This window comes from Lynx rufus, unplaced genomic scaffold (genome assembly GCF_022079265.1).
Source record: "Lynx rufus isolate CCGP_SWC_20201006 ecotype Redwood Valley unplaced genomic scaffold, mLynRuf1.p SCAF_2, whole genome shotgun sequence".
Classification (NCBI taxonomy): domain Eukaryota; kingdom Metazoa; phylum Chordata; class Mammalia; order Carnivora; family Felidae; genus Lynx; species Lynx rufus.
Window position 1 is genome coordinate 192,469,228 of NW_025814834.1, and position 142,825 is coordinate 192,612,052.

Consider the following 142,825-nt stretch of genomic DNA (forward strand, 5'->3'; position numbering starts at 1 on the left):
CCTTGAACTATCCCACAGACTCTGCACACCTCTAGGGAACCACCTGCAGTTTTACCACCCACTATGGATCACAATTCAGATGAAGAGCTTGATGGCCAGAAGCTACAGAGATATGTCCTGACACCTGCTGGTGGCTGAGGGAGCCTTCACTTGCTACAGGGGGGAACAGTTGATGCTCTTGAGTTCAAAAGTTAAACAAGCACTTACTGTTTCATACTTTGGTGTCATTGCATGGATACAAAGTGAAACAGAGTAGGTGACTGCTCTTGAAGAATTCATCATCTCAGGACATGCCCTTTAGCAGGGAAAGAGAAAGACATATACACAGATAATTTAAATACATTGTGGTAGGTGTTACAATGTGTGTAAGATAATAAAAAATATATACTGGTCTCTCCCAAGTTCCTGGCACAAAGCTCCTAAAACCCTTGTAAATTCCTAAGTGATAAGGACACTAGGAATATCTTTTGTTCTATTGAGGCGACCCTGGGTGGGCTCCTGGATGGCTCCTGGATGGGGCTGGCCACCAGAAAGAACAAGCCTTTTGAAGCTTGGAATTTTCAGCCTTGCCCCTCCCATTTCTGTAGAGAGGGGAGGGAGTTGGAGCTTCCAGGTCGGTGAACCAACCATGAATTTGGGAGGGTACACACCCCTTCTGTTTCCATGAGGACAGAGCTCCTGTGCTTAGGACTCTCTCAACTCTGGCTTCATGTATCTCTTCATCTGGCTATTCATCTGCATCCTTTATCATATCCTTTCATAAACTGGTAATGGTAAGTATTCCCAGGAGTGACCCACTCTAACAAAACTAATCAAACCAGAGGAGAAGAGTATGGGAACCTCTGATTTGCAGCCAAGTAGAACAGAAGTTGTGGGTGGGGCACCTACGTGGCTCAGTCGGTTGAGCACTCTTTTTTTTTTTTTTAATTTTTTTTTTACATTTATTTATTTTTGATAGAGAAAGATAGAGCACAAGTGGGGGAGGGGCAGAGAGAGAAGGAGACACAGAACCCGAAGCAGGCTCCAGGCTCCGAGCTGTCAGCACAGAGCCCAATGTGGGGCTTGAACTCACAAACTGTGAGATCATGACCTGAGCCGAAGTCGGATGCTTACCCGACTGAGCCACCCAGGCGCCCCAGTTGAGCACTCTTGATTTCAGCTCAGGTCATGATCCTAGGGTCTTGGGATTGAGCCCCTCTTAGGGCTCCACACTGAGCATGGATCCTACTTAACATTCTCTCCTCCCCCTACACCTTTTTCTCTCTCTCCCTCTGCCCTCTCCCTCCCTCCTAAAATTAAATTTAAACAAAAAGTTAAAAAAAGAAGTTGTGGATAACATGGGTACTGGTGATGGGCATCTGAAGTGGACAGTCTTGTGGGACTGAGCCCTTAACCTGTGGGATCTGATGCTATCTCCAGGTAGACAGTGTCAGGCACCCAGCTGGTGTCTCAGAGAATTGCTTGGTGGGGGAAGACCACATAGCTGGTGACCAGAAGTGTCAGAAGTGAAGCATCGTGTGTGAGTAGTAAAGGAGATACACAGGAAGGAAAGACTTTTCTCCCCAGATGATATGGTAAGCTCAGAGTGCATGGAGATTAGTTTACTGTGTATCTCCACATGAGGAACTCTCTATAGCTCCCAGATTTACTGCTTTTCATTTTAACTACAAGAGTAGAGTCTTTCTGCCTCCAATGCAAATTTTTAGGAAAGGGAAATGAGTTGGCCATCCCCTGATGGTCAAATGTCCTTTTCTGGTCCAATCACTATGACCAATGTTGGTCGCAAAATACATATACGACAGCCAGTCCCAAGGGATGGTGTGGGTAACAGCAGTTCTCAGAGATTTGGTGCTGGGACCCTGGTGGCAGGGTACTTGGCCCTTGTCTTTCTGTACCACTCAAACCTGAATCAATCCTACCACCTTCTTTGCATAAGCAGCTAAGAGCTGCTGGAGGAAAAAAAGCCACACAAACATTTGTAGAAACTTCAAACGGAACCTCCAACTAGGAAAAGGTCCATGATGGTGGTTGGGTGGGGAGGGATGGTGCTAGCTGGGGTAGCATTGAAAAGACTGATTTGATGGCTCCAAAGGGACATGATCTTGGTGAATTCAACAAGTTCAGGGTCAGGCTCTGAATTTTGCAAGCTTAGAAACATGAGCATAACATCTCCGAATTGAGGTTTGTAGGTACTGATTCACATTAACGAGGGTCACAAGCAACTGATATACAAATCCTAAATGAGAATTTATTAATTTACAAAGAATATTTAAGGGCATATACTTCCCCAGCGCCTAGTACAATTGTTGCAGGATTTTTTACCACAATACCTGAGATTCGTTGTCTCACCACTTGGAAGAATGAAGAAGTGGACCCAAATGAGCAGCAGGCAAAAGTTTGTTACAATATACGATTAGAAAGAAAGAATAGTAGGAAAGCTCTCTTTACAGAGAGGGGTCATTGGAAAGTGAATGCCTGCGGACTATAGGAAAGGTTCCTCGATTTATAAGGCTCTGGTGCTCCCCCCCCTCCACATCCCTCCCCCCCCCCACATCCCTCCCCCCCCCACATCCCCCCCCACACCCCCCTCCCCTTACTTCTCAGGTTCTATCCTTATTGGCTAGATAGCTTTAGGTGCTGGGTTGTCCATTCCTGATTGGCTGGTTTCCATTGTAGGAGGGGTGGTCTATGGCCATATCGTTCCTTGTGGGTCATACATTCTATGGCCTACTACTTATTTTTAGTTAGGTCTTTAGTCAAATTCCTGAGGGAAACCTGAGGGGGGAGTAGATGGTGTCTGTTATATTCTTAAGGGGAACCCTAAGCCGGAGGGGGTTTGCTGTAGTCAGAAGCTCCCAGCATTGTTTCAAAGTACGTTTTTCCCACCCAGGGACCTCAGGTCCCAACATTTCCCTCTCTGCCTGTTTTATCCTATCTTTATTATACAATGAGAGTTATTCCCAAAATGCATTGAATGAATAATCAGAAACTGGTAAACCTATTTCACCAGGGGCCAAGATAGAACTAGTTTGTTTTTGTTTTTTTTTTTTTTGTAATTAAAAAAATGTTTAATTTAATTTTAATTTGATTTTGAGAGAGAGAGAGAGAGAGAGAGAGAGAGAGAGAGAGAGAGAAGCTGGGGAGGGGCACAGAGAGACAGAGACAGGATCCAAAGCAGGCTCTGCCGTGTCAACGCAGAGCCCGCTGTAGGGCTGAACTCAGTGAGATCTTGACCTGAGCCCAAGTCTGAAACTCAACCTAATGAGCCACCCAGGAGCCCCAGAATGCGTTTGCCAGATGGAACCCAGGGGGCTTGTCACTAAATCCCTGCTGAGGGTCAACGAGTCACTGCACTCTGGTGTCCAGTACCAGATCTGGCTTCCGGCCACAGCACAACCAAAGACCACCCTGCTGAGGTCTTCCCCGTGGGGGCCGAGTAGGGAAGGAAACAGATGCAGACCTAGCGCAGGACGGTAGCACTCGGAGGAGGAACGGAGTTCAATGCCAGGGCCACAGAGAAAGAGCAGAGCCTGTCACAGGCTCCCTGGCTCAGTCCCAGGCAGGCGGAGGGGAGGACTCATTCATCCAGGGCCAGCCCAGGAGTGAGACTGCAGAGCTGGCTGGCCCGGCCCAGGCCGGGTGTCAAGGCGGGGAGGGGATTTCCTCAGCCTCCCTCCCCCTGGGCTGGGCGGCTGGGAACCTGTTGGGACGATTTTAGTTTGGGGGAGGGACCACGGAGCTCCTGGCAGGGCGGGAACTTCAGGGCAGGGGAGGCAGCCCCTTGGCCCAGGCGCCCTGGAACGCGGGGGTGCAGCCTGTCCCGGCTGGGACTGCCGTCGGCCTCCCGAGGTAAGCAGCGGGAGCTGGGACGGGTGGAGGGAGGCCCGCGGTGGGGAGGAGGCCGCGGGGCAGGAAGCGCCAGGGGGGTCAAAAAGGCCGGAGGCCGCGGGGCTCTTGCGGGAAGGAGCCGGCGTGGGGTACTCTCTGGGCAACCTCCCTCCGGGAGTATCCTTCAGGATGGCCGCTTGGGATCCTGCAACTTTCATTTTAAAAGTAACATGTTGAGGGGCGCCCAGCTGGCTCAGTCCGGGGAGCATGCGACTCTTGATCTCAGGTGGTGAGTTCGAGCCCCACCTTGGGTGTAGAGATTCCTTAAGTAAATAAATAAGCTTAAAAAAATAAATAAATAAAAGTAGCGTGTTGAGTCATGAGTGGGGGGGCTGTGTCTGGCTTCTCCCCCAGGGGCACGGTTGGCGGGGACCAGGTCACGCCACTCTCCTTCAAGGTTCTGGTCTATCACTGGCTTTCTCTCCCTTCTTCACGTTTCCCCCAGGAAGCAACCTCCCTCCCCACGTCTGTCCCCCAACTTTTTTCTCCCTCCAACCAAGCCAGTTGCTAGACCTCCTTCCCCACATTAGAGACCACAGCCATGGGAAACAGCCTCTCCAGCTTCTTCCTGCTAGGCGCCTCCCCAACGTTATTTGTTTCCTCCTTCCTGGTACCGGTATCTGAGGGATTTTGCTCATTCATTTGTTATTATTCATTTGTTTATTCATCACTGTTTGAGCATATACCTGGATTCTGGGGGGGGGGCACACAACTTCTGGGAATAGGAAAACTGGTATGTATTTCACACGCGTTTAATAATTATAAGCTGGTGGGCAGCCTGGCAGAGTGGAAGATTATTTTGGGGTTGCTCAGACACTTGGATTCATATTCCAGCTCTCCTGTTCACTTCCTGAGCCCCAGCTTCCTCATCCCTAAAGTGGTGTTGTTATGACCGCAGGAGACAACGCATATCAGGCACCCAGCTGGGTGCCCAGGACGTAGTGGGGGCCTCAATAAACACCTGTGCTCTTTCCTTCTTTGGTTCCCTCCCTGCCCTGCTCCTCCCTACCGCCACCTCCCCTCTCTGTAGGGTTGTAAAGATCTGTGAGACAACCCCTGGCCTTGAAAGCACTTAGGCAGACTTGTAAACCTAGAATGGGTAGCGAAGGGGAAGGTGGAGATGGGAGAGGGAGGCTCAAAAGGGGTAGGGGTGGGACTGGGTAGGGAAGAACTGGACCAGGGCTGGGACTGCAGTGGAGGGAAAAGATGTTCCCAGCAGGCTCTCCTGCAGTTTCTGAATTTGCACTCACATTGAGCAAGTGATGGGAACTACCAATTCCTAAAACCAACTCTGCCTGGCCTCAGGCTAAGGGCTTTTAAATTAAAAAATAAATAAATAAACATTTTTAAAATGTTTATTTATTTTTAAGAGGGAGAGAGAGAGAGAGTGAGTAGGGGAGGGGCAGAGAGAGATGGAGACAGAATCTGAAGCAGGCTCCAGGCTCTGTGCTGACAGACCAATGCCGCTTGAACCCAGGGACTGTGAGATCATGACCTGGGCTGAGATCTGATGCTCAGTCCACACTGAGCCACCCAGACGCCCCTAAGGGCTTTTAAATGCATTATCTCATTGAATCATAACCCTGTTATGATATTATTATTATCCCATTTTACAGATGAAGAAATGAAGATACTAACAGGCTAAGGGATTGTCTAAGGTCACATGGCTAGTAACTAATGGATCCAGAATTTAAGACTAGGTCAGACTCTAGACTCCATGCTCTTTGTTCAACTCCTTGTCTTTCAAGTTCCTCTGTATGGGAAAGAACAAAAGGACATGATCATTCTCCCAACTTCCTAGACACCAGTTTCTTAATTCCTGGACATCTCCTGCTCTGGGCTGCTTCGTCCCAGCGGGGAGGAGCACACCTCTTCCTGATTCATGAATTCATTCACTTATTCATCCATCATTCATTCAGTCAAGTGCTCTATTGGTCCCAAGAAGGCAGGGACCATGTCTGTTTGTTCACAGTTGTGTAACCAGCACTTTGTATATCCCTAATACAGAAGTGTTTGGGGTTGCCTGGGTGGCTCAGTCGGTTAAGCCTCCTACTTCAGTTCAGGTCATGATCTGACAGCGCAGAGCTTGCTTGGGATATTCTCTTTCTTTCTGCCCCTGACCTGCTTGTACTCTCTCTCTCTCTCAAAATAAATAAATATACTTTTAAAAAAATTAAAAAAAAAAAAAGAAATATTGCATGAGTCCTTTGTGGCTAAATGGCTCCAAGAAACATTTTTTGATACATTCTGTGGGCTCCCTGATAGGGATTCAAAGATGAATAAAACTGAAGTCTTATCCTCAAGGCACTCACAGCCTTGTGGAGGAGATGGTGATAACACAAAGAAGACATGGTACCCTAGACAGGAGCAGAGCCTGGAGAGGGAACTATGAGGGGCATTTAATTCTACCGTGTTGGCTTTGTTCTCTACTGTATCCAGGGCCTAGCCAATGGCAGGCTCATGGTCGATGTTCAGTAAGGCTTTGCAGAGGAGGTGTTTAGGACAGGGTCTTGAAGGGGTTGTTAGAACTTCACCAGGTGAACAAATTGGGGAGGGAAGATTCTGGCAGAGAGAGATGCTCATGAAAAGGCCTAGTGCAGGGTGGGAGCTGGGATCGCTAGGGACTCAGTATGGCTGAAGCAGAGAGTATATATGGAAGAATGGCAAGAAATGAGGATGGATAAATAGGCAGGGCTCAGGTCACGAGCCTTGTCAAGGACACTAGATTTTATCCCAAGGGTATTGGGTAACTATTGAAGGGATTTAGCAAAAGGAGGACACCATCTGATTTGTATTTCAGAAGTGTGGCTGATGCATGGGAGTCACGGAAATGGCATCAAGATCTCTAGGCCTAACAGAGTTCCTACCTGTCTGAGCAAATGAACCTTTCTTTTTAGGATCTGGGTTAGGACTTCCTTTTTTGGGCTTCATAATGGTTCATGAAGGGCCTCCTAACTTGCCTTGTGTCCTGATCTACTGGTGCTTTGTCCTCAGCTGTTTGCTGGGTTACAGCCAATCCATTCTTTTTTTTTTTTTTTTAAAGTTTATTTATTTATTTTGAGAGAGAGACAGGGCGGGGGGGGGGGGAGAAAGAGAGAGAATGAATGGGGGAGGGGCAGCGAGAGAGGGACAGAGAGAGAATCCCAAGCAGGCTCTGCACTGTCAGCGCAGAGCCTGATGCAAAGCTCGAACATATGAACCGTGAGATCATGACCTGAGCCAGATTCAAGAGATGCTTAACTAACTGAGCCACCCAGGTGCCCCTGATCTATTCTTTCTAATAAAAGTATTGAAATATACAAATGATTTACATTTGCATAATTGGGAGCAAATTTTGGGGTATACTGCTTGCTAATTTGTGCTTTCTTACGTAAAGGAGAGAGAAGGAGTTGTAGGCGGGACACCAGGAATTATATTAGGCTCTGAATATGCCCTGGAGTTTGTGTTAAATATGGAACTGGGGGTACGTGGGCATGGATAGCTTTCAGAGAATCAGTTTCCAGACCTTCAGATTCTATAGGTATTTCCTAACAGCAATCTGCTTGACTGGATTCTTTTAAGTTATCCTTGTGAACTCTCTTCCTTCCTTCCTTCCTTCCTTCCTTCCTTCCTTCCTTCCTTCCCTGCTTCTTCCCTTCCTTCCCTTCCTTTCCCTTCTGGCTTCCCTTCCCTTCCCTTCCCTTCCCTTCCCTTCCCTTCCCTTCCCTTCCCTTCTTTCCCTTCCTTTCCCTTCTGGCTTCCCTTCCCTTCTCTTCCCTTCCCTTCCCTTCCCTTCCCTTCCCTTCCCTTCCCTTCCCTTCCCTTCTTTCCCTTCCTTTCCCTTCTTTCCCTTCCTTTCCCTTCTGGCTTCCCTTCCCTTCCCTTCCCTTCCCTTCTTTCCCTTCCTTTCCCTTCTGGCTTCCCTTCCCTTCCCTTCCCTTCCCTTCCCTTCCCTTCCCTTCCAGCTTCATGTCCAATGTGGGGCTTAGACTCAAGACCCTGATATTGAGAGTCACATGCTCTACCAACTGAGCCAGCCAGGAGACCCTAACTCTGCTTTTGTTGTTTCCCTTCTCTAGCTTTACTAGATTTGTCCTGAATCATTCTATGGCGCATTGTTTGGGGATTTAAAAACCAGGACAATTGGAGAATGCTTTGTTCCTGAGAGATTAGGTAAGATAAACTGAAGGGGTGGTGCCTTACTACAGACTCTTAGAATTTACTTTTCATTTGTTTTATTATTATTTTTTAAGTAAGCTCTACACCAACTTGGGGCTTGAACTCCTGAGTTTGAGAGTTTGAGATTGAGAATTTTGTGCTTTACTGACTGAGCCAGCCAGGGACCCCAGCAACCACAGATTTAATAAGTCACCCAAGGTCACAGAGCTATTAAGTGGCAGAATCAGGACTTGAACTCCAGAACCTCCCCTCTAGAATTCGTGCTTTTAACCATTATGCTACTCTACTTTAAATGTATGTGCCTTAGCTCTTTTTCTATTGTATCGTAGAGTTAATTGGGACCTGAGTTAATTGTCATGGGGATATAGATAAACTCATTTGTAGAAATTTTAAAAATGAAGGTGGATTTTCTTACAGATAGAGAATTATTCTGGTTTGGCAGATTGGTTTGACAGTAAGGCCTGACTTTAACAACTGGATTACATGGCAGACATTTTTCATAAATTGAATCAGCTAAATCTATAGCTTCAAGGTTTAGATGCATGTTTCTAATAAGACTATGCCAGAAAATTCTCTCTTTTGGTGTTTTTAAAAGATTTTATTTTTAAGTAATCTCCACACCCAATGTGGGGCTCGAACTCACAACCCCAAGATATCAAGAGTTAATTTGCTCTACCAACTGAGCCAGCCAGGCACTCTCCAGAAAATTCTATCTTGGAAACTATTTTAACTTGTGAAAAATAATTTTAGTCATTATCATAAAAATGTGTGAAAGGGTCATAGCTTTTTCAAAATCTGATGGCGGGGGGCACCTGGGTGGCTCAGTCAGTTGAACCTCTCCCTTCGGCTCAAGTCACATCTCATGGTTTGTGAGCCTGAGCCCCGCATCAGGCTCTCTGCTGTCTGCCCAGAGCCTGCTTCAGATCCTCTGTTTCCCTCTCTCCCTGCCCCTCTCTCGCTCACGCATACTCACTCATTCTCTCTCTCTCTCTCTCTCAAAACTAAATAAACATAAAAAAAAATCTAATGGGGATTCATGAGCAAAACAATGTGAAGACTTCTGGCATATGGTATACATACACATCACTGGCCATGTGCATCATGGTGGTGATGAGGTTTGTGGTCAGGACTTAGGAGCTGAAGTGGCTTGTCCGCAGGTAAGCAGAGGCAGAAGTGAAGCAAGATCAGGGTTTTCTGATTGCTGTGATTTCTATTACTCCATACTTCCTTCCTTCTCCATTTCTCGATGGCTTATTTAGCAAACTTTTACTGAGCACCTACAGTTGGAGTCAAAAATACACATTCTCTATTTTTTCTGCAGTTCATATTCGAGTAGAAAAGACAGACAATGAATAAACACATCAGATATTTTTAGATGGTGACAAGTGCTGGGAGCAAATAAGCTGAGGAATGTGATAGAATATCTGGGGTGAGCACAGGGGTGGGTCAAGGAAGACTTCCTAGGGAGGTGCTCTTTGTTATGAAGGAGGTAGCCGTGTGTATATACATTAGGGTGTGTGGGAGGGGTGAAGGGGTGAGGGAGAAAGGTTTAGGTCAAGGGAACGGCAAGTGCAAAGACCCTGAGGCAGGAGAAAGCTTGGGGTGTTCCTGGGATAGAAAGAAGAACTTGTGGGAAACATTATGGAATTTCCTAAAAAAAATTAAAAATTGAAATGGCATGTGATCCAGAAATTCTTATTCTGGGTATTTACCTGAAGAAAATGAAAACACTAATTCATTTTTTTTAATGTTTATTTTTTTTATTTTGAGAGAGAGAGGAGCAGAGAGAGAGAGAGAGAGAGAGAGAGAGAATCCCAAGCAGGTTCCAAGCTGTTGGGGTAGAGCCTGACCTGGGGCTTGAACTCATGAACCATGAGATCATGACCTGAGGCGAAATCAAGAGTCGGATGCTTAAGAGAAGCGACTGAACCACCCAGGCACCCTGAAAACACTCATTCAAAAAGATGCCCACACCCCTATGTTTATTGTAGCATTATTTACAATAGCCATGATAGGGAAGTAACCTCAGGGTCCACCAGTAGATGAATGGGTAAAGGAGATGTGATATATATAATGGAATGCTATTCAGCCATAAAAAAGAATGAAATCTTGCCATTCGTAACAACGTAGATGGACCTAGAGGGTATTGTGCTAAGTGAAATAAATCAGACAGAAAGACAACTACTTTACTTATTTGTGGAATCTAAAAAACAAAGCAAATGGATAAACAGAGAATAAACTGGTGGTTGCCAAAAGCAGGTGGAGGTGGGATAGGTGAAATAAGTGGAGGGGATAAAGGGGTACAAATTTCCACTTACAAAATAAGTCATGGGGATGAAAAGTACAGCATAGGAATACAGTCAATAGTACTACAGTAATGTTATATGGTGACAGGTGGTAACTACACCTATTGTGGTGAGCATTTTGTAACGTATATAATTGTTGAATCATTATTTTGTATGCCTGAAACTAATAATACTTCAATAAAAATAATATTTCATTAAAAAAATTTTTTTTAATGTTTATTTATTTTTGACAGAGACAGAATGCGAGGGGGTTAGGGGCAGAGAGAGAGGGAGACACAGAAACAGAAGCAGAAGCAGGCTCCAGGCTCTGAGCTGTCAGCACAGAGCCCGACGCGGGGCTCGAACTCACCAGCTGTGAGATCATGACCTGAGCCGAAGTCGGACGCTCAACCGACGGAGCCACTCAGGCGCCCCAAAAATAATATTTCAATAAAAATACATATATATAAAAGGGAAACAGTGTATAAAAGAAAAAATAGACGTTGGGGGGAGTGGTAAAATTCTACAAAGAAGGCAGAAGTTAGGTTGTGCAGGACCTTACCAGCCTTGATAAGGATCTTGTATTTATCTGGAAGACAGTGGGAAACCATTGAGAGGTGTTTTCTTAATGTTTATTTATTTTGAGAGAGTGAGAGTATGAGAGTGTGAGGGGGGGAGGGGCAGAGAGAGAGGGAAAGAAAATCCCAAGCAGGCTCTGCGCTGCAGCCCAACATGGGGCTTGATCCCACGAACTGCGAGATCAAGCCCTGAGCCGCAATTAAGAGTTGGTCGCTCAACCATCTGAGCCACCCAAGTGCTCCCCTTTAAGAGGTTTTAAGGAGAGAGTTGCTATATTCTGCTAGACTCTGATTTATAGTTGTGTTTGTTTTGGACGGCGGGGGCAGGAGTAGAAACTGAGATGGAGACTATTTCAGGTAAGACATCAGCAGTCTACTCTCTGGAGGGATACCAAGATGGACAATGCTAATGGGAAGGCGGAATGGTATGGGACGCCATTCTGTCTTCTAGTTCTGGTGACGTATGTTGGTAACTATTGCTGTGTTAACAAATCACCCCAAAATGTGCTGGCTTAAAACAACAATCATTTTATTTTGTCATGATTTTGTGGGTCTGGAATTTGGGCGGGGTCCAGCTGAGCTGTTCTTCTGCCCTGTATGGTATTGGCTGGCGTCACTGACTTGGCTATATTCAGTTGGTGGATGAGCTGGGCTATAAGGTCTAAGAAGGCTTCACTCACTCATAGGTCTGGCACCTTGGTGCTCTTCTACATGGTCTCTCTCTCCATATGAGTAGCTTGGACTTCCTCATAACATGGTGGCTTCAGGGTAGTCAGCCTTATTATTATTAGTTTTTACTTTAAAAAAAATGTTTACTCATTTTTGAGAGAGAGAGAGAGAGAGAGAGAGAGAGAGTAGGCTGGGGAGGAGCAGAGAGAGAAGGAGACAGCGGGTCCGAAGCAGGCTCTGTGTTGACAGCAGAGAGCCCGCTGGTGCGGGGCTCAGACTCACGAACTGAGAGATCATGGCCTGAGCAGAAGTTGGATGTTTAATTGACTGGGCCACCCCACGTGCTCCTTTATCTTCTGTTATTATTATTTATTTGTTTTTTAAAAGTAAGCTCTATGCCCAACATGGGGCTTAAACTCAGGACCCCGAGGTCAAGAGCTGCATGCTTTACAGCCAAGTGCCCCAGTAGCCAACTTTCTTATATGGAATCAGGTTTCCAAGAGGAACAAGAGTGGGGGCTGCAGGCTTAAGGCTTGGCCTTGGGAGGTGCTACTTCTACCACGTATTATTGGTCAAAACCTGTCACAGGGCTAGCCCAGATTCAAGGACGGGAGAAACAAATCCCACTCTATCTATCTATCTATCTATATCTATCTATCTATCTCTATATCTGTGTATCACACTAGGTTTCTGTGAACAGATTAACTGTAATCACCCTGCTGGTGCTGACTCACTTTATAAATCTAAATCACAGTATACCATGTTGGAACAATGTGTAGAATTTTATTCCTTGCTGGGTAGGGAGGGCCTGGAAACAGGAAGTATTTTGTTTTGTTTTGTTTTGTTTTTTTTCTTTGTGTTTCCAGAGCCCAACATACAGAAGGCATTCAGGGAATGCTTGTCCAGTGAATGCATACATCATGTAAAACTTCATTGGTCATTAAACCACGGTGTACATAAGAATCCCCTGAGGAGCTGTCAAAAAGGCATGCCGATTCCTGGGCAAGACCCCAGCCCAGACCCTCTGAATCCAAATCTCTAGGGTATGAGCTTTCAGTCTGGGTTGCACATTAAAATATACAGTATCCAGGCCCTCGCTCCAGAGGCTCTGATGCCATTGTTCTGGGGTGAGCCCAAACATCAATATTTTTTTATAATCTTCTCAGATAATTCTGATGTGTGGCCAAGGTTAAGAACCACTGCCATAGGATTAGAACCAGCCACTTTCACCTGACCTCCCCGGATGATTCTGATGTAGGTGGTCTATGACAGGTGACTGTCCTCAGTTTGCCCAGCACTGTCCTGGTTTTAGCGTCCCAAGTTCTACATCCCAAGAAATCCCTAGTCCCGTGCACACTAGCACAGTTGGTCATTATCAAAAGACCACTGTTCAAGAAACATTGCCAATGAAGTACTAAAAGACCTTTTGAAAAGTACCTACAAATATCTAATGAAAGCAATGATTCTGCCTCCTTACTTAAGGCACTAACGTAGTAGTATCATAATGCTATCAAACAGAGTCCTCTCCTTGAATTAAGGAAGAGGTGGCTCAGGGTCAATGTCTCTCTTGAGCCCTGCACTCTGGTATGCTAGGTCTGTTAACGTAGCTAAATAGGGTGTCCATCTCTGGGAATTCTTCCATATTCCTTAGTGTACACGAGGCAGCTTCGAAAGCCTGACCACAATCAACAAGGATGATGTGTTGAGGACAGTATGAGGTACAGGATGAGGTTCTTGTGTCTCTACACCAGTGTGTATTATTGTTACTATTACTTATATTACAATAAGGTACAAATATATATGTCATATCTTAGATAGCTCTGGGGAAAGTAGTATAGTATAGTGGAGAGCTCAGGATCGCCTCAGAAAAATGGCCTTATGTCCCAGCTTTCGTGTGACTGGGTAGGTATATGATCACAGTTGCCTCTCTTGCTTTCATTGCTCATCTGTAAAATGGGAATAATAATGATGTCATCTTCACAGGGCAGCTAGGAGGATCCACTGAAATGGTATAAGTAAAAGTGGTTCTGTAGACTAGGAAGGGGGAGATATTACAATTGCTGTTAATGGGAGAGACACAAAAAGACATTTTCCTATTGAGAGGCCTTGCCCGTGACAAAGGCCCCGGTTCCCCACCCCGAATCACAGCCACGGTTGTGTGGGATTCCAAGGGAGAAGCTTTTAACACATAGTGGGTGTGCAGAGACCTCGGGAGGCAGAGTGTCTCTGCCTTAGTTACCCTCAAAGTTGAGTGCAAGTTTGCTTTGCTTTAGGAGTAAGAAAAACTTCTGGAAAAGGGGGTTTGTGAAAGCATTTTTTGTTTTTAAATCTTTTGCTTATTTGTTCCAAGTGTATCCTCAGAGATGTAGCAAAAAGAAAACAACCACAGCCACAAACCCATAATATTGAAAGGCTGGTTCTTAATTTCTGTAGCTAAAAAAGCGCTCTTTCAGGCTAAACCACAGAGATTGCTGCAGGCCCCTGGAACTGGGCATAATGATGGTTTGCAGTGTGATGAAGGAGGCTGTTAATCTCTGTGGCCCAGAAGCCCAATCTGTGGCCTCTCCAATTACCCAGGTTGCCTAGCAACGCCACCAAAAGCCTCCCCGCCAGGTCCGGCTGGGCAAAAATTGGGTACACCCAGCACAGCCTGCCGCCCAGCCTCCTGGGCTCCCAGGCCACATCAAGGCAGGACTCAGCCTTGGCAAGGGCCGGCCTGGTACCAATGAATGGGTGGGGCCAGCTGTTTAAAGAAACAATTCAGATATTTAAAACCTACTCATTTGAATGCAACTAGCAAAACAGCACAAACTAATGATCGAAAGTCTCTTTCTGCCAAAGAGGAGTTGTCCTAAGGCGGGTGGCTGTGCCTGTGCTCTCCTGGGTGAGATGAAGAAGGGAAGGTAAGCCTGACTTAGTCCTCTGGGTTTTCAGAGAGGCAAATCCCATCCCTTTCCTGGGTGCCTATTTCCATCTTGACTCCCTGTGGCAGCAGTGGGAATGGTGGGGATTCCCAGCCCCATCCTCTGGGCTGATGGCCTGCCACTTGGAAACCCCCAGGCTCTGGTGTGGGTCTGTTTGGGGAGCTGGGGGAAGAAGAGGGAGATTAGGGTAGAGGGAAAGACGGGATGAACATAATCAACATAAAGATGTACGCTTCTTTAACACTTGGTGCACAGAAATCACAGGGCCGAGGAGCACACAGGGTCTGTGGGTCAGACACCCTGGGTTCCTCTCACAGCTCTCCCCTCACTGGCTGCGTTACCTTGATCAAGTTACTTTGGAGCCTGAGTTTCCTTATCTATAAAATGGGGGTGTTATTATCCTGTTTTATTAAAAACAATTTTTTTTGTTATTATCCTATTTTATAAGGTCGTGAAAATTAATGAAGAGAATGCTCATTGAGTGCTTAGCATAGAATCTGGCAGGCAGTAAAGTGCCCACTCTTATGGCAACTCTTATTTCATTTGCTTCTTACAATAATTCTGTGAGATACTAAGGAGAGAAAGGGGGTCTGTTTGACAGCTGAGGACACTGAGGCACAGAGAAATGAAGGACTATGCTGGGAGCAGAACTCGGATCTTCACAGTGCCGAGCAAAAAGTCAGCTGACAAGTCCTTTGGTAGCCGTGAGGGTGTGGTGGCTCTATGGGTCTCCTCTGACAGGTCAGCGATGGGAATGATAATAGGATGGAATGTAGAGGAAAAGGGTAGTGGGAGGCGCTTTTCAACAAAAAGTGATGTAAGAGTTTTGGTTAATGTGGTCTGGATAGATTCCCCTCTCCTTCCTTCCAGTATCCGTTTTTTGTTTGTTTGTTTGTTTTCAATGTTTATTTATTTTTGAGAGAGAGCAAGCAGGGGAGGGACAGAGAGAGAGAGGGAGACACAGGATCTGAAGCAGGCTCTGTGCTGTCAGCGCAGAGCCTGATGCAGAGCTTGAACTCAGGTGAGATCATGACCTGAGCTGAAGTCGGGCGCTTAACTGACTGAGCTGCCCAGGCTCCCCTCCTTCCAGTATTCTTTCAAATAAACCTTTTATTTTGGAATAATTTTAGATTTACAGAAAAGTGGCAGAGAGTTTGTTTACCCTTTACACAGGTGTAAGTATTTTCCAAACACCTCCTGTGTGCCAGGAACTCTCTGTTGGATGATCACAGAGTTTGTCAGAGGACTGGACCCTGGAGTCCTTACTTTGTGGTCTCCAAGGTGCTGCTGTCTCTACATCACTTGTCAGAGATCTGCTAAATCTATCCAATTAGTGTTTTCAGGAGTGGGGCCCAGGAAGCTGTGTGGAAACTGATGTTGAAAAACAAATGCTCAAGGAGATTCTAAGGCATAGCCAGTTTAGAGAACTACTGGTCTGGGGGGCAGACTGTCCAATTCACTGTGCACGTGAGAGAGAGCCATGGTTCAGAGCATGGAAGGGACAGGCTCCAGCTCACACAGCCAGGAAGTGGCAGAGTCTAGACCAAAAAACAGGTCTCCTGGTTCTGTGCTCTCCTTGCACTGTGTCTCCCTCACACAGAACAAGAAATGAGTTTAACTTATAACAGGAAGACCGCAGGTAGAAGAGTTTCTTGGCTATTCAGGTGTTATTAGGTTCTTGGTTGCAAGGGCAGAGAGTGATTCAGGTTGACTACACCAGTAAATACATTTTATTGAAAGCACATTGGGTGGGAAAATAAAAACTATTTCTCGACTCCTATTCACACTTCTGACACCAAATATGTGGGTTTTTCACGCCAAGCAATTCTGCCACTAACTTCCCCACTGGCTAAGGGCTCAGTTTCATATGACTGCTCCCCACTTCAAACCCCAGTTGCAAGTCTGGACTTCCAGTACTTTTGATCAACTGGCTATAATTTGGGGTTTCTGTGACCCCTCCCCCCCGCCCCACTTCCTTGGGCTTAATAATTTGCTAGAACAGCTCACAGAACTTAGGAGAGGGCTTTACTTATTAGTACTGGCTTATCATAAAGGATACAAGTCAAGAGCAACCAAATGAAAGAGATGCATAGAGCAGGGTATACAGGAAAGGATGTAGAACTTCCATGCCCTCTCTGGGTGTTTTGTTCTCCCAGCGCCTCACTGTGGTTACCAGCCCGGAAGCTCTATGAACCTTTTGCTTAGAATTTTTATGGAGGTTCCATTACATAGGCATGATTGGTTATTGACTGTTGGTGATGAAGCTCCATCTCTAGCCCTTCTTCCATTCCCAGATGTGGGCCTGCAAGTTCCAACCCTCTAACCTCTAATCCCGTGGTCATTTCCTTAGGCAACCAGCCCTATCCTCCAAGAGTCACTTCATTAGCATAAACTCACGTGTGGTTGAAAGGGGCTTATTACAAATAATAGAAGATGCTCCTCCCACCCCTGTTACTCAGGAAATTCCAGAGGTTTTAGAAGCTCTGTGCCAGGAACTGGGTGGGAAAATATTTGTTTCTTAGTATTTCACAGTATCACAGGTACGTTACAAAATTACTGGAAGGCTGCAGAAACAAGGTTTGGGAAATAAGCCGAGACAAAGGGAGACCTAAGAGTTGTCCTAAGGTGGGTGGCTGTGCCTGTGCTCTCCTGGGTGAGATGAAGAAGGGAAGGTGGGCCTGACTTAGTCCTCTGGGTTTTCAGAGAGGCAAATCCCTTTCCTTTCCTGGGTGCCTATTTCCATCTTGACTCCCTGTGGCAGAGAACTACACCAAAATCATCACAGAGCCAGGTAGGTGAAAATGGCCCTATTGCTTCTGCAGCTCCATGTTCATTGTTGCAGCCTGTATCCAAGATACAGCTGGCCTTGGATGCTGGATGTCAAACTGACCCAATGGCGAGGCTGGACAGTGGACACTGTTGCCACTGCTTTATCGTCACCACTGGAAAGAACTTAACCAGTCTTGAAGCTCCAGCCTCAAAAATCCTAAGCATATGCAGCTAATGGGTCAAGCCCAAGTTACATACCTGAACCCCAGTTGCTTAGGGACCTGGAACAGTTAGGATTGGGAATTTTTACCTTCCGTAGTAGGAAGTGGTCCCTGCTGCCCAGCGGGATTCATGAGATTGGGAATTCTCCAAGAACCCTGACAAATGACCATTATATAAGCATTATCAAAAGAATGTACTGGGAGTCCTTGACATGTGCAGATTCAACACTTAACAGTTTTCGTATTTCATTAGCTACCCTCAAAGGCCCGTTGTGAATGAATGTGAACTGAATGATTTTGCTAGTCATTTAGTTAGTGAGCCAGGCCCATCATTCCACTTTGACATCTCACATGACTTCACTCTTCTCTACTAGTTACAGCCTTTATGTAACCTGCATGTAGTGACTAAAGTCTTTGTTTCTTGTTGGAGTAGAAAAGACTCCTAAAAATAAATCACTTGGTAGTGCCAGAAATAGAAATGAGAAGAAAGTGAAGAGGTTTGAGAAAGTGACTTTTATTTTTTATGTTTTGCCACAGGTAGAAGTCTTGGGTACATTGGCATGGAATGTCAGGTTCAGCGGTGTCTAGGATCCCTGACACCAAGAGATGTATGATGTGCGTCACATAGATACAAGGAAAAGTGCTTTGGCAAGTTGTTTTAATGAGTGCTTCAGCCAGTGAAGAAACTGGTCTTCAAGAGAGAGGTTAAAGTTTACATAAAGATGAAAGAGGCACAATTAATGAACCAAGGTTCTATTTTCTTTTCTTCTTTGGGACCTTGGGTGCAGAGTGTTGAACATAGTTAATTGATATTTCTCACATAACCAACTTTATAAATAACCTTACACCTGCAATTGTAGAATTATTTAGGGTCTGAAATGCAATCGCTTAAAATTTTCTGGCCATAATTTTTAACATAATTTTGGGAGATACTATATGGTTTACTAAGGCTCTTGAAAGGTCTTTAAAAAAATTTTTTTTTAATGTTTATTCATTTTTTGAGAGACAGAGACAGAGTGTGAACGGGAGAGGGGCAGAGAGGGAGGGAGACACAGAATCCGAAGCAGGCTCCAGGCTTCGAGCTGTCAGCACAGAGCCTGATGCGGGGCTCGAACTCGTGAACGGCAAGATCATGACCTGAGCCAAAGTCAGACACCTAACCCACTGAGCCACCCAGGTACCCACCCCAGCTCTTGAAAGGTCTTTGGAAAAATCTCTTGCCATTGTCAAGGGTCTCCTGTGTAAATCTCCTTATGGAAATCTCTCTCTACATTAAAAAAAATTTTTTTCATGTTTATTTATTTTTGAGAGAAAAGAGAGACAGAGCGTGAGTGGGGGAGGGGCAGAGAGCTGGAGACACAGAATCTGAAGCAGGCTCCCGGCTCTGAGCTGTCAGCACAGAGCCTGATGTGAGGCTCAAACTCACAAACCGCTAGATCATGCTAGATCATGACCTGAGCCAAAGTTGGACGCTTAATCCACTGAACCACCCAGGCGCCCTCTACTTTTTTTTTTTTTTAAGGCAGAAGAGTGTTCTGGGTAAATGAGCATTGCCCCACCCTTTCCAATCCTTGGCCAACACAATGGCTCCATGATTCATATCATGAGCAATGCTTATTCCACACAAAGACAGGATGTAAGGAAGTTCTTTCCAGTTTTCCTCTAATTTCTTTTTTAAGTTCGTTTGTTTGTTTATTTATTTATTTATTTATTTTGAGAGAATGAGAGAGAGGCGGGGGAGGGGAGGGGTAGGGCAGAGAGGGAGGGAGAGAGAGAGAGAATCCCAAGTAGGCTCTGCACTGACAGTGTGAAGTCCGATGCAGGGCTCAAACTCAAACTGTGAGATCATGACCTGAGCGGAAACCAAGAGTCAGATGCTTAGCCAGTTGAGCCTCCCCACTTTTCCTTTTCTTGAGAATCCTTGCTGGGGTACCTGGCTAGCTCAGTTGGTAGAGCATTTGACTCTTGATCTCAGGGTTGTGAGTTTGAGGGCCACATGGGGCATGGAGCCAACTTTAAAAAAAGGAATACTTGGCAACCATGAAGAGAAAGTCTTTGATGCACAGGGGGAATATCTTCATTTTAACTTGAAGAACATGAGTCTTTTCTACTCCTCCAACATTCTTTTTAACAGTCCACCTTCGTTGTTCCATACTGGTAGGATGAGGACTTTTCACAGCAGCGCCACCTGATTTTGATCTGGGTGGGGGGGGTGGGGCGGAGAAGGAGAGAGAGAGAGAGATTTCAACAGAGTTGACAGCCACCTGCTAAAGATAAAAGGAAGGAGGTGAGGCACAACATCAAGCCAACATTAAAGAAAGCTCAAGAAACCTGGATGATTTTTGCTTAGTAAGAAACACAATCAGTGCAGTAAATAATGCCTCTCAATATATCACACTGTGATGAGAGTGACAAAGTGAATAATTTGATAGCTGCAGATGCATTTATATCTCTTTAAGACTATGATGTGTTGTATTCATTGCTGACTTGTTTTGAGACTCCTGCTTTATTTAATTGGGCCTCCAAAAATTCCGGTAATCTAAAGTATGCTTCCAGAGACCCTACCCCAACTTTGACCTGTAGAGCCCATGGAATATCCAGGCCACGCCCATGCAGGGACAAAATTAACGCCATAACCTTAGATTAGCCTAGGGAGGAAAACATTGGACCCGGGAGCAAACGTGCTGGTGAGCAGATTTCAGCACAGTGTAAGGAAGAATTAACTACCTAAGGATTGGAATGGGCAGGAAATGCAACAACCCAACTGAAGTACATTCTAGTTCTTTGTGATTTTTCACTGCTGTAAATAGTTCTGCACTGAACATCTTTGAAATATAGCTTTGTATACTTGCTCAGATACATTTGCAGGATAGATTTCTAGGAGGAGGGTGGTTCTGTTGAAAGTTATATGCTTTTCTATTTTGGGCAATTACTACCCAGTTGCCTTCCCAAAAGGCTGCACCTGTTTCCCACAGCCCCAAAAGTATGGATAGTCTTTTCATTGTTTGATTAGTAATGTTTCCAGGGTGGTGAGCTGTGCTCAGAAATTCAGGTGTGGGAGCAGAAGATAAACAGGAGTGGGAGGGACAGGGAATGTCAGAGACTGGAAGTATTGAGCAGCAGATGTTGGAGAGATGGATGAATTAGAGAGAGGCCCCTGTCTCCAAGCAACAGGGCACACAGACGGGGAGGGAAGTCAGAGTGTGACCGTCATTGAGAAGAGAGGTAAACCCCAAACCCTGCAGTGGCCACCAACGTTTTCATCTGTTGCAAGAGGCTGATGTAGCTAGAACTACATGTTGGATCTGTCTACTCTCCCTGCCAAGGAAGAAAGCACACCCACAGTGAGTCTTGCCTAAACCGAATGGGGCAGATATCTTTGCAGCACAGGAAATACATTTCATTAAAATACCTAAAGTGGTGGGCTTGACTTTGTAAAATTTCTGGAAAGTTTGAAGTCTGGAGAAAAGAGAAAATTTTGAGGAAATGTAAGCCTTAGTTTTCTAGTTCCTTTTATAGCTATCAAGTTATATTAACATTGTAAAATTTTATTTCCTCATAAAGTGATCGTGTATGGTATTTCAATTTACAGTAGAGCTTATTAACACAATGTTAATCATCACTAGTTGAACTTACTTTTAAAATGCTTTAGGGGTGCCTGGGTGGCTCAATCGGTTGAATGTCCGACTTCAGTTCAGGTATGATCTCACAGTTTGTGAGTTTGAGGCCTGCGTCAGGCTCTGTGCTGACAGCTCGGAGCCTGGAGCCTGCTTCGGATTCTGTGTCTCCCTCTCTTCTGTGCCTCTCCCCTGCTTGCGCTCTGTCTCTGTCTCTCAAAAATAAATAAATATTAAAAAATTTTTTAAATGCTTTAATATTTGCAGTTAAACACTGTGAGTCTCCAACCCACACTGTGTTTTGCCAATCGTGAGAAGTCACAAAACTGGAAATAGTCAACAGTATTCAAGGAAAATTAATGCAATAATTAGGTCTCCAGACTTAGTGTCTGTCCCTGGGAGGCCGGGTGAGTGGGAAGGTGGAAGATGTAGGGGAGGGAGGAAGACTTTCTTTTCAGAAAAGTTGCTGGGGGAAAAGTCACATGGAAGGGGAATTCTCTTCTTCCCTAAATTTTCTGAATATAACCTATTGTAATGTGAGAACTGCCTAATGAAGTATTTTTAAGAATAAATTCAGTATGAGTTGATTTCCAGTAACTTGCAGTATGAGTTGATTTCCAGTAACTTGCAGTATGAAAATAGGCCCTAGGCTCAGCCCATCCCTTTCATCTTTCCAGCCAGCCAACCATCCATCCATCCATCCATCCATGCACCCACCCATCCGTCCATAGCTAATAATAAAATTATGGAGTGTTTCCCATGTGCCAGATACTATTCTAAGTGCTTTACATGCATTACCTCAAACAATCTTTTCTTACAGTTTTTCAAAATGCTTGTTTGTTTATTTATTTATTTATTTATTTGAGAGAGAGAGAGAGAGAGAGAATGAGTGAGATCATGACTTGAGCCAAAATCAAGAGTTGAGGCTTAACTGACTCAGGAGCCCCCATTACCTCCAACAATCTTTCCAACAATGCTGCAAGGTAAGTTCTATCATTATCCCCACTTTAAAATGGAATCTGAGAGTTTCCCAATAAGTTAAATATGGAATTACTATATTAATTATTATACTTATATACTTATATTAATTATAGTTATTATTACTATACTTAATTAATTACTATACTAAAGGAATGAAGTCCTGGGGCACCTGCCTGGCTCAGTAGGTGGAGCATGTGACTCTTTTTTTTCCTTCTTCAAATTTATTAAATTCCAGTTAGTTAATGTGCAGTGTAATATTAGTTTCAGGTGTAGAATTTAGTGATTCATCACTTAAATACAACACCCAGTGCTCATCACAACAAGTGCCCTCCTTAATACCCATCACCTATTTAACCCATCATCTCCACCTATGACTCTTGATCTCGGTTGTGAGTTCAAGCCCCACATTGGGTGTCGTACCTACTTTAAAAAAAAAAAAAAAAAAGGAATGAACCTTGAAGACTTTCTTCTAAGAGAAGCCAGACTCAAAAGGCCACATATTGTATGATTCCATTTTCATGAAGTCCCCCAAATAAGTAAATCCATAGAGACAGAAAAGTGGTTGCCATGGGCTGGAGGGAGATGGCAATGGAGAGATTGCTTAATGGGTTTGGAGTTTTTGTCTGGGGTAATGAAAAAGTTCCTGAACTAGATAGTGGTGATGGTTACATAACATTGTAAATGTACTTAATGCTACTGAATTGTATACTTTAAAATGGTTAAAGTGGTAATTTTTTTTTAAGTTTACTTGTTTATTTTGAGAGAGATTGAGAGAGAGAGAGAGAGAGAGCGAGTTGGAGAGGGACAGAGAGAATTCCAAGCAAGCTTGCACTGTCAGCATGGAACCCAATGCAGGGCTTGAACTCGCAAACCCATGACATCATGACCTGAGCTGAAATCAAGAGCTGGATGCCCTAACAACTGAGTCATCCAGGCGCCCCTAAAGTGGTAAATTTTTACGTTACGTGTATATTACCACAACTTAAAAAAATGTAATCTGAGGCCCAGAGAATTTAAGTGATTTACCTAAGTTTAAAGTTGATAATGTAGTAGAGCTGTGTTTTAATCCCAGTCATCTGGCTCTGTGGGTCATATTAAAAAAATATATATATATATATTATATGTATATATACGTATATATATATATATCTCATTGATGAAGCACATATGGGTGATACACTGTATCTAATCTTTGCAATGACCTTGAAAGTTTTGCATTATTGTTTAGTGTGTGTGTGTGTGTGTGTGTGTGTGTGTGTGTTGGGGGTGGTGGGTAGAACATACATAACTTAAAATTTACCATTTTAGCCATTTTTAAGTATACAGTTCATTGGCATTAAGTACTTTTACATTGTTGTGAAACTCTTAACACCATCCATCTCCAGAACTTTATCTTCCTACACTGAAACTTTGCACCCATTAAATCAGACAACTCCCCATTTTCTCCCTTCCCCCCATGCCCTCGCAACCACCATGCTAAGGTTTATGGTACCAGGCCTGCGGCCATTGCCTGGGGTTGCAAAGAAAAATAAGACAGAGCCATTCCCCAGTCTGTCTAGCGTCAAAGCCTGTGTTCCTGTCCTCTAGTGACCTTGCCACTAGCTCCTCTTCACCGAGTTAGAGAAGTCCAATTGCAGGACAAGAGTGTTGTTGAAGCATGCAGAGGGGATGCCTGTGGCTTGGGGGCGGGAGAAGGAAGTCAGTGAATGAAATATGGTTGAGATGAGAGATGGATGAAAGAAGGTCTGTTAGGAAGGTTGAAGATGAGGAGAATTGGGAACACAACCCTTGCCTTCTTTTTACTTCAGCTTATTCTGAGGAGTATGTGAGATTTTGCGTGGGTATGTGCTTTGAAATGCCAGCGGTGCTCTGCCTGCGTGATTGGGACTCACATCACTCCTTAAGTGGATTTTTTTAATTAACTTTTTTTTAATGTTTATTTATTTTAAACATTAGTAAATGTTTAAAATTTATTAAATTTAATAAATTAGAGAGCGAGACAGACAGAATGTGAGTGGGGCAGGGGCAGAGAGAGAGAGAGGGAGACCTAGAATCTGAAGCAGGCTCCATCTGGGCTCTGAGCTGTCAGCACAGAGCCCGATTCGGGGCTCAAACTTATGAACCCTGAGATCATGACCTGAGCGGAAGTCGGGCGTTTAACCAACTGAGCCACCCAGGCGCCCTTGAAGTGGATTTGTTTGAAGGGTGTAACTCAGGAGATCATTCCAATGGAGGATGCAGATGACCATCTGGTTAAGGGTACAGACTCCTCCTTCAAGATATTAGGCCACAAAGGGGAGGGGAGAAATAGTACAGTAGTTGAGACTTTAGGATCAAGTCAAGGTGTCATAGATATGGCTTTATTTATTTCTTTTCTAATTTATTATTATTATTTTTTTTAAGTTATTTATTTATTTATTTTGAAACATAGCGAAAGCTTGAGTAGGGGAAGGGCAGAGAGGAGAGAGCGAGAATCCCAAGGAGGCTCCATGCTGCCAGCACAGAGCCTGATGCAGGACTGGAACTCATGAACTGTGAGATCATGACTTGAGCTGGTTGGACGCTTAACTGGCAGAGCCACCCAGGCACACCTTTATTTGTTTTTTGTTTTTTAATTAAAATAGTAATAAAACCTTTAAAAGTCAAATATAAACAGAGACTGCCTCTGAAGCTAATAAAAGCTTAAACTTCAAGTCTCTTTCATTTGCATGGGCTCCTTCAAAGGCCGGTATCTACTTTTGCAATTTTTATATTTTGTAACTTTAATTTTATATTATTTTTTCCAAGGAAAACCCCCCAAATTGTTTACACTTTAGGCTCCACAAAATCTGGGCCCACCCCTGCACAGGAGGCAAAAATCTCCTGAAATCCCACCCACCGTGCAGATATAATCATGGTTAATTTTCCAGATTTCTTCCTGTGTATCAGTATGTTACTTTGTGTGTGTGTGTGAGGTTGACTTTATTTATTTATTTTTGTTACTTTATTTTATTATTACTTTTTAATTTACATCCAAGTTAGCATATAGTGCAATAATGATTTCAGGAGTAGATTCCTTAATGCCCCTTACCCATTTAGCCCATCCCCCTTCCCACAACCCTTCCAGTAACCCTCTGTTTGTTCTCTATTTTTAAAGAGTTTCTTATGTTTTGTCTCCCTCCCTGTTTTTATATTATTTTTGCTTCCCTTCCCTCCTGTTCATCTGTTCTGTGTCTTAACAGTATGTTACTTTTTACAAAAATTGGATTGTACTCTACAACTATTTTGCAACATTTTTTTCCCTCACTATTCCAGCCCTTCCCCCCACTTTTGACCACAGAAATATTTGAATGATTTAAGTAGTTTAACCAGGAGTAAAAAATAACAACTAGGAGTGCCTGGTTAACCAGGGTGGCTCAGTTGGTTAAGTGCCCAACTCCTGTTTTCGGCTCAGGTCATGATCTCACGTTTTGTGAGTTCAAGCCCCGCATTGGGCTCTGAGCTGACAGTGTGGAGCCTGCTTGGGATTCTCTCTCTCCCTCCCTTTCTGCCCTCCCTCTGCTTGTGCTCTCTCTCTCTCTCTAAATAAATAAATAAATAAATAAGCATTAAAAAAAAATAACAGAACCAGACCAACAGGGAAAGGACAGTACATGGCATAGGGATAAGAAAGTATGTGGATCAGCCGTCTCTGTTACAGACATGCTGCCTTGGTATCTTATACACCTGCTTGGTGTCCCCTATCACAGTGTAATGATACAATTATTTGTATGATTTTTATTGACCTCTGTTTCCTCCATTACATTGTCAACCCTTTGGACTAGGGATGGTGGCCTGATACCTAGTAGGTGTTCCATAGATGTTTACTGAATAAATACTTGAATAATTGAATATTGAGGATTGAATTCAAGGGAATACCTGATGTGGAAATTAGGAATAACTCAGCCAAGAGCTTTGGATGTCAGAGCATCGTTGGGGAGATGTGTTTCAGCAAGGGTATTGACCTTGTGCCTGGAGGACCAGCAAGGAATGGCCTTCCTAACTCGAGTGTGCTACCGAACGGGCAGTGCTGGTTTAGGAAGAGAGCTGGTAAGATGTAGGTTTGATTCTTTTTTGGGGAGCAGAATGGGCAACTCAGTTTTTTTATCCATAAATGGGACTACAAATCCCCACCTCCTGGGGTTATTGTGGAAGTCCAATGAGTCAATAGATGTGAAAGGCTCCAGCATAGTGCCTGATACACAGTAGATGCTCAGTAAACTATTTTTGATTCTGAGTCAGAAATCTGAGACCTGTGTTTGGCCTGGGAGTAGAAGCAAGATGAAACTAAAATGGGAAAGGAGACCATTCACTTTAGCTGGACGAGACTGGGTTCAGTTATGCGGTGTGCATGGTTTGGGCTCTGAGATGCATCACTTCATGGCCAAGGCATCTCTTACACTGATGGTTGACTTGACAGTCAGTGGCAGAGGGGAAGGAAGGGACATACAAGGTAGGGTTTCTATTCCAAGGCTCTAGTCCATTCTTTGGGTGGTGGCGATAGAAGTGACCCCTGGGAGCCCTCTCCCTCATTTGGGGAGACCCTATTGCTTTGTCACAATTACATGCTAGGGATGAGGGTATGGATAGTGTGAGTATGTGGGCACCAGATCTTCAACTGCCTTCTATTAATATCCAGGAAAGGCCGAGGAAACAAACTAGTGGTTATACCAGACAGCTCAGGAAAGATCTGTGGCCCAAGGACTATAGAGTCATCTGTTTTTCCTTGACATTCATGTCCCTTTTAGGTGGAGGGAAGACCCAGGACAATGGCTGCTGATCGCGATTTGGAGATAGAGGATGTGACTCTGCATTTGGATGGAGACATGAAAGGAGAGCTGGAAGAAGAGAAGGAAATGCGAGAGGATGGGGGAGGTAAAGATCCCTTCAAGAATAAAAAGGTCCACAGGGTTGTCTCAAAATGGATGCTTCCTGAAAAGGTTCGAAGAACATACTTGGAGAGAGCTAACTGCCTCCCACCCCCTGTGTTCATCATCTCCATCAGCATTGCTGAGGTGAGTGAGGTGGGTGGTGGGCACTAGTGCAAGTACCCTTGGGGAGTTGCAAACACACAGGGGCTTCAATCACATCTAGAGAAGAGAAGAGAGCTTGGTGGTGGCAGGCACAGCCCACGCAGAACTCAACTTCACCCTCTCTGAAGTCTCCTTAGGTCCTTCTTATGTTCCCAGTCACTTTCAGCCAAGGGTGAGTTTTATTTTTCAAGCAAGTCCCCTTCCCAGCTGTGACTACTATTTCTGTGGCTTCATTTCATTTTAGATGTTGGGCCTTTAGAAACCAAATAATCTTGGGGTCACAGATTGGTTTGATCTCATGAACTGATTGGTTCTATAGAGTATAGGCTGCCGCCACATTTCAGTAGGGAAAAAAAGAATGGAATCCTCTAATGATGTCTACTGTGGTAGCATGTAGTGTGTTTTCAGACTCTGATCAAGTAAGCCCTTTTATTTTCCAGAAAGGAGTACAAGGCTCAGAGAGGTGGAATGAGTTGCCCAAAGTCACATATGTATGACTGGGCCAGCACTGGGCTTTTCCTGAGCCTCATCTTACCTACCTTTTTCTCCTACACCATGATGTCTCATAAAGAAATTGGCAGAAGATGCATGTGTGTGGGGTGTGACTTCAGGGACATTAGGAAGTCTCTGATCATTCCCACTGATGTCTCCACTTCCTTATCAAGAATGGTATTAGTCAGGGTTCTTTAGAGAAATAGAAGTAATCGAGTGTGTACACACACAAACACACACACATTATCCATCCATCCATCCACCTCTACATAGATATGGAGAGAGAACTTGATTGATTTTAAGGAATTGGCTCATGTAATTGTGGAAGCTTGGCAAATCCAAAATTGAGGGTAGGCCAGCAGGCTGGAGATCTAGGGGGATAAGAGTTGTAGTTGTAGTTCAAAGGCAGTCATACTTTCCCTCAAAGGCAGAATTCCCTTTCCCTCAGAGGAGGTCAGTCTGTTCTATTAAGGCTTTAAACTGATTTGTTGAGACACCGCGTTATGGAGGGTAATCTGCTTTACTCAGAGTCTATTGATTTTAACATTGATCTCATCTAAAAAATATCTTCACAGAAACATCCAGAATGATTTTGATCAAATATCTGGGTATCATGGTCTAGCCAAATTGACACATAAAATGAACCGTCATAGGGACCTAGCTTCTTATGGTTCAGATAAAGAAAAGGGTAATGAGTAAACACTCCTGGCACACTCTATCAGGTTATCCTTCCAGCCTATGGATTGGCTGGCCTGCCCATGGTCCAATCAGGTGTGTGAGTGCTGGGGGTCTGGGGGAATTGGGGCATAATAGGATAAGGTCACGTGATACGAAACATGACTGTTGTAGTCAGTGCTGTGGAAAGGGCAGTTTTCCCAGGAAGGGTCGTAGAGTGGGTGCTAAGATATCTGTCTCTCACAGAAAGATCAGTTTCTTTTTTAAAAATCATTGATTGAGGGGCGCCTGGGTGGCGCAGTCGGTTGAGCGTCCGACTTCAGCCAGGTCACGATCTCGCGGTCCGGGAGTTCGAGCCCCGCGTCGGGCTCTGGGCTGATGGCTCGGAGCCTGGAGCCTGTTTCCGATTCTGTGTCTCCCTCTCTCTCTGCCCCTCCCCCGTTCATTCTCTGTCTCTCTCTGTCCCCAAAATAAATAAACGTTGAAAAAAAAATTAAAAAAAAAATCATTGATTGATTGATTGATTTTCAAGTAATCTGTACAACCATTGTGGGTATTTGTCTCTCACAGAAAGATCAGTGTCTTTTTAAAAACTATTTATTATTTATTTATTTATTTATAAGTAGTCTCTATACCCAATATGGGGCTCGAACTTAGAACCCTGAGATCAAGAGTCACATACTCTACTGACTGAACCAGCCAGGCACCCTGAAAGATCAGGGTGTTTTTTTTTTTAATGTTTATTTATTTATTTTGAGAGTGAGAGCGAGTGAGAAAGAGACAGAGAGAGAGAGAGCAAGTGGAGGAGGGATGGTGAGAGAGGAGGAGAATCCCAAATAGGCCCTGAGCTGTCGGTGCAGCACCCTGAATGGGACTTGATCCCACAACCATAAGATCATGACCTGAGCTGAAATCAAGAGTTGGGCGCTCAACTGACTGAGGCACACAAGTGCTCCAAAATCAGTTTTTAAAATAAAAGCTTTATTTTTTTTTTAATTTTAATTATTTTATTTATTTTTTTTTATTTTTTAATTTTTTTTAATATTTATTTATTTTTGAGACAGAGGGAGACAGAGCACGAGTTGGGGAGGGGCAGAGAGAGAGGGAGACACAGAATCTGAAACAGGCTCCAGGCTCTGAGCTGTCAGCACAGAGCCTGATGCGGGGCTCAAACCCACGAACCATGAGATCGTGACCTGAGCCGAAGTTGGATGCTTAACCAACTGAGCCACCCAGGCGCCCCAAATTTTTTTATTTTAGAGAGAGAGAGCATGAGCAGGGGAGATGGGCAGAGGGAGAGAGAGAATTTCAAGTAGGCTCCATGCTGATGTGGGGCTCAATCCCACAACCTTGGTATCATGACCTGAGCTGAAATTAAGAGTTGGATGTTCAACCTACTGAGCCTCCTAGGTGCCCCTTAAATAAAAGTTTTTATGTATGTATGTATTTAAAAAAATTTTTTTTGAACATTTTAATTTATTTTTGAGAGACAGAGCATGAGTGGGGGAGGGTCAGAGAGAGGGAGACACAGAATCCAAAGCAGGTTTCAAGCTCCAAGCTGTCAGCACAGGGCCTGACACGGGGCTCGAACCCACGAACCGTGAGATCATGACCCGAGCCGAAGTCAGTCGCTCAACCAACTGAGCCACCCAGGCGCCCCAGTATGTATGTATTTTTAAATCTTTCTTGTTTTAATGTTTATTTTTTGAGAGAGAGAGAGAGAATGTTAGCAGGGGAGGGGCAGAGAGAGAGAGAGAGGGAGAGAGAGAGAGAGAGAGAGAGAGAGAGGAGACAGAGCATCCAAAGCAGGCTCTGAGCTGAGAGCAGATAGCTGGATGCGGGGTTTGAACTCACAAACCATGAGATCATTACTTGAGTCTAAGTTGGACGCTTAACTGGCTGAGCCATTCAGGCGCCCCTTAATATCAATTTTTACTAGCTTTTCCATTAATGTCCTCTTTCTATCCCTTCTGTATCCTGCAACCCAGAGTTATCACATTCAGTTGTCATCTTCCCCCAGTGTCCTCTCATCTGTGACAGTTTCTCAGGCTTTGTTTTCATGACTCTGATAATCTTGAGGAGTATGGGCCAGGTATTCTGTAGATTATCCCCCAATGTGGGCTTGTCTGATGTTTTTCTCATGATTAGACTGGAGTTACGGGTTTTAGGGAGGAACACGCAGAGGTGAAGTGCCTTTCTCATCCTATCACATCAGGGAGTAGGGGACCTCCACATGACGTCCCTGGTGACGTGAGCCTTCATCACTTGGTTAAGGTCTTGTTTGCCAGGCTTCTCGGCTGTAAAGTTACTATTGTTCCCTTTCCCTATTCTTTGGAAGCCAGCAATGACTTAATATTACCGTGTAAATGAGAGACCAAATGGGAATGGAAAGATGAGGGCAGAGGGTATTTAAGGGGGGTAGGGGGCTCAGAAAGCATTTTCTTCATATTTGGTGTGGGGCTGCTCCTACTCACTGGAGGAAGTAGGCTATGGCCACGGTTACGTGGGCAGATATGCAGCAGGGAAATTTAATTCCTGTCATCTTTTGAGCACTTGCTACGGAATGGCCCCCTTGAGAGCTAATCATTTGGAACCAAGGTAGTGCCCGTGGGCTTTAATGGGGCCACTCTCTGCAGAAGGTGGTTAACATTCCTGTCTGCCCCTCCCGGTCAGCTGGCAGTGTTTATTTACTATGCTGTGTGGAAGCCTCAGAAACAGTGGATCACCCTGGACACAGGCATCCTGGAGAGTCCCTTTATCTACAGTCCTGAGAAGAGGGAGGAAGCCTGGAGGTTTATCTCCTATATGCTGGTGCATGCTGGGTAAGGAATGCTATTAAGTCGTTGACGGGGGAGGTTGACTGTGAGTACTCGTCACCCCCAACATTTGGTTGGTGCTTTATTATTGATAAGACACTTACATGTCCATAATCTAGCCGGATCCTCACAGAAACCCTAGGAGGCAGGTGTTATTACGGCTGCGTGTGTCTGAGGCTTAGGGGATGTATTGCTCGCGCCAGGTCACGTGGCCACGTGGCAGCGCTGGAACCTCAACCCATTGGTGCTAACCCCCAGTCCAGTGTACTTAGTGTTGCGTATGGCTGCCTAATACTGGTAATTATATAGGAACAGTAATGAGAAGAGACCCGATCATTACTCAACCACACGTATGTTCCCACACGTATGTTGTTTGATGTTGTTAAAATGTTCCCTTTAGGACATGAATCATCAGTCCCTCCCAACCCACCCCTGCCACACACTTAAAAAGAATTAATTCACGAGCATTTTGCTGAGTGTATAGTACTGTTTTATTCCATCTGGAATAATACAAGCAATGGGCATTGGTTTTTGTTTATAGCTTCTTCCACGCTAGTAGTCTTTTTATGACCTCACTCAGAACCCACGACTCAGAACCCACTGCAGACAGTGAACAGCTTGCTGCTGGCCCCCACCCTCCCCACTGAACGCCTGGGGCTTCAGATGAGGCCAACTTCACCTATGTGACCTACCCAGCCCTGGACCTTGAAGGATGACTCTGGTCAATGGCTAAATAGGTATCCATGGCAGGACACAGGGCTCAGAGGCTTGACAAGTCAAGGACAAAATTGCTAATTGCTCAGTTTCTATGGATACTTTCAGTTTGGTCTTCCATCTACCACGTTCTGAACAAATGTGGTTCCTGTACCACATTTAAATTTTATTATGAGGGGGACAGTCAGTTAAATAGTAATGCAAGGCCGCATAGTATTACAGAGTAGTTACTTAACATCTTGCTGCCTCAGTTTCCACATCTGTGAAGTGGGGTAGTAAGTACCGACCTCACAACATTGCTGTGATTAAATGAGACAACGGTTATAATGTCATTTTTGCAGTGCCTGATACATAATAAGACCCTCAGAAAGACTTCTCAAGGAGGCGTAGGACAGGTCACATATGGGGTCGTATAAGTTAGGAATGCTTTTGGATGGAAGTAATCAAAAATCGAACGGGGGCCCGAACAAATGGAGGTTAATTCTTTACTGAATAAGAAGCCCAGAGGTATGTGGCTAATTCGTCAGTTTAATGAAGCCAAGACTCTTGGTTCTGTGCTGGCATCTCTGCTTTTCCCTTGACCTTTCTCTCATGGTTGCCAGTTGGCAGCTGTAGCTTGGTATTAAAAGCAGGAAGGGGAAAGGTAGTACCAGGTGCTGGTGACATCAATCCCTTTTGTCAGGAAAGAAGCTCTCTTACCAGTCCCCCGTCAGCGCCACTCTTACCTGCATCTTATTAGCCGGAACCATGAGACACAGCTACCCCTTGCTAAGAGAGGTTGGCAAAGTCAACATTAGTTCTTCCGGCATCACTACGGGAGGCAGACAAGTGGTAAGGAAATGGATATGGGATTAGCTACTGTAACATAAACAGAAAGATGGAAAGATTGGGATGGGGAGGGTCTCACAGATGACATGTATTCAAGTTGTACCTGGAAGGGTAGATAAAATTTGGCTGAGAAAAGTTGGGATTTCTGTTCCGAGTATATGGCAGGATCTCATCTTTATGCCACTTCTTTTTTTTAATTTTTTTTTTCAACGTTTATTTATTTTTGGGACAGAGAGAGACAGAGCATGAACGGGGGAGGGGCAGAGAGAGAGGGGGACACAGAGTCGGAAACAGGCTCCAGGCTCTGAGCCATCAGCCCAGAGCCCGACGCGGGGCTCGAACTCACGGACCGCGAGATTGTGACCTGGCTGAAGTCGGACGCTTAACCGACTGCGCCACCCAGGCGCCCCTGTGCCACTTCTACTCTTGCTATTGAGCCGCAGAAAGAATGCTGAGGGTGATTCTTTGTTTTTTGTTTTTGGATTTTTTTGGTTGCTGTTGGTCACTTTATCCTCAAGCTGTTCCCAAAGGATAAGATGAGATGGCTTCCTGTGACTTTGCTCAAATTCACAAACTGCACGTATTTCCAAATGCTCTTTCTGAGGTCTCCTTAAGACTAGTGTAACTGTCCTTGCTAGACTATTTTGTGCTGAATTACATGTTACTTCTTGGATATCTTTGGAGATGACTTGGACAGTGATAGTTGTGGCTGGGTGCACATGTGGCCATGGAGGTAAGTAATCTGTTCTGCAGGGTGTGCCCTGAGAACCTCTGCTGGGTAATTTGTTAAGTAAATTATAACCCAAAAACACAATCCCTAAAACAAATATGAAAGCTCTTGCACTTTGTGGAAGATCCAACACCTATTTTGTTAAAAAAAAATTTTTTTTTTTTTTACATTTATTTATTTTTGAGAGACAGAGGGAGACAGAGGGTGAGCAGGGGAGGGGCAGAGAGAGAGGGAGACACGGAATCCAGAGCAGGCTCCAGGCTCCCAGCCGGCAGCACAGAGCCTGATGCGGGGCTCAAACCCATAAACCGTGAGATCATGACCTGATCCAAAGTCAGATGCTTAACTGTCTGAGCCACCCAGGCGCCCCCTAACCTTTTTGGTTTAACCTGAAATCTCCTTTAAAAAAAAAAAAGTCTTGTGCTACATAGCAACTAAATTAAGGATTACTGTAATATGGGAATGTACCAAAATACATTCAGAGATTCTCCAGAGATACTTGTGGAGTTTGACAAGCAAAAGAATACGAATTTTTTAAAAAAATATTTTTACCTATTTAAAAACTATAATAAAAACCACCTGTATAGTCAGTTATGTTCTATGCAAACTGTAGTAATGGGAGATACTAAATTTAGCTAATATTACTGGGTAAACTTTCTTTTTCATTTTGGTAAGCTTTGTTTTTCGACTTTTTAATGTAGAAGTGGGAATAGGGGTTTCTCTTGCCATCTCTATTTTATTAAAGAATAGCCTAAGATTGCAAGACTGTTGTTTAAAAACCTGAGCCTGGCTGGCTCAGTCTGTAGAGCATGTGACTCTTGATCTTGAGGTTGTGACTTTAAGCCCCATTTTGGGTGTGGAGCCTACTTTAAAAAAACAGAAACAAAAACAAAACAAAACAAACTATTGAAATTTAAACTCAATATGAGTGAATTAGGATTTTCTCAATACCATGCAACTGAAACAAAATCAGATGCTGGGGCTGACGTAAGATGGCAATTGTCATCTAAACCTAAATTCAAGTTTATGTTCCCTAAGCTAGCCTCATCACTCTCTGTTTGACATTGTCAGTTACTGTTATAAAATAGAACCTATAAATGTATACTTCTAAAATGTCCTTTAATCTTACATATTGAAGCTCCGTGTTGAGATTTTATTTTTAAAAAGTCACCTAAAAAAATTAGAGAATGGAATTTGAGTTAAGCAAGTCTGTAACTACCCTGTTAATGTCCCAAAGAAATAACTATGTGGGTTACTCATAATGTGTTTGTCTCCACAGAGTTCAGCACATCCTGGGGAATCTTGTTATGCAGCTCATGTTGGGTATTCCCTTGGAAATGGTCCACAAAGGCCTCCGAGTAGGGCTGGTGTACCTGGCTGGAGTGATTGCAGGTTAGTGTTCTGAGGGTAATACAGAATCTGTGTCTCTTAGGAAGCAATAAACAAAGCAAAAAGTAATAAACATTTCAGTCAAGATTTATTGCACTCCTAGTCTGTGCTAGGGAATTTGATAAGCGTTAGAAATAAATTAATTAGGGGCGCCTGGCTGGCTCAGTCAAAAGAGAATGTGACTCTTGATCTCAGGGTCATGAGTTTGAGCCCCATGTTGGGTGTAGAGATTACTTAAATAAATAAAGCTTTAAAAAAGAAAAAAATAAGTTCGAGGGTTGCCTGGCTGGCTCAGTCAGAAGAGCATGTGACTCTTGATCTCAAGATGGTGAGTAAAATAAACTCAAAAAAAAAAAAAAAAAGAAATAAGTTGATTAGAATTAAAATATTTGAGGTAAGGTAAGTAGATAGAGGGGCGCCTGGGTAGCTCAGTTGGTTGGGTGTCCGACTTTGGCTCAGGTCATGATCTCGTGGTTCCTGGGTTCGAGCCCCACGTCGGGCTCTGTGATGACAGCTCAGAACTGGGAGCCTACTTTGGATTCTGTGTCTCCCTCTCTCTCTCTGTTCCGCCCCCACTTGCACTCTGTCTCTCTCTCTCTCAAATGTAAATAAAGATTAAAAAAAAAAAAAGCAGATAGAGGGGCACATGGGTGGCTCAGTCGGCTAAGTGTCCAACTCTTGATTTTGGGTCAGATCATCATCTCATGGTTTTGAGATTGAACCCAGCATCAGACTCCATGCTGGGTTGCAGATTCTTAAGATTCTCTCTCTCCCTCTTTCTCTGCCTCTGTTCTGCTCATGAGCTCTCTCAACAAAACAAAACAAAACAAAACAAAACAAAACAAAACAAAACAAAACAGATAAGCAGATAGAAGTCGTTGTGCCTGTCCTCAGGTATGTCATAGTCAGACAGGGTTTTGTACAGTTGGAAGTCATGTGTAGTTTGGTGTCCGGGCACATATATTGGGGAGAGACCTACAGCCAGATCATGAAGGCCCAATGTGTCAGACTAGTGATCATGGGAAGTAACATGAGCAAATTTCCATTTAAGAAAGAAAGCTTGAAGAGAATGTAGAGAAGAGCTGGAGGGGCCCAAAACCTCAGTAGGAGCTAGCAGCATATGCCTGTGATCTCTGAAACTGGGTGTGCCTTAAGATGACCCACTCTGGTCTGAGCAGAAAATATTAGAATTTCCATCCATCCACTTATTTATTTATTGTAAACTTTTTTTTTTTTAGTTACACTTTTTACATCACAGTTGTAAGAAATAATACCTAGGGATCTCATGTATCCTTTAACCAGTTACTCCCAATGGTAACAGCTCGCAAATTATAGTACAGTATCACAACCAGGAGATCCACATTGATACAGCCACGGTGCAAAACAACGGATTCCTCACGTTGCATTTTTACAGCCATACTCTCTGCTTTCCCACCCCACACTCTCTTTCACCCCTGACAACCACTAATCTGTTCTCTATTTCTGTAATTTTCTCACTTTAAGAATGTTGTATGAATGGAATATATATGTATATATACATATATATACATACATGTGTATATATATATATTCCATATATATGTATGTATGTGTGTGTGTGTATATATATATATCACCTTTGGGATTGGCTGTCTTCACACAGCATAATTCTCTGGAGATTCATGTGGGTTGTTGCATATGGCATTAGTTCATTCATTTTTTTTTTTTGAACAATTAAAAAAATTTTTTTAAGTTTATTTATTTATTTTGAGAGAGAGAGAGAGAGAGAACAAAGAGGGGAAAGGCAGAGAAAGGGAGAGACAGAATCCCAAGCAGGCTCCGTGCTGATAGTGCAGAGCCGAACATGTGGCTTGAACGCATAAACTGTGAGATCATGACCTGAGCCAAGATCAGGAGTCAGAGGCTTAACCGACCAAGCCACCCCGGTGCCCCAACAGTTCATTCATGTTGGTTGCTGAGGGGTATTCCATGGCATGGATGTACCACCATTTGTTTAACCCTTCATTCGTTGGAGACTACCTGGGTTGTTTCCGGTTTGGGGCTATTACAAATAAACCTGTTAGAAACCTTTGTGTACAGGTTTTTGTGAACAGAAGTACAGAGTTTCGTGAACATAGGTTTTCATTTCTCTGGGATAAATGCCCAAGAGCACAATTTTTAGGTTGTATGGTAGTTGCATATTTAGTTTTTTAAGAACCAGCCAAAATGTTTTCCAGAATGGCTGTTCCATTTTGCATTCCTCCCAATATTGTATAAGTAATTCCGTTCTCCACATCCTCATCAGCATTTGGTGTTGTCACCTTTCTTATTTTTAGCTGTGCTCTGTGTAGTGATATCATGATCTTAATTTGCTTTTCTCCAATGACTAATGATGTTGAACACCTTTTTGTGTGCTTCCTTGTTATCTGTATAACCTCTTTAGTGAAACACCTGTTCATGTCTTTTGTCCATTTCCTAATTAGATTTTTTTAAACCATTGAATCCTAAGAGTTCTTTACATACTCTAGATCCTAGCCCTTTATTGAATTTGTAGTTTACAGGTACATTTTTCTCAGTGTGTATTTGTCCTTGCATTGTTTTAATAATCTCTCATGGAGCAGAAGTTTTTAATTTTGATTAACTCTGATTTATCAATTTTTCCTTTATGAGTCATGCTTTTGGCCATATCTAAGAATTCTTCACTGGGCCCTAAGTCCTGAAGATTTTCCGTTATCTTCTAAAGTTGTAGTTTTACACTTTATATTGAAATATGTGACCCCTTTTTGAATTGGCTAATTTTTGTATAAGATGTGAGGTTTAGATTGAGATTCTTTTTTTTTTTTTTTTTGATATCCAATTACTTCACAACAATTTATTGAAAATTCTACTTCCTTCATTGAATTTTTTGGGCCTTTGTCAAAAATCAGTTGGCTGTATCTGTAAATAAATAAATAAATAAATAAATAAATAAATAAATAAATAAAAAGAAGTATACCTTTGTACTTCAGGGTTGTGATATTTAATGAGAATTTTTAAAAAAGAATGAGGCTTATTTTAAAAATCTGCTCATTGAAAGATTTTATAAGTTATTTTGATTTTTTAGAGTGGTTTTAGGTTCATAGAGAAATTGAGAGGAAGGCATAAGGATTTCCCCTACACCCCTTGCCCCCCCCCACATAGCCCCCCATCAGCAACATCCCCCAACAGAGTGGGCATGTGTTACAATTGATGAACCTCCATGGACACATCATAATCACCCAAAATCCAGAAAAAAGTTCACTCTTGGCATTGTACATTCTATGGTTTGGGATAAATGTGTAAAGGCATGTATCCATCATTTTAGTATCATACAGAGTATTTTACCTGTCCTAAAAATCCTCTGTTCTCCACTATTCACCCCCCATTTCCAACCCCTGGCAACCACTGATCCTTTTACTGTCTCCATAGTTTTGCCTTTTCCAGAATGTCAGATAGTTGGAATCGTACAGCATGCAGCCTTTTCAGATTGGCTTCTTTCACTGAGCAATATGCATTTACGTCTCTTCCTTGTCTCTTCATGGCTTGATACACATTTTTGTACCATTAATAAAGTAGAAAATGATTTAAAAATATCATGTAGTCAATGTTTCATCCTTTAAAAATTCTATTTTTGGGGCGCCTGGGTGGCGCAGTCGGTTAAGCGTCCGACTTCAGCCAGGTCACGATCTCGCGGTCCGTGAGTTCGAGCCCCGTGTCAGGCTCTGGGCTGATGGCTCAGAGCCTGGAGCCTGTTTCTGATTCTGTGTCTCCCTCTCTCTCTCTGCCCCTCCCCCATTCATGCTCTGTCTCTCTCTGTCCCAAAAATAAATAAACGTTGAAAAAAAAATTTTTTTTAATTCTATTTTTATATTAAAAAAAATACTATTCTATGAAAGAAAACCAATAAAATGTACCCACCATTAACAAACCTGCATTAGTATAGTAGTACGTATATACACATACTAAATCCATAAATAAGTTCAGATACTTCTACTGCAGTGGGTGCTTGTATAAGTTTCCTGGGGCTCCTATAACAAAGAATCACACACTGCATGGTTTAAGCAACAGAACCACACTGCCTCACAGTTCTGGAGGCTAGGAGTCTGAAATCAAGGTGTCATTAGGGCCATGCTCTCCTCTGATACTGTGGGGGAGAATCCTTCCTCTCTTCCCCCTGGCTTCTGGCCGTGGCCATCAGTCCTTGGCACCCCTTGGCTTGCAGATGCAGGAGTGTGATCTTTGCCTCCACTGTCACGTGGAGTTCTCCCTTCATATGTCCCAGAGGAGTGGGGCCACAGAGCAGGAAGCATTCATGAGATGTGTTAAAGGCATAGAACTGGCAAATGCTTAGTGATACAGCTCACCATCCTGCTTCCCTCCTACTTTTGTGGATCCTGTTTTTCGACCTTCTGTTTCCATTGCTGCGCACACCTGTTTTTCCATTCCTGTGTACATCCTTGAAAACCTTTGTGCTGATGGGGTCCTGCCTGGCTCTAGCATCAGTGCCCGTTTCCCCTGCAGCTTGATTTCAACGTGTGGACTCAGCCTTTCCTCGGTTTCAGAGGAGGGAGAGAAGAGAGAAGGTGAATAACCTGTTCACATCCTCTGCCTATTTTTGCAACAGCTTTTTGGCAGGTATCTCTTTGCCATTCCAGTCTACCCTTCACACTGTTGGCTGGGTCACCTTCCTCAAGCATAGATTAGATGGTATTATTTGCTTCCTAAAACATTGCCAGTGCCCAGAAGAAAGTCAAAACATCCAAGATTGCTTGTTACCCTCCACTATGTGGTCCCATTGCCTTTCACTTCTTCCCTTTTCTTGGAAAGCATAATCTTTATTAATATTCCAAAAAAGAAATTATACATGAAGAGGTTAGGGGGAACTTGATGTAAAATGTTTTTTTTTTTTAAATAGTTTTTTTGAGGTATAATGAACAGACAAAAATCGGTACATATTTAATGTATACAACTTGATGAGTTTGGAGATAAGTACACACCGTTGCTTTTTTTCTAGATTCCTTAATATGTCAAATAACTTTCGTTTCCCCATCCTTGCTCCTGGCAAAGGTGGTCCATGGAGCAGCAGCACTGGTATCACCTGGGAGCTCGTTAAAAATGCAGACTATTGGGCCCCACACCAGACCCACTAACAGAATCTGCATTCGAACACATCCACAGGTGATTTGTATGCACATTTAAGACTGAGAAGTGTTGGGGCGCCTGGGTGGCGCAGTCGGTTAAGCGTCCGACTTCAGCCAGGTCACGATTTCGCGGTCCGTGAGTTCGAGCCCCGCGTCAGGCTCTGGGCTGATGGCTCAGAGCCTGGAGCCTGTTTCCGATTCTGTGTCTCCCTCTCTCTCTGCCCCTCCCCCGTTCATGCTCTGTCTCTCTCTGTCCCAAAAATAAACGTTGAAAAAAAAAAAAATTAAAAAAAAAAAAAAAAAAAAAAGACTGAGAAGTGCTGTTCTGCAGTCCCGCCCGTGTTCCCCAGGCTGACTGATCATCACATCACCTAGAGAGCTTGTCCTAGCTAAAGCGACCCAGATCCTACCCAGATCTACTGAATCAGAATCTCTGGGCATATGGCCCTGGGATCTGTGTTTTTGTCTTGTTTTCTATTTAGTGAGGTATAATTAACATATAATAAGCTGCACACATTTAAAGTATATAATATGGTAAGTTTTGATATGTGTATACAATCAGGAAACTATCACCACAGTCAAGATAATAGACATATCCATTGCTCTTTATGACCCTTGGGAATCTCTGTCTATTGCCCCTCCTTGTCCCTTCCCTGGCAGTTACTGATCATTATAGATTAATTTGTATTTTCTAGAATTTTATATAAATACAATCATAGAGTATGTACTCTATTTTTGTCTGGCTTCGGTCCATTGTCATAATTATTTTGAGATTTACGCATGTTATTCCTTGTATCAATAGTCGATTCCTTTTTGGGGCACCTGTGTGGCTCAGTCAGTCGAGCGTCCAGCTTTGGCTCAGATCATGATCTCATTGTTGGTGGGTTTGAGCCCCATGTCAGGCTCTGTGCTGACAGCTCGGACCCTGGAGCCTGCTTTGGATTCTGTGTCTCCTTCTCTCTCTGCCCCTTCCCGCTCACACTCTGTGTGTCTCTCTTTCAAAAATAAACAAACGTTAAAAAAAATTTTTTAAATAGTTGATTCCTTTTTATTGCCAGGGATATATCACAGTTTGTCCATTCTCCTGCTGATGGACATTTAGGTTGTTTTCAGTTTGGGGCTATTGCAAATGAAGCTACTTAGAACATTTGTGTGTATCAGATAGTTTTTTTGGGGGGGGTAACGAAAGTATTTGTGTAATCAAATATTTTTGGGTTTCTTGGGTAAATACCTAGGAATGGAATGGCTGGATCCTATCAGAGGATATGTTTAACTTTTAAGAGACTGGTAACATTTTAAAGTAGATTTACTGAGATGTAAGTCATGTATCATACAATTCATTCATTTAAAATCTATAATTCAGGGATGCCTGGGTGGCTCACTCAGTTAAGTGTCCAACGCTTGGTTTCAGCTCAGGTCATGATCTCACGGTTTTGTGGGTTCCAGCCCCACATTAGGCTCTGGGATGCCAGCACAGAGCCTGCTTGGGAGTCTCTCTCTCTCCCTCTCTCTGCCCCTCCCCCACTTGTGCTGTCTCTGTCTCTCTCAAAATAAATAAATAAATAAACTTAAAAAGTATATAATTCAATGTGGGTTTTTTTTTTAATTCACAAGGTTATATACCCATCATCACAATTGAATTTTACAACATTTTTGTCTGCCAAAGAAACCCTGTACCATACCCCCTTCCCCAGCCTTAGGCAACCATTCACCTACTTTCTGTCTCTTTAGATTTGCCCATTCTGGATATTACATATAAATAGAATCATGCCATATATGGCCCTTTGTGATTGGCATTTTTCACTTAGCATAATATTTTCATTGTTCACCAATGTTGTAGCATATATCAGTGCCTCATTCCTTTTTATTATTGAACAATATTCCGTTGTGTGGTTGCACCACATTTTGTTCTACTCATTTGTCAATTGATGGACATTTGGGTTTGTTTTCACTTTTTGGCTATTATGAATAACACTGCTATGAACATTTGTGTACAAGTTTTTGTGTTGCTTTCTTGGATATATATCTATAAGTGAGATTGTTAGGTTATGTGATACCTGGTATAGTTCACCCTTGAACAACTTGATGGGTAGGGGCACTGACCCCCCTCACACAGTTGAAAATCCACATATAACATTTGACTCCCCCCAAACTTAACTACTAATAGCCTACTGTTGACCTGCAGCCTTATTGATAACAGTCAAATAATGCATATATACATACATATATATGTATGTATATATGTTAAGTCTTTATTTTGATAGAGAGACAGAATGTGTGGGTGCACGAGCAGGGGAAGTCAGAGAGAGAGAGGGAGCAAGAGAATCCTAAGCAGGCTCTACACTCAGAGCAAAGCCCATGAGATCATGACCTGAGCCGAAATCAAAAGTTGGATGCTTAACTGACTGAGCCACCCAGGCACGCCCATATTTTGTATATGTATTATATACTGTGTTCTTACAATAGAGTAAACTAGAGAAAACATCTTGGGGTTGTGGGTTTGGGCCCCACATAAATAAAACTTAAAAAAAATCATAAGGAAGATAAAATACGTTCACAGTACTGTACTGTATTTAATGGAAAAAAAATCTGCATAAGAGTGGACCTGAGCAGTTCAAACCCGTGTTCTTCAACGGTCAACTATAGTACCATTTTGTACCTCCACCAGAAGGTCCAGCTCCTCTACATTCTCAGCAACACTTGGTATCATCATTCTTTTTAATTTTAGCCAATCTATTGGGTATATAATGGGATCTCACTGGGTTTTAATTTGCATTTCCTAACAATGATGGTGAACATCGTCATGCACTTGCTTGCTATCCACATGCCTTCTTTGGTAAAGTATCTGTTTAAATCTTATGCCCATTTAGAGGCACCTGGGTGGCTCAATCAGTTGACAATCTGAATCTTGAGTTCGGCTCCTGTCATGATCTCAGCTTGTGAGACTGAGCCAGTGTCAAACTCTGTGCTGATCATGTAGAGCCTGCTTGAGATTCTCTCTCTCTCTGCCCTCCCCCATGTGCATGTGCTCTCTTTCTCTCTCAAATTATATTTAAAAAAAATCTTATGCCCCATTTAAAATTGGATTGTATTTCTTATTATATATAATAATGTATATTCTGATTGTAAGTCTTTCATCAGATATATGACTTGCAAATATTTTCTCCTAGTCTGTTGCTTGTCTTGTCATGCTTTTAATGGTATCTTTTGAAGAATAGGAGTTTTAAAGTTTCGATGAGGTATGATTTATCATTTTTCAAATATTAAGAACTGTGCTTTCAGGGTCAGCCCTTGCACATTTTGGGGGGGTCAGATTTAACTCCATATTTCATATTTTTGATGTGCTGTGAATGGTACTGTTTAAAAAATTTTCCATTTCTGATTCCTCATTGCTATGACATAGAAATAAAGTTGATTTTTTTTTTTTGTACATTGATCTTCTATCCTCCAACGATGACAAATTCACTTATTATTTCTAGTAGTTAAGTAGGTAAACTGTTAAACAGGTATCTTCTACAGGGCTCCTTATTAAAGTAATTAATTAATTAATTAATTAATTAATGTTTTTATTTATTTTTGAGAGAAAGAGACACGCAGAGTGCGATTGGGGGAGGGGCAGAGAGAGAGGGAGACACAGAATCCGAAGCAGGCCCCAGGGTCCAAGTTGTCAGTACAGAGCCCGACTTGGGGCTCAAACTCATGAACGGCGAGATCATGACCTGAGCCCAAGGCGGACACCCAACCGCCTGAGCCACCCAGGCGCCCCTCTTCTACAGGGATTTAAGTAATAAGTCAAAATCTTGTGGGTTCGACCATGTTCTTACCACTTCCGGTGCCCTTCATTCCTTTGTGTAATTCCATATTTCCATCTGATGTTTTTCCTTCTGCCTGAGGATTTCCTTTAACATTTCTTCTATGGGTCTGCTGGTTATCCATTCTTTCAGCCTTTGTGTGTCTGAAAAAAGTTCTTATTTTGCCTTCATTTTGAAATATATTTTTACTAGGCATAGAATTCTAGCTTGACTGTACTTTTTGTTCAGTAGTTTAAAGACAGTGCTCTCCTATTTTCTCATTTGCGTTATTTCCAATGAGAAATCTGCTACCTTTGTTCCTCAGTATGAAACATGTCTTTTTACTCTGGCTGCTTTTAAGATTTCCATTGCTTTTGAACAATTTGACTTTGTTGTGACCTGGTGTAGTTTTATTCATGTTTCCAGTGCTTAGAATTTGTTGAGATTCTTGGATTGGTGGGTTTATAGTTTTCATAAAACTTTGGAAACATTTTGGCCATAATTTCTTCAATTATTTTTCTGTATGTGACTTCTCTCCTCTGCTTTGGGAACTCTAATTATGTATTTAATAGGCTGCTTAAAATCGACCCACAGATCATTGATGCTATATTTCTTTTTAAAAATATTATTCTCTGTGTTTCATGTTGGATGCTTTTACTGCCATATCTTCATGTTTACTAATCTTTTCTTCTGCAATGTCTAATCTGTAATTAAACTCAACCAGTTTATTTTTTTTTCATCTTAGACATTACAGTTTTCTTTATTTTTAAAGGAAGTTTTATTTATTTATGTACATAATTAATCTCTACACCCAGTGTGGGGCTCGAACTCATGACCCTGAGATCAAGAGTCACATGCTCTTCTGACTGAGCCAGCCAGGTGCCCCAAGACACTGTAGTTTTCATCTTTAAAAGTTTGAGTGTTTTTTATCTTGTATGTCTCTACTTAACTTTTGAACATATGGCATACAGTTGTAATAATTATTTATTAGCATTATCTGCTAAAACTTACACTTATGTCAGTTTGGGGAGGTTTGAATTGATTGATTTTTCTCTTCATTATGGGTCGTATTTTCCTGTTTCTTTGCATGTCTGATAGTTATTGTTTGGATGCTAGACATTTAACCTTTGGATGGTGAATATTACTGTATTCCTATAAATATTCCTTGAATGTGTTCTGGAACACGGTTACTTGGAAGTAGTTTGAAACCTTGATAAGATTTGCAAGGTGAAACTGTGTTTTTGAGTCATGTTTAGTGCTATTACCCACTACTGGTGCAGGACTCTTCTGTGTACTTTAACCAATGCCCCAAGAATTATGCAGTTTTCCAGCTTGGAAAGTTACTTAGCCTCTCTGGTGCTGTGAGAGCAAAGCTACTTACTCTTCCCTTTACTCCTTTCTGGTGGAACTTTCCTTGGCTCAGGTAGTTTCCTCACATGCTTCTCTCTGTGCAGCTCTTTTCCTCTCTGGTGGTCTCTCTTGCAAATTCCAGCTGCCTAGCACTATCTGGACTTTATTTATTTTTTAGTTATTTAATATTTGTTTTACTGTTTATTTTTGAGAGAGGGGGAGAGAGAGAGAGAGAGAGAGAGAGAGCACATGAGGGCAGGGGAGGAGCAGAGAAAGAGGGAGATGCAGAATCTGAAGCAGGCTCCAAGCTGGAGCTGTCAGCACAGAGCCCGACGTGGGGTCTGAACCCATGAACCATGAGATCATGACCTGAGCTGAAGTCTGACGCTTAACTGACTGAGCCACCCAGGTGCCCCTTATTTATTTATTTTTAATGTTTATTTATTTTTGAGAGAGAGAAAATGCGAACAGGGGAGGGGGAGAGAGAGAGGGAGACAGAGGATCTGAAGCAGGCTCCAAGGTGTCAGTGCAGAGTCCAACATGGGGCTCGAACCCTTGAACTGTGAGATCATGACCTAAGACAAAGTTGGACACTCAACCTACTGAGCCACTCAGGCACCCTACTATCTGGATTTCAAACTCTATCTCATCAACTTAAAGTTCACTGAGATCTACCTGGATTCCCCCTGCACACATTATAGCCTGTAATCCTCTCTCTCAAGGCAGTAAGCTGGGCGATCGGAAAATTCACCTCATTTATTTCTTGCCTCTGAGGGTTTACTGTCCTTTCTCATCTGATGTCCAATATTTTGGAGATCACTGTTTCATTTTGTCCAGTGCTTTTAGCTGTTTCAAGCAGGAGAGAAAATCTTATCCTTGTTACTCCATCATGGCCAGAAGTGGACATTTGTATCTGTATTTTATTTTATTTATTTTTTCAAAGTTTACTTATTTTGACAGAGAGAGAGTGACTGAGTGGGGGATGGGCAGAGAGAGAGAGAGAGAGAGCAGGCTCTGTGCCACCAGCCCAGAGCCCAATATGAGGCTCGAACCCACGAACCATAAGATCATGACTTGAGCTGAAGTAGGTCGTGTAACAAGTTGAGCCACCCCGGCACCCCTGTATCTGTATTTTATTTTATTTTATTTTTTGAGAGAGAGCATGAGCGGGGGTGGTGGTGGTGGCGGGGCAGAGGATCTGAAGTGGGCTCTGCCCTGACAGCAGTGAGCCTGATGCAGGGCTGTAACTCACTAACTGCGAGATTATGCCAGAAGTCTGACGCTCAACCAACTGAGCCACCCAGGTGCCCTGTATCTGTATTTTAAAAATAAATTACTCATGTGATTAAGATGCAATCACTCCAATCCTAGTCTGAAGGTTAACATTTGAGGACCACTGCCCTAACCCTACTGGACTCAATGATCTTTAGTCATCCATATACCTTTGTTTCTATGCCTTTGCTTTTCCAGTTCCCTAAGTTCTGAATATTTTCTCCTCCTTTGTTTTCCTTCCAAATCTTAAAGGTATTTTAGGTTGTTTTTTTTTTTAATTTTTTTTAACATTTATTCATTTTTGAGAGAGAGAGAGAGAGGGACAGAATGCTAGCAGGGTAGGGACAGAGAGAGAGGGAGACACAGAAACTGAAGCAAGCTCCAGGCTCTGAGCTGTCAGCACAGAGCCTGACGTGGGGCTCGAACTTCCAAACAGTGACATCATGCCCTGAGCCGAAGTCGGTGCTTAACCGACTGAACCACCCAGGCTCCCCAAAGATATTTTAGAGTTTAACCAAAATGTTATCTCTTCCTTCTCAGAGTGCCAGGGCCTCCACACCTCTGCTGAAAAAATCATTCCTTCCTAAGTGCTTCCATAGCAAATTCATTACATTTAAGAAATCACAGTAGTTGTTTTATTCTGCATCCTATGGTAATTGTTTACTCCCCTGTTTGTAGGATTCCTAAGGCCACTTTGTCTTTCTTGCACGAAGTAGGTATTACATAGTATCCTAAGGAATGAAGGAGGGTCTTCAAAGCAAAAAATCGAGTAGTAGAACCGAGCGGTACAGAGAGAACATCTTAAAGTTTGCATAAAGTGGTTTTAAAGTCTTATTTGGGTTAGTAAACAGTTTCATCTTTCTTGGTGGATCTGATTGAATGCTGTGTTGAGAAGGGTTCCGAGGCCACATCTTGACTCCATGAGAAAGCTAGCCATTAGATAACAAAATGTTGGAATATCGGGGAGCCTGGGAGTCTCAGTCGGTTGAGTGTCCGACTTCTGCTCATGGCATGACCTCTGGGGTCATGAGTTTGGGCCCTGCACCAGGCTCCCTGCTGTCAGGGCAGAGCTTGTTCCCTTCTCTCTCTGCTCCTCTTGTTTTCTCTCTCTCTCTCACTCTCTCTCTCTCTCTCAAAAGTAAACAAACATTTTAAAAAATGTTGGAATGTCTCAGGTATTTTGATAGTTTTGGCTAAAGGTATGCAATATTTTGAAACAATAACTAATAAGTACATAACACGTCACGCAGTGTTTACATCAACTAATTTACTTCCCCGACAATGCATTGAGGTAAGTTCTATTAATATCTCCATTTTTTAGGGAAACGAAGGCGCAGAGAGGTTAAGAAACTCGCTCAAGTCACACAGCTGGTAATTCTGGCTCCAGAGCGCCAGAGTCTGTGCTTTTTGTTCTTGTTATTCTGTCTTCATGTTGTTTAATATTTCAGAAAAAATGGAGGTAGTTAGCCCACACGTCTATACCTTTATAGTATGGAAGGGACAAACAGAATAAATGTGTTGCTTGTTAATATGGTAATGGTCCAAACGTCCCAACTTCTACATTATAGATTTGTTTTTCATGATTCTTACGGTTATGTCTGATCCTTTATGTTTTTCTTTCTTTAGGGTCCCTTGCCAGCTCCATTTTCGACCCACTCAGATATCTTGTGGGTGCTTCAGGAGGAGTCTATGCTCTGATGGGAGGCTATTTTATGAATGTTCTAGTGGTAAGAACTTTGGGAATGGAATCTATGGACTTTTTTCTTTTATTTATTTATTTTTTAATTTTTTTTTTCAACATTTATTTATTTTTTTTGGGACAGAGAGAGACAGAGCATGAAACGGGGGAGGGGCAGAGAGAGAGGGAGACACAGAATCGGAAACAGGCTCCAGGCTCCGAGCCATCAGCCCAGAGCCTGACGCGGGGCTCGAACTCACGGACCGCGAGATCGTGACCTGGCCGAAGTCGGACGCTTAACCGACTGCGCCACCCAGGCGCCCCTGGACTTTTTTCTTTTAAACGATAACTGGTATTTGGGAATCATGGTATCTTCATTTATCAATATTCGCGGAGCACTTATCTTCCTTCTTGGCACCAGAATTTTTCTTTCATCTTTCATCTTTATTTTTATTTCCTGACCTCAAAAATGACGAATACTAAAAAAAAAAAAAAAAAAAAAAAAAAATTAATTGAAAAATAGAAAGTCGAAATCTCTAATACGGTATCTGTTAACGGTTTCATATACCTCCTTTCAGACCTTTTTCTTTTCTTTTTTTAATGTTTATTTTGGAGGGAGGGGTGGGAGAAGAGCAGAGATGGGGAAACAGAGGATCCGAAGTGGGCTCTGTGCTGTCAGCATGTGGGGCTTGATCTCATGACCTGAGCTGAAGTTGGATGCTTAACTGACTGAGCCACCCAGGCACCCCTCAAACCTTTTTCTGTCTGTATTCAAAATCCTGCCAAAATTAAGACTACCAAAATGGACCAACTCGTAAAGATACTGTTGTACATCTTAATGTAGAATTATCTTGGCCCCATCTACCCATATCAGTACACAGAAATCCACTGCAGTCTGTTCAAGGGCTCCAAAGCACACTGTATAGCTGTATCCTGATTTAATCCTTCACTGAAAAAAAAAAAAATTGAGGTGACTAGCTTCTCACACTTGTAGATAATGCTGTAAGAATGTTCTCTTACATTTATCTCTTTGTATTTGTGATTTTTTTTTTTAGGATAAATTCCTAGAAGTGGATTTATTGGATGAAGGCTTTACATTTTCATAGATAAATGCTAACTTGCCCTCCAAAGTTGGCATACCATGTTATACTCCCGTGGTATAGTATGTGTGAATGCCAACCACTTTTATTTATTTATTTATTTATTTATTTATTTTGTGAGAGAGAGAGAGAGAGAGAGAGCGAGCAGGGAGGGAGGAGAGAGGGACAAAGAGAGAGGCAGAAAGAGAATTTTAAGCAGGCTTCATGTTCAATGTGGAGCCCAACCCAGGGCTCTATCCAACAACCGTGGGATCATGACCTGAGCCGAAATCAAGAGTCGGACACTCAGCCAACTAAGCGACCAAGGCGCCCTGCCAACCACTTTGTCAAAACAGCCTCAGCCTAGTGTTAAATCCTGATTAGTTGTTAACCCGTTAACCACATAGGTATACTTTAAAAATACTCTAGGAGGAAAAATATGAAGCAGTTATAAAACTATTCCAAAAATATGTCATTTAGAAAAGTGTTTTTCAAACTTTGGATTGCAATCCCATTAGTGGTTTGAACATAGTTTCAGGGATTGTGACCAAAAATTAAACAAAAAGAGGGGCACCTGGCTGGCTCAGTTGGTAAAGCGTGCAATTCTCAATCTTAGGGTCATGAGTTCAAGCCTCATGCTGGGGATGGAGCCTACTTGGAAAAAAAATAAAAAAGTAAATGAAATAATTTAAAAAATTCAGTTTATAGCACATGTAATACTGTTTGATTTATATGTGTCCTGGATTTTTATGCAAATTGTTTCCTACTGTAGGTTGTGACCCCAACAGTTTGAAAATAATTGATTTAGAATAAACATGGGTATTTCACTATCTTTACTCTTCAGGAAGAGAATTAATAACTTGAAAGGGAAGGGAGATGTAACTCAATAAATTTTAAAGTGGAGATATCTTTTTTTTTAATTGTTTTAAATGTTTATTTCTGAGGCAGAGAGAGACAGAGCATGAGTGGGGGAGAGGCAGAGAGAGAGGGAGACACAGAAGCAGAAGCAGGCTCCAGGCTCTGAGCTGTCAGCACGGAGCCTGACGCGGGGCTCGAACCCATGAACTGTGAGATCATGGCCTTAGCCGGTCGGTCGCTCAATCGACTGAGCCACCCAGGCGCCCCAAAAATGGAGATATCTTTCTGACTCAGCAGTTATTTGGTAACACAGGAGGATACTGTAAACTGGATTGAGATTTTTCTCTTTCTTTTTTTTTTTTTAATTTTTTTTAACGTTTATTTATTTTTGAGACAGAGCATGAACGGGGGAGGGTCAGAAAGAGGGAGACACAGAATCCTAAACAGGCTCCAGGCTCCGAGCTGTCAGCACAGAGCCCGACGCAGGGCTCGAACTCACGGACCGTGAGATCGTGACCTGAGCCGAAGTCGGCCGCTCAACCGACTGAGCCACCCAGGCGCCCCTAGATTGAGATTTTTCAAAGCTAAAACTTTATTTTTTTTAACCAATATTTTAAATTTGGGGGAAATTATCTAAAAAAATTAAGGTAATACTCAAAGTTTAGTTGACCCTTAGCTAGCCCCTATTTGGAAAGAGGATAAAGCATCGAATGTATATTAACAAAAAAAATCATATTTTCTCAGACTTAGTTTGACATCTATCAATCATCTCTCTAACTATGACATGTTAAGTGTTGATTTCATATTATTTATATTTAGATTATTTCCTGCTAATTCAGTTATGTGTAGTTTATATCACAGAGTTAAATATCATGCTTCATTTTGTTCTCCAAAGGGCACCACCCTTGTACTTCCCAAATGCGTTTGAAAACTGGGCTGTTGCCGCGTTTCTTTATTTTGTAAATACTGGACACTGAAACTTTAAACAAAAAAGTAGATGAAGAGAGAGCACAGTTGGGGTTTCACTTGCCAACAGATAGCTCGTATTATGACTGTTATTATTTATCTCTTTGCAAGAATTTTCGAGAAATGATCCCTGCCTTTGGAATTGTCAGACTCCTGATCATCATCCTCATAAGTAAGTTTGTTTTGTGAACACCTCGCACCTTCCATTTTATTGGTTTGCCCTCCAGGAGGCCTCAGGCTTCCTAAACACTGGCAAGGAGTGACAAAGAATTGTGGCTCCCTAGCCTTAAGCAGAAAGGTAAATGGAGGAGTTTTCACAGAGCTTCATGGGTGGTTTTTAGAGGTGCCTCGGTAATGAGGTTTTGCTTTTTTGTTTCTTTCTGGAGTGGGGGAAGTCAAGAGAGTCAGATATTTTGTCTACTTCAACCACAATAACTTCCTGTTTTATATTCTGGATTTTTCTCATTCGTACATTGGATTCTGTATATGATCTTGTCTGAGCTTGAAAACCACTGACCTAATCTATTTTTTCTTCAATTTCTAAATTCTCAGATTAAAAACAAACAAAAAACCCCAAACAGATCTAGGATCCAAGCATGGGGTGCTGGCTGAGGGCTGAAGACAGAAGCAGGGGGTGAAGGATTTGAGAGGTCAGGGAACTAGCAGGACGGCGGATGTGGCTTTGGAAATCTCCAAGAATTACAGTAGAGAATTACATGCTGAAAAAATTTAGGAAGAGTGCTCAGTCTGGAGTGGAGGTTGAAATTTTAGCTGGGTCTGAACGTCAGGGGGGATCTTGGGTGGTGGCGGGGACACACTGGGTCGAAGACAAAGGGAGCCAAGGCGAGCTGGGGCCTTGTGTCTCTGAACCTGCTCCAGCTGAAGCCGGAGCCGCACAGAGGGTGTGGGGAGAAGGCAGACCCGGGGGTCGGACTGTAGGCTCATACTTGATGGCCAACACGGAGGTGACGCTTGATAAAACCCAAGATCTGGGCCGTCCCCATGGTAAGCAAAAATGGTTCTGCTAATTGGTATCAAGTTCAATTATCCACATTGCTGGGAACAGGGCCAACTACCTCTGAGGAAAGAGACTAAATCCAGTTTACGGACAGTTTAGCTGTAAAAACAGTATTTCATCCTGGGAGAAGATAAGTGACTTGTTTATAGCTTATACATACTCTCTATACTATTTTTGTCCGTGGGAAGCTGAAAATGTGAGGTAAAGTTGTGAGCACAGAAAGGAGAGTGAGCGCCTGGGGTCAGTGAGGAGAGTTGCCGTGGAGCAGAGCGGTCACCTGAGCTGTTGAGCGTCACTATCAGGACCAAGGGACAAGTCCTGTGACCAAAAAAAAAAAAAAAAAAAAAAATGTTGCTACACACAGGTTACCTGGGTTTCAGTCTGTTTCTTTTAGGTAATTATGAATGACTTTTGTAAAATGAGCCTCAAACCCTTGATGGGGAAATGGTTTTAATACTCTTCAATGTTGGAGTAAAAACCCTTTCCTCATGCACAGGGAATCTCCAAAAATAGTTTATGTAACATTTTGTCATTCCCGAGGGAAGTAATAAAGCGGCTTCTTTATCTTACAGAGGAGGTAAGAGCCGCTAATGTTAGCCTTCCCTACCTCCTGGCACGCTTCATTTCTAAAGATTCTTCCGCCTGGTTTGCCTACTATTAAAGATGAGAAAAGTTAACACACGCCAGATTAACAACACACAAGTACAGTTTTATTTTAAACCTGTTTCCTTGCGAAATGTATAGTTTTAAAACAAAATGTTTAAAAAATGGTAAATATTATTCTTAACCGTGAAGGACAGTTGGCCTGGCCTTGAGGACCTTCTTTCCTGAAGCATTATTTGTTGGATATGTCTTCTAACAAAGCAACTGAGCTAACCTTTGGAAAAAAGAAAGCTCACATTTTCACTCTTCAAAAAAATCCGCATAAAGGCAACTCTCTTAAAATTAGCGACAAACTTTTAGCAAGGACAATAACTTGGTTTATTGGAATAGGGGCTTCTTTTCAGGTGGGAAGACATGTCTCAGTGTAGAGACTGCAGCAAGGCAGAAGCAAACTCCCCTAGGAAGCAGAAAGAGCTAGGCAGAGATCTGCAGGAAGGACATGATCAGAGAGAAATAGATTGGAGAAACTGACATGCTGAGGGTTACAAAAGCTTTTTGAAAAGAGGCCTCCCACTGTGCAAGACTAGACCAGAGGAACTGTTTCCAGTTGTTACCTCCTCCTCCAGTGGTTTTCTTCCACTTTTCTAGTTCTATCTCTGTTATTTATACTGGATTAAGAAATTCAAATGATTGAAAATAGGACACAGCCACATTTAACCAGCATTTATGTGTACTAGTCATTTATAGTTAAATTGAATACTTCCTCGACCTCAATTCCTGTCTAGTCACTTGAACGCTGATCAATACGGTATTGAAAGGGGAACTGGGCAGAACACATGGTCCTGATGCTATTTTCCCAAAGGCAAGGACTGGGTCTTTCCATCTCCGAGGACACAGTGGTTCACTAAGTGGAGCACAGGGAGTTGGGGTGTGGAATGTGACAGCTGCATGAGATGTTTCCAAGTGCAGGGCACATGGAGGGTGGACTTCTAGGCCAAGAAACCCCAGGAGCTCTTTTTGCATCATGGATCTGACTTATTTGAAGAATGTCTAAGTTCTGGGCTCTCACTGTTCCACTGGAGAATGTGGACTCATTTCCTTTCTTGGCCTGGTGGTTCTTAGAGGCAGTTGGTGCGGTGGGTGAGAGGCAAGCCTCCATAGCCAGACTTCTTTTTTTTTTTAACGTTTATTTATTATTGAGAGAGAGACACACATACACAGAGCATGAGCAGGGGAGGGGCAGACACAGAATCCGAAGTAGGCTCCAGGCTCTGAGCTGTCAGCACAGAGCCCGACGCAGGGCTTGAACTCACAAACCGCGAGATCATGACCTGAGCTGAAGTCGGACGCTCAACCGACTGAGCCACCCAGGCGCCCCTCCATAGACAGATTTCTTAAGGTTCAAATCCTGCCCTTGCCCCTGAGCTGTGTGGCCTTGGACAAGCACTTACCCTCTGTGTTTTTGTTTCCTTATGTATAAGATGCCACGGTAATTCCTCACTTGGATTGCAGCAATATCAATAATCTAGGTGGTCTTCCTGCCCCTGGCCTTGCTCCTTTACGCTCTTTCCTATATAGCAGCCAGAATGATCTTTTAAAAGCGTAAGTCGGATCATATCACTACTGTGCTCAAAGGCTTTCAAAGGTTTCCTACCACTTGGAGTCAAAGCCCTTACACTGGCTCCTTAAAGCCCTTCCATGATTGGTCCCCCGCCCCTCACCTATAATTTTATCCCAAACTGTAGTCTAGAATCACCTGGAGATCTTGTTAAAACAGATTTCTGAGCCTCATCTTCAGAGTTTCTGGTTCAATAAGGCTGGGGGTGGGCCTGAGAATTTCAATGTTTAGTAAGTTCCCAGGTGAATGTTAATGCTTGGAGGGGCAGGGAATCATGCTTTGAAAACCACCCATCCAGCCAGCAACTCTGTTTTGGGATTCCTCCAGCACCCCAGGCACATTTCCTGCCTCAGGGACTTTGCACCTGCTCTTCCCTCTGCCTGGAAGACTCTTATTTCAGATGTCAGCACGGCTTGCTCTCTTATCTCCCTCAAATGTCATATTCTCAGTGAGATTGTCCCCGACTCTATTAAAAATTACACCCTACTCCCAGCATTCCTAATCCTCCTTCCTCTCATTGCATTTTCTCTATATCCCTTACCACCATTTGATGTATTGTGTGTTTTACTTATTTGTGTGCCTCCCCCGCGAGACTGTCAGCTCCATGAAGCAGGGCTGTTCACTGCAGTATCTCTATCACCTTCTCTGGCACAGAGAAGATAACCAATAAATACTTGTTGGATGAATACATCTGTAAAATGGGATAGTGATATACTTATTTCCTAGCGTTGTTGTGAGGATTAGTGAATGAATACTCATAAGGTTCTTACTACAGCACCTGGCACAGAGTAAGTCTCCATATATGTTAGCAGCTACCATTGTCAGAAAGGAATCAAAAACATCTGGTGCACCGTTGTGGCGATTCGGGGGCTTCACCAGGTTTTTTTTCTTTCTAGTTGTGTCGGATATGGGATTTGCTCTCTACAGAAGGTTCTTTGTCCCTGCAAATGGGTCACCGGTGAGTTCAGTTTATTATTATTATTAAGTTTATTTTGAGAGGGAGGAGCGGTGGAGAGAGAGAGAGAGAGAGAGAGAGAGAGAGAGAGAGAATCCCACGCAGGCTCCATGTTGTCAGCGCAGAGCCCGACTCGGGGTTTCATCTCACGAACTCGTGAGATCATGACCTGAGCCGAAATCAGGAGTCATACGCTCAACTGGCTGAGCCACCCAGGCGCCACCAACTTATTTAAGTGAAAATTGTTTATCAGTAGCTTAAAAGGGTCAGCAAATGGGGACAACAAGTCTATGACTTAGGGCAGGCAAATTTCCATTTGGAAGTTAAGCAAATTCCTGAAGACTTTTGGATTGTCCTTTTCACTTAACTGTCTCAGAGCCCTGACGTCGGCTCTGCTTCCCTGCACCTGACCTACTGGTGGCTATTGGTAGCAAAACAGGAGAGAAGGGATTTTACTGACCCTAGAGAATAAAAAGCAGATTGAAAACAGCAAAGAAAATTTGGGTCTGGATGAATTTGCAATACAAAGAAAACTGACAGATTTCCAGTTTCGTGGTGATTAGTCTTTGAATTTGGTAGTTTGTTTGCATATTTGTGTGTATATTATCTATGTTCTCATTCTGACATTCCATTTATGTGGGGTCAGACAGCGCTCCCACAGAGATCCCTTGTGGCAATGCAACACATTCTCTCGGGATTATGTGGAACCATCCCCAGTGCGATGATGATAGAGAATGAGAAACACGGCTCTCTTGTGTACTCGGAGTTGATGAAATAACATGTTTAGCTTTGTATGTTTTTAGAACATCTCTTTGCACATGCAGCTTTGTGTCTCTTTTGCCTCACTGCCTTGTTCCTCAGGCTTTTAAGGCTCTTGTTTGACTCTGACGGTACTTGTTTTTTTAGAGATGCAATTGAAATATGCAGTTAGCATGTTCTTATTTCCATTTCTTCCCCCTTCCTCCCAAGGTGTCTTTTGCAGCCCACATTGCGGGTGGATTCGCTGGAATGTCCATAGGTTACACTGTGTTTAGCTGCTTTGATAAGGCACTGCTGAAGGACCCAAGATTTTGGATAGCAATTGCAGCTTATTCAGCGTGTGTCTTATTTGCTGTGTTTTTCAACATTTTCCTGTCCCCAGCAAACTGACCTGCCTCTAGTCTAAGCCAAATAATGAAAAGAGCTATCTGGGAAAAAAAACTGAAGTCTACGAAGAGACAGAGAAGTCCTTGCAAATGCTAACAATTTTATAAAGAGGTCAAAACATGATTCAAGTCATCAGTTGCAAAGACTGTTTACAAAGGAATCAGGGTCAGGGAAGGGGCTTCTGAATGCAGAGGGAGGGAAAAGGAAGAGAGAAAAGGGGAGGGACAGAAAAAGCAGGGGTTGGCTCTTTCCAGACATGCGGTGTGCATTGTATGTATCCTCTAAAAGAGACTTGGTCTCCTTGGAGGATATGTTGTAGAGACTGCTTGATATAATCCACAAATACTGTACTGTGCTGATAATAAAAACTTTTCGTACCTGTGCCAGACTATTGATAATCACTTTCAATCACCTTTGGGGTGGATGAGGTGCTTTATATACATTATTGCTAATCTTTTCAACAACCCAGAAAGGTGGCTATTACTCTGCATCTAGAGAGGAGGACATGGAAACTCATTAAAAAAAAAAAAAAAATCAAGTAACTTGTCTAGGAGGGAGCAGGATTTAAAGGTTGGTAATGACTCAAAAGCCCATACTATCCTTCCTTACTGGTCTAATGATGCTGTGTTCCCCAAACACTTAAAGTTGAGAGTATCTTGGAGTATACGAACAAACATTACTGAGAGCACCCCATGAATGGTAGAAATACCTTATAAAAGAAGACTGAAAATTTCCCGGACTGCTAGTTTAAGATTCTAGAAGTATGTCTAGGATCCCAAGGGACCTAGAACTAGCTTTCTCGTGCACACTGGATACCTGGACTTTGGTGTTCTCACCCATAAGATATTTTCATCCTTTCCACGGCTGGTGGCTTTCCTGGGAGTGGGCAGAATTTATTTACAAAAGGTAAAATGTCATGTCTGAAAGCTGAGTAGCCTGTCTCCTTTCCTATTATAGAACCTGGAATGTTGGCCATTCTCTTTCCAAAATGGTAGTTTGGGGCCACCTGAACACAGGGAATACATGTTTTTTTCTTTCATCATTGACCTGTTCCTTTATTTATTTATTAAAATTTAAAAAAAATGTTTATTTTTGAGAGACAGAGGTGAGCAGGAGAGGGGCAGAGAGAGAGGGAGACACAGAATATGAAGCAGGCTCCAGGCTCTGAGCTGTCAGCACAGAGCCTGACGTGGGCCATGAACCTTTGAACCCACCAACTGCGAGATCATGACCTGAGCCGAAGCTGGACACTTAACCGACCGAGCTACCTGGGTGCCCCAACATGTCTTATTTATAAACAACTAGCTAAACACGTTGCTATATTCTGAAAGGAGCATCCATACTTACTTATATTGAGAAAAGTAGTTCAACATTTTGAGAAAAACGGATCTGAGATTTGTTAAAAACATATTCTTTGAGCGTGAGAATATGCATGTGTTTTTGCTTAAACAAAGATTCGAACAAGAACTTAAAAGATAAGAGTCCCTTTTATCTTCCCGTCCCAAACCCTGCTCTTTTCCCTTGGTGGTGACCGATGTCAACAGCTGGGTGTGTATTCTTGCAGACCTTTTTCTGTCCAGAGTGTGCAGAAAGGATTTCGTTGATGCCTAATCACTCACTGCGCTGAATGGCACTGAATCTGCTCTGTACCCCCAAAGGGACAAGTTCACAAAACAAGTTGAAGATGACTGTGATCGAACTTCGAAGGAGAATTTGCTTCTCGGATTTACCTCAACTAAGCTTTGGGTTAATCTCTCTGTTTTAGCTAATTAAATATACATATGAAATGTATGTTTTAACAAGATAAATGAGATTATACTACATGGATTGTTCGGTCACTTGCTTTACAATGTGACATAGGGACCCTATTCTCGGAGTTGCTGAGTGAGAAAGTTGTACTGTAGCTATTTAACCACGTCTCTACTGGACATTGAAGTTGTTGCTGCTTTTGTACTATTGTCTACAGTGCTATGTGACCTTCCTAGTACACGCAGTGTGTCTTTGAGTATGTTTGCTGAGTGAATATTTTGAACATCCAGAAGCAGAAATGCTATGTTAATTTTGATAGATTTTGGGGACACCTGGGTGGCTCAGTTGGTTGAGCGTCCGACTCTTGAACTCAGCTCAGGTCTTTTTTTTTTTTTTTTTTTAAGTTTATTTATTTATTTTGAGAACTCAGCTCAGGCCTTGATCTTAGGTTTGTTGAGTTCAAGCCCTGCGTTTAACATGGAGCCTACTTAAAACAACAACAATGACAAACAAAAAACCAACAAAAAACTGCCTTTTAAGTAGCTGCATCCATTTGTTGACAGTATATGATAGTAACAGATTCCTTACACTTGTGCCAAGAGCAGGTATGTCTTTGAAAAAGACGTCAGCCCAGAGCCCGCTTTGAATCCTGTGTCTCCCTCTCTCTCTGCCCCGACCCTGCTTATGTTCTCTCTCACTCGCTCCCTCTCTCTCTCTAAAATAAAACATTAAGATGAAACAGCCAATGTCTAAAAAAATTTGCACTTTTGATAGTTAAAGAAATACTTCATTTAAATTTGTATTTGACTACTAGTGAGGCTTAGTGTTTTTCAAGTTTATTAATAATTTATGCATAGTTTATGTATTACACATAATATGTAAGTTATATAATACATAAATACAAATATGAATATATATGTATAATTTTTTCCCCTATGAAATAGTTGCATTTAATCTGAAAAGTATGTGTTAGTTGGCAAAGAAGCCCAGGGAAGGAGCACCTGGCTTGCTCAGTTCGTAGACCATGTGACTCTTGATCTTGGGCTTGTAAGTTTGAGCCCCATGCTAGGGAGTAGAGGTTACTTAAAAACAAAAAAAATCTTACGAAAAAAAAAAAAAAAAGCCCAGCAAAGAAATAGTCCTTTGTCATGGCCAACCCATCAGGTCACTAGCTCTGAAGAGAGACCTTTAATGACCTAAATGGAAATGTAACTGTATGTAACAGAAAACTAGACAGAGAAACAGAATTCATTTAACTATGAAATTGGACATGACCCATTGATTATTAAGATTGATGACTAAGAAGTTACTATTTAGTCAGAAAGACTTTTTGGTACCAGCCACATCGTTCACATAACCAAAAACAGTGATATCTAATTTCCCCAGGAGGCAAAACTACTGTAAAGGAAAACAAAATCACCCAAACATCTGGTGTTCTAAATTTAGCATCTCTGAATTATAGAGGAACCACCTATTCAGCTTAATTTGGGGCTCGTAACTGTAGTCTTCTAAACTGCTGTGTTATTGGAAATATTGGAAATATTCTTTATCTGTCCTGTCCAATAAAGCAGCTACTAGGCACATGAAGCTTTTAAATTTTAGTTAAAATTAAATAAGATAAAAAATTCAGTTCCCGTGTTACACAGACACAGCACAAGTGCCCGGTGACTATACATAGCTAGTGGCTACCTTATTGGACAATGCAGAGTTAATTTCAACATCACTGCAAAAGTTCTATTGGATGTAGCCAACTTAGAAGGAGGAGCACAAAAGGATCTTAGCTGATGGCTGACTCAGTGCGCTGAACTGAACCTCTCTACACCTGCAAAGGGGGGCACATTCAGAGAATAAGCATGATTTGCTTCTCAGATTTATCTAAACAGGTTTGTGTTAATCTCTGTTTTAGCAAATTAAGAAAGAGTTGTTTGAAATGTTTTTATTTTTTGCTTTTGGGTTCTATGGGATTGAATCTATGTAGACTAGTATTCATGTCATTTGTTATGAAAGCTTCAGAACCTAAGATTTGTAGCTGAATAATTTACTGCTCCTTCTTTCAGGAAATATTATGCTCTTGTCCCTTAAGGAGAAGAAAAACATTTTTTTGTGTGTGTGATTATAAAAGTGCTCATGGTAAAAACAAACTAAAATACATATTACAAAAAATTAAGTTAATTGTAATCACACCATCCAGAGATAATCATAGTTAATATCTCAATGAATATCCTTCTGGGCTTTTTTGGACGCATCTCTACCTATAAAAAATATATAATTATGGGGTCATACTGTTCTATTTTATAAACTGAAACAATTTATCAAATGTCTTTTTATATTAGTATATATTTATCATTTTTATTGGTTGCATAGTACCATACCATGGATGTACTGTTATTTATTAAGTGCAATGCTGTCTTTCTTGTATTGATAGTTATTTTGGACATTTTCAATTTGTGAGTATTATAAACAACACGAATAATACCAATTTCTTACACTTGAAAGTGTTTTGGATTGTTGGATCAAAGAATATACTATTATTAACATAATAAAGTTAAATAGAAATTTTCTCTTTCTCAGGAATACAACTAAATTTTAGAACATTGATGGTTTTGAATCTTTTCAACTGTATGAAGCTTTTAGAAAAGGAACTAAATAAAGACTTTTGAACTAATTGTTTAAAAAGCCCAACTACCACTATTTGACATACCTAATTTAAATAAACTTAAGGGAAAACAGATGATTTCTTGATGTTTCAGTGCAAAGAGGAAAAATAAGTTTAGTAGAATAGGAACTGATTTTAGAGCTGCACTGATTTTTTTTTTAAATGTTTATTTCTGAGAAAGAGAGACAGAGACAGAGCACGAGAAGGGGAGGGGCAGAGAGAGAGGGAGACACAGAATGGGAAGCAGGCTCCAGGCTCTGAGCTGTCAGCACAGAGCCTGACGTGGGACTCTAACCCACAAACTGTGAGATCATGACCTGAGCCGAAGTTGGATGCTTAACTGACTGAGCCACCCAGGCACCCCTACACTGATTGAGTTTTAATGCCAGTTTCAGCTGTGTGACCTTGGGTAATTTAAGGTGTGCCTCAGTTTCCTCGTCTGTAAAATGGGGAAACAACGTATCTACCTCATACGATTTTTATGATGAACATATCGTGTAGCTACAGTATCCCAGGATTTTACTTGCGTATGTAACATTTCCCTTTAGACAAGGGATATAGGATATATATTGATATATATATTTTTCAATTTAATTTCTTTTTCAAAATTTTATTTAAATTTTAGTTAACATACAGTGCAACATGTGTCAGGAGTAGACACCACACTGATATTTTAAACCTAAGTGATGAAACCATTCCCTCTTTTTAATCTTTCCCATGGGATATATTTCCTCTTCGATACCCTAGTATATCTATCTACCTTACTATGGAACATACTATCTGATAATCCAAGCATCTGAATTATGATTTACCCACCTGCTCCTTCCTCAAAAGCAAGATATATGTCTTAAATATGTCAAATATTATTACAATGAAAGTATGTATAATACAACCACCACATCAGCCATCCATTTATTTCAAGAACTATCTAATAACATTCTGGTAGTACAGAAATAGTTGAGAATTTTTGGAGTTCATTTTAAGATGATAAAAATGTACAAAATTTTTCATAGATAATTAAGAATTTTATGAATATTCATAAATATTACTGAAATTTCTGATTTCTGAAAATGCTCAACAGCTGCCAGAAAGCAATTTAGACATTTAAATGTGGATTAAAAACAAATCTAAATTCCTATAGCAAGAGCCAGATCCGTTTCCTCTGGTTTTGTTAAATGCTGTATCTTAGTGAATTGTTAAATGAAACACGTTCATTTTCCTTTGTGTGTAAATGAGATTTAAAAATCACTGACTTTGGTTATAATTAAAAAAAAATTTTAATGTTTATTTATTTTTGAGAAAGAGAGAGACAATACGAGCTAGGGAGGAGGAGAGAGAGAGAGGGAGGGAGATATAGGATCTGAAGTGGGCTCCAGGCTCTGAGTGGTCAGCACAGAGCCCGATGCAGGGCTTGAACTCATGAACAGTGAGATCATGACCTGAGCTGGAATCAGACACTCAACTGACTCAGCCACCCAGGTGCCCTGGCTATAATTTTTATATAATCTTAATAAATAGGCTTATAAGATCATGTCAGTAGTTTTAGGAACCTCTTCAGAAGTTCTCAGTTTAACAAAGTAAAACAGTAAGTAAGCTTCAGCTAATAATAACAAGACTCCTTTCTTGTAGGGAATCCTACAGTTCTATTATTATTATTTTTTTAATTTTTATTTACTTAAGTAATCTGTACACCCAATGTGGGGCCTGAACTCATGACCCGCAGATCAAGAGTCGCATGCTGTTCTGACTGAGCCAGCCAGGCACCCCATCTACAGTTCTGTTCTTCATACAGAATATACACAACCCCTCCTCCAGGTATCTTTTTTCCCCTTCTTTGTTGCAGTATGAGGTCTAAACATAAGTGACTTAAAATTCCTGGTATCTTAAATATATTCTTCATAAGATTATCACAGATCTCTAGGAAAAAATTAAAGCAACCAGCACACTAAAAGAGTGATGCTTTGTTCATGTTTTGGCCATAGGTTCGCTTTACGAAATAGCATGCCCTTCAGAATGGAAGAATGTATCTGCCTCCTATTTGATGGGGTTCAGAGCTAAGATGGCTGACTAAATAAACATGGGGAACTGGAATTTCCTTGGAGGCATCCTGGAGGAAGTTCACATCCACTCCACCATAATTGGAAAGATCTGGCTCACTATCCTGTTCATATTTCGAATGCTTGTTCTGGGTGTAGCAGCTGAAGATGTCTGGAACGACGAGCAGTCTGGCTTCATCTGTAATACAGAACAACCCGGCTGCAGAAATGTATGCTATGACCAGGCCTTTCCCATCTCCCTCATTAGATACTGGATCTTGCAGGTGATATTTGTGTCTTCACCATCCCTGGTCTATATGGGCCATGCTTTGTACCGACTGAAAGTTCTGGAGAAAGAGAGGCAGAGGAAGAAAGCTCAGCTGAGAGGGGCACTGAAGGGGGTGGAGTGTGAAATGCCCTGGGACAGGAGGAGACTGGAGCAAGAACTTTGTCAGCTGGAACAAAGGAAACTAAGCAAAGCCCCACTCAGGGGGACCTTGCTTTGCACTTATGTGATACACATTTTCACTCGCTCTGTGGTAGAGGTTGGGTTCATGATTGGACAGTACCTTTTGTATGGATTTCATTTAGAACCTTTATTTAAATGCCACAGCCACCCATGTCCAAATATAATTGATTGTTTTGTCTCAAGACCAACAGAAAAGACAATATTCCTGTTATTTATGCAGTCTATAGCCACTGTTTCACTTTTCTTAAATATTCTAGAAATTTTCCACCTAGGTTTTAAAAAGATTAAAAGAGGGCTTTGGGGACGATACAAACTGAAGGATGAGCACAATGAATTCTTTGTGAACAAGTCAAAACAAAATCTTGCCAAATATCAGAGCACATCTGCAAATTCACTGAAGAGACTCTCTCCTGCACCTGATTATTATTTGTTGATGGAAAAGCAAACACACACAGCAGTGTGCCCTAGTTTAAATTCACCTGCATTTCAGGCAGATCCTGACCATCACAATGGAAATGATGAGAAATGCATTTTGGATGGGCAAGAAACTGTACTTTCTAATGAGATGTGCACACTTAGCGCAACCTGTAGTCACCTTCAACACATCAGCTCATGTAATAATGAAGACAGTCGCAAAATATTTAGAAAAGAAGTGGGTCACCCATTAAAGGGAAAGAAAGAACTGGATGGCAAAGACAGCAAAAGGAACCACTACTCTAGAGGTCAAGGTTCTATTTCAGGTGTTGCTATAGATCCAGACGACCACGTGGGACAGTCGCCTCAAACAGCTTTCTCTCTGCCAGCTAACTGTGCTTGGAAACGGAGGTGGCTTAGTGCTACATGGGGTCCCTCTACAGAAGGTGAAAATCGGCCGTCACCTCCTAAAGGAAACCTCAAGGGCCATTTCAGAGAGGGCACAAACAGAACCCTTCCTCCTTCCCAGGGAGACTGTCTGGACATTCCAGACACTCCTGATTCTTTGGGACGGTTGTCCTTAGAATCTGATTTGATCAGGAGCTGCAACAATTCTACTGCTTGCCCTCCAAATCATTTAGCGCTGCTGACAAACAACCTCATCGGTAGGCGGGCTCCCACAGACCTTCAGATCTGAACAGCTGTTGACTTCTGGACATCCTGCATATTATATGACCCTAGCGTGGTGGTGGTGGAGCAGGCAAAACAAATAAGGGCAGCTCTAAAGACGAGCTGTTTAGGCAGACAATTGCAAACCTACTTCAAAAAGGAAAAACACATTAATTCTAAATGGTGATGGGGCAGTTTTAAATTCAAGGAGGGCTACCGGATCAGGATTACTTTTTTCACAGGCTCCCTTCAGAATTCGTGAAAATTGATTCCGGGAACGTCACGTTAAGAATCCAGGCTTAATGGTTTGGAACTACGTTTTTCCTTGATGGGAGCATTGCCTTAGGAGACTATACTGATTCTACATAAGTCTCCCTTTTAGTTACTAATCTTTTATTTCTGGACAATGGTTAAATTGTTTGTCCCTGGGACTTAATTTCGTTTCCTTATATAGACTGCAACCTGATGTCTCTTGAGTATAATCAAAATGTTGCTATCTAGTAAATAAAATTTTAAAAAGATTGGTGGCTTTAAAACATCGTGATTCAGTGTCCAGATTGGAGTTGTATCTCTACACTCCCTAGTCCTCTAACCTCGACACTTTACTAACTGTAGCTACCTTACAGGGATAGTGTGAGAATTAAAATAAGAAACGTTGTGTTTAGTACAGTACCAGGCACACAGAAAGAGCTCAAAAGGCCTATTATTAGCACGTTACTGCTCACCCTCCAGAGGCCCACATCAAGCCGGCCACAAAACAAACTGCAAAAGTAAAAGCTGGAGCCGAAACATACGATTCCAAGCGCTCTTCTCAAGCCACTGGAAACCCAAGGGGCGCCCTGCGTCGGTCGTGCGCACCTTTTCGGGACGAAAGCCAAGAAGCCAGCACGTATAGGCTACCACACCTAATAATGATGAGGCCCGGGTTGAGACTGGTTCGCTCCCACACCGCTGCCCGGAGATCCCACCCAGCTACAGTCCCAGCGCTCCCGGACTCCGCAGGCCGCGCCCCTGGGCGCCACGCCCATCCTTGGCCCCACCTGGACACCCTCCCCGAGTTACCAAACCCTCGCCTCTCACTAGGCAACCGAATTGCCGCGAGGACCGGAAGAGGAAGGAGAGGTGTTGAGCCGGGAGCGGAGAGGCGGGCGTACGCAGCCTCCCTCGGCTTAGCTCACTATGGGGCATCCAGAGCGTCCTGGTCGCCATGAAAACAGGCCACACCCCCGCGAGCTCACACCGTGGTTCGCAAGTGCGCAGGCGCGCGCGGCCTTCCGCGCATGAGCAGTGCTGCTCAGAGCCCGCCAGCCACGGTCTCGGGCGCCAGCTACGCCGCTGCCGCTGTCACTATGGCCCATTACAAAGTGAGGGGGGCGCGGCGTGGCTGGGGGCGTGCGGGCGGTAGCCAGCCGCTGGTCGGCTCCGGGTGGGAATGGGGGTGCGCGCGCAGGTTTTGGGGGCCTGCGGCAGCGAGGCGGAGGCGGGGTTGCCGGACTCCCAGCGCCTTCTTCCTGCTCTGGCCCCTGGGCTTCGGCTACTGACCCGCCGTGTCTCCTCAGGCCGCCGACTCGAAGCGGGAGCAGTTCCGGAGGTACTTGGAGAAGTCGGGGGTGCTGGACACGCTGACCAAGGGTGAGCATGGGCTAGGAGAGGGTTCCTCGTGTCCACGTCGTGCTCCTCGGCGCTGCGTCCCTGTCGGGCCAAGGCGTGGGAAAGGAGGGAGAACAGGTGGGACCTGTCTGGGGTCCAGCAAGGTGGGCCTCGGGGTCCAGTAGGGACTGGCGCACGTCTGGCTGCTGGCTGTCGGACGCCGCTCGAGTGGGATAGCCTTGCTCACGCTACCACCCTCCGGGCGGGGAGTGAAACTCCTGCAGCTGTTGCAAAGTCCCTCCAACTTCCGTTGCTTTGCCTCGAGTGGCCGCAGCGAGTATGTTTGATAAAGACCTTGAGATCCTAACTCCTCCCTCCTTACAGTTTTTGCGGACCCCAAATTACGAAAAGAAGCATTTTCCTTCGAAAAAGGGGCAAGTGGGAAAATTAACCAGATTTCAAAGCTGTCTATGAAATAACTAAATGAACTCAGTCCCCAAAGTAGGCGATTCATAGTAAATTTGGCTGTGGTTTTTCAACCCCGGTTTCGTAGGCTATACCAATTCCTACTTTGTGCAGATTTCGTAAGTAGGATTACAGTTTAAAGAGCTTGAGGACACATAAAAATGGTTATATTGTTTTCACTTTTTAAAATAGAAGCTATTACACTGTATCTGTTTCTGGGAGGGGGGTTCAAGACCTAAGATGAGTAAGGAGCTTGAAACTAGAGAGTTCCAAGAGGTGGTTGGGGGTACTACTTATTTCATTAGCTCAGCAATAACGTGAATGCCTGCTATGCATCATTCAACTCATTGGCTAGAACTTGCAAGGGTGTAGAACAGAAGAGCTGTCAGGGATAACGACGTGGGTCCACACGAGAGGTGTCTGGGAAAGAAAGAATTTGGTAACTGCTCTTTGGCCAGAAGCAAAGGTTAGGAGACAATTCTGGGAGAATAACAACTTTGGGTCTTAGCAGAAGGCAGGGCTTTTAATTCCCATGCATGGGCTGGTAATTTTGAATTGCTGCCTACGTTAGATTCAGGTACCAGTTTCCCTATCTCGTTGCAATTACACTTCAGCAAACATACAGGAGTACCTATGAAAGTGCTATGCTCTGTCCTCTCTTGAAGTGTCACAAATGCTTGAAATTTCATTGACCCCCCCCTTTAAAAAATTCTGTGGGTTCATTTCTTTCATTTATTTAACCATTTTATTCAAGTCTCTGTTCTAGACACTGGGGATACAGCAGTGGAAAAAAATGTCCCTGCTCTAAATGAGCTTATATTCTAGTTGGGGGAGACCTAATAAATAAATACATAGTGCCAGCCAGTGTCAAGTATTATGAATAAGAAACATAGCAAAGGAGGGGCGCTTGGCTGGCTCAGTTGGTTGAGTATCCGACTCTTGATTATGGCTCAAGTTGTGATCCCAGGGTTGTGGGATCGTGCCCTGTGTTGGGCTCTATGCTGAGTGTGAAGCCTGCTTGATTCCCACCCCCCACCCCCCGGTTCCTGCCTGTATTCTCTCTCTAAACAAAACACCAAACCAACCAACCAACCAACCAACCAACCAACCAACCAGCAAAGAGGATAAAGAGCTATGGATGTGCCATTTCATAAGAGGTGGTGGTTACTTCTCTCTCAAGAAGTAACATTTGAGTAGAGACCTGAATGAAATGTGATGTTAAGAGTTCCAGGAAGTTCAAGGAGGCCGGACTGGCTAGACAGAGTAAAAGAATGTGAAAAGGTAGAGAAGTGACCTTGGCAGGAGGTAACTGAAGATGTACAGCCTTGTGCCATACATGGATCTTCCTTCATGAGACTGGAAACCACTGAAGGCTTCTTTTCCCTTGCTCACATCCACTGGCATCTAACTCCTCAACCACTGCAGATTTCCAGTCTCCTAAATAATGCCAGACAACATAGTACCTACTGATGTGACGTATTTAAAATCTGATGTTTTTCAGCTTCAAACATATGTACTTTACACATATTTAATTTAGAATTTTTATCCGGCTTATTTCCAAGAGGATCTGAAATTGCTTCTAACATTAAAACACTATATGGCTAAAGATAAAGATAAGTCATTTGGAAAAAGAGGCATTTGAGCTATTTTGAGTACCATTTCAACCTCTAAAAATCCCGGCTGCTAAGGCAAAAAAGGGAAACGCGGGGTATGGCATGCTTCTTGTCTGATTAAAAGGAAGTATATTTCATCTATAGAAAAGCACAGGAAACTTGCTATTTACATTATGTTCTGTAATTATCAACCTTGTAGTACCACTGACCAATTTAGAAGCTGAAAGAAACGGGGTGGGGAACAAGAGGTAGAAAAGGTAAGAGTATTCATGTCTTAAAAGTTAGTTGGCACAGATCGGTGGAAATCAGTGGAAGAAAAAAACAAGTTTGAGTATGTTATTTAAAGAAAAACACTTAGGGGCGCCTGGGTGGCGCAGTCGGTTAAGCGTCTGACTTCAGCCAGGTCACGATCTCGCGGTCCGTGAGTTCAAGCCCCGTGTCGGGCTCTGGGCTGATGGCTCAGAGCCTGGAGCCTGTTTCCGATTCTGTGTCTCCCTCTCTCTCTGCCCCTCCCCCGTTCATGCTCTGTCTCTCTCTGTCCCCAAAATAAATAAACGTTGAAAAAAAATTAAAAAAAAAATAAAGAAAAACACTGAGAAACGGGAACCCTCTTGCACTGTTGGTGGGAATGCAAACTGGTACAGCCACTCTGGAAAACAGTGTGGAGATTCCTCAAAAAATTAAAAATAGACCTACCCTATGACCCAGCAATAGCACTGCTAGGAATTTACCCAAGGGATACAGGAGTACTGATGCATAGGGGCACTTGTACCCCAATGTTTATAGCAGCACTCTCAACAATAGCCAAATTATGGAAAGAGCCTAAATGTCCATCAACTGATGAATGGATAAAAAAAATGTGGTTTATATACATAATGGAGTACTACGTGGCAATGAGAAAGAATGAAATATGGCCCTTTGTAGCAACACGGATGGAACTGGAGAGTGTTATGCTAAGTGAAATAAGCCATACAGAGAAAGACAGATACCATATGGTTTCACTCTTATGTGGATCCTGAGAAACTTAACAGAAACCCATGGGGGAGGGGAAGGAAAAAAAAAAAAGAGGTTAGAGTGGGAGAGAGCCAAAGCATAAGAGACTCTTAAAAACTGAGAACAAACTGAGGGTTGATGGGGGTTGGGAGGGAGGGGAGGGTGGGTGATGGGTATTGAGGAGGGCACCTTTTGGGATGAGCACTGGGTGTTGTATGGAAACCAATTTGACAATAAACTTCATATATTGAAAAAAAAGAAAAAGAGAAACACTGAAAGGAGGGGGGAGGAGAAGGTGGTGGTGATGTAGACATACCGACTTCTCAAAAAATAGTGTTGTAAGTACACTTAGAAGAGTAACTATCAGAACTCAGTGCTGGTTGTTAAGTCATTGCCATTTGATTTTTTCTGTCTATATTTTGATGAGTTATTAGAGCTAAAAAACTAAAAAGGAAGAGTGTTGTCTTACAACAGTTTCTTAACTTGGGGTCTAGAGATGCACATTTTTTTGTGTGTAGTTACATTTTTTTGGCTTTTGTCACTTTTCAGAGGGTTCTTTGCACACAAAAAAACCTTAACCACTGGTTTAGAGAGATTTATATCTGAGCAGTAAATCCTAGGAGGAATTTATTCAGTAGAAGATGAACAAGTCAGTGCTGATGTAAGCTTTTGGCTATGAACTGAAGTACGTATTTTAATGTTGATTTAAGCATGTTGATTACTGGTGAAGTTTTTGGTTGGTGGTTATTTAGCATGTTGTGTATGAAACTATCCTTGAAGCATATTTTCAATTCAAAGCTTCTTCCAGTAATTATCATAGCCCTGTTGATTCTCTCCAAAAATTTTCTCAAATTTATCTTTGTTTTCACCCCTCCATCACTCTAGTGCAGGTTACTATCTTTTTCAGCTGAATTACCACATCTGCCTCTTAAACTGCTCCTCCTGCCTTTATCCTTGTCCCACCCTGGATCTTCCACACAGCAGTCAAGAGTGATCCTGTCACTCTCCTGCTTAAAACTGTTTAATTATATGCCTGTTGTTCTTAGGATCAAAGTCCAACTGAACTTGCAGGATCTTCCCTGGTCGGCCTCCTGACCACCTTGCCAGCTTCCTTTCCTGCCACATTGTTCACAGCTCCATCTAGCCATACTTGAATTTTCAGTTCCTCAATATGTGTTCTCTTGCTCTCCCCACCCCCTCACCTTCCCATTTTATCTGAAACCCTCATAGCCCAGGTCTCTGGTCTTACTTCCCCTTGTTAGGATGCCTTCCTTGGTGCCCTAGGCTGAGTTAGGTGTTTTTCCAATGTGCTCCCATAATCCATCATCCTGTATTGACACTTGATGCTTCTTCTTTTTTTTTTTTTTTTTTTTTTTTTTTGGTTTAGTCCTTTGCTTATCTTCTGCACTAGAGTATAAATTTGTTGAGAACAGGGAGGTTATCTGCTGTGTGTGCCATGGCATGGCAGTCCTACCAATGTGCTTGGCGTATAATAGGCACTTAATACTTACTGGGCTGTGGAATATAATTTCAGTCATTCAAATTTAAGACTTTAATTATTGCTTTTTCTGCTTTTTGATTTGCAGTATTGGTAGCCTTATATGAAGAACCAGAGAAACCTAATAGTGCTTTGGAGTATCCTTTTCATCTTTCAAGTCAGAAAAAGGACTTATTTTTGGAACTCTTATTTTTTCACGTAGATACTATTTAAAATATTTTTGACGATTGAAAAAGTTACTTTCTGTTAAGTTTTGCGATGATGATCTCTGGGTAAATGCTGGTGGTAAGATGCGGTGACTGTGATCAGAGACATTGATACTACTCTGAGCTATTTCATTAGTTTCATTCAGCTCAAGTAAATTCTTAACTTTGATATTAGTTTTTTAAAGCATCACTTAGGAGCTGCTACCCCAGAAAATCCAGAAATAGAGCTGCTTCGCCTAGAATTGGCAGAAATGAAAGAGAAATATGAAGCTATTGTAGAAGAAAATAAAAAACTGAAAACAAAGGTAAATGTTTTAAAAGAATTCATGTTAAAAATAATTTCACCTTTAATGATTATAAGATCAGAACCTCACTAAAATGGATAGTAGGGGAGGGAGGAGGAGAAATAATCTCAATTAACTGCAAGGCTGAACTGATGCCCTATCGAGAAAACCACAGACAGACTGTAAATAGGACAAGCAAAGTGTAGTCAAGAAGAGGTTCTTGGGAACCTGCATCAAGAAAAACTTGAGAACATTGGTTAATGCTGCTTATGAGTAAATGGAAATTTTGGGGAATCATAAGCAGTTGATGTAAGTAGGTCAGTGTAGGGTCACTGCTTTGTGAAAGGCACCTCTTACAGTTGTGTAGTGTGCAATGTGCACAGTCGTATTGTGGTGGCTCTGTAATGTGTTAATTTGTTTGCACTGAGTTTTGTCTATTGCTCAAGTTTTTTCTTTGTTTAAATTCCTGTGAGAATCTTCATAAACTTCAAATTAGTCATCTCTGAGCCTTTGAGGTTTTACCACATTCTGAATCACATAACTTATTTTACATTAGGCAGTTCTCATAATGTGATTTATCTTCTCAACAACCTTGCGAAATAAGTGAGATAGGGACACAGACCATTTTGTAGGTGAGGGAACTAAAGCACAGCGAAGTCTCTCTTCTCGCATCTGACAGCTAATTCGAATAATCTCAATCTCAGCCTAGTGTTCTTGCAGAGAACCAGTTTAGCATAATAGAAAATGCAGTACCTTAAATTATTCAAGATTCCACAGCACAAATACCAGTTAACTTCTTGGTTAAGTTAGACCTTTTAAGTCAGACATGAGCTGCTTTTCATTGACTAGCTAGATTAATATATGTTACATTATTCTTTTTTTTTTTGCTTTTTGAGAGAAAGCTCAGTAAAACTTTGGTAAAGACGAAGAAAGTACCTTATCAGAAGGCACAACATCTTTGGGAAGATACAGATAGGTTGTTGCCTATCAAGTATTTGAGCAGTGCGGTATGAACTGGAATTCAGTTTTGGGTTCCCAGTAATTTTAAAGGTTTATACGAAAAAGAGTTTTCCTCAGACCTGATTGCATTAAATCTTAAAGTGTATTAATTTTAAGTGGCTTAAAGAGAGTAGAATATTCTTATAAAGTTACTGATTCAGTAATTAAGTTGAATATAATAGTTAACTTGTTTTGTTATTATGAAGTTTTTTACCCAATTTAGAATAAGATTCACCTAAACTCCTCTGTCTTTGCCCTATAGCTTGCTCAGTATGAACCACCTCAGGAGGAGAAGCGTGCTGAATAGGAATCTTCTCAATTGAAAAGACACTGACAAAATGGTTTTGTATGACTTGAATAGTTTGTATAGTATATAATCTTTTCTGAACAGATGCTATAGAACTCTTTTAATATGTTGAATTCACCTACCACACTTTAACTGTTATAAACACGTATACTTAGAATCACCAATAAAAACTCAATATAACTTTCTTTGGGTCTTAAAAGCAGGAGAATCCAAAGTGAATCCTGAAAAAAAAATCTAAACACAGCCATCTAATTCATTACCTTAAAAGACATTCTGTTTATTAGTCTGACTAGGAATGATGGTACTGGTGGTATTTTAGCCAAGGAAGTTCAGCATGGAGCTGTTCCTTGGTTTAGTTCAGGATATGAGCACAGGTACCTTCATTCTTTAAAATGAAGCCGACACTGTTGTTTATATCCTCTGTAGGCAGCTGGAAAGATGTGTGTGACAGAAGATGCTTTTGCACGGGTTCCCATGAATCTTCTGCTCTTGTTTATATAACGTGGAACAAATAACTCTTCTTTGCCACCACTCTGCCTTAGATAACTGTGTGTGTGCCAGTGTGAACTCTGACACCACGTGTCCTTCTATGCAATCATGCCCTACCTGATAACGTTGCCTTGCTTTGCTCTGTGCTTCAGTGGGTCCTAGCTGCACATTGGCCTGTGTTGTTTTTCGATTTGCCATACTAGCAGTTATCCTGACTGTAATTTATAATAACTTAAAGCAGGATCACACTGTTCCCCTGCCTTACTTGTTGCTTAGCTGAGCACAGAACAGAGGCAATCTAAAATTCTGGGTTCATGCACAAGCTGGGATAAGAAGGGGAATGAGCCATATATCGTGGAAAATTATAGTTTGCGGGTATAATTATACAGTGCTTTTTCCCCCTCAAAGTATTTTTCTAGCCTTGAATTCATTTTATCTTCATTATCCCTGTGAAGTAGGTAGGGCAAGTATGAGGGGAGGTTGGGTGCTGAATTTTTAGGCCAAAGACTGATATTAATACAAATTATTTACTAACTGTAGAACCTTGGGCACATCAGTCAACTGCTCTGAGATTCACTTTCCTCATATGTTAAATGAGAATAGTATCTGTGCTGCCTACCTCACAGGGTTGTTGTGAGGGTCAAATGGAATGTATGTGAAGATCTGTAAATGGTAAAGCACTATATTCTTGTTTGTTAGTCTTTTTCCTTTCTTTTAGAAGACCTACAATCAGGTGTTTCATTTTATTGGTCACTTATTTTCCTTATTGCTGACTGACATTATTAAGAATCCTGTTTCATATATTCTAACCCTATTGTTAGAGAACTCGTCTTTACGCTTTGGTCAAAACACACGTAGAAAACAAAGCGAACCGATGACAGCTGATTTAACTAGCAAGAGCGTCAGCACTTGCTGGAAACTGTGACCAGGCTAATTGTAAGGGCATTTTAATCAGTCATGTTGGCAAGAATGTGGCAATGGTCTGTCTCTTTTAGTCACAAGTTCGTTTTTGGAGGGGGGCCAGACACTACTGGAAGAACATTCACTGGAATTGGTTTATCTTTTACCAATTTGAGGGCCTCCTACATGCTCAGCAGTGGGCTGAGTGCTGGGTATTATAAAGATAAATGACTTGAAATTAGTTATAAGACATATACATAAGCAATTACAATGTGGGATAGGAAGTGCTGAGAATCATAATAATAAAACATGGCCCCATGGGGATTTTGGAAGGGAGGGAGACTTGGCTTCTTTAAGCAACTGGTATGACAGCCCCTTTGTGGAATACAGACAAGCAGGATTTTTTTTTTTTTTTTCTGGCAGCCAACCCTCATTTGCTTTTTTTCCCATGGGACTAGTATTAATATTTATGTAACTCAGGTTACTGTCTCTTGTACTATCCTTTTGGACAGAATGGCAACCTGTGGGTTGGTTAACTGCACTTTTACGGAGGGCGGGGGGGGGAGCTGACCTGCTTCAACTGCTGTACCAGTCAGTGCTATTTAAGAACTCAGAGTCAGCCTGGCCTCTGGAGATCTTCTTCATCATTTCTATCAAGGATCTGGATGAAGAGACTATACAAGAAGTTGCTCAGTGGAGTAGAAAAAGGATCTCATCCATTCAGTTCCTGCTGTACTTTAGCTGCCTTGTCCATACAATGTAGATTTCATATCTTGCCTACCTCACAGGGTTGTTGTAAGGTTCAAATTAAATATAATGGATGAAAAGTGCCTTGTAAATTGTAAAAGACTACACATGGGTTGCATGGTGTAATACCAAATCTGTAAATGCCACAAAGTTGGCTGGTTAGTGGACTATATTGAAACAAACTTGAAAAGAACAACTTGGAGTACCCAAAATTCTGGGCCTGCACCAACAAGCTGAAATGTCAAGTCTTATGTTTACGTTAAAAAAAAAAATGCAGTAATACAAGTCTAGGCACTAGGATTGCTGACAAAATACTAGTTCCAGTGATTATCAGTATGAGCCACATATACTCTAGATACATATATTAAAAAAATCCATTCTGTAAAGCATAATAGAAGTATTGTCCAGATGCTAAACAGTCATCCTGACGGCTGTATTGGTCATTTTGCATTGTGGGTGCCAGACATTTGGTAGATGTTGACAAGCTCACATGCATGTAAAAGACAGCGATCAATAGAGAGAGGGCTTTTGAAAATATAAGGTTGTGCTGCCCAGTATGGGAGCCGCTAGCCACATCTGGCAATTAAAGTTAAAAAAAAAAAAATTCAGTTCCTCACAGTAGCAACATTTCGAATGCTCAGGCCACACTGGCTTCTACATCGTTGCAGAACATTTCTATCCTCACAGAAAGTTCTATCGGACATCACCATAGAAGCGATGGTCGAAAGAACAGATTACGTTTTATGTGGGACAGAGAAGATTTAGTGGATAATGAAGACTGCAATCTAATATTTGAAGGGCTGTCATGAAAAAGATGAAGACTACTCCTGTGATCCATTTTAAGCTCCAAGGAGTGTGATTTTTGGTCTGAATAGGAGACTTTCAGACAAAATCCTACCTCAGTGGAAGCGGCTGCCTTTTGAGATAGTGAGCTCTCCTCCCTTGGAACTATTGAGGTGCATGTTGCATTATCAACAGCCACAGGTGTCATAGGGTGGATTCTCTTTAGGCGAGAGATTGGACTAGATGACTTCTAAGGATGTGTCTGTCCTACCTTCCACTTACAGATTCAGACGTAGCCAAGTCCCAGGCTTACAAGAACATGCTTTCCTTTCACAATCTAGAAGTTCGTTTCTTTGGAAATTCAGTGCCACCACCACCACCTCCATTTTAAGAGGATCTTGGTTCGTCAAATTTCCAATTCTAACTCCTGACAAGGATGAAAAATCCTCTAGCTATCTCAAACGTATTTGGTGAAAGCATTGGCTTTAATTTGCTTTCATTATTCATTCCTTTGGTTTGTGAACTGAAGGTCATAGAAGATGCAATGTTCTATTGGGGGCGGGGGTAAATTACATGAAAAGTAGACTGACTAGGTGGGAAGGAGGGAAAATTGAGTCCTATTGAGTTTAAAGTGGTGGTGGTATCCACTGTCTGTTTTGCTGAAGGAGGATAAGCAGTTCTAGCTTGGCTGCATTTGCTCTCCTCTCAGGGTCCCGCTACCTGCTAGAAGGAACTGCATCACACCCATGGCTCTGCCTTTGGTTGAGGCTTTACCCTCACTCAGACTGGCTCCTCCTCCCTACCTACCAGATCCATCCATCTAGACCTGCTGAGACACCACCTCCTTACAGACTTTCTCACCCTCCCAACTCCCGAACATTGTTATCTTCACCTTTGACCTTTCCATTTCATACCTCGTACCGAAGCTACTTACGCAGAGATCCGATCTCTATCAATCTTCGAGCAACTTGAGGGCGGGCAGGGTCCGAGTCGGTTTCAGTTTTGTGTCCCTTGTCCCCCCAGGGCATCGCGGGCATCAATAAATACTGGTCGGGCGAGTACCATTGTAGGAGCACAACTAGTTCTTCCCCCAAATGCCCAGAGAGCATCTCCCGTTGCGATGGCCTCCAGAGCTCCTAAGAAGGCAGGGGAGCGGCGAGGAGTACCGCGCGTGGCTGGGCAGGACCGGGGTGCTCGCTAGGGCGGAGGGCAGAGGGCTCGGCCGGCCGGGCCACCCTCCTCGTGACTCCTCCTCCCCCCTCCACGGCTCCAAGTCAGGTGATTCCGGGCACGTGACGGGCACCACCTACCCTGCTGCTCCCGAGTGGCAGCTCGGGCGGCCAATGAGGGGCTGGGTCTCGGCGCGGAGCCTATGAGAGCCGGGTTCCAGGGGGCGGGCCGCGCGGCGGTGGCGGCTGCCGGGGGCGGCGGCGGCGGCGGACTGGGGAGGCGGCGGCCTGGCTTGGCCTGGCCTGGCCTGTCAGGGCGCGGGCGGCGGCGGCTCCAGCACCATGTCCCTGCAGTACGGGGCGGAGGAGACGCCCCTGGCCGGCAGTTACGGCGCGGCGGATTCGTTCCCGAAGGACTTCGGCTACGGCGTGGAGGAGGAGGAAGAGGAGGCGGCAGCCGCGGCCGGTGGGGTTGGGGCGGGGGCCGGCGGAGGCTGTGGCCCGGGGGGCGCTGACAGCTCCAAGCCGAGGATTCTGCTCATGGGACTCCGGCGCAGCGGCAAGTCCTCCATCCAGAAGGTGAGTGGGGCCGCGCCGGGTCCCCCAGGCCCTCTCTCCCCCTCCCGGGGGCTCGGGTGGCCGCCGGGCGGGGGTGGGGGGCCCCGAGGAGGGCGGCGGCCGGGCTGGCCGGTAGGGCTACCCCACCGCGCGTTTTCTTGTCTTCTGGGGAGCGGGGCCAGAGGCACGGCCCGCGGAGGACCCCGACCTGGGAGTCCACGCCCAAGTCAGCTGAGGCCGAGCGGGTCCCCGAAAGCGAGACTGGCTGTAGGGAGGCAGGTGCCACCACCCGGGACCTCCGCCCCCTGGGACCCAGCCCCTGAGTGCTTTTCCGAAACTGGGACGTACACTCTGGTCCCAACTTGGAGAACTTGTCCGACTCCCTCCCCTACCCGGTTTTTGTGTATTCCTCTCACTTCAGGTGGCCTGAGTTTGCAGGGCTTCCCAGGTGAGCCCCAGGGAGCAGCGTCTGGAAGAGCTGTGACTAAGTCACTGGCCATTTTAATGCTTGCTCTTCTTACTACTATGAAGGAGAATTTAACTTTCCTGGGGCTCGGGGGCTGTTATTCCCCCAATTTTAGTGCTGGTGGCCAGGCGAGTGTAGTTACTCGTGAAGTCCTCCCGTATGTGTGCCGTTACAAAAATCTTCTGAGACCTCGAGAGTATTTGCAGACCTAGGTCAGCCCATTTGCTTTCACTTCGGGTCTGCCAGGAACAGATGGAGGGCTAGACCCTTCTTAGTAAGGGGGAAATTGAGGCAAGATTGACCACCTCCCCTAGCCACCCCCCCCCCACAACACACAAGTGAGCTGGTATTAAAACGCCAGATACCCTGTCTGTTGCCCTTTCCAGTCTGTTGCAAAGGTCTGTCCACAATAAATCTGTGATATTTTGTAAACGTGATGGCTTTAAAAAGTAGCCTTCTTCCGAAATTACTGGATTACTGTGTTGTGTTTACTTCCCAATTTACTGGATTGCTGGGTTTTATTTATCATCTCACTTATTGTAGCAGAATTTGAGTGCATTTATGGTAGGGCTTTAGCAAACTGCATTTCATTTTTCTCAGTTGTTACTCATTGACTAGACCTTGGGAGTAACCACCTATTTTCCTTTTCTAGAAAGTGACAGGGACAAATTAGCTCTATGTTAGAATTGTATGGATTGTGATTATCCTGATTCTCAATCATTACCTTTACTATTTCTTCTTTCATGGGAGCTGTTTTACCTTGTCACCTCCCCTCCCCCCATGTATCACTATTTCCCCCCATATATCACTTTCTACTTAGTATAATTACTGTCTGTTTTATTTCTTCCACAAGACTGCAAACTCAGTGAAGACAGAGTCTAGTCAGTTACGTTTCTAATGATTTCCCAGAGCCTGATATAGGCATCCCAGTAAGTTTTCAATGAACAAAATTCTTAAACTTTAGCTGTAAGTTTTTGTAATCTTAAAGCAGATTTTGGCAGAATTAATAAGTTTAACAGAAAACAAAATTAACACGAGAGACATGGCTACAACTAGGATTGAATATGGCACAGAGAAAATAGCAGAAAAGTTTAGCTCCAAAATAGGCCTGATGGAAAGTAATTTGGTGTCTTCTCATCTCTCAGAAGCCAAAGGGTAGTGAGTACCGATGGATACACCATTCACTTTTTTATCTCTTTAAACATTTTTGCTGTAGGATCACATTTTTTATATGTGAATTCAGAGTGGAACTTTGACCTTGAAATACAAAGTTGAATAGTTATAAAATTATCTTCTTTCTTCTAACAGGTGGTGTTTCATAAAATGTCACCCAACGAGACCCTCTTTTTGGAAAGTACCAACAAGATCTATAAAGATGACATTTCCAATAGCTCCTTTGTGAATTTCCAGATCTGGGATTTTCCTGGGCAAATGGACTTTTTTGACCCAACTTTTGACTACGAGATGATCTTCAGGGGAACCGGAGCGTTGATATATGTCATTGATGCACAGGTAGTTAGGAATAATGATGTTTACTTCTTTTTTCTGCTGTCAAAAGATGTAGAAACAAAGGAAAGTTGTTTATCTTCTTTTATCATGTGCTTCTTGCTGCTTATTTCTTTGCCTGTAGAAGTCTTTGCGGTCCGAGAGATGCAGCCACAGAGGTGTGTTGGGAGCAGGCATGCCATTGTGCGAGTGCAGAATAAGAGATGACTAGGAGATAGTGGCTTATTTATTATCTTTGAGTTCCAGTTAATGAGCAGGTTTCCACTTTTATTTGCTAGTAGTGGATATTGCTGTACTTCATTAACTATTATAATAGTGATGCCACTTGCTGGAAAAATCTCCTCTTTGCCCTTAATATAAGGAGGACGAGGAGAACTGAGTAAATATTAAAGTGACCGGTTTCCTTGGCTGTCCAAATTGGGTTTAGCTCAACAAGCATTTATTGAGGGCCTAGCATGTGAAAGGCACTGAGAAGGATGGGACATGTCCCTGTCCTTAAGAAGCTTACTTTATATAAGCTTAAACATCAGTCGGGAATGCTTTCTGAGTGACAGGCTCTGTAATGGATGCTTCCACATACCTGGTCCAGTTTAATTTATTCTTCACGATACCGTGAGATAGGTATGGTAAGGCCAATTTTTATGAAGAAAACTCAGATCACAAGTTTAAGCAACCTGCTTAAAGTCACACATCTAATAAATGGCAGAGCTGGGATTACTTTTAAAAAATTCTCTTGGGAAGACATGTCCATTTCCTTATATTACCAATATTTAAAAATTGCAAGCTTTAACTTGGTAATTACATTTTTTATCTGGAGAGATTAAAGATTTAGAGAGATTAAAGTATGTTAGTGTATTTGAATGTTTTGAGTATTTGTGAATAATTAGGATAATATATTTTCTATGGTTGGGGAAAGAGGTGGTTTGAGGCTTTCTTAACTCGTTACTGACTTTTACAAGATTTCTTTTTAAAAAAATATTTTGTTCTGACTTACAGGATGACTACATGGAGGCTTTAACAAGACTTCACATTACTGTTTCTAAAGCCTACAAAGTTAACCCAGACATGAATTTTGAGGTTTTTATTCACAAAGTTGATGGTCTGTCTGATGATCACAAAATAGAAACACAGAGGGACATTCATCAAAGGGCCAATGATGACCTTGCAGATGCTGGGCTAGAAAAACTCCACCTTAGGTAACAACATGTGTGTTTGATATGAGAGCCCTGAAAAATGTGTAAATGTATTCCCATCTCTGTCATTACAAACACGTAGTTTTCTGTTACTGGTATATCCTTCCCAAAGCTGTAATGTTCTTGATCTCTTCTATGTCAAATTCAGTTTTGGGAGCCTGATGTTATTGAGAAGTTACTTTCCCGGTTTTTTGCATTTTCCTGGAGATTGAAGTCATGTTAAGTGTTTTCGTTGGTGCTTGTAGAAATTCATCTCAAGAGACTGGGATCAGCCTGTTTCCTCATGGCATAAATCTGCTTTGGGACTTCCCTCTCTTGGTTTGATCTTTTTTTTTTTTTCTTTCTTTTTGCCTTCATTCAAAGACTCTCTTGTCACATTTGTTGTAGAACTCTGTAGCTTGATTCTTCACAGTATGTATGTATGTATATATATATATATATATTTTTTTTTTTTTCCTTCCCTTGTAGGAAGGGTCTTTTAAAGAGGATATGGTTTCAAATCTGGACTCTAATGTATCTTTTGTATGTTTTTAAAACCAGTTTATGCTTTTATGAATCTCTAAAGCTTGGGTTAGGTGAGTTTAGTCTATAAATCTGTTTAGGGCTCCTGTTAAGTTTAAAGAACTGATTCATAGTTAAATGTAATTAAAAATTATTACTTAAAAAAACACCTACTAGATAGGATTGATGGTTTATGTGCTTGTCTTCTGAAAGTATATGAGGAATATTCTGTATTTTGTAATTTTTTGGTGGCATAGGTAGATACGAGTGATAAAAAGTACCCAAGAAAATGTTCTCTTGATGATGTAAAAGCTTAAAGAGGAAGTGGGGAGACACACGTGTAGCTATTTCCTTATCCCTGGTCTGTTACAGTGACTTCCTTATAGGCTCAAGCCAGTCCCCATCCCTATCCCTAATATTCCCTAGGGTCTCAGGCTCCAAGGTCTTTCAGTTATTTTTCTAGGAGGTCCTGTAGAAAAAAAACCTCATTGGTCTATAGTTTGCCTGGATTAAAATTTTAAAATATTTATTAGTAAGTCACACTTAAAAAAATATTCAACATTTGTAAGAGAAAATGAAAATGCATCCCTATTAAATTCCTCAATCTTACTTGTTGGGAATCTACTATTAACAGTGGATTTTAGGCCGTGATTGTCCTGTGTTCCCTAGTGCCCATGGGAATTCTAATCTTTACACTACTTCTGTGTCCCTTTCTGGGGCAGCCCACCCCATTGGTACATGCCATCCCTTTCTCTAGTTCCTTATAGGGCCTTAGGCCTTGTTAACCTCTGTAGAATTTTGCATCTAGCTTTTGTTAATTACTAGCATACCTGCAGATTAGGCTTCATTTGATTTCCAGTTACTAGAAACTCAGCTTACTAAATGCCCTGCGTGTCTCAGGTTCTCCATGTCCCCATCTACCTCCAGGTGTCACAGACCTTGCAGGATCTTCTCACATTGCTAACCTTCTTGCCTACAGGAAACAATAAAATACTCTTTTGTCCTTAGTGCCTTTAGGGGCTCATCTTGGTCTCTCTCTTTCATTGCTCTAACATCTAAAGGCAAGCCCCATCTTGCATAGGGTTAGGGTCCTAGGTCAGCTCCTTGAAAGTATTTTTAAGTTACCCGTAAAGTGTGAAATCCACAGTTCTGTGTTTCTGACTTTAATATAAGCTTGTAAATAAATAGAACAACTGTGTAATGAAAAGTATACTTCCTGACCTAAAAAGCAGGTGAAATTGTATTGTTTAAAATGTTAAAAAGCGTCTCTTTCTCACATGTGTTTTGTTAAATCTATAGATATTACTTCTCCGCTGTATGTCCTTTTAGGCTACCAGATTCCTGTTCCATTCTCAATAGGGCCCTAGCTCCTATCTTTCTAAATATGTTATTTATATAAATTCTAAGCATCAATTGTGTTCATTTGTGTATTGAACAAATATTTATGAGCACTGTTGAGGGCATTGGGGTTGTAGCTATGAGCAAGACTGTCAAACCTCTGTCCTCATGAAGCCCGCATCCTGATGAATAAGACAGCTCAAAAGTACTTACAAATAAGTGTATAGTGTAATTTTAGGTACTTAGCAGTGCTATGAAGAAAATTAAATTAGGTGAAAGCGGTGCTGTTTTAGGTGGGGGGGGGGGGTGTCAGGAAAGAGCTTTCTGAGGAGATGACATTTTAGTAGAGACATGAATTACATTCTTATTTAATAAATGTCACCCTTCTCTGTCATCTCTTTTGGTTTTTATCTTGGTTTTTGTCAGTTATTAGCTTAAGAAATCAAGCTGTTTGGATCAGGTTGCAAAGAATTAGGTGAATATTCAGGTTTCTGCATCTGGAAATGCTTTTCTGGGTACTAGGGAATTGCCCTCTGTGTAAATGCAGTAACGGGATGGATGGTTACAAGCCAAGTGGGGAAGCTGCATTTGTGTAAAAAGGCTTTGTCTCAACTTCCTGAAATGAAATGATAAGAAACTTAAAATTTTATATTTTATGATAATTGTCACTTTATTTTCCAAAATAATCAAACTGTGTTGTGTTTTTCAGCTTTTATTTGACTAGTATCTATGACCATTCAATATTTGAAGCCTTTAGTAAGGTGGTGCAGAAACTCATCCCACAACTGCCGACTTTGGAAAACCTATTAAATATCTTTATATCAGTAAGTGAGCTAATTCACTACAGTCTCTGATTCCATTTTCTTGAATATATTTGTGTTATCAACGTCTCCAAAAACTGGCTTGAATTAGTCTGAATCAGGCCGAAATACTAATGACACACTTAACATGTAAAATAAATCATAAGAACATTAAAAAATGGCTTGAGTTATTTTCTGAGCACTTTAGTGCTCACCCTTTTGGTCTTAAAATGGACTAATGAAAAATTTCTTCATGATTTCTTAATTAATAAAAAATCTTCATGAAAAAAATCATAATATCTGTTTCCTGCGTGAGGAGTAGTAACTGGAAAAGACTGGGTTTTGGGAATTTGACGCCTGCTTAATCTCTGCTTTATTGGAGGTCACATTGAAAAATTGATCTTTTCCTTTCCTTGCTAACTGTAATCTTAGTATCATATTTCACCTTTCTTATTTTGAGGATTCAGCTTGATAAAACAGGATATTCCTTCAATAAATTTAACATTCAACCTTTATATTTCCCAGACATTACTTTGAAGGACTCAGCATGTAGTGATCCCCAGTTCTTTTGGGCTTTGGGGTATGTTAGATATTGACATAATATTAATTCTTTTATGTTTTGCTAATTGCCACGGAAAGCCTTTCTGGTAGCAAGGTCATTCAAATCAGAGATTGATTATTGTAACAAGAAAGGATTATTGAAAATGTAGGATGGCTTGATTTTTGGAGGTTTTTTTTTTTGTTAATTTTTTTGGTGGCGTCTTAGCAAATGATCCATTTAAGTAAAGGAGGAAGAAGAAACAGATTTAGTGCAATCAAGTTAGTAAATCAGAGCAGAGAAATAATTCCACTTTTATTCCTTGGATAACAGAAGTGTCTCTGAACCAAATACCTTTTGATTTTTTGGTATGGGGTTGTACATTTAAAAATGTCCTTGTGTGTTAGTCATTCAGGATATTAGGTAAATTACAAATTTTGATTCTTAAAACTGACACTTGCCCAATTTTGTTTTTCCAAGAATTCAGGTATTGAAAAAGCTTTTCTCTTCGATGTTGTCAGCAAAATCTACATTGCAACAGACAGTTCACCTGTGGATATGCAATCTTATGAACTTTGCTGTGACATGATTGATGTTGTAATTGATGTATCTTGTATATATGGGTAAGTTACGTACATATTTTTGCAAGATCTCAGACAGATGGAAAACTACCTGTTCAGTTTGTCAGAGGGATTAATTTCTGAGGCTTCTAGCAGGTACTGTGTGGAGTGGAATTGTTCTGACCATAGTTCTTCAACTTGGAACGTGATTTCTCTGTAGATGGACTGCTATGTCTTACTCCTTCAGAGAGGATGGATAAGAGCAGTCGAAAAGGTGTGCTAATGCCAGACTTCATTATCACTGAAAGTTTCTGCCATTATTTGGGGGCTTTGCACTGTGTCTTCTCCCTTAGGGTCTTAGCTAGATCAAAAAAGTAGATTTATTTATTAAAAACATATGGAATAACAGACTAAGTCCTGGTTCCTAATTTAACTTCAGGCTTTGTGGGAATGAGGGATCCTTAATCTTTCATAGAGCTCAGAAACAGGAAATCAGAATTTTGGATGTCAGAAGGACTCTCAAATAGAACAATTTGACCCACACATCTACGTTTCCAAAATAAATGTCTAAAAAAGTGTGTGACTTTATAGAATAGTCCAGAGGATGAGTGAAAACTCTGGAGAATTACTGTTATTTCAAAAGCCAACAGCCTCTGTTGCTTATAATAGCCCTGATCCCCCTTACGTATTAACATCAGCACTCTCAAGGCACTTTCTGACGCTCTGACATTACCTTTGTTTTCTGGTACCTGTGTCCTTTATCTGTTCCTCTCTCCACCTGATCTGAACTCTTTTTTCATTGCTCTGTTCCTGCCCTTCACCTTGGTCTCTCAGCCTGATTTGTCCGCGTCTTTCTCCAGCTGCCTCTGAGGAGGAGAATGCATTTCTCTTACCTGTTCTTTACCTGTCTTCTATTTCTATTTTCCACTGTTGTGCTTACAGGGTCTCCTTTGTTCTTTTTTTCCCCCATAGTAAAAATGTGATTTTTGTTTATTATATTATTCAGGAAAGTTACTTGTTCCCATTCCTAATTTTAAAAATGGACAAATAGAACATTTGCTTTTTCTTTAAAATAAAATTTCATAACCCCTTTTTTTATAATTTAAAAATCAAATTTAGTTGCAAAATTTTTTTTTCAGTGTAAAGTACATTGTAAAATACATTATACATCATAAGGCATGTTATAAAAGAGAAAATCTCCATTATCATTCTTCATACAATCCATGCACGCACTTTGGTATGTTTTATTATTATATTTGCTTCCTACTTGACTCTTGATTTACATCTTTTGAAGGATAACTACCTATAATTCTGACAATTCTGGTAAAATAAAATAGGTTTCAGACCTGAAGGCTCGCTTCGTAAGCGAGGATTAGGATTCCATGGTGCCTTTGACAGACTCTATTCATTTTAGTTTTTATGCTTCCTCCTTTTTCCCCGATGGCAGCCCTCTTATGTTGGGGCCTTTTTTATTTGCATGCAGTCAGTGCAGATGAGTTATGACTGACGAAGATTTGAAACCTGTTGAACTCCATGTATCCTAGGTAAACAAGGTGATGGTGTGAACACATGGAATACTGCATCCTAGTCTGAGAACCATATTTCTTAAATGAGAACCTCTGTTCCAGCATATTTAAGCCAGTAATTTTTCTCAAAAGACACTTGGGAAACTGGGTAGAAAGACTCGTCATTGTGCAAATTAAATGTGACAGAACACCTCGCTGGGAAACCTGTAATGAATATTTTCTTTTAAAACAGGTTAAAGGAAGATGGAAGTGGAAGTGCTTATGACAAAGAATCTATGGCAATTATCAAGCTGAATAATACAACTGTCCTTTATTTAAAGGAAGTGACTAAATTTTTGGCACTGGTCTGCATTCTTAGGGAAGAAAGTTTTGAACGAAAAGGTAATGGCATTTTAAAAGGTTGTTTTTATTGGAAGTTCTTTGTCCTCATTTGTTAGGCTCTTGAAATAAGGGAAAATAATATTGCAGTGTTAGAGGATTATCAGCTCAAACTGCTCTTGTCCCTTCCTTTCCATGTATAGTCCAGACTTTATCCTTCTTTTGATCTTTGATGTTGAATCAAGTGTTTAATTCCAGCCTTTCTTATTTGGGGTCCTTTTAATACATGTCCAAGTGCTTGTTGTTTGGCTTCCACCCGAGTCTGTGCACCGAGGTTTCTTTGGCAGGTTCCCAGGTCCCTTCCTGCTACGCACAGTGGCCTTTCTTCATTCTGTAGCCTCTTCAGCCTTCGGAAGCATATGGCCCTGCCAGTCCCTCCTTTCTGTAAGTTTTCCTCTCTGTGTGCTTCCCTAACGCTGAGCTCTCCAGGTTATTTTATGTATTTGTTTCTCTGACCACCTCTCAAGTTTCTTCCGGCCATTTTTCTCAGCCTGAGCATTCTTCAGAGCCAAGTCTTTCTGCTCGCTTCTTCACTTACTCTCCTGGCCAGCGCGCCCAAGCCGTGGCTTCAGTTAATTTTCTCTATGTAGTTGATTGAGATATTCACATCTCCAGCTCTGACTTGGGCCCATATTCCAGTTCCACGTTTGGAGCTGTCAGTAAGACATTTTCACTTCATTTGACTATTATTGTACGTGGTGTCAAAACTGATGAATACTTTCACTTCTGTTTCATGACCCTCTTGGCTACCTACTTTTGTTACTAGTTATGACGGTTTTTGGTGTCCAAGCTCAGATATCTTGTAGTCAGGTAACTGTGTGGTGGCATTGCTGAAGGGACCCTTGCACATCATTTCACAGAAGGTATTCTGTGTTCTCTTTTTTCTATTTTCCTGTACTGTTGACATTGAATTTTCACCCAATCTTACTATTTGTTTCTTGGGTTTCCTTTCTGTTTCTACTGTCAGTGACTCCAATCCAGGCTTGTGGTGCTGCAGTAAAGTCCTGTTTGAGGTTATGCACTTGGCATGTGTTTTCAGAGCTTTGGTATGTGTTGTCTTTTATTCCAAAGGCAGACTAGCTTTCAGAAAATGACTTTCATCATGTTGTTTGAGTTCTCATGGATCTATAATAGCTCTGCTGTTCACTGTAACAAGTCCCTGCTCCTTCTGCATTTTTAGTAGTAATTTAGTGTTGAATGAATGAATATCATTTCACTAATGTTACTAAACCACATCAGATACACAAAATTTTGGGGTAAAACAAAAACGTGTGTATTCACCGTTGAGCTTCAGAACTAAAACATGGTAGAGACATACTTGTCTTTTATGTATTTCTCGCTTGAAGTCTCCTTGGCACTATGTTGAATGTAGTATTTAGTTTTCCTATGTATGGTTTATTCTTTACTTTGTATCTTCCTTAACATAGAGCTTCATATTGTGTATCTTTGTGTAAATGATGTAAAAACGTAAATGGTCTTCAGCAACTTGCTTGTTCTTTTCACTCAAGATCTTTTTTGAGATTTATTTGTATCGATAACATGTATGTTCAGTTCATTCATTTTCTCTCCACACCATACTATATGGATTGAATATACCACAATTTATTTTCTTTTTGCTGGACATTTATTTTTAAAATCACATACAGTTTTGCAATACGCAGATGTGACAAATGACCACATTTGCCTTTGCACGTGTGGAGAATTTCTTTTAGGATGTATTTAGTAGTGGAGTTTATAGAGATGTGTTCATACAACCTCAGTTTTATTAAACATTGCCTTCCGAAGTAGCTTTACTAGTTTCACCCCTGGCAGTACTGTGTGGGTGGGAGTTCTTGTCACTTCATGTCCTTGATAATGCCTGTCAATCTGGTAGGTGTGAAATGGTATCTTATTTGGTTCTAATTTTTACCTTAATTACTAGTTAGGGCAGACATTTTCTTCGTGGCAAGTAGCTTTTATGCCAGTTCTTATAAGTTCTTCGTTTTTCTCCATTGTCATCTTAAAAAACAAAACCAAACAAAAAACAGCCAAACTTGGAAAAAAGGGGGTGCCTGACTGGCTCAGTCAGAAGAGCGTGTGACTCTTGATCTTGGGGTCATGAGTTGGAGCCCACATTGGGTGTAGAGATTACTTAAATAAAACTTCAAAAAAAAAGTTAAAAAACAACCACTTTTTGGTTATGGAAACTCAAATATATACAGAAGTAGAATAACACAGTGAATGTCCATGTGCCCATCTTCCTGCTTCCTGCTTTTCTGTTTATCCTACCAGCCAAATCATTATTATTTTTTACTCTTTTGTTGTGGAAACTGTCAAAAAAGTAGTGAAGATAACATAATGAACCCCTTTTATTTATCCCCCAGATTGGATGATTATCAAAATCATAGCCAATTGTACTTCATTTCTGTACTTCTTTCCCTACTGGATAATTTTGGAACAAACCTCTGGCTTGATCAAATAATTTTGTCTATACAGATTTCAGCAGGTGTCTCTAAGAGACAGTGTCCTTTTAAGAACCTAACAGTAACATTAATAGACATTAAAAAAAAATGAACGGTGGTTTCATAATATCACCAGATCTCTGGCTAGTGTTCAAGTCTCCCTGATTGTCAGTTTTTTACCATTTTCACAGAAGTCCATTTTAATGTAATTGAACTTATCAAAAACTTTTATAGTTTTTTTTTTTTTTTTTCCCTGAGTCTGAAAGACCTCCCAGATTTGGCTGTAATCTCCTTATTCATACTTGATTCCAGCTGCTTCCCAGTGAGAATTCTCTGTCCCTGTCTGCAGTCATGCCAGTGTCTTCCACCTGTGCTGTCTTCTCACTGCCAGCTCCCTGCTGGTTTTTTGGTGATATTGCCCCTCTTTCCTGCTTAATTAAGTCTTGCCTGTACCCCCAAAGTTCTGCCTCCTCCCTGAGGCTTTTTCATTGGCTGCTTTTGCCCTGCACTGGGCTCTCCCTCCTTTAGACTTCTTTGACATTTATAGTCATTTTGACACCATATCGTGTGTGTGTGTGTGTTAAGCAGTTTGTTTATTTTGAGAGAGGGTTGGGGAGGTACTGAGAGAGAAGTAGTAAATGTAGCGAGAGAGGGAATCCCAAGCAGGCTCTGCGTGGTCAGCACAAAGCCCGCTGCGGGGCTTGAACCCACAAACCATGAGATCGTGACCTGAGACGAAATCAAGAGTTGGACCCTCAACCAGCTGAGTCACCCAGGCGCCCCTGACACTGTGTTGTTTTGATTGGTTTCTTGTGTGGTTGTCTGTATGTCACACTGTCCTCAAGGGCATTGATGCTTCTTCTGACCTCTGTTCTTCTCACTGGCTCCTATTCTCAGCTCAAGGTCACCTCATGGTCCAGAATGGCTCCTGGAACTCTGTATTCCACACAATAAGGAGGAACAGGGCTGGGGAAAGAATGCATCCTTTTCCTTCTAAGGAGATTTCACAGAGGTCCCACATGCTTCCACTTATCTCAGTGGCCAGAATTGGTCATGTGGCCGTACATAACTACAGGGAAGGCTGGGAAATGTAATGTTTTAGCTGAGCACCACTGTGCTCATCCAAAATTGGGTTTCTTTTACTAAGGAAGAATGGATTTTTGGTAGGTAACTGGCCATTTCTGTCACAAAAAGAACTGTTTGACCAAAATCTTGTTTGGAAACCATTCAGGAAACAGATGTAGAAGGCGCTGCCTTGCTGAGGAGCGGGTGGAGGCTGCCTGAGGCTCTGCCTGACGGGCCTCTCTGGTGCCTCCCAGACCCCAGGCCTCTCCCGAGCAGGGTGCCGGGTTGCTGTGCCGAGCCGTCCCCTTCAGCCCTTCGTTGGCCACCTGAGAGACTTGTAAAAGGCAAAGCCTGATAATTTGAAAAATGTGTTACTTTCACTTTAGATTTTATTGTAAGCTTTCTTAGCACATTTACCTTCCTGGTTGTTTTATTTATTGACCTGCTTTATTCCCAGGCCCCAAAGGTAACGAGTGTTAACAGTTTGGGCACATGCTTTAGCATAGAAAATTCCTCATAAAATTCCCATGCTTTTTTTTTTTTTTTTTTTACATAACAATTATTTTCTTTTGTCGCTAAATATTTCCTAATGGATAATTTCACCATTGACGTTCAGGGGGCCTGATCTTCTTTTTCTCTCTTGCAGGTTTAATAGACTACAACTTCCACTGTTTCCGAAAAGCTATTCATGAGGTTTTTGAGGTGGGTGTGACTTCTCACAGGAGCTGTGGTCACCAGACCAGTGCCCCCAGCCTGAAAGCATTGGCACACAATGGCACGCCGCGAAATGCCATCTAGCCTGAATTCCAGCTGTCGGGGCTCTGTGCCAGCTTACTCTTCACTCCAGGGTCAGATGCCACGTGCTACAGGACATGGGAGTTGCCGCTTGTGGGAATCCTGGCGCCTGTCCCACTAGAGACGAGGGGTCGAGTTTCTCATTTGGATGAAAACCCCTTCAACCAGTGGTGTGCAGCTGAAGCTACTATTTCTTTTTTTTAAAAATGGCAAGAAAGAATTCTAAAGACCCCAGAACTCAAGTGTGTCATTCTCCTCTTTGGGGTCCTGTGTTAAGTAGTTGGGATATTTTGGACCTGGAGATAACACCACTTACCCATCCTTACCGGAGAATGTTGCTGTCAATTACCAGTTGGAAATAATAGAAAGAACTGAATTTTTATATGCTTCACTTAGGTTTTCATTTGAGTAGTCTCTAAAAATCCTGCCTTGCTTAAGTTCTAACACTGCCTCTCAGATTTCAAGTTTGGACGTTGCACACCTAAGACCTTTTAAATGCATTTGCTTGCTAACTCAGAAGACATATGGTCTGACCGCAGCAAAGGACATTCCTGTACTTGTTACCGAAGAAATGAGAAGGTTTTATGCTGCATCAGTTCTAGAGCAAGGCTCCACAGTGGCTGCTGCATTAGTTCTCTGGGGAGTGTTGAGGAAGAAACTTTAAGACAGAAGACAGATCTGCACCTGTGTTTTGGGTACCAGATACCTGGGTTCTTTCTCCTCCATTAGATAAGTGATCATGGTCGGTGTAACAATGGGAATTGAACAAATTTGTTTTCCCCACAAGCTCCTCCCAGGGGAGAAATTTCATCATGTCGTTGAAATACTTAGCTCACTTTTCTTTAAACTTGGTACCAGCCGCTACACACCTTTTGTTCTAAGCTGTTTAGATTCTTTAAGAATTGCTGTTTTGTTAACCATGAATGACCCTAAGGCACTGGTGGGCCGTCCACTGGGAGTCGGAGAGAGCACATGGCGCCACAACATGTGTCATTAAACATGCTTTGTCTCCAGTATTCTGACACCAAGTGTCAACTGTGGTACTTTCTTCACTTAGGATATTAATTCGTAATTGTTTCTTTTTGTTGATGGTTGATACCCTGTCCGTTGATTTAAAGTTACACATTATTTTTACTCGACATGCCCAGTAGTCCTGTATCCAAAGCCACTGGACCACTTGAGTACATAAGTGCCACTGTTTAATGAAATATGTATATTCAGGTCTGTAAACCTAACAGTGTGACTTGAAGTGCTTCCTGCAGATGATTCTGACTGTTGAGTATTTACATGGACCATGGCGATATCCAAAAGAAAACGCTTTTATATTTATAGATTATTTCACTGAAGTATATAAAATGGGTATCAATAAATGTATTTACTCCAAAACCTGTTTTTTATTTTGCCTCAGCCACGAAGAGGGTGGGGTGATGGAGCGTTGGGTTGTCTCATTTTACCCATTTCTTTTGCTGCCACGTATGGTTGACATGCCATATGTTTTCGGATTTCAAGCTCTGTCCTGATGCAGGAATTTCATACCTGTGTCCAGACCTGTCTCCTGGCCCCTTTCTGCTTAGGGTGGGGAAGTCTAGGCCTCCGTGAACGTGGTATTTTGGTTGTGTTTCATACCAACAAATTTCTCTCCTGGTGGGGAGTATTCAGGGTTGGCACGACTGATGTGTTATATCTAAAGCCAGGAAGGTGTAAGGAGATGAATTAAGTACAACGCCGTATACAAAATTTGTGCCAATTCCAGGTTCATTTCTTCTAGTGACTGGGATACTCTTTCTTTTTCTTTTTTTTTTTTAAATTTTAGAGATGGGGGGTTGGGGGGAAAGCAGGAGATGGGGGAGTAGAGAGAGCATCCCAAGTGGGCTCCACACTCAGCGTGGAGCCTGATATGGGACTTGATCCCACAACCCTGGGATCATGACCTGAGCAGAAACGAGGAGTTGGACATTCAACTGAGCCACCCAGGTGGCTCCGGATACTCATTTTTTAATTTTTATTTTTTTCAGTGTTTGTTGATTTTGAGAGAGAGAGTGCAAGCACGAGTGGGGGAGGAGCAGGGAGAGGAGAGAGAGAGAATCCTAAGCAGGCTCTACATTCCATGCTGAGCCCAACGCGGGGCTTGATCTCACCACTGTGAGATCATGACCTGAGCTGAAATCAAGAGTCAGATGCTTAACTGACTGAGCCACCCAGGTGTCCCCTAGGATACTCTTATTGACCCTTAAATGTCGGTTATGTTGATCTAGTTAGGTAGGATCTAAACTGATTGGGGTATACATTCATTTATAGAAGGGAGGAAGGTGGATAGAAGTTGAAAGATTAAAAAAAAAAAAAAGTTTATTTTTTTTTAATTTTTTTTTTTTTTAACGTTTATTTATTTTTGAGACAGAGAGAGAGACAGAGCATGAATGGGGGAGGAGCAGAGAGAGGGAGACACAGAATCGGAAGCAGGCTCCAGGCTCTGAGCCATCAGCCCAGAGCCCGACACGGGGCTCGAACTCACGGACCACGAGATCGCGAGATCGTGACCTGAGCTGAAGTCGGACGCCCAACCGACTGAGCCACCCAGGCGCCCCAAAAAAAGTTTATTTTTGAGAAAGACAGCAAGAGCGGGAGGGGTAGAGAGGGAGACACAGAATCTGAAACAGGCTCCAGGCCCTGAGCTGTCAGCACAGAGCCCGACGCAGGGCTCAAACCCATGAGTCGTGAGATCATGACCCGAGCCGAAGTTGGCTACTTAACGACTGATCCACCCAGGCGCCCCGAAGTTGAAAGATCTAATTTTCTTGATCAGATGACTTTAGAATTCAGTTTTAAGACTTTGAAATGGAAAGCACATAAACATTACAAAAAGAACCTCCTAAAATACCTCATCCTGTATCCTTTTTCAAGTTTTGGAAACTGAAGTCCAGAGGAGTAAAGAATCCTTGTCTGGAATCGCAGATGGGATGACCATATAAATCAAACTCCAACCCAGGATGCGGTTGAGAGTGGAAGGGATGCCATCAATAATTATGCCAGAGTGATGCGTGTAAACTGGCACTGCCTTGGTAAACCAAGGTTGGCCAACGAAGTCCTCGATGTCGTTAGCGTGCCATGGGGCCTGCGTTCCGGATGTGACGGCCCAGGGCTGCCTGCCCGTGTCTCCGGCCTCAGGCTTCTATCGGTTAAACAGAAATAATGCCTCAAGATGTACACCATGGCCCACAGGTGCCCAAGAAAAAATTTTCCCCTGCTATGGAAAATTATAAATTCAGGAGTGACTAAGGAGAAAAGTTGAAAAAGGGTGACATAGAGACAGTGAATGAGGGAAACAACGCAGGATGAAAGGAAATGGAAGAATCCTATAAAACTATTAGGAAGGGGTTGCCTGCTTACCTGTTCCAGGCTACCTCAGAGAGAACTGCAACCTCTCTCTCTCTCTCTCTCTCTCTCTCTCTCTCTCTCTCTCTCACACACACACACACACACACACACACACACAATGAAGTCCCAATATAAATGTTGAAGGTATTTGTCAGTTAATCTACCTTCTACATTTTGAGTTCTGTGCATTCACAGAGAAACAAATGATTTTAAAGCTAGAATTATGATATTTGCAAGCTTTATAGTTGGGGAAAGCAATGCCTGTGATTTGTGGATTTTGTTAGGGTTCTCTATTTGTCCTGTTTTGCAAATGCTGAAAGCCTTTCTAGTTTATCCAAAAGAGGTTATTCGTGAATGTCATTATTTTCCATCTAAGCTAGTAAAGTAACTTAAAGCACTCCCCTGTGTCCCCCAGAGACCCCCAAAGGAACATAGTTTCTAAAGGGAATTGGGCAGCAGTTGGGCCTGGCTGGAGTGTTTCTGTGAATAGCATTTTCCCTGAACTGCTGGCCCAGAGTTGGAAGCCTGTGGACATGAGGAGCCGCCAGGAGAGACATGAAGGGGTAGCCACTCCTACCAATTATTTTAGGGGGTATATGTGTATTACTTCATGGAGGTACTATATTCCTTGTGAAGGAGGTACTATATGCCTATTTTGAGGGTGGAAAAAAAGGCATAGAGGGACTCCATGGTGGGTGGTGGAGTTAGAATTGGAATCCATGCAGCTTGATTCTAGAACTTGCGTCTTTAATTTTTTTTTAATGTTTATTTTTGACAGAGAGAGAGAGAGACAGAGCATGAGCAGGGGAAGGTCAGAGAGAGAGGGAGACACAGAATCCGAAGCAGGCTCCAGGCTCTGAGCTGTCAGCACAGAGCCCGACGCAGGGCTCGAACTCACGGAACGCGAGATCATGACCTAAGCCGAAGTCAAATGCTCAACCGACTGAGCCACCCAGGCGCCCCTAGAACTTGCGTCTCTAAACAACCACTTGGCCTTGCTTCCCTAAGTAGGGAGGCAGGGTTTGCAATGGGAATGTTTTGGGGAAAAAGAATCCTATAGTCAAATTTTGGAAGTAACATGCTGTAGTCTTTTGGAGAATGACTATTTTCAGTCAAATATTAAAGGTTCTGAGAACACTGCAATAGAGAAGCTTTTTACGTTGGTTTATACCCCATGTTCTTAAGCTTATGTGACTCTCTAAAAAAATGCCTACTCGGGGTGCCTGGGTGGATCGGTCAGTTGAATATCCAACTGTTGATTTTGGCTCAGGTCACGATCTCAGGGTTGTGGGATCGAGTCCTGCATCAGCTCCGCACTGAGTGTGGAGCCTGCTTAAGATTCTCTATCTCTCTCTCTCTTCCTCTGCCCCTCTCCCCTGCTCACTCATTCGCTCTCACCCTCTCTCAAGGGAAGAAAAAAAAAGGAATGCCTACTCAAGCAGTGTGTAATGAATACACTGAAGGGCACTTTACTGAAAAGTTTTTGGTGGGTTTGTAAGTAGGAGTCCATTTCCAAGTGTCTTAATACAACCTTCAGTGACCTGGTTGTGTAAGAGAGTAAAGTCTGTATATTTTCTTTTTTTTTTTTAATTTTTTTTTCCAACATTTATTTATTTTTGGGACAGAGAGAGACAGAGCATGAACGGGGGAGGAGCAGAGAGAGAGGGAGACACAGAATCGGAAACAGGCTCCAGGCTCTGAGCCATCAGCCCAGAGCCTGACGCGGGGCTCGAACTCACGGACCGCGAGATCGTGACCTGGCTGAAGTCGGACGCTTAACCGACTGCGCCACCCAGGCGCCCCAAGCCTGTATGTTTTCACAATCGCGGTTCTTTCAACCTGGAATCAGCTTCCCGTAACCTGTAATGCCAGATCCTCCGTAAAAAGCACTCTAACCACTGCCTTTTCATCTACTCCCCCATCCCTGCACCTTGTCTGCTCCCCGGCCTTTTCTTGGTGATTTGCTCAGCACCTGCTCTTGTCCGTTGTGATGGGGGAGGCATATTTTTCTACTACGCAGCACTTCCTCAATATCTCATAAAAAAAAAAAAAAAAAAAAAGCCTGTGCTCATTTAAATCGCCTTTCATTGCCACTTTGATGCGAAGGAGGGGTTGCCTCTCTGGTCCCGGTAGCGACATGCCTAACTTTTCCCTTGGTTTGGCCCTTGTGTCCAATCCCGAAGGGTTTGACCTCTAGGTGGCGGTGTTGTACTATTTAAACACAGCGTTTAGCTTTCCTGCTCCTACATTTTTGCTCTGCCTGAAAGTTTCAATTGTCTGGATCACCCAGGTGTACATCCAACTTAGAGATCCAAAGAATTGCTGAAGTTATTTCCCCTGAAATAACATTCAGGACTGATCTGAGACATTTTAGAAGGGCAGCAGTTTGTGATTTTCGCTTTTTGTATCTACCATCAGCTTTTTAACAAGGGGCGGGATAGGCCAGAGGTCATAACATCATTCACTTTGGGGATTATGAGTTACAAAGGGGTTTTAACAAGGCGGCTTTCTCCACATTCCACATACAGCAGACAGGACTACGTGCTTCCTAAGCCATCTGTCGTGGATGTGTGTGCTCTTAAAAACTCCCATGGAAGGAAAAGCCACATATCTGAATTAAATTACCTGCTTTCATCAGTTTCCTTTGCCTCAAATGAGGTCTGTTGTAATTATTTCACTCTTGAGAGCCAAAACACTGCAAGGGAAAAGGCTGCAATACATTATTCTTCCACAGCCGTTGTTTTTCTTTCTTCTGGGGCCATAGCATCTCTCTACGATCCCCAGGTGTGACCCTGTTCTGCAAAGACAGATTAAAAAAAAAAAACTTTTAAAAAATGTTTATTTTTGAGAGAGAGATAGAGCACAAGTGGGGTTGGGGGCAGAGAGAGAGGGAGACACAGAATCCCAAGCAGGCTCCAGGCTCTGAGCCGTCAGCACAGAGCCCGACGCAGAGCTTGAACCCACGGACCGTGAGGTCATGACCTGAGCCAAAAAGTCAGATGCTTTAACCGACCGAGCCACCCAGGCGCCCCTGCAAAGACAGATTTTAATGTAAAAAGAACTAGATACATCAATTTATCTTCAGAACTGTTTAGAATATAATTGTGAAAATTGCAAAAGGACAGTTATAATGAGGAACTGAACTGAAGGAAAATAGTGGAAGGAAACCACCCCCCCACCAGACCCCACTTCAAAGTGCCTGTTACTCCCAATATGTTGTTACACAAGTGTTATAACTTCCACTTTAAGACATTTACACTTTGTTTGTTTTTTATTTGTTTGAGAGAGAGAGAGAGTGTGTGTGTTTGTGAGTGGGAGGAAAGGGGCAGAGGGAGAGAGGGAGGGGGAAAATCCCAAGCAGGCTCCGCACTCAGCATGGAGCCTGACTCGGGGCTCCATCCCCTGATCTGGGATCATGACCTGAGCTGAAATCAAGAGTCGGACGCTCAACCGACTGAGCCACCCAGGTGCCCCAAGACCCTTACACTTTGAAAAGCATCTTTTGAGCTAAAGTGACCAAACATCAGAAGGCACACGGCAGACAATTAATTTGGTTTATTTATTTAAAAAAAATTTTTTTTTAACGTTTTTATTTTTGAGACAGGGAGAGACAGAGCATGAACAGGGGAGGGTCAGAGAGAGGGAGACACAGAATCTGAAACAGGCTCCAGGCTCTGAGCTGTCAGCACAGAGCCCGACGTGGGGCTCCAACTCACGGACCGCGAGATCATGACCTGAGCCGAAATCTGATGCCCAACCGACTGAACTACCCAGGCGCCCCTGTTCTTTGTTATTTTTAAAGACAAGTGCTGGTACATTCACTTTGGTAATGGTCCTCCCTTTCCTTCCATGTCCTTTCTCCTCTCTCTATTTAAATAGGCAAGCAAGCTTTGTGTTCCAGGTAACGAGTCAGCTGAGAAGGGAGTGTTAATTGTTTTGAGCAGACTGGGCTTATCTTATTCTGAAAAGCTGTGCTGGAACTCTCTGTTCTAGGGCTTTGTCCCAGAAAAGGCATTGGCTTTACAGCTTTGGAAGATGAACTGAGAAGTAAGCTTACAGCCCCACTGGCTATTTCCCTAACACCTGTCTTGATTTTGGAAATGGAACTGTTTGCCATTTCTGTGCTTGGAGGGTGCTTTTGTGCTGCACTGTACCTCCTTCTGGTTAGGTGTCTAAGACCGAAGGTTCTTTGGGCTCTGTTTCCTCACTATGTGACCCCAGTGGCCGTCTATTGATGGAAATGGCGTAATTGAGAAAGGCAAGCTATTTGGCAAAAAGGAACTCATTCAGGTGTCAGGGGGCCCAGGATCTCAGGGCAAGTGTTCTCTGGAGCTGGATGGAGGGGAAGAAGGCTGAGCCAAATGAAGACTGAGCTGGCATACTGAGGGGGCGGGGGCAGAACCTGGGGAAAGCCATGGTCAATCAGCAGGAGGAGGATGGCTGGGAAAGAAGTCAGAATAATCCTTGCAGCAAGAAAAAACCAGGTAGACTGTGAAATGCGAAATGCAGCGCAGATACCTGAGGATGAGAATAAAGAGACCTTAATTTTGCTTAGGGGTATTGGTGACTTTGAAAAACCTCCAAACTGGAGATCTGGGCCACTTTACGCTTTTGTAGGTCCTCGACTCTCCTCTCGCAATGTGTTATTGGATCCTTAAATTATTTATTCTTGATTTCTTTCAGATTCAAGAGAATGGTTATAAAAGTGCTTAATTGGTATTCTTCTTCTTTTTTTTTTTTTTTAATTTTACCCCAGGCCAGACCCTTGCCACATTGTATCTCAATTCTTACAGGAATCTGTGTTTGTCTCTCAGATTTTTTTCTTCATTTTCAAAGCCTATAAGAATGAGAGTACTCTTTTTGTTATAATTATTAGCAGTAGCATTGGCACTGTAATATTTGAGTGCTTACAACTCACCAGCCGTTGTACTAAGAGCTTTACTTATGCCTTCTCATATAATCTACCCGATGTCCCGAAGTTAGAGCTATTGTCGTCCGTTTCACAGGTGAGAAAACTGAGGCACAGGGAGGCTAAGGAACTTGTAGGGACATATTGTTAGTTACCGGTAGAGCTTGGGCTTGAAGTCCCATCTGTCTGACGCCAGAGCAAAGGTCTGCCTTCTTAGTAGTAGCAGAGCATCTTAGAGGCTGAGTCTACAAAGGAGGAAGGAAAACGTCTACTTGAGGACTCTCAACAGCTTTCCCCAGAGCTCTTTCAGAGTAGCTGTAGGCACCCTTTGTGGCAGAGGGAGGGCACCTGTTCAACAAACAGGCTGTCTCTTCTCCTTGGGCCCCGGTTAAACATTTCCAGCCTCCCTTGCAACTAGGGAGGGTCAGGTGGCCAAGCTCTGGCCAACACAATGCAAGCGGAAGTGACGTCCGCTTCCGGGCCTAGCCCATCAAAATCCTCTCAGGCATGAGTCTCCGCGCACGATGCTTTCTCCTTCCGCCGGATTGCTGCCGATGAGTACAACGCTGTCACAAATGCAGAGCCTCGACACGGAAGGAACCTGGATCCCTGGATCACCCTTTTGGGAAGGGCCATCTGATGACCAGAAGCACTTGCATGGAGATGTTACATAAGCAGTGAATAAACGTCTCTGATGTGAGGTCTTGGGATTATGAGCTTTGTTTGTTATAGCCGCTGGTGTTGTCCTGATGTATATACACCGATGCATTACGTAGGTCATGATTCTTGGCCGGGGGCTCAGTTTGGTAGTGAGTGAGAAGGCAAATAATGTCTGGAAAGAAGTGAACTAGAAAGATCCAGTCTCAGGGCTCCTGGGTGGCTCAGTTGGTTAAGCATCTGACTCCTGGTTTTGGCTCAGGTCATGATCTCATGGTTTGTGAGTTCAAGCCCTGCATAGGGCTTTGTGCTGACAGTGAGAAGCCTGCTTAGGATTCTCTCTTTTTATTTCTCTGCCCCCTCCAGCTCACATTTTCTCTCTCTCAAAAAAATAAATAAACTTAAAAAAAAAAAAAGATCCAGTTTTTGTAGCCAGTTGTGAAATGCCAAAAGAATAATGTTTTTCAGGCCATGGAAATTATAATGATTACAGAATTTGAAGTCTGGGGTTTGTTAGATATTCTTCAAGGCAAACTTCTTTTTTTAAAAAAAAGTTTTTTAGTGTTTATTTTTGAGAGAGACAGAGACAGAGACAGAGTGCGAGTGGGAACCGGCAGAGAGAGAGGGAGACACAGAATCCGAAGCAGGCTCCAGGCTCTGAGCTATCAGCACAGAGCCTGACGTGGGACTCAAACCCACGAACTGCAAAATCATGACCTGAGCCAAAATTAGACGTTTAACCTGCTGAGCCACCCAGGAGGAGCCCCCAAGGCAAACTTCTAATGCAGGAAGCTCATTGCATGACCGTGGGAGTCAGTGGAAGTGTTTGGAGAGTCCTGAATTTGTGTGCAAAATCACATGTACCAACTAAGGGAAACTGGCCTTCCCCTCATTCCCCAAGCGGTCTGCACTCAAAACAGTGAAGAACCAGTTGTAAGCTGAACACAAACCACTTAGGAGTCTTATTTAGAACAGAAATTAAAAACCCAACTTGGCTGAATGTTCTGGATTTCACACGTTTTCCTGGGTTTTCCATTTCTCCCCCTGGTATATGTAAAAGTATAAAAGGAGAGATTTTCTTAAACCCAATACATTAGCATATGGTACAGGTGTCAATGAGCAAGTTAAATCGTCCGGATGAGGGAAATCATGAGTATAAAACATAATTGCCTTGTGGTCAAGAAGGAATAAAAGTAAGCCTAGGTCATGGTTTACCATCTGGCCTACCAGCTTCCTCTCTCCTATAGCAATAGCTTTTCTTATCCACAGGAGACTCTCAGTGGATGCCTGAAACTACAGATAATACCCACCTCTACACTTACTATGTTTTTTCCTATCTGTACATACCTATAAGAAAGTTTAATTTACGAACGAGGCACAGAAGGAGAGTAACAATAACTAATGATAAAATAGAACAACTATAAAAATACAATGTAATAAAAGTAGTGTGAATGTGGTGTAGAGATCTCAAAATATCTTACTGTTCCACACTCACCCTTCTTGTGATGATGTGAGATGATAAAATCCCTGTGTGAGGAGATGAAGAGGGGTGAAATGATGTAGGTGTTGTGACATAGGCTACTATTGACGCGAGGATTCGTGGAAAGGAGGATCATCTGCTTTGGGACCATGGCTGACAATCGCCACTCCCCTCCCCTCCTTCCCCTCCCCCTACCACCTTGTAACTGGACGCTGCAGAAAGCAAAACTTCGGAAAGAGAAGCCGTGGATAAGGGGGGACCCCTGTGGGTCTTCGCCCTTCAAATCCCCTGGTGGGCACCTCCTTCTGTAACACGCCTTCCCTGATCCTGCTTTTCCCTTCCTTTTTTTTTTAAGCCTATTTATTTATTTATTTATTTATTTATGTTTGTTTGTTTGTTTGTTTTGAGCGAGTACTTGTGCACGAGTAGGGGAGGGGCCGAGAGAGACAGAGGGAGAGAGAAAGAGAATCCTGAGCAGGCTCCATACTGTCAGCTTGGAGCCTGACCTCACGAATCATGAGATCATGAAGACCTGAGCCGAAATCAAGAGTCGGATGCTTCACCGACTGAGCCACCCAGGTGCCCCAGCTTTTCCCTTCTTGATCTCCTGGCCCATCTCCTCCCCTTGTTTAATTGTTCTATATGTACAATGAAATCCCGCCAGGGCCATCGCCAAGCTGAAGAGCCAGGTCTGTGTGTTAGCCCTCTTTTGTATCCATCAGGGGTGCTCAGGAGAGGCCTGGCCTTGCACTCCACACTCAGTCCATACTTCACTGTGGCGGGGCATCATAGGAAAAGTACAAGCAGCAGGACTGGGAGATACAGCTTCCGATCCTTGAGGACCTCTTGGGAACAGCGCAGTCCGGGATTGCTGTTGGTGACCGATATTTACTGCCTGCCTGCCTGCCTGCTCTGGGCTAGGGTCCAAGCCAGATGCTTATTCATTCAACAAATATTGAGTGCCTATGGGTGCAAGGCTCTGTTCTAGGTTCTGGGGATATATCAGTGAATAAGCTAGCAAAGTTCTCGCCATTAGAGTGGTGAATTTCATCCTGACAAAAGTTAGCATGCAGGTGGGCAAAGGAGAGGCTCCGGAAGTGAAGGGCGTGCCCTTAATCACACAGCAGGAGAGTGAACCTTGATCTTCTGACTCCAAGTCCCAGGGGCTTGTCAGCACTTAAGGAGGGTAGGGAAGAGAGAAAGGAAAGATAGTAGAGGCAATTTAATGAAGAGTTCTGTTTATTGTTCCTTTTTTTTTTTTTTTAACATAAGAATGAAAAACTTCTTGGGGCGCCTGGGTGGCTCAGTCAGTTAATCATCCAAGTTTCTTTTCGACTCATTAAAAAAAAAAAAGAATGAAAACTCTTTAATGTCAAAATAGACTACTATAAACAAAACAGGAGAAACTAGGCAAACCTGTTTGCTGAGGTGTAATACACAAAGTCAACATTCTTTTTTTTTTTAAAGTTTATTTATTTATGTACTTATTTAAGTAATCTCTACACCCAACCTGGGGCTTGAACTCACGATCCCGAGATTAAGAGTCATGTGTGCTCTTCCAACCGAATAAGCCAGACATCCGCAAAGTTACATTTTTTTTTAAGTTTATTTATTTATTTTGAGAGAGAGAGTGCGAGAGCTCATGCGTGTGACTGTGGGGGAGGGGGGAGAGAGAGACAGAGAGAGAGAGAGAGAGAGAGAGAGAGAGAGAATGAATCCCAAGTAGGCTCCACATAGTCAGCAAGGAGCCAGACTCCAGGCTTGAACTCACCAACAGTAAGATCATGACCTGAGCCGAAGTCGGAGGCTTAACCAACTGAGCCTCACTGGTGCCCCAAAGTTAACGTTTTTAATACAGTTTTACAAATCAGTAAGAAACACATTCCAAAAGAAAGTAAGGAAAAGATATTAGTGTGTGACATGTATGTACAAAGAAGCCAAAAATATGAAAAATGATAAAACCCCACAAGGACGAGAAGAAATGCAAATTAAAATAGCAACAGGCTTCCCTTTCTCTTTATCAAATGGACATTTCTCTAAGTGGTGATACTCAATGTTGATGGGGGTACAAGAAGAGGACCTTTCGTTCCTGCTGTAAGAATCAAATTTAGGGTGTTTCAAACCGATTGATTTTTTTTTTTAATTAATTCATTTTTGAGAGTGAGAGAGACAGAACATGAGCAGGGGAGGAGCAGAGAGAGAGGGAGACACAGAATCTGAAGCAGGCACCAGGCTCCGAGCCGTCAGCACAGAGCCCTGCGTGGGGCTCAAACTCACAGACTGCGAACTCATGGACCGCGAGATCACGACCTGAGCCGAAGTCGGACGCCCAAGAGCCACCCAGGAGCCCCTCAAACTGATTGATTTTTATACCTCTTTAAAAGAACAGGGAGGGGCGCCTGGGTGGCGCAGTCGGTTAAGCGTCCGACTTCAGCCAGGTCACGATCTCGCGGTCCGTGAGTTCGAGCCCCGCGTCGGGCTCTGGGCTGATGGCTCGGAGCCTGGAGCCTGTTTCCGATTCTGTGTCTCCCTCTCTCTCTGCCCCTCCCCCGTTCATGCTCTGTCTCTCTCTGTCCCCCAAAAAAATAAATAAAAAACATTGAAAAAAAATTTTTAAAAGAACAGGGATTTGAAAAGCCCCCTTTTCCCCCTACCTTTTTAACAGTGTTTTCCAATTTTTTTCTACAATGAATATGTATCCTTTTCTATAATTAACAATATACATACATGCATTTTAAAAAATCCTATAAATATTGAAGAGAAGGTGAGGAGGAGATTTTATTGGTTTCTTAGTAGAGCATGGTCCTAGCCTCAGAGCAGGGGAGCAAATTTATCGTCTGCAGTTTCCAATGTAACCAATTGCCCTTCTTTTATGCATCCTCATTTGGCCCAGTCTGTGGCTCTCTTCCTGAGAGGTGGTTCTCAACCCCAGCCACACTCCAGAATCACTTGGAATGATTCTGAGAAATAGTGATACCAGGTCCATTCCAAACCAGTTAAATAAGGCTGTCGGTGATTTAATGTTAATTAGTATTGTTGAGAACCACTGGCCTACAGGCTGGACCCAACCACTGGCCTATAGGCTGGACCCAACTACATCTAGTTTGTGTCCCCGGGCCTAGGTCATGTGATATGATACAGGCTTGTTGCATGGAGTTAAATAGATCTGGTTTCCTTGGTCCTCCAGCATAAAGCATTCTGATTTTGCTGCTTCTCCCTCTCTTTTTTTTTTTTTAATTTTTTTTTTTCAACGTTTATTTATTTTTGGGACAGAGAGAGACAGAGCATGAACGGGGGAGGGGCAGAGAGAGAGGGAGACACAGAATCGGAAACAGGCTCCAGGCTCTGAGCCATCAGCCCAGAGCCCGACGCGGGGCTCGAACTCACGGACCGCGAGATCGTGACCTGGCTGAAGTCGGACACTTAACCGACTGCGCCACCCAGGCGCCCCAACTCCCTCTCTCTTTTTAAAAAAATGTTTAGTGATTTATTTTGAGAAAGAGAGAGACAGTGGGGAGGAGCAGAGAGAGAGAGAGGGAGAGAGAGAATCCCAGGCAGGCTCCACACCGTCTGTGCAGAGCCTGATGTGGGGCTCAAACTCACAAACCACGAGATCACGACTCCAGTGGAAACCAAGAGTCAGAACACTCAACCGGCTGCGCCACCCAGGCGCCCCTCCCTCTCTCTTTTTTAATGCTAATCCAAGGGGTCAAACAGAGACACTCAAGAGGTGTAAGATGTCTATCTGTTAGTATACCATTTTTTTAAATTCTAAATTCCCGGGTGGTAATAGCTCAAAGCACCTGCAGTTAGTCCCAGGTTTACGGTGAAAATTTCAAAGCAAGATGAATTTTGATTCATTTGGTTAAACAGAGAAGCTGCACGGCACTATTTGATAGTATCAGCAGTCACCAAAGGGGGGTTACTCTGTCCATCTCTGGCACTTGGTAGGTGCCCAATAAATACAAGATGAATGAATGAATGGATGGATGGGTAAATGACAAAATGGAAACCAGGGCAGTACAGCGTCTTTAACTTCAGACTTGTCTCTTAGAAGGGTTTCTAGCTCCTCCAGCTACTTCCTATTCTGTTCTTCACCGCGAAATTGTTACTTGGAACTTGAGTTGAGTATCACCGTTCTGGTGAGTGTGTTACTCAAAACAACTTGCAAGCACTAAATCTTGTCTTCCAAGCAAACCAATTTAGGGGCTAGGACAATGTCCAAGAGCATTCACTCCAGAACCTGGGCACCTGCAGATGATCGGTCAGTCTCTCAAATGCCAGCATTTGCTCTGATACAAAACTCCCCCTTCCTCTCTGCTCTGATCAAAGCCTCTAAAGCACAGGTATGAGCCTCACCAAGTTTCTCTTGTTGCATCTGTCGACAGGCATGGCACTCTGAAAGCAAATGTCACTGCCGCAGCCATAATTTAAGACGTCCTTTTAAAAAATTTCAATTTCATCATTTCACAGAAGAATAGATCAATATTTCTACAGTTAAGAGTTTAGTTAAAAACCCTGCTGTGCAATGAAATAATGCATCTGCTATTGGCGTAGAGCGACTGGGATGTTAATTCTCTGGTTTTGTGTCAGTTAAGGGCAAATTAGCCTTCCAGCACCAGTCATGACTCATTATGTCATTATGTGGAAGGCACTTACTGTACCTCCACTACTATGCAATTTAGATCCAATAAAAATTGTGACAGCGTTTTTATCCACTTCATTAAGCTACTAATTTCTTGTAAAAAAATGTACATTAATCTTTTTATAGCTTCATGCAGAGTGGCATATTTTTAGACTCTAACATTGATTAGGTCCTGGTTAAGAATAATTTTCACAGTACTTTTAAGAAATGTAAATAAAGTTACAATAATTTAATTTTTCAACATAGTTATGACAGTATTGATCTTAAAATGAACATGTTGGCTGAATTAAACGTGTAGCCCAAATGAAATACAGACTGAATATTTAAACATGCAACAAATTACAAAGCATGGCTTAACAATACCCTGCAAACAGAATGAAGAGAGGGAGCATGAACCTCCATGGAAAATATTAATTGCTCACATTTTAAAAGATGTAAATGGGGATTTTTTTTGACATCTGACTTTTCTTACCCAAATGTTTAAAAAATACAGTAAAAAATTGTCTCCCTCCTTTGATTTTTCCGTCTTTGTTAAGTATTAATGGCTCTTTTGCCTGAATGCATTAGGGAAAAGTAGAAAAGGAAAAAGTTCCCTCTGCCAAGGTTGTGCTATTAGTAGACGGGAGTCAGAGAAGATGTGCCCGAGGTTTACAGAGGCTTCTGTGGGCAGTCGAGGGTACTTGGTGGCCAGAGCCGCTCTTAGTCACTCCAAGCACCCACCCTCCCCCGGGGTGTTTTGAACAAGGCAGACCAAGCCCTGAGTCATGTCCTCACTGGCCATCAAGGCGAGTTCTAAATGCTGGCTGCCATTTGATGCAAGCATTCGGACCTCCCATTAGATCCTGGACTGCTTTGCTGGACTCAACTCCTTGCTCTGGACTCTTTGAGCTGTGTTCTGACTCTGCCTTCCTTCTGCTTTCCCACACCAGGGAACCCCAGCTCTGTCCTGACCTCTGGATCTACTCTGTTATGGCTCCTTGGCAAGGGTCCATCCACCATGTCAGCCCCAGGGGGCCTGCAGGGAGGGGGATGGGGTGTGGGACTGTTTGACATTATCATAGGGGACAGAGTGTGAACAGTACTGCACCGGAGTCTAAGACTTCCATTTTCCCAGAGAAAAGCATTGTCCCCTCTCCAAGCAGGTCCCCATCTCCTGTAAGGAGGCTTTGTGCTGGGTGAGTACAAAGAGCTGCTCTAGGACCAAAGTCCTAAGACCGAAGGCCTCCCTCCCGATGTTGGAATTCCTCCCTGGGACATCCCTGGCCGGGTGTGTGGATGCATCCAGTGTTGGGAAGCTCACTTAAAAAAAATTTTTTTTTTTAATGTTTAATTTGTCTTAGACAGAGAGAGACAGACAGAGCACGAGCAGGGGAGGGGCAAAGAGAGAGGGAGATACAGAATCCAAAGCAGGCTCCAGGCTCCGAGCTGTCAGCACAGAGCCCGACATGGGGCTCGAACTCACGAACTGCGGGATCATGACCTGAGCTGAAGTTGGACGCTCAACTGCCTGAGCCACCCAGGCGCCCCAGGAAACTCTCTTAAAATTTTTCTTTTGGATTTATTGAGTCCTGTGTCTTTCTGGCAGGATTTAAAGTCAGGGTAGAGAGACCTTCTTGCCTCCTAACATCCTCACGTTCACCGAGAGGGTGCAAATCAGAGTAGCTAAGTGCTGCTGGTGGCCCATCACGTCTCAGGATGCAAGATACTGCAGCTGCTGTGAAGGGCAATTGTATCCTGTTACCACTGCCCGGGTCCCTGGTTCTGACCAAGGGTGTGGTTGCCCCCAAGTGGGCTTGTGTGGGGCCAGAGGCGTGTCCTTAGCCCCCGGCCCAAGCAGCATCTGTCTAAAGAGCCCCAGTGTGGGGCGCCTGGGTGGCGCAGTCGGTTAAGTGTCCGACTTCAGCCAGGTCACGATCTCGCGGTCCGTGAGTTCGAGCCCCGCGTCGGGCTCTGGGCTGATGGCTCAGAGCCTGGAGCCTGTTTCCGATTCTGTGTCTCCCTCTCTCTCTGCCCCTCCCCCGTTCATGCTCTGTCTCTCTCTGTCTCAAAAATAAATAAAACGTCAAAAAAAATTAAAAAAAAAAAATAAAGAGCCCCAGTGCCTGGAGATGGTCACTCTGATCTTTGGCTGCCCCAGACCCTGGGCTTGTGCAGAGCCTCCTTCCCTGGGGTTTCTCCAAAGCCGCTCCTCTCTGCTGCTGCCACTTCCCTGCTGTTTGCGGCTGATCCACTCTGCTCCTGATAGGGAAGCTCGTTTCATCGGAGCAGGCCTTTACCCATTAGGAAGAGCAGTCAGGCTCAGCCCTCCTCTCATAAGAGCATCACTGCCTCTCTGGGAGGCAGCCAGATAAACAGAGACCCAGAGAGGCAAAGTGACTAACCTAAGGTCACACAGCTAGGAGGCGGTGGAGCCAGGACTAGAACCCTGGCCTTCTACCTCCAGATCCTGTGCTCAGCTGATCAGAACTTACAAAATGCTTTTGGTAGTGGGGCAGGATGGTGGTCAAGAGCTTGGGCTCCCGGGTTGGGTAGATTTGGGCTCAAACTCCAGCTTCCATTTACTAGTTTACTTGGCTTGGGTAGATTACCTAACTTCTCTGAAACTCTGTTTCATCTGGTATGAAAAGGGGATAAATACTTTTTAACTTCACATGGTCGTGGGGAGGATTCCACAAGATACAATGCAAAGCCCTCAGGCTCATACCTGGCGTGCCCTGAACCCAATAAATGGATAGCTGCTATTATTATTGTTACTATCGTTACTATTATTTCATCTGAATCTCACCATAACCCCATGCAGCACATATTTATTTATAGATATTCATAAGTGTAACAGCTGAAACTGACAGGGCAAGACAAGGCTCACTGTTTGTTAGGATCTCCCTGGAGCCTGCTCCTGGATTTCTTCCTGCCTGTGGCCAGCACCGCTTTGTGAAACCCCAACCCTAGAAGGCTTCTGTCTTCTCTCTCGCACACACTGGGGCTCAGGGACGCCGGGCTACATGGCTAGGCGGCCTCTGGTTCTCAGGAGGCCACCTGGGAGGCACGGATTCAGTGGCTGGGGCAGCAGGATCCCGCCCAGAGGAGGAGCTCAGCTGTGCCCCGCGCCCCCCCAGCCTCTCTCTCCAGGAAGAACCAGTGTTCTGGGGTCAGGTAATTACTCCCCGCAGAAATCTCTTTCAACTTAAGTATAGGGTTCTGTGTGTGACGCTGTCTGCCAGGCAGCTCTGAGGACCGGCGGGAGGTTAAGTTCCGTTTCTCTTCAAAACAATGATCTCTCCGAGGTTTTATATAAATACTCAATCAGTTTCCTATTATGACAATGGGAAGGAGCGCTTGGTTGCATCCTCATAATTAAGACTTGAAGAAAAGTCAATGACAGTGAATAAATTAGGCTTGGAGTTTTGTCGCCCTCCTTGTCCGCCCCACTCCCCCCCATACACCTTGGTGCCCTCCGGGAACCAGCCTGCGGGCCAGGCCCTGAGCACAGGCTGAGTGGGGCCCCCTGCCCTCCTCTCCCCACCCACCAGACTTCAAGTCCCGGAGTAGGAGGAGCTTAGGCCTGCAAAAGCTCTTTTGCCAGATGGCATTTGATACGAATATTGATGTTAATGGCGTTTGGATAATGACGCTGTCTGTGGCAGGGGCTTTATTACTGTTACGAACGGTGCGGTCCTGGAGGGAACCATTCCGTTTAGTTACCTTTGTGTGCGAGTTGCAAATGTTTAACAGATAATTGTCGGGAGACGGTGTTCTAGGGGATTTGGGTTATTCCTGGATTCCCAGGCAGGGTCTGAAATCGGTGCACGCCGCGGAGCTCAGGCGCCTTGGAGGAGTGGGTCGGGGCTGCCCGACATCATTTCCCTTCTGCAGAGACCGGTCACCCTAGTCTTTCCCATTGTCCGGGGGTCCGCTTTGTCGCAACCTCTCCATTCCAGATACATCAAAACCCTACCTTTTACACTTCCTGGGGGGTTTGAGTTTCTTCCTGTTAAAAATGAATAATAAAACCCTCCGCTTTCATCCTAATGGGGTTAGTAGGAGGTGTTTAGCTTTTTATAGCTACCTAGATGATTGAAGGAGGCAGATGAAGCCATCACAAAATTAAGGAAGAGGTCATCATTAGAAGGCCAGAGACCCAAGTCTTTTAAAAGCATTTCTGGTCTTAATTCAAAGCGCCTCTCTGGAGAGCCTCAGTGAGGCTGTGGGTTTCCTCGATTGGAACCAAAGCTTTGGCAGGGTGGGGACCGTGTGGCAGGCTTCTCTGCAGGGCCTGTGAAGGGCCAGTCCCTTTAGAGCAAATATGACACTTGAGAGATGGATTATCTGGGGGATAGTCCGGCCTGTTGCCCTACATCAGGCAGAAGCCTCCTGCCCTTGTGAGAAACAGATGAATCAATGGGTGGAACCTCAGGTGTTTTTGGGGTCCTGGAAAATGGCTTCAGAGGCCGGGCTGGTAGCTGCTTCGGACAGAATGCTCCTGGGATCTCAGATATCTGGCAAAATGGGAAATTGGGAGGCTGAGCTGAACTTCTGGAAACAGCATAAAAATGGATTGTTGTGTGTGCTCCCAGCGCAGCTCTGAATCTGAATACAAAACAGAGAAGATGCTCTTTTGCTCCTTTCAGACTAATGATTTTGTCCTTTTTCCCTCTCCTCCTCATTTTATTTCTTCATCTATAACAGCTGCAAGAGGGCAGCCAGACTAATAAAACAGCGCCAAGCTTGCCTAATGCCAGCCATTGATCCAAGGGTGGGACCCGATTAATCAATGGGATTTTAGCGGCGCTCACGTCCCCAAGGGACATCAGGCCCAAAGACAGCTCTTGGCTCTGCAGAGGGGAGGAACGAAGCGATGGAACTGATTCTGTGTACGGGTTCTAGGAGGTGGTGAGAGGGGGGGTGCCCACCCCCTGGGAACAGCCTTTGAGGCAGTTTCAGATTGCCACCTTGGATGTTTGTTTGACGGCCTGGCTTTCGGGATGCTTGCTTGCTCTGCAGTGTGATCCCCCTGCAGGATTTTCTGGGCTCCGGGGGTGGGTCCTGCAGGAGGTGGGAAGAGGGTTCTAGAACAGAGACAACCTCACCCAACATACTGGGCACCTCTCACATAATTACAGGCCTGGGGAATCATCTCAGACCTCCTCGCCGTGCAGTAGAAGAAACAGGCCCTGGGAGGAAAGGGACTTGCCCAAGGTCGCACAGCAAATTGGAAACACTGCAGAACTAGAATTCAAGTCTCCTGGGCCAAGCTCTTTGCCTTCCCTCTGTCTGTAGGACTGAGTCAGGAATCTGTCGCAGCTGCATGAAAGACTGAAAAGCGTTGATACAAGTGGTTATAGAGAATTCGGGCAGGGTATAGACACCCAAACTGAAGAATTCAGTTCGAAAAAATTATAATATATTTAAAAGCTACTCCAGGTAGTCCTTTTCTTCCTTTTCCTTGAATATGTTTTTCTTGTGACTATGCTTTCTAATATGTATTTTTATGTTTTTATATCACACAGACATAGAAAAGTCTATAAGACACAGATACAATCCGGCAAATCATTTATAGAGGAAATACCTTTGCAAACGCCATGCAGTTCAAGAAATAGAGTATTCTCAGAGCCCCCCCCCCAAGCCCACTGTGTGCCCCTCCTTTATCTCAAAGCCCCTCTTTCGTAGAAGTAATCCTTATCTTGACTACTATGAGGACCACTGACTAGCTTTTCTTCATAAATTTTCAACCCAAATAGTTTCTTGCTAGCTCCTGCTTTAAAAGCAAAGTTTAAAACTTTATATAAATGGAACCACCTGTGATGTGTGTGGTCTTTTGTCTTGTTTCTTTGATTTAACATTATATTTGCCCGTGTTATTGCCCATAGCTGGATTTTATTCATTTTTTTTACTAGTAATTTTTTTTACATGAAAATTATTTTAAAGAAACCACTGGAACTCTGCCCTGTGAAATAAAGTGTGATTTTTGATATAGTTCAGTCTTTGGGGTGGGTTTTGGGACAAGGGTACCCCAAGGAGATTGGTTGGTTGGTTGGCTGATTTTTTTAATTTATATTTTGGTTCTGGTTGCCCTGACCAAATACCGATCTCTTTTTATAGCTTTCGGGACTTGTTTTATAAATTCCCTCAAAACATACACTAATTTCAGCTTCACAGGATTGTTCTGGGATCCACTGCTGGGCAGGGGAGGGAACCCCAGAATTCCTCACTTTGCAAATTGGGTGCTTCACTTAGACTGTGAGCCCCCTGGGGGCAGGGGCTCTTTGATCCTTCTTATATCCCCAAAGCCCAGTAAAGAGTCAGTCCCTAGCAGGAGATCAATAAATATTTGTCCAATAACGAAAGAATGAACGTCATTCAGAATGGCCCTTCGCAGGATGGCTGAATTTCCTCAACAACATGGTCTTGGGTGACCAGTGACCAAGGAACTATTTTGTTGGACTTACAGAGATCCCCCAAATGCAAGAAGCCAACTTAATGGTGTAGGCAGGAATCCTGATCATCCTTAGTACATTTGTGTCTTACATTCAAAAGGACCTTAAGAAGGTCAGCGTTGACCAGAGATTCACCAGTTTTCAAGAAGTCACGTGAAAGAGAGTGTGGGAAGAGATACTCATTAAAAACAGTATGTAATGTGCATTTGCAGGTTACTGCTGGACGGCTGGGTGAGGCTCCTCTGGGTCTCCCCTTCTGAAGGGTAGGATTTGTGGCCACTGTGAAGCTTCTCTGGGTGGCTCTGAGCCTCTAGGAGGGTCTTGCACACCTCCTGCTTAGTCCGCAGAGGAAGCTGGAAGTGAGGCCATCTCTGCTGCTTTGGTGGGTTGGGCTGGCTGGAGCATGGTCTGCCCTTTCTCTTCGTTTCTCTTTGCTTTACATCCCCACCAGCTGGTGCTCAGTGAGCCTGCTTTACCCAGCCAGGTCAGACATCATGGCAGCTGCAGATACATATGCATATTGTTTGAATTATTTTTGTTTTTAAAAGCTCATTATTTAAATAAATGCCTTAAAATATTTAGGACACTAAAGGCTTATTGCAGGATCATGCCTATGCCATCCTTAGGGCCCATGGAAGCTCTCAGAACTTTCACGGTATCCATACTGGAAGTTAGAAAAAAATCTGTACTTTTTTTTTTTTTTTTGAGGCACTGACTGTGATTTGCATGTATTTATTTGTGCGATTGTTCACTAAATCAACCTTCCCCACCAGATGTGAATCTCAGGTCTGTTTTGATCACCAGTATTCAGCGAAGGGCTTAATAGGTACTTGGTGATGGGTAAATATTTGTTGAATGAATGATGGGTGAGTGTTGAGGGGTTTGGCTCAGTTGTGGATTGAAGGAGAAGGATGGGTCCTCCTCTGACCCCATCCAGGCCTCAGTGAAGGAAGGCTCAGAGCTCTCAGAAGATAACCACCGGCCCGGAGCCCTCGAGAGCCCTGGAAGGCGTCGCGGGGAGGCCCGCCTTCCTGGAAAGCCTCTCTTGGAATTGTCTTCAAAAGCTGCGACGCAGCCCCCGGAGTTTGAGCACGAATAAATCATTAGCATTTTATTTACAATTCTAGGTTTACAATTCCTAGAAAAGGATCCTGCTGTTCAGTGCGGATTCCTGCTTTGCTGCCTTCCCGCAGCGCCTCCTTCCTCTCTCGTCTTTGGGGGAAGGCGGTATAGCTCAAGGCTCATTTTGGACCGGCGTGGGGTGTGGAGCCGACGCACCGAGGGGGTGGCCTCGAGGTGCGCCACTTTGGGGGTCTCGCGTTTCCCGACGACCCCGAGCGGAGAAGCCCTATCCTCTCCCTTATCACCGGGAAAGGAGGTTTGATTCCAAGACGGCCGGAGACTTGTCCAAGGTCACACAGCTCGTGCTGAATTTGCAGCCGAGTCCTTGGCCTCCAAGCCCAGCCTCGCTGCCGCAGACGCCGCGAGCCCTCTCCACCCCAGCCTGGCTCCAGTCCCCCCGCGGCGCCGGCCCGTGGCGCCCGCTAGATGGCAGCCTTGGTCTCCGCCGCGCAGCGCGGGCCGCGAGGGGACTCAGCGGGCGCCGCCGCCACGGTCCGGACCGGTTGGCTTCGCGGGCTGCTCCAAGGGAGGCGCCTCAGTTGGCACCCAGGCCCGGGGTTGCAGGGTCCATGCGACCAAAGGAAGAGAGTTGCTGGAAAGCAGTCCAGGATCCCCTGCCTGGGCTGGAGCGAGGGCTTGCTCCAGGCTTTCCCGGCGCGGGGTCCGAGGGCTCTGGGAGCGCTGCGGGGCGGCGGGCGCTTCCAGCCCCGGGGCAACCCCCTGGGCAATGCGGGACGCGAGTCCAGGGCCTGGTTGGGCCGGCCCTCGAGGCCAAGCGGGGTGAAATCGGCGGCCGGAGGTCACCTGGCCTAACCCGATCGGGCCCTTTAGACGTGGCCTGGGGTTAAGCCTGCCCCCTGCTCTCTCCCCCAGACTTGGTTGTGAGGAGTCTCGCACTAGCTGCGCAGCGACCTGGGGTTAGTCACCGGCGGGCCTCTTAGCCACAGCGACAGTCCTCCCACCCAAGAGCCACAATGGCAGGTGGAGTCATACCTGCCCCTCCCCACGGTCCAGCCACTGGAGAGAGGCGGTCGTTTGTGCAGAGGAGGCAGCCTTGGTGCTGGTGGTGGTGACAGTGGGGCAAACGCTGCCTTTCCCAGAGTAGAGAGAAGGTGGGGCCCAGGGGGCTGGGGTCAGTCCTGTTGTCCCTAGAGAGTATGATAGGAAGTATGGATTGATTTTATTGCCCCTTTTCTTTCAGGCTCCAATTCTTAGGGTGTCTGCCTTCCAGGATCCTCCATTACTCTGCTGGGAGCTGCCTCCTGGGCAGGTGAGGTCTGCAAACACCTCCCACCTCCCTTCTCCAGGGAAATTCTTCCTCTGGAGGTAGCTTTTGTGCTTTCTAGGAAGGAAGGGGGCTCAACCCGAACTTGTTTTGGCCTAGTGGCTGTTCTTATGCATCTGTCGGTGACACGGCTTCCGGTTCTGGGACACGGGGCCTTGCCTTGGGGCTTGGACATGGGGACACTGAGGCCCAGAGGGGGAACACCTCTGTCAAGGTCACTCCAGGGCAACCAGGTGTTTCAATCTGGGATTCTTGCTGCCAGCAAGTCTTGCTCAGAAGGCTTTTCTATTTAGTCCTCTCCAAATTCTGCAGTTTGCATTGATTTTGAGAAGCATGGAGTCTTTGTCCCAGAGCGAACGGACCATTAGGGCCTAGGAGCGGGGTCAGGCATTGAATGGGCGTCCTCTCTCCTGTGGGCCTCTAGGCCAAGCCTGGCCCAGTGGGGCCCTGCAGGCCAGGTCTGATGAGGGAGGGCCGGCCGCGGAGTTAGGGAATGGTGGTGTGAACGTCCACTGATCCTGTCACCGGGGAAGGTGGCCTTCCTGGCGGTGGAGGGAGTACCCACCACTTGCCCCTCTGTTAAGATTACAATTTCCATGAAGGAGACGCTCTCTAATGGAGGCTGTCAAGTCGGCTCAGGCCGCAATGGTTCAGAGCACTCCCGCCACCGAGAGCCCCGCGACTCCAAGGGGATCCCAGGCGTTAACCGTGCCTTGCGTACCAAGGACGCAGAAGGCGGCCAATTTCGATTTCGAAGGGGACTCGGATCTGGCACCTGTCAGGCCCGCCGTCAAATTACTCGGTAATTATTCCGCACAGCCGTGCAATCGGCGGGGTCGCGGCGAGCCCGCCAGCCACGGAGGGGGGAAGGCGAGTGTCCCCGAGGCCCCGGGGCGCGCTCGGGCGGAGAGGGGCCTCTCCGGGGCCGCCGGGCAGGGCCCCCTTTGACCGCGCGCAAGCACCTAGAGCGGCCGTCCTTACTGGCAGCGGGAGAGGCTGTGGGGGGGGGGGGGGGAAATGGCAAAACTTGTGTCGGCGGCGGCGTCAGTCTTGCAAAGGGGGGTAGCCAAGCGGTTTGCAGCGCGTTCCGTTCCCCGCGCGGCCGCCACCGCCTCTGCCGCTCCGCGCCTGCAGGGGAGGGGGAGGGGGAGGGGGAGGGGGAGGAGGTGACCGAGTTCACGTCCCCACCGCTGCCTCTCCTGGAGTGATGGATGGCTGTCTACTCAGGCGGGGGAGCGCCTGCACAGCTTTCTCTACAGGGAGCCGCGCTCGGCCTCCCACCCCCGGCGCTGCGGCTGCCGCAGGCTCCCGGCCCCAAACGCTCGCGGAGGCCGGGCCCGGGGTCCCTTACCCAGGTCGGTGGTTGTGCGTTAATGAGACCCGTCTTTGGTTCCATCCGAATCCGTGGCAATCTTGCACAAACGTCCATCCCGTCTTCCGGGCTCCGGGGTTTCGGGCCTAACCTTTTACAACAGACCCACAGTGGGTTTTCCTTCCTCACGTCTCCGACGTGGAGGAGGTGGTGGGACTCCGCCGAGTTTTCTCTGGGTGGCATTTTGTGCTTGGGTTAGGGAACAACTTACCTCCTGGGAGACAGATCACAGAGGCTGGCTTTTTGTCCCTCTCTTCTTTAGAAGAGAGTACACGAAAAAGTCCATCAATCGGAGGCTGTGGCTAATCAGTTAATTGTAGGACTTCGATTCGATTTTGTCTTTCTCCTCTCCCTCCCTCAAATGTTCTTTGTATATCTTCTGTAGTTGGGACTTCTGAAATCAAACCCTGGGGTGGGGAGGGGAGTTTGGGTAGATTGGATTTAGGGGTAGATTGGGGAGAAGCCTCTCCTGTGGGAAGGGGCCTTTATTTTGCAGTTTGCTTCATTCAGGGGATCCTTGGGTCCAGTTCATGATGCAAAACCAAACCCCAGCTGGGGCTTGAGGGCAGGATGGGTAGATGCTACTGCACCTGGGGCCCAAAGTGCTTTAAAAAATGCATTAACAGCAACGATGATGCAAATAATAATGCAGGGCAGCCAGCATTTCTTGGGCACCTAGTATGTGTCAGATACTGTGCATTTAATCTCCATTATCTTCCTTAATCTTCAGAGCAGACCCTTGAACGTAGGTGCTATCATTCTTCCCACTTGGTCGAGGAGGAAACTGAAGCTCAGAGAGGTTAATTAACTTGCCTCAAGTGACACAGCTGGAAAGGGACAGAGGCAGAACTCCGCCTAAGTTCTGACTTCAAAGCCTTGGACTTAATTACTCTCCTCTATTATTGCAGAAACTTGGAGTCATTTTGCTGCAAAGCACATTTGTATGTTGGGAAATACCCTTCAAAATTATTTTACGGTTTTGCAACGAGTGGATATTTGGCTTTGCTGCTTCTCTCTTTGTTTGAAAAGCAAACCCAAAACCATTCTGTCACTCTCCAATGGGTCAGCCAGGTTAGAGAAAGAAACCGCTGCATTTCACTGCTGGCTTACATAAAAGAGAAGTTGCCCGAGAAGTATTTGTCTTAAGAAATGATGCGTTCATGTAACTAATACTTAGTGCACTTACTGTGAAGTCACCTGGAGTGTCTTCCTTTTCCACCATCCTCTCTTCCTGGCGTGCCCCAGGATCCCGGACAAATCTCTTCTCCCTTGGTACCACATTGTACCTGCCTTTCACCTTCTGTGAGGACGCAGAGGGCTACCCCATGAGGAGGCTCTGCACGGACTGCTCAGCAGAGTTGGCCCAGAGCCACGGAGAGTGAGAAACTTTCAAATTTCAAAACTGCCCTGGGCCAATTTAATAAACTCTTGCCACCTCCATTCTTTCCACATTTTTGAATTCTCAAAAATTCACTCCCATCTAAGATGCGTACAAGAGTGGAAGGATTTTGGAATGTTAATAATGCAGAATTTTACAGCGTAGCAAGGTGAATTCTCAAGGGGTAGTGGTTAACATCTGCTTTCTCTTCCCAAGATAACAATGGGGGAAACCTGTGCTCTGCATGCACACACACTAAGCCAGGATTGTGAGAGCTGAGTTTCCCTCTCTCCTTCTCAGCAAAGAGGTAAATTGTCCCCAGATCCAACACTGGAAACAATAACCAGAAAACTTGGATGTGGCAAGAGTGACAGTGATAGGACACACACACACACACACACACACACACACACACACACACCCCAGTAACCCAAAACAAAACCAAAGCCAAATCTCTCAGGGGCACTTCCTGGGCTGTGAAAAAGACATTCTTCCAGGGGGTCTGGAAGATGGCAAGAAGTTCTCTGCTTCGTCCCAGTGGGGCAATTCTTAGCAATCAGCATCAGAGCTGTGGTCCTGACATGTCACCCTAACGCTAACCCTGGGAAGTAGCAGGATGCTTTGTGACTGAGAGAGCTCAGTCAGTCTCTGGTTCTAGATACAGGCTCTGGAGCATTTGGGGAAGGGGTCCTGTGCTTGTCCTCTGAAGGTCTGTGCTTCTGTCACCTTATCTGCCCTCCACCGTGACAGACAGCGACTACCAGTGAGCTCTGGAAACAGAGGCGCCCAGGTCTCAGTTTCACGTCTGCCCATGTGAGCCTCCCAGGCTTCTCATTATAAAATGGAGGTAATAGGACTGGCCTCATGGGTTTTGGGTTGCTTAGCATGGAGTCTGGCTCAATACATGGTAACTATTTAAAAAAAACCACACACACATAAATATAGTCCACACTTGGTTTCTAAGACCCATTTCACACCCTTTGAGCTGCTCATTTTAGGGAATAAAGTGCTCTGTGACTTGGAACCAGGCGACCCAGAATATAATTTCTGATCTACCCTTGCCCTATAGACTCGCTTGGATAGCTCTATGGAAATGATCCAGATTCAAATCTAGGACCAGTGCAGACATGCTTTTTTAAGGGAATCTCTTGGTTAGTTTTATCGGTTAAAAAAAAAAAAAATGACCCAGAAGTTATTTTTAAAAATGAAGGATGCCAACCTTTTGCTTGCAGCTACCTAGGGATTTTTATCACGGGATTTGGGAGCTGAAACAAATGTTCCTGTATGTTGCAACAATATCTTCCAGCTGGCAGAAATGCAGGGAAGTGGCCAGGGCCTCATTGTGTAGATACCATTTTAGCCGAATATTGGAAACCCTGAACTGGTGCACCCCCCCCCCCCCCACCCGCTTCTCTCTGTCGCTTGCATAATGCAATTTAAATCCCTTGTTAATTTCCAGGTCGAGTTTCATTCATGAGGATAATCTTTAATTGATGTTAAATATAGGGATCAAGTTAAGTGCATTATTTCTTTTTTACAAAGTGCTAATTGTTCATGTTCTCATAAATTATTTTCTCTTCTCATGAAGCAGGTTTTATGAAAGAACTTTTCAGCCAGTGCTTTTAACCTCATTGTATGAATATTATCCTGTAATCAGGAGGTCGCTCAGGTCCCTCATGTGCTGATGATCTCTATGTCACCTTTCGGAGCAGAATGGAGAAGAAAAATGAGCTCGTTTTGAGCGTATCTATAGATGGGTGGCTCACAGATATTAAAACAATATTTATACTCAAACATTAAAATTTTTTTTAATGTTTATTTGTTTTTGAGAGAGAGAGAGAGAGTAGGAGAGGGGCAGAGAGAGAGGGAGACACAGAATCCCAAGCAGGCTCTAGGCTCTGAGCTGTCAGCACAGAGCCCAATGCGGGGCTCGAACTCACAAGCTGTGAGATCATGACCTGAGCCAAAGTCGGATGCTTCACTGACTGAGCCACCCAGGTGCCCCCCTCCAATGCCGCTTACTCATTTGTAAGTGTACAGTCAACAGTGAGTACATTCACAGGGTGCCACCAATCGCCAGAATGCTTTTCATCTTGCAAAACTGAAACTCTGTACTCATTAAACAGCTCCCCATACCTCCCTTTCCCAGGTGATGGGCACTGGGGCGGGGGAGGGGCACCTGTTGGGATGAGCACTGGGTGTTGCATGGAAACCAATTTGACAATGAATTTCATATTAAAAAAAAAAAAAGAAACCACCATTCCACTTCTCATGTCTATGAATTTGGCTACTCAAGGTACCTCATATAAGTGGAGTCATAGAGTATTTTTTTTTTTTTAGGTGACTGGCTTATTTCACTTAGCATAATGTCCTCGGGGTTCATCCATCCATCTGTCAGAATTTCCTTCCTTTTTAAGGCTGCCTACTATTCTGTTTTATAACTATGACACATTTTGTTTTTCTACTCATTCACTGATGGACACTTGGGTTACTCCCACCTTTTGGTTGTTGTGAATAATGCTGCTATGAACAGAGGTGTAGAGCCTGAAACTATTTCTGATTGTTTCATTTATTCTAAAAATGTTTAACCATGTTCAGGAAGCCCCTGTGCTCAGCTTCCGTAAGGAGATGAGAAAGATGGTATGTCTGCCCTCAAGGAGCTTGCAGAAAAAGAAAGACCAGACGATAGTATTACCAGCTACTTCCTGAGTTCTTACACGCATTGTCTTACTTAACCTTCTCTACGACCCTCTAAGGGAGGTACTGTTTTATTCCTATGTTACACATGAGGTAAGTGAAGTTCAGGACCATTAAGTCACTTGCCCAAGATCATCGCACTTGAGGGAACTAGGACTTGAACCTAGGTTTGTTTGACTCCAAATCTCGCCCTTAACCCAAACAACATCCTGCCTCATATGGGCATAAAGCCCCATAAAAAGAAGGTAGGGGAGCTGTGTTCCTCAGGATGGTGGTGGACATTGGGCTGGGAGGGCTCAGACGGGATGAGATGACTCCTCTTGGGATCAGAGCAGGCTTCTTGGGGAAAGTGATGTTTGGGCTACAGCTGGGAGGGGGAGGAGAATGTGGGTGGGCAGAGATAAGAGGGAAGAGGTTTTATGGGAAGGGACAACGAGAACAGAGACCCAGGGGAGAGAGGGCAGGAGGAAAGGAAGGAAAGCAGTTTGGGTGGAGTATGAGGGCACTCGATGGGAGATAAGGCTGCAGAGATGTGCCCGGAGTCAAGCCATCTGAGCAGCAAGGGCTGAGAGATGCGACTCTCATTGGGGAAGCCGAGGACCCAGGAGGAAAACCAAGCCAGGTCTCCAGCCTCTAGGCTGGTGCTTATTCCACGGGAGTTGGGAAAGGTGGAGGGTCTTGTTATGGGGGTGATGGGAGAGCACTGAAGGTGTTTTGGCAGAGGGATGATGTGGTTAGGACTGTCTTGGGCATTTTGACCTTGTATACTGAGCCCCAGAACCACAGGGCAGTCTTAGACGTGAGGATGGTGTCAAGGGCAGTGGCACCTACTCAAGGGCCCTGCTGGTTTTGGCTGTGGGCCTATGCCGGGCGGACGGGGCGGGCCCTTCCCTCAAACTGCTGGAAGCCAGTAATTGTCTCCCTGCAAAGCTACTGAGTTTGCTCCTTCCATCATGGGTAAATTTCCAGACCTTTTTTTAAAACAACTGGAGGCAGTCGGTGGAAGGGTGGTTAGGAGCACAGGCGTTGGAGACAGACAGGTGTAGGTTGGACCCACCTCTCGGTGCTATAGCTGTCTCAGTGCAAAAGGAAGAATGCAGCAGGACTCAGGTGCAGATTGAATGCAATACAGTGTGGACGCAAGGAGGGGTTCCTGGCTTCAGGAAGCACTCGCTCAACGCGAGTACTACCACGGGTGTTCCCAAGACGGCTCAACCAGGTGTTTTCACGTCAGTAGCAGCCCCACTGGGGGTGGTCAGCACTGGCATCCATGCTGCAGATCCTGCCCTTGATCTAGAACAACACAGAAACCAGACAGGGCCAGAGGCCAATGGTGGGTGTTAAGCATCCAATACTGGATTTTGTCAGCCCTGCTCACTGGCCGATCAGGAAAGCTGGCTGTTTGGGACTGAAGAAGTCAGACCTTTCTGTTCGTTCATCCATTCCACAAATTATTATTGGTCAATGGCCTGCTTTGGCGGAAATTTCCCGAGTGATATCTGCACGTGGAGGTAGGCGAAGCCCCACACAGGCTGGCCTTGGCATTGTACCCAACTTCTACCCAAGGCTTGGCCCTTCACAACCCATTAAGGCTTTTTGGTGCATGCTTGTGGCATGATCTATTTTTGACATATGAGTGCATCTTGCTTATTTTTTTTTTCTATTCCCCGATCTCTGTGCTCCAGTAGCCTGGCCCTTCGAATTCCTCTGCCTCATGGATTCTTGCACAGGGCAAAGCAAGAATAAAAGCCAAGGCTCCTTGAATAAATGGTGTCTCACAGAGTGGGGATTGCATTAGAAATCATCAAGAGAAGACGGAGACTTCATGGAGCTAGAAAGGGAGAGAGCAGGGGGTCCCTCCAAGAGAATTGCAGGGCCCCATTTCCAAGAGAGATAACATGACCTCAGAAGGCCGGCTGTGTGGCCTGGAGATAGCAGAGCTGGTGGGGCTGTGAGGTTGGGCCTCCCCGGCGTGTCCTTGGGAACAAGTAGGGCAGGTGACTGCTGGTGACCGGGGGGCCTCTCTGAGGCCCAAGACCCCAAGACCCCGGAGCAACCCTGGGGCAAGGAGAACCCCAAAAGTGAGTGATAACATCGCCCATGGCTTAGAGGGCTGGGCCTTCAGAGCTGGGCTTAAACTTATTTAAAGAAAAGACATATACTCCTTGGACACTCGAGTTTGAAGATTGCACTGAGTATCCGCCACACTCCACCTTAGCCACACGGCCCCCAGAGGGAAGCCAGGCAGGCATCGATGGCCCCTGGGACTCGATGGCTCTGGGGCTCTGGGAGGACAGAGGTGGAGATGTCCTAGGTTGGAGGAGGATGGAACAGGCCGGGGGTGGGTGGGGCAGCGGGGAGGTTGGAGGGCTGGTTTCCAGAGGCTGTGGCGGCACAGGAAGGTATCAGCCAGGTGGATGAAAGGATGATGGGAGGTCCCGGCAGAAGGAAAAGCACGTGTAGAGGTAGGAGAGGGTAGTGTGTTGAGGGATCTGAGGGAGACCAGGTTACGGGCAGCTGCAGACGGTAGAAGGTACGGGAGGGTGTGAGTCCGGGTCTGTGCGAGTGCGTGCCTCTGTCCCCCTCGCCCGCTATTCTCCAGCACTTCCGACTTCCTCCATGTCCCCCCCTCCACCGTGTGGCTCTTCTCTTGCCGTCAGATCTTGGATCCACACGTGCCGTTCCCTGTGCCTGGAACTCACTTCCTCCTTGTCCCCCAACCTGCCTAACTTTGAAAATGATTTGTACTGGCACAAGTAATGCTCGAATCCCTCCTCTTTTCAAAAATAGTTTTATTTAGATATAATTCACATACCATAAAACTCACCCTTTTAAAGCCTACCATTTAGTAGTTTTTATATATTTACAAGGTTGTGGAACTGTCCCCACTGTCTAATTCCAGGACATTTTCACCACCACCCCCCCCTCAACTCCCCCAAAGAAAGTTTGCACCTATTACCAGTTACTTCCTGTTATCTGTTCTTGTCCCCATCTGAGCACATGCCCTCTCCCCAACTCCTGGTGACCACTAATCTTTCTGTCTTTATGGATTTGTCTCTTCTGAACATTTCATATAAATGGAATCATACGATACGTGGGCTTTTCTGACTGGCTTCTTCCACTTAGCATCATGTTTTCAAAATTCTTCCATGTTGTAGTGGGGGGTCAGTACTCCATTCCTTATTGTGGCTGAATAATATTCCACGGTGCAGATATCCATATCTGATTTATCCATTCATCAGTTGACGGACTTTTTTGTCCACTTTGGCTATTGTGAAAAACGCTGCTGTGAGCATTCACATACAAGTCTTTGTGTGGACCTATGTGTTCAGTCCTCTTGAGTATAGATACCTAGAGGTAGAGATGCTGGGTCAATGGTAACTCTGTTTAACTGTTTTCCAATGGCTGCACCATTTTGTGCAGTGTTGAGGGCTCTAATTTCTGCCTGTGCTGTGGGTCTGTTTGGTTATCGCCATCCTAGTGGGTGCGAAGTGGTATCTCCTTGTGGTTTTGATTTGCATTTCCCTAATGACTAATGATGTGAGTTTCTTTTCATGTGCTTATTAGGCATTTGTATACCTCTTTTGGAGAAATGTCTGTTTATATTCCTTCCCCATTTAGAAAATTCAGTTGTCTTTTTATTATTGACCTGTAAGAGTTCTTTATATATTGTAGATACAAGTTCCACACTAGATATGTGATTTGCAAATATTTTGCCCTCTTTGTGGGGATTGTCTTTCCTTCCTTCCTCCCTCTTTCTCTTTTTTCTTTCTTGCTTTTTTCATTCTTTCTTTTTCTTCCTTCCTTCCTTCCTTCCTCTGTTTCCTTCCTTCTTTTCTTTCTCCCTTTTCCTTCCTTCCTTCCTTCCTTCCTTCCTTCCTTCCTTCCTTCCTTCCCCCTTCTCTCCCTTCCTCTTTCTTTCTTTCTTCCTCCCCCCTCTCTTTGTTCTTCCTTTCTTTCTCTCCTTCCTTCCTCCCTCCTTCCCTCTCTTTCCTTCCTTCCTTTCTCTTTTTTCTTTCTCACTTTTTTCTTTCTTTCTTTCTCCCTCTCTTTCCTTCCTTCTTTCCTCCCTCCTTCCCTCTCTTTCCTTCCTTCCCTCTGCCTCCCCTTCTCTCCCTTCCTCTTTCTTTCTTTCTTTCTTTCTTTCTTTCTTTCTTTCTTCCTCTCTTTGTTCTTCCTTTCTTTCTCTCCTTCCTTCCTCCCTCCTTCCCTCTCCTTCCTTCCTTCCTTCCTTCCTTCCTTCCTTCCTTCCTTCCTTCCTTCCTCCCTTTTTGCAGCATGGAGGCTTTTAATTTTGGAGCAATTCAACTTCTCTTCTTTGTGCTTGTGAGCTTTTGGTATCGTACCTAAGACACCACTGCCTAACCCGAGGCCACAACTATTTACTCCCATGTTTTCTTCTGAGTTCTACAGTTTCAGCTCTTACATTTAGGCCTACGATCCTTTTTCAGTCAACTTTTGTACACCATGGTGTGGCTACCCCGCAGTACCAGTATCCTTTGTTCAAACAACTGGTCTTTCCCCACTGAGATATCTTGACACCTTTGTCAAACATCAACTGGCCACAAATGTCAACACTTAATTCTGGACTTCTGATTCTATTCCATTGATCTGTATGTCTATCCTTATGCCAGTGTCACACTGACTTGATTTGTGGTACGTATGGCCCCCTCCCCTTTCTCCCGTCACCCCCAGACAATTGCAGTGGTCAGCACACACATGGCCATGAATGGTAGAAAGTGACAGCCGTTCCCACTGATGCTGGGACACCAGGTGCCTGCACGCATACACCCGAACCTCAGGGCTCCTTAGCTTCTTCTTAAAAGGTGCCACCCGGAGCACAGGCTCCTTCTCCAGCCTCCTCTTTTGAATTCACTCGTTCCTGAGAACCTTCCTGGGTCAGAAAACTTTAGTCCTACGAAGTGCACGCCTCAGTCTACCTCCGAGACAGACTTTGCTCCCGGCTGCTTCCCCCGGCAGTGCGCGAGCTTCCTGGCTGTCAAGACCTCTGCCACTTCACCCCTCGGAGCCCCGTTTACCGTGACAGTATTAATACCCACCTCTCAGGGTTGTTGAAGAATAAATTAGATAACGTGTCAAGCACTGAGATAAGTGCTTTCACAAGCATGGACTCCTGTGAGACACGTACCCAGCTTCATCTAGAAGGGTGGGGAAACTGAGGCACACATAGAAGAGGATGTAGACCAGGGCCCCGTATCATTGCACTCAAACCCACGCCTGGCGCCAGAGCCTGTTCGTCCGGTCCGGAGCTGCAGGGACGGAGGGCAGGGGGCTTCCCGGGGAGAAGACCCCGGTGGGGGTAGGCTGCGGGGCGAGGCCTCGCCCCTGCCCCGGGCCCTTCCGGCCTCTCCTTGCCTGGCACGCCGTCCCAAAGTGGGGGGTCTGGCCGGACAGGGCGGCCGGCAGGGGCCCCCCCAGAGGCAGCCGCGGGCCGCTGCGTTCCGCTCTCGCTCTCGTGGCCCCAGCGCTCAGTCCGCGGCCCGGGACGCTCGGCGCGTTCGGGCTGGAAACTGACACAAAAGAACAAACAGGGAGGCGTCTGAAATGCTAATGCGGCGCCCGCGCGGCTGGCGGCGGCGCAGCCCGGGGCCGCGGTCACGCCGCCGTGGCTCATTATTGCCGCCGGGGGCCCGCGGCCGGGAGCAGCGGGACGCGGGGCCGCACGCGGCGCGGCTGATGGCGGCGCTGATGGCGCGGTGGCGCGGCCCGCGGGCGCAGCGGGCGCCGGGCCTGCCGCGGGCTGCGCGCTCCGGGGCCCCGGGCCGAGCGGCGGGCCCGTGCCCGCCGCACTCCTCGTTCCCAGTCATTTTCTAATGAAAAAGCCTTGGCTTCTTTGAAAATCCAAAGGGCGCCGGACGCTAGTGGAGAAGAGCCCCAACCGGACGGCGAATGCAGAAAGTAAAAGGCCGGCGTCCCTCCAACCCGTCCTTCGCAAATCTCTCCAGAGAGATCCAGCCTTTACAGATCGGAAGGTAGCCCCGCCGACTTTTTAATGCTCATAACAATTGGATTTAAAACAAAAATCAAAAGGGAATCGTAGTTTATTTCCCTCACCCCTAAATGCAATCCTGATAAACATTCTGGTCTCTCACTTGCTTTTTTTGAAGTAAGCATGTGACTGGAGATCTTAACCAGGTTATCAGGCCTAGCTCGATCTAATTCTCCCCAAAAGTCCTGTGATATTCCAGGGTATCAGGGCACAATAGCCAATATAACCTTTCTTCTGTTGCCACGAATTAAATACTTGCTACATGCCAGGCTTTTGCATAAGCACCTTACCTGTACGGTGTCATTTTTTAAGTTATTATAAGAGAGGCAAGTGTAGTAATTCCCTTGAATTAATGGAGAAAGGGGCACAGAGAGGTGAAGGAACCTGCCTGAGGCCACACAGCTAGTCAAGTAGCAAAGGCAGGGGTGAAGCTGAGTGGATTTGACTTGGAAGTCTCGCCCTTCTCCCAAAGCTCAGTGCCCAGCCAGATGGATCATTCAGGTCACTGAATACTGGTAGGGGGCCCTTTCCCTGCTCTTGTAGTTCTTTTCCCACAAAGTCTACTTCAGTGCTTCTGTGGGATTCTGCTGATTTCTTCCTAGTGATTCTACCCCAATTATTTTGATCTGGGGATCAAAGCATTGAAATTATATATATTTGGTTAAAAACAAGTACTAGTGGCTATGAAGTGAAAAGTGATTCTACCGTTCCAGATTTCCAGCTTCCTTTCAGAGGAAACCCTTGTTAGCAGTTTTTGTGTATCTTTCTAGACATTTGCAGTGCCTGTGCTTTCCCATACAAGTGGTGGCATACTAGATAGGCTTCTGTAGCTTGCTTTTTCCAATTAACATTATATTTGCAGATCGTTTTGTATTGGCAGAGATAGATCGATTCATTCTTTTTCTTGTTGTTCTAAAATTCAGTTTTGCTTTTTGCAATAGATAATACATTCAAAGCATTCAAACATCAAAATAGTAGAAATAAGAATGCATTGAGAAGTCGATTCCAGTCCCTGTCTCCTCTGTGGGGGTTCCTCTCCCACCTTGGGCATCTGCTTTTATTAGCGTCTCTTTATACAACATTTACTGTACTTCTGATGTATTTAACTATCCTATTGGTGAATGTTTAGGGCTTTCAGGGTTTTTTTTCTTTTTCTTTTTTTGGCGATCGCATAAAGCTGTAGTGACTATTCTCGTACGTACTTTTTGCACACGTTTGTGAGTGTATTTGTAGGAAACATTCTTTAATTTTAATTTTTTTTAATGTTTTACTTATTTTTGAGAGCAAGTGAGAGACAGTGCATGAGTGGGGAAGGGGCAGAGACAGAGAGAGAGAGAGAGAGAGAGAGGAGACACAGAATCCGAAGCAGGCTCCAGGCTCTGAGCTGTCAGCACAGAACCCAATACGGGGCTGAAACTCACGAACCCGCGAGATCATGACCTGAGCCAGTGTCGGTTGCTTAAGATGTTGGTCGCTTAATCTACTGAGTCACCCAGGCGCCTCCTGTAGGAAACATTCTTAGAGGTCAAATCGCTGTATCAGAGATGCCTGGGTGGCTCAGTTGATTAAACATCTTACTTCGACTGAGGTCATGATCTCGCGGTTCGTGAGTTCGAGCCCCACATCCGGCTCTGTGCTGACAGCTCAGAGTGTGGAGCCTGCTTCGGATTCTGTGTCTCCCCCTCTCTCTGCCCCCTCCCCTGCTCACACTCTGTGTCTCTCTGTCTCTCAATAATAAATAAACGTTGAAAAAAATAAAAAAAAAACAAACAAAAAGATCGCTGCATCAAAGGACACGTAGGTTGAAAATTTTCAACTTCTTGCCAATTTGTCCTTCAAAGGACTTGCACGAATTTACACTCCTATTGACAGTACATGAGCATGTGTTGGCATCTTCTTGTTTCCACCTGCAAATGGTATTGTTACACTAAATTTTTTTTTGCCAATCTGATAGATGAAAAATAATAATCTGTTGCAGTATTTCATGATGATTGAAGCAGAACATCTTTTCAGGTGTTTAAAAGTGATTTCTATTCCTTTTTTTTGTCACCATTTTTCTTTTTCTTAAATTTAATTAATTAATTTATTTTTACCATTTTTCTATTGGGTTGTTGGACATCTTCTCGATCTCTGAAAGTTCTTACATCATGTGGACATTAGCCTTCTCTCAGTCTGCCATTTTCTTTTGCTTTTGTATTTGTTTTGTCTGGTAGACATTTTCAAACTTTTGTGTAGTTATATTTGTTCATTTTGAAATAATTCATGGAACATGTATCTCACTTAGATCTTAAAATCTTTTCAAAATTTCAAATGTTTTTCATGTTTTCTTTTGTATTTTTATAGTTGTATTTAATATTTAGATCCTTTATCTATCCAGAATACGTTTTAGTATAAGAAGTGAGGTCAGGATTTGACTTTTCCCCTCAGTATGCATAGCCAGCTGTCCCAACACTAGTTATAAAATAATAAAAAATTTCCTTATTGTTTTGAAATGCCAGCTTTTTTAATACACCAAATTTCGATATGTGTTTATTTCTAGACCCTCTATTCTTTTCATTGATTGGTTTGTCTATTCATGATTCGGTACTGAATTTTTTTTTTTAAGTTTTTATTTATTTATTCAAGTGATCTATCCCTACACCCAACATGGGAATCGAACTCATGACTCTGAGATCAAGAGTTACACGCTCTTCTGACCGAGCCAGCCAGGCACCCCCAGTACCAAATTATTTTAATTATTGATGCTCTGTAATACGTTTTCGTATGTAGTAGGGCTAGTCCCCATACCCGTTACTATTTCTTTTGCCAGAATTTTTCTGGCTATACTTACATGTTTCTTTTTTCACATGAGCTTAAGATTTACTTGTTTTGTTCCAAGAAATATCCATTGGTACTTTATTTATTTATTTTTAAGTCCTCTCTACACCCGACGTGGGGCTCGAACTCAACATCCCTAGATCAAGAGTCACATGTTCCACAACTGAGCCAGCCAGCCTCCCCTCCTGTTGGTACTTTAATTGGGATTATATTACACTTATAGCATTAACTTAGGGAGAATTGATATCTTCCGTGAGTCTTTTAAATCAAGATCACATTATGACTTTCATTTACTCTGGGGCAGGCGCAGTAAATTCTCAGCAAGTATTTAATTCATTCCTTCTACGTTTTGCAGCTTCTTGTACATGGCAGGGCTACATACCTGGTTCTGGCTGGTGAAATATGAGCAAAGGTGACATGTGACACTTTGGGGCTGAGGCAGTGACAAACCCAAGCGTGGTTCTCTGAGTTCTCTTCCCTTGCTTTGGTGATCGTGGGAGCATGAGGCATCACGGGATGAAGGCAAGCTGAGCCACACGTGGAGGACAACTGTCTCCGCCACTCACCCAGATACACAGCTGAGCTCAGGTGAGAAAAATAAGCTTGTGTTGTGTTAAGCCACTGAGATTTTGGTGGTGGTTGTTTCTGCAACGTTTAGCCTATTCTTTCTCTCTTTTTCTCTCTTCCTTCCTTCCCTCCTTTCCCCCTCCTTTCCCACCCCTCCCCTTTCTTTCTCTCCTCTATGCCCAACATAGGGCTTGAACTCACAGCCCTGCAATCAAGAATTGCACACTGTCCCAGCTGAGCCAGCCAGGTGCCCCTAGCCTATGCTTTCTGTTACACCCTCAGTAGAGTTTTAATGTTTTACTCATAGATCCTGTGCATTTCTTATTAGGTTTATTTCCTTTTATTTTACCATTATAAATGAGGTTTCCTCCCTTCCTGTATATTTTCTAATAGCTTGTGGTTTATGTATAGGAAAGCTATCAATTTTTATGTATTACGTCTGTAATCAGTCACCTTACTGAAGCTCTTGGATTTTTGAATAGATTTTTAGTTGATTCTCTTGGGTTTACCTTTCCTTTTTTCCTTTTTATTCTTATCTATTTGCTAGAATGGAGGTTGAAAACTAACTGCTGTAGGACCAGGTGTATTTTCTGTATTTGCAAAATAATTCAACCATCTTTTAAAAAAAATCGAGAGTTTGTGCCCATATATTAAAGCTGAAATTCCAGCTTCACTTGAAATTTTAGGTGGTTAGACAACACTGGGCTGGTATTCCTGCCGGGAAAAATACACTGGAGCGCATGAGCCTCTGCCCTGAGATAGGTCCTGATTCTAGAGTTTAGCCAGTCCCTATTTTTTAAATTTAATTTAATTTTTTAATTTTTATTTTTGAGAGAGAGAAACACAGAGCGTGAGCGGGAGAGGGGCAGAGAGAGAGAGGGAGACACAGAATCCAAAGCAGGCTCCAGGCTCTGAGCTGTCAGCACAGAGGCCGACGCGGGGCTCGAACCCACGAACCACGAGATCATGACCTGAGCTGAAATCAGATGCTCATCTGACTGAGCCACCCAGGTGCCTTTAACTAGTCCCTGTTTTTAAAAACCTAATTATCTTCACTTTTAAAAATTACCTGCATGACCCCTGAAGGCATTTGAGTTTGTAACCTTGCTGGCACTTTCAGAAAGAAATTAAATAATACTGGTGATAGAAAGTATCCTTGACTTATTTCTGACTTTAATGGCAGGGCTTCTAGCATTTTACTGTGAAGTATGAAGTTGGTTCTTTCCTCTAACATTTTATTATGAACAAATTCAGATACAGAAAAGTTGAAAGAATTGCGTAGGGAACACTCATTCCCAGCTCCTACTTGGCTACAATTAACATTTCATTATACTCATTTTATTACATTATTATCCATCTACCCTTCCCTTCCATCCATCAATCCATCTTATTTATTTATTTTTGATGCATTTCAAAGTAAATTGAAGACATCAGCACACCTTACCTCCAAAAATTTCAGCATACATGTCATTAACTAGAGGTCAATATTTGCTTTTTTTTTTTTTGAGGTAAAATTTACATACAACTTAATGCGCAAATCTTAAGTATGCCATTCTATGAGTTTTGATAAATTCATGTTCTTGTGTAACCCAAACTCTTATCAGGATTTAGAATATTGCTATCATTCCAGAAAGTTCTGTTGTACTCTTTCCCAATTCAGTCCCTATCCCCCAACCTCAGGCAGCCACAGTTCTGATTTTTTTTCCACCACAGATCAGGTTTACCGATTCTAGAACTTGATATAAAAGGGATTGTACTCTTGTGTAAGTCTTCTTTCACAAAGCGTGTTTCTGAGACTCATCCATGTTGCCACAGATATCAACAGTTCTTTTTATTGTTGAATATTGTTTCATTGGTATGGACTGAATGTTTGCATCTCCCCCCAAATTCACATGTTGAAGCCCAAACTCCCAATGTGATGGTATTTGACTATGGGGCCTTTGGGAGGCCATTAGGGTTAGGTGAGGTCATTAAGGTGGAACCCTGGTCTGATGGGATCAGTGCCCTTATAAGAACAGACACCAGAGAGCTTGTTGTCTCTCTCCTCCATGTGAGCATGCAGGGAGAAGGCGGCCATTTGCAATCCAACAACAGAGCTCTCACCAGAACCTGACCATGCTAGCACTGTCTTCTTGGACTTTCAGCCTCCATCCAGGACCATGAGAAAATACATTTCAGTTCTTTAAACTGCCCAGTCTATGGTATTTTGTTATGGCGGCCTGAGCAGATTCAGACACGCATTATATGACTATATCACCATTTGTTTAACCAGTATCCTGTTGTTTGGTCCTTTCCGGTTTGGGGCTAATATGAATAATAGTATTATGAACATTTATGTACAGGTCTTTTTGGGATATTTGCTTTCATTTCTCTTGGGAAAATTCTTAGGAGTTGGATTGCTGGATTGCAAGGTTGGTGTATATTTAGTTTTATAAGAAGGTAACAGACATTTTCTTCCTTTTTAATTTTTTTTTTTTTTTTTTGAGAGAGAGTGTGTGAACAGGGGAGAGGGGCAGAGGGAAAGAGAGAGAATCCCAGGCAGGCTCCATGCTCAGTGTGGAGCCTGACGTAGGGATTGATCCCACAACCCTGAGATCATGACCTGAGCCAAAATCAGGAGTCAGACAGTCAACCGACTCAGCCACCCAGGTGCCCCCAGACCTTTTCTCCACGTGTTTTGCATGTCCACAATGTGTGGGAGTTCTGGTTGCTCTGTGTCCTTGTCAACACTCAGTGTGGTCTGGATTTTGTTTTGATGCCCAAGGTGTGTAAATCATGTTCATGAAATACCCATGTATTCCTATTTTATTATGAGTTTTTTTTTCCTCTGTTTTTAAAATCTGGAAAGAATGTTGAAATGTATAAATTCTTTTCTAGCATCTATAAGATGATCCTTATTATTATTTTTTATTTGTTATTATAGTGAATTACAGTAACAGATTTTCTAAAATTGAACCAGCCTTGCATTCCTGGGATGAACTCCATGTCGTCATGGTATGCTGGCTTGCTTTCTTTTCTTTTTTTTTTTTTTTTTACATTTTTTTTAACGTTTATTTATTTTTGAGACAGAGAGAGACAGAGCATGAATGGGGAAGGGGCAGAGAGAGAGGGAGACACAGATCGGAAGCAGGCTCCAGACTCTGAGCCATCAGCCCAGAGCCCGACGCGGGGCTCGAACTCACGGACCGCGAGATCATGACCTGAGCTGAAGTCGGACACTTAACCGACTGAGCCATCCAGGCGCCCCTCTTTTTTTTTTTTTTTTAAAGATTTATTTATTTTTGAGAGACAGAACGCAAGTGGGGAAGGGGCAGAGACAGAGGGAGACAGAGGATCCGAAGTGGGCTCTGTGCTGACTGCAGTGAGCCCAATGCAGGGCTCAAACTCAGAGCTGTGAGATCATGACTTGAGCCGAAGTCGGATGCTCAACCTACTGAGCCACCCAGGTGGCCCTGTATGCTGACCTTCTAATATGTGGCAGCACTCTGGTCGCTCGTCCTCTATTTAGATTGTTATTCACTATTCGTAAGTAAGACAAACCAGCTTCATGTTGGGTTTTTCCTTTGTGAGTTTTTAATGTTATACTGGCTTTGAAAATGGATTCAGAAGCTTTTTTTTTTAGCATCCTGGGCTCTGACCCGGCGATTTTGGACTTGTGGTTTCTGTATGATTTTCTGTCTGTCGGTTGGTTGATTTTGGCATAAAAAAATAAATAAACGTTACTAGCAGGCATACTACCCGTTGTGTGGTCATCACACAGTATGCTGTAGCCACAATATGCTGGGGCAGCACAGCTATTGGTTAAGAGCACAGGCTCCGAACCCTGGCGGGGCCACATTCTAGCTCTGCCATTTTCTGGCAGCGTGGGGGCAGCTGGGGCTCCAGGAGCCAAATGCCTGGGGCGCGGTAAAGAGACAAAGAAATTCTCATCTATGACACGGGGTAGATAATAGTATCTACTTCCCAGGGGGAGTTAGGGGATGGATGCAGTGCCGGGTGAGGGTACCAGCTGAGAGCCTGGTACACAGTAAGCTTGTGGGAGACACGATGGTGAAGCTGGTTCTAACCCCTCAGTCAAGTGAAATCAGTCAAACCCTTGCAGTTCTCTGTCAATCCACAGAATTCGTGTCCTTTCCTTGGGAGCAGCTTTTTCTTATCGTTTCCCGTAGACACAGGGTGAGGATGTGAGAAGAGCCAGCCCAAGTTCCCCGGGAAGTTCAGCTGGGTTGGTGATAGGAGCCGTCTTCCAGATGGGTGCAGCCAGACTTGCTCGGACCCACAGAGATTAGGTACCAGGCGTGACGTCTTCTCTGTCACCCATTTCCTTGCCCTGCTCCCTGCTTTCCTTGAAGGTGTGAAGCTGACGAGTGCTCTGGAGCAGGCTAGGTTCCTGGATGTTGCTGGATTTTCTGTTTTTTATTTTCTTCTTCCTGTATCGAATGATTCTAGTTAATTAAAAACATTTTTTTTAATGTTTATTTATTTTTGAGAGACAGAGACACAGAGTGTGAACAGGGGAGGACGGAGAGAGAGGGAGACACAGAATCGGAAGCAGGCTCTAGGCTCTGAGCTGTCAGCACAGAGCCCGATGTGGGGCCCTAACCCACAAACGGTGGGACATGACCTGAGCCAAAGTCGGATGCTCAACCCACTGAGCCACCCAGGTGCCCCGGCTAGTTAATTTTTTTAGAAGCTGGGTTTAAGGCTTTCCTCTTATCATCCTGCCTCGGCAGGGTGGGGTGGGGGGGTGGATGGCCTCCTGGCTCTCCCCACTGAAGAGGCAAGAAATCATGGGAGGTGGAGGGGGGACAGAGGATGCTTTGGAAGGGCGTGAGCCCTCTATCCCAGCAGGTGTTTGAGAAGAGGCAGGACGGCCACTAGATATGGACACTGCGGTAGGGATTCAGGCAGTGGATGATGGGGGTGTCTGGGGAGTGAGGTGGGGGACTGTGATTAACTAGTGGAAAGGTCTTCGAAGGTGGATGGAACTGGGTACCTGGGTGGCTCAGTCAGTTCAGCATCCAACTTCAGCTCAGGTCACGATCTCACGCTTTGTGAGTTCAAGCGCCGCATCAGGCTCTCTGCTGTTAGTGCAGAGCTGGCTTTGGAACCTGTGTCCCCTCTCTCTCTCTCTGCTCCTCACCACTTGCCCTCTCTTTTTCTCAAAAACAAATGAACGTTAAAAAAAAAAAAAAGTAGACAGAACTAATAACACATTCCATAATACGATAGTGTGATCTCTGGCAGGTAACTGCTTTTCCGTGCTTCAGTTTTCCCATCTGTGAAATGGGTACAATAATGGGCTAAAATGCTGTTTCTTTTCACCCAGAGATTCTGTGAAGCAGGAAGGATTTTCCTGACGTTTAGCCAGAAGAACCCTTGTTTTTAGCACCTGCCTCACCTTGCAGCTCACCCCTGTCTTTCCCACGAAGCACAGAGTGTGCTTGGGTTTAGAGGTTTCCACCTTAGAGATGATCTGGGGGCTATCTATGGCTACAGGGCCAGGGACACATGTCACTGTGAGTGGGTCCTGCTGGGGATGCGGGAGGTTTCTGTTATATTTGGCCTCATTGGCTACTTCCCTCCAATTCTGTAAATCAGATATGCGGGCATCATTGGAGTGTCCACTTTGGCAAAAAGACCTTCCTTAGGCTAGAAATGCAGCTGCCTGGGGGCCTGAGGAAAGTCAGGTTTGCGTGTTCATTCCATTGTGCTGGGGACAAAGAGAACACAGTTGAGGACCAGTGCGAACCTTTGCATTTTTGGGTGTTCAGCTGATGATTTACGATGCAAAAATTTCCAAGAGAGGAAAGATTTGGAGCTTGATGTACAAGCCTGTCTTGAGGCTTGATGGTTAAACGTTATATTCTAGAACTACAAGATGTAATAATAAAAAAATTTGGGAAAATTTCCCTATAATGGCAGATGGAGATTAAAATGCATTTGGGGACATTTCCAACATACATGAACATAGTGGATGAAAGCAAGTCCTCAACAAGCTAACCTGTGGGAGCCAAGCTCTGCCCTCACACCTCCACCTGAGGGGGCCATTTAAGAGGCATAAAGGCCTGTAGTTAATTAGAGTGTAAGGGAGGGAGGGGTAAGAATCAAACAGTCCCCAGGAGCAGGTTGGTGAGATAAAGCCATCCTGAGACAAAAGTAGTTTTGGTTTGGAGTTTCGGAGTATAAAAGATGCCAGTGAATATCTAACCAGAGCCAATATGGACAGAGAATGTTGCCCATTCTGCAGTGGCGGTAAACCGAACTTGGAAACACAAAGATTTCTAGAGGCTACCTAAGGAGTCAAGTGTCCTTGAGAAAATCATGCCCGTCTCTTTGCCCCGGACTTCCACATGCATCCTCTCCATCTGGATCCAAGCACCTTGTTATGCAGGCTGGGCTGGCACGAACACCACCAGGATTATAGAATCACCTTCTGCAGGTGCTAATTAGCAATGTGGAGGAGAGAAGCCTTAAATCCTAGCCACTGGCAGTGTCCCATGAGCCGCACGGGAGGGAGATCTGGCTGTACCATCAGCCCCGATCCCTAAAGCTGTCCCCCCCGGGAGGCTGCAGGTGTGGATGATTCAGGGTGCAGAAACAATTCAAAGACATGGGTGCCTGGGAGAGGAGGCATCGTTGGGGTGGTGGGATCCTCATGGCCGCTTGGCAGCTGTGAGATGCTCCGTAAGCTGGGACTGAGGGACGGCGTGGGGGCACGCTTTGTGCTGCCTGATGCGGCCCCTCCCTCTCCCCACTTCTCATGCCGCTCCCAAATCTTCATAAATTCTACTGGAACTCGTCAAGTGCTCGGTGTGCATAGATTTCCAGGGGACTCTGGTCAAGGGGCTGAGTTTTGCACCTGGGGGGATGTGGGACAGAACACAGACATCAAGGGGAACAGAATCTGGACCACAGGCACGTGAGTCTGGGGACTCAACTCACATCCTGGGAAGGCTTGAAAAGTCCCCATGTATGTAGATACGTACGTAAACCCCAGGCTGGGACTGCACCTATGTTACATTATCAATACCCCCCCTATTTAGGGGGGAGGAATCGGGAGTCTCGAGAGGCTGTTAGCTGGCTGGACATCTTTTCCCATCTGGAGCTTTAGATCCGGACAGCGACACTCTGGCCTGCCTCGCCTGAAAGTCCTCATGCCTGGAGAGAGAAATTGGCCTGCCGTTGGGGGCCAAGCGGAGACCTTCTGAGAGGTGAGCTGTGAGAGCAGGGAACAAGGGAATTCAGGAAGCAGGACTTTGTTATGGGCCAAGGCCACTCAACTCGCTGCCATCTGTGAGGATTTTGGAGGCTGCTTTCTGGAAGCCCAAAACACAGCTTCCAGAGGACCTCATTGTTCCTGGCTGGCCAATGGCCTGACCCCTCCAGCAGCAGCCTGGGCCTCCTCTCCCTCTCTTTGTACCTTGGGCTTCCAGCCCTAGAGGTTAGCTTCCCTTCCCAGTATCCTCAGAGGCCTTACAGGTATGCATTTCAGTGCCCACAGCAAAAGCACTACAGGACAGGGGACTCTTTTCTCTAGAGCATTTATTATTAGGGGCCAACGGTACCCGGAGAAAAAAAAACCCACCGACTTCCAAATTCTGCTCTGGAAACCAAACCTAATTTAGGGAAGTACAATGTGCTAAAGAAAGATTGCCTCTTAATTTTAGATTCATGCGGAATGCAGGCAGGAAGGCAGAATCCCTTAACATAACACAGGCTTTTTGGTGGTGTAACAGAATAATAAATCCTTGAGGAATTCCCCAAGCAAGGTAAAGTAGGATAATATACATTTCTTAATATTGCAGAAGTTCCCTTAATCTTATTGTTTAAACTTTTCAATAAACCGTAATGTTTATTAGTAGTTTTTCATTTCCAACTGTCAGATAATTCCTCTTGCTAAGTTGGGATAAACAGGGTCCCCCAGTGCCTCTGGTTTCAGTTTCGTGTGATATATATCTGACCAGACACCTGATATAATAGAGAAGTATTGTGTTTTCCACTGTGTTGAACTTCGAGGTTCAAATGTGTTAATGCAATTGAATTGATTGTAATATTTTATAAAAGTTTCTCCAACGGAAATATGGTTAGCGATCTGAGTTGTCAGAGGTTATGAGAGCACAGAGAGACTTGCTTGCAGTGCTAGAAGCTTCTGGCTAAGTACTGGGGGAGGGGCAGGGAGGCTTGGTGTCGGGGAGTTCGTTCCTTGTCTTCTAGGAAGAGATTCATCCGAGGGGAATGATGGCCAGGTTTTCCCCCAGAAAGGTCTGCTGGAGGGACAGAATGCATTTGTGTTGTCTGAAGGGCATGCATTTGTCCACGGTGAGCCTGGCACGCTGGTTCCTCCCCGCAGCTGAGCACCCCGAAGTGAGGGAGTCGGGGAGTCCAGGAGGCTACATCAAGCTGGAGACTGAATGGAAGAGTTCTGAGCCCCTTTTGCAGGAAAAAGTGGGAGATGGCAACGTTAATCGCCACAGAGAGAGAACTTTTTTCCTTATCAAATGCCCCAGAAGTACTGTTACTCTTTGCTGTATTCCCCGCAGGGGAAAATCCTATCTTGAGTGATCAGCACACACGATGAAGAAATTCATTTGTTACCCTCTCCCTGACTCTTTTTTTTTTAATTGATTTTTGTTCCCTCTCAGAAATGGCAGTAATCTAACCTTGTTGCAGAATCCCTTCCACTCAGTAGTAGAGGGAGGACCCCCACCCCCCGCCCCAGCCCCAAATCACAGTAAGGAAAAGGCTAAAATCCCACCTGGCTAATGAGGTCTATAACTGAGCCATTAGTTCTGCCTAGAGCCCCGGTCAGCCTCAGATGAAGTCGATGGCCCATCCCGGTGTTCTCAGATGCCTTTGGTAGCACGCTCCACTACCTGCAGGGGGGTGGGGGGCACCTGCAGGGGGGCTCCTGCAGTCTGGTCTCTCAGAATTAAAGGACAGACAGTTGGCCCGGGATGTTTTCTGCTTTCTGGGCAGATGCTGGGATGATGGAGAGGATGATCAGGGAAGAAGCCTGTTGGATTTCTGACGCTGAATTCCAGCTCCCCGACCTTCTAATATTTAGCGAGAGAAGCAGTCTGAATATAATTTTCAGAAAAGACTGGATTGAATGGAGCAATCAGTAGGGAAGGGTTACGTTTTGTAATTTCTTCTTTCCCCTTCTTTAAGTGATGTCCAAGCTGTTCAGGACCCATGGGGACTGGAGGCACAGAGGTGAGCCTGTCATCGGTAGGGTTGTCCTTGAGCAACCTCTTTTGAAAGTCTCTTTTCTGCCTTAGGACTTAGAATCTGCTCTAAGGGCTGAAAAATGGAAATCTGTGCTGTCCAATATGGTAGCACCTAGCCACATGTGGCTGCTTAAATTTAAGTTCAATTTATTTATTTATTTTTATTTTTATTATTATTATTTTAAATATGAAATTTATTGTCAAATTGGTTTCCATACAACACCCAGTGCTCGTCCAATTTAAGTTCAATTTAATCAAAGCAAGCTAAAATGAAAATTTAGCTCCTCAGTTGCACTGGCCACATTTTAAGTACCCAGTAGCCATGGGTGGCTCGTGGCTACTGAATTGGATAGCACAGAACATTTCCATCATCGCAGAAAGTTCTAGTGGACAATGTCTGCATGAAGCCCCAGGTCTGGTCACCTGAGCAGGAGGACGTGAATACACTTGGGGCATAAAACTGGAGACTCCACAGAACCGGATGTTGTTTAGACAGCAAATCTTACTGTTTATTGGCCGGGAGCTGGAAGGAACCCATAGAGAGCCTGTAGAGAAAAGAACAGATAAACCCGAGTTCTCCTCCAGCAAGGCTGCTGGCAGCCACAGGCTGGGGTACAGTGGGGCTCTGCCAGGTGACCATGATATGATGCTGTGATTCATTTCATCCCAGTTGGCCCTGAGGATTCCTAGCGGGGGGAATGGATACACCAAGGCCCTGAGGCAGGAGGAGATTGGCGTATCCCAGGAACTGGAGGGTGTCTCTCATCTCAAGGCACTGGCAGGGTAAAAGCCGGCAAAGGCATTGGCTGTGACCGAATCCACGGTGTGCGGAAGAGTCTGAGCGTGATGTCAAGGGAGCGTCCTCAAGACCTCTTCCCACTCAGGGTGTCTGTCCTCTGTGTGATCTTCAACTCAGATCCCAGTTTTTCACCCAGCTCCAGAGCTGGAGTCACGAGCCTTCCCTGACGATGGCGTGTCTGGCTTCCAGCCTCCAGGACAGTGCTTTTAGCAGGCGTGACAGATTATGATTTCCAAAGATGGCTACACCAGTATACATCTGACCCGTGCTCTTCTTACAATGTGAGCTTGATTTTCCTCTTGAAACTGGCCGGAGCTTTGCAACTGCCTTGATCAAGAGAGTACGATCAAGGCAGCACGAAGTGAGGCTGCCTGACTTGGGACGTTAGGTCATAGAAGGTGACGGGTGGCATCTCTTCCTCCTCCCTTTCCCTGCCTCTTCTTCCCCTTCCTTCCCCAGCCTCTCCTCCCCATGCCCATCGGGAACCTGGGCTGCAGTGTAAGCAGTCTGACTACCTTGGCACTGATTGGGTGCTGGAGAGATCATGTGAAGGGGCTACAAAGGAGACAGATGACTGAGGAGCCCTGGGGCTCAAGATCATGGAGCAGACAGGAGCCGCCTCCACAGTGCTCTGTCTGAACTCCTGACCCGCGGAACCCAAGAGCATAATAAATGAATGTTTTATACCACCTTGTTTGGGGGTAATTTGTTACACTGGCGTTGTAACTGGAGCAGGGGGTCTGGTGGGATCTTTGGGGGTTAGGGAAAGCACCAGCTTTTCATCTTGGGTGGCCTGGAGCATCCCCGGCAGGTGCTGGAACCGGTGGGGTGCTTTTGCAAATGCAGTCAGATTTTGTGATTTTAGAATTCGGAATTTGCTTTGTTTTCTAATCAGGGTTGGGCTAGAACTCCCCAGAGCCCCTTCCTTCGAGAAAGCAAATAGGAATGGCAACCGAAGTGAGGGGGAGTGCTTTAGTTGCCTAAGAGGACAACTGATTTTGAAGAGACCCAGCCACAGGTGCATTACTGTTTACACATAAACGATTGATATGCTTACCACAAATCCTTGTCAATCCACCAAAGCGGGCCCCTGAGGACCTAGTTATGGGAGCTACAGCTAGCTTTGTTAGGCTTAGAGCTTGGCTAACGTCAATATAGTCACTTGCACTTAAAAAAATAATAATTGATGAGCATTTCCCAGTGGATCTTAAAATCCAATTTTTACTTTTTGAGATGAGACCAGCCCCTGCACTGATCTGGTGTGAACCGTCGTGGCTTTTATTTATTGAGACCTTCGAGTGTGCCGGGCAGGCACCGTGCTGGGTACTTTAACCTGGGATGTTCTCGTTGAACTGTTGCAGCCCGCCTTTGAGGAAGGTTCTGGAGGTATCCTTGTTTGGCAGATAAGGAAATCATGGCTCAGAGAGGGAAAGTGACTTATCCAATGGCACCCAGCAGTCTGGACTCCAGAGCATGAGTGGGTGGCCGCCAACGCTGGTTCAGCCGCTCCAGGGGACGTGTGTCCATCTGCCCAGGCGGTCTGGTGGAGGACAGCGGGTGCAGCAGCCAGGAGCTCCTGAGCTCCGTGTATGTGCACCGGCAAGAGCTTTCCCTGGGGTGCCGGCGCAGTGGGCTGTGTGACCTCAGGCAGGTCATGTCCCACTGTGGGGGAGCTTGGCCTTGAAGCTCTCTAAGCCCCTTTCCCAGTCTTGTCACGGAGAGGCTCTCTGAACCCAGGGTAGCAAATATCCCCTTAGGTTGCAACTCCTGTTTGCAAAGCCTGCTACAGATGCCTTAATTAATTATTCAGGCTGACACATCTCCAGCTCCAAAATCAGAGGGTTGAGAAAAGATCAGAGGAATATAATCAATGTGAACTCGGCTGATAATCGCCGGTCCCAGGGTGGTGTGAAGAGAAGAAAACCCTCCAAATTGGTCTTCTTTTACACTTTGGCCCTGTCTCTGCCAGCGGCCAAGATACAACCGTCCTTCCTCAATAATTAATGAGCGGCAGCGCCCCCGGCCACGGGGCCCCGGGAGGAGGCCCCTCACGGTGGCTGCCCTCGGGAAGCACGCGTGCCCGTGCGCACCCACGTGCGCCAGGCAGTCGGGGGCGGGGTGGCGAGAACACTGAGTCACGCCGGCTGACCCAGCAAAGTGCTGGGAGTGTGACCGGAATGAAGGGTTGCTCTGTCTGTCTCGGAGGTGGCGTGGCAGATCAAATCACAGCGGATCAGGCGCCGAGATGTTGCCTTGCTCTGAGTGACAGAAGTTAATAATTAGTGACAATGATTGACAGATACACTCCATCTGCTGCTCCGACGCCTAGGAGCAGTTATTCCACAACTGTCTGCGGGCACAATGAACCCCCCCGGGAGCGCGGGCTGGCCCGTGATTGACAGCTGCCTCCAAGAGAGACAGGCCACTGACGGGAAAGTCGCTGTCAGCAGAAGCGCTCAGGTCCCCCCACCGCGTTCCCGGGGAGGCTCAGTCTCTGTATACATTTATTCTGTTTCATTTATCATGTCAGCCGTGGTTTTAAATAGATTACTAGCTGGCCTGTTTTTTTTTTTTTTTTTAACTGGAGAGTTTTCTATCGGTAAATTAGAAATACCCACGTATGTCGACGACTCCCCGGGACTCGCGTCTTCCAATACTTTGTTCTCCTGGTAGATGGAGGAGGGGAGGTGGGAGATGGCCTGGGTTGGAGATTTCACTGATCTCCCCATTAAAATCAAAATGGAATCTTTAACCAGCAGCCCCGTAAAATGGTGCTGAGCATTTACTTGGTAAACTCGGTCTCAAAAGTCCAAACGGAAGCTCTAAAGTTCCCTGGTTTTTTTCTCTTTCTTTCTCTTTTTTCCTTAAGAAATAAACATGTCTCTGAGGTGCCTTTCGATGACACAACTCACAGTTGCTCCTAAAACGATATTTGCATTTTTAGACTATGGGAACAATTCCTTGGCAGTTCAGAATCCCCGCTTTCTCAGGGCGAACTGTTTATTCCCTGGTGCCTTCCTGGTCAAAATCTGGAACGAACTAGCTGGGTAATCTTGACTGTGGGTTACCGTTCTATCTAGACCGAAGTCCCTGCTCCCGTTCCCTGAGTATTTTTATCCTAAATTAAAGCTCGGCCTCCGTGCGGCAGTAACCGGAGGACTGACACCTTGTAGCCCTGTTATAAATAGGAACGCAGAAATATATATGCATTTTTACTAGCGGAATTGTCATTACCTAATTGTTCCTACTTATAATTTGTTTAGCTTTCTGGAAAAATGCATTTCAATTTTGCTTCATTTAGGATCCGGCAGATAGGCTTTCCGGACCATCACTTAACTTCTCTCGCTCCTTTTGTCCCCCTGATGCTTCAGCATAATTTAAAGGACTGTCCATTGCCGTTATGAATAAAAGCCTACTTAAGTCTTGCTATTTAAAATACAGTGAACTCTGCTTATATTGATCTCATTCAGAATGTTCTCCCGCATATGATGTCCATCTTTTAAAGTATGGGTCATGTTTCCTCTTAAGATGTTTTCTTATCTTATTCCTCTAAAATGATATAAACAGTTTCAGCATTCTTGATGATTGGGTATGCGGGTAAAGAAAAGACATCCTGCTCTTTTTTAAGTTTTTAAACGATCAGGATACCAGAAAATGAAGTCATAGGGAGCAACAAATGTTTGCCTCTCGTCCAGGGGTCTGTTCTCCTCCTTGTTTCTGTAACAAGAAGGTACTTAGCCGACCTCAGGCAGGCCTGAGCTTGCCTCGGTGGTGCCCCAGATGGTCCTAGCTGCCCTGCCCCAAAGGCTTAGAGTAGGAGTGGGGTGTGGGGGGTGGTACCGAATATCGGAGAGGAAATAACGAAGTATGATTGTCCCTCCGACTGCCCATCCCCATCCTGGAGTTAAATATGTACCCACCTGCTCTATGATAAATGCATGCACAAGTTTGTGTGGTTGGTGTCTCTCATATCTTAAAAAAAATTTTTTTTAATGTTTATTTTTGAGAGAGAAAGAGAGGGTGTAGGCGGGGGAGGGACAGAGAACGAGGGAGACACAGAATCTGAAGCAGGCTCCAGGCTCTGAGCTGT

General features: G+C 44.1%; 4 protein-coding genes across 6 annotated transcripts; all 4 read left to right on the top strand.

Annotated features, from left to right (window-relative positions):
- Nucleotides 1-26,856: 26,856 nt before the first annotated feature.
- RHBDL2 (rhomboid like 2) lies at nt 26,857-56,639 on the top strand. Its single transcript, XM_047083316.1, has 7 exons — nt 26,857-27,123; nt 30,982-31,130; nt 34,676-34,788; nt 47,963-48,063; nt 51,029-51,089; nt 55,053-55,114; nt 56,081-56,639. The coding sequence occupies exons 1-7, from the start codon at nt 26,878-26,880 to the stop codon at nt 56,258-56,260; spliced, it is 912 nt and encodes a 303-aa protein (XP_046939272.1). The 5' UTR covers nt 26,857-26,877; the 3' UTR covers nt 56,261-56,639.
- Nucleotides 47,987-64,814, top strand: GJA9 (gap junction protein alpha 9). Of its 3 annotated transcripts, XM_047083313.1 has the most exons (3): nt 48,048-48,063; nt 51,029-51,089; nt 62,645-64,814. In XM_047083313.1, the coding sequence occupies exon 3, from the start codon at nt 62,740-62,742 to the stop codon at nt 64,276-64,278; it is 1,539 nt and encodes a 512-aa protein (XP_046939269.1). In that variant the 5' UTR covers nt 48,048-48,063; nt 51,029-51,089; nt 62,645-62,739; the 3' UTR covers nt 64,279-64,814. The 3 variants fall into 3 exon arrangements, with proteins under 3 accessions (XP_046939270.1, XP_046939269.1, XP_046939271.1); XM_047083314.1 differs by lacking the exon at nt 51,029-51,089 and having other exon boundaries at nt 47,987-48,063; XM_047083315.1 differs by lacking the exons at nt 48,048-48,063; nt 51,029-51,089 and adding an exon at nt 62,462-62,477.
- A 710-nt stretch (nt 64,815-65,524) lies between these two features.
- On the top strand, nt 65,525-74,421 carry MYCBP (MYC binding protein). The gene is made up of 5 exons (XM_047083317.1): nt 65,525-65,614; nt 65,810-65,882; nt 70,498-70,546; nt 70,791-70,920; nt 72,161-74,421. The coding sequence occupies exons 1-5, from the start codon at nt 65,531-65,533 to the stop codon at nt 72,203-72,205; spliced, it is 381 nt and encodes a 126-aa protein (XP_046939273.1). The 5' UTR covers nt 65,525-65,530; the 3' UTR covers nt 72,206-74,421.
- A 2,148-nt stretch (nt 74,422-76,569) lies between these two features.
- On the top strand, nt 76,570-91,344 carry RRAGC (Ras related GTP binding C). Its single transcript, XM_047084494.1, has 7 exons — nt 76,570-76,872; nt 78,626-78,829; nt 79,820-80,019; nt 82,565-82,679; nt 83,674-83,816; nt 85,512-85,660; nt 89,810-91,344. The coding sequence occupies exons 1-7, from the start codon at nt 76,636-76,638 to the stop codon at nt 89,959-89,961; spliced, it is 1,200 nt and encodes a 399-aa protein (XP_046940450.1). The 5' UTR covers nt 76,570-76,635; the 3' UTR covers nt 89,962-91,344.
- The last annotated feature ends 51,481 nt before the right edge of the window (nt 91,345-142,825 follow it).

What these genes read in the sequence shown, in the direction of transcription:
- RHBDL2 (XM_047083316.1), top strand. Translation starts at nt 26,878, where the DNA reads ATGGCTGCTGATCGCGATTTGGAGATAGAGGATGTGACTCTGCATTTG. An exon ending in TATATGCTGGTGCATGCTGG is followed by an intron (nt 31,131 to 34,675) that starts GTAAGGAATGCT and finishes TTGTCTCCACAG; the next exon opens with AGTTCAGCACATCCTGGGGA. An exon ending in TCCCTGCAAATGGGTCACCG is followed by an intron (nt 55,115 to 56,080) that starts GTGAGTTCAGTT and finishes CTTCCTCCCAAG; the next exon opens with GTGTCTTTTGCAGCCCACAT.
- GJA9 (XM_047083314.1), top strand. Translation starts at nt 62,740, where the DNA reads ATGGGGAACTGGAATTTCCTTGGAGGCATCCTGGAGGAAGTTCACATC.
- MYCBP (XM_047083317.1), top strand. Translation starts at nt 65,531, where the DNA reads ATGAGCAGTGCTGCTCAGAGCCCGCCAGCCACGGTCTCGGGCGCCAGC. An exon ending in AAACCTAATAGTGCTTTGGA is followed by an intron (nt 70,547 to 70,790) that starts GTATCCTTTTCA and finishes CTTTGATATTAG; the next exon opens with TTTTTTAAAGCATCACTTAG. An exon ending in ATAAAAAACTGAAAACAAAG is followed by an intron (nt 70,921 to 72,160) that starts GTAAATGTTTTA and finishes TTTGCCCTATAG; the next exon opens with CTTGCTCAGTATGAACCACC.
- RRAGC (XM_047084494.1), top strand. Translation starts at nt 76,636, where the DNA reads ATGTCCCTGCAGTACGGGGCGGAGGAGACGCCCCTGGCCGGCAGTTAC. An exon ending in GCAAGTCCTCCATCCAGAAG is followed by an intron (nt 76,873 to 78,625) that starts GTGAGTGGGGCC and finishes TTCTTCTAACAG; the next exon opens with GTGGTGTTTCATAAAATGTC. An exon ending in TATATGTCATTGATGCACAG is followed by an intron (nt 78,830 to 79,819) that starts GTAGTTAGGAAT and finishes TCTGACTTACAG; the next exon opens with GATGACTACATGGAGGCTTT.